General features: G+C 34.4%; 9 protein-coding genes across 11 annotated transcripts in view; 4 read left to right on the top strand and 5 right to left on the bottom strand.

The window, feature by feature from the left end:
* LOC126827205 (uncharacterized) overlaps positions 1-5123 on the bottom strand; it is a 7575-nt gene extending 2452 nt beyond the window's left edge. The window contains exons 1-2 of one of the 2 annotated variants that reach the window (XM_050556442.2): positions 5012-5123; positions 1-297 (exon numbers count right to left, since the gene is read on the bottom strand). The exon at positions 1-297 is cut by the window's left edge and continues 2452 nt beyond it. In XM_050556442.2, coding sequence (XP_050412399.1) covers positions 1-275 — 275 coding nt within the window. In that variant the 5' untranslated portion in view covers positions 276-297; positions 5012-5123. Of the gene's footprint in view, positions 298-3709; positions 3779-5011 lie in introns of those variants that run through there. The other variant, XM_050556443.2, reaches the window with a different exon arrangement.
* A 53-nt stretch (positions 5124-5176) lies between these two features.
* LOC126827829 (uncharacterized) lies at positions 5177-17593 on the top strand. The gene is made up of 4 exons (XM_050557397.2): positions 5177-5246; positions 6606-6675; positions 9799-12416; positions 14178-17593. The coding sequence occupies exons 3-4, from the start codon at positions 9869-9871 to the stop codon at positions 17414-17416; spliced, it is 5787 nt and encodes a 1928-aa protein (XP_050413354.1). The 5' UTR covers positions 5177-5246; positions 6606-6675; positions 9799-9868; the 3' UTR covers positions 17417-17593.
* A 7049-nt stretch (positions 17594-24642) lies between these two features.
* On the bottom strand, positions 24643-30552 carry LOC126827222 (NADH dehydrogenase [ubiquinone] 1 alpha subcomplex assembly factor 3). Its single transcript, XM_050556462.2, has 5 exons — positions 30418-30552; positions 29704-29890; positions 28842-28908; positions 27981-28081; positions 24643-27115 (listed from the first exon to the last, which is right to left on the bottom strand). The coding sequence occupies exons 1-5, from the start codon at positions 30474-30476 to the stop codon at positions 26843-26845; spliced, it is 687 nt and encodes a 228-aa protein (XP_050412419.1). The 5' UTR covers positions 30477-30552; the 3' UTR covers positions 24643-26842.
* A 9134-nt stretch (positions 30553-39686) lies between these two features.
* Positions 39687-63431, top strand: LOC126827299 (proton myo-inositol cotransporter). Its single transcript, XM_050556570.2, has 9 exons — positions 39687-40222; positions 55233-55392; positions 56323-56531; positions 59008-59119; positions 60368-60528; positions 61032-61167; positions 61694-61929; positions 62062-62214; positions 63006-63431. The coding sequence occupies exons 1-9, from the start codon at positions 39856-39858 to the stop codon at positions 63308-63310; spliced, it is 1839 nt and encodes a 612-aa protein (XP_050412527.1). The 5' UTR covers positions 39687-39855; the 3' UTR covers positions 63311-63431.
* A 6386-nt stretch (positions 63432-69817) lies between these two features.
* LOC126828476 (interferon-related developmental regulator 1) lies at positions 69818-80950 on the bottom strand. Its single transcript, XM_050558219.2, has 12 exons — positions 80739-80950; positions 78797-78925; positions 78446-78530; positions 78250-78330; positions 77223-77418; positions 76817-76867; positions 74594-74772; positions 74189-74297; positions 72677-72811; positions 71618-71746; positions 71336-71422; positions 69818-71002 (listed from the first exon to the last, which is right to left on the bottom strand). Exons 1-12 carry the CDS (start codon positions 80758-80760, stop codon positions 70913-70915), a joined length of 1293 nt encoding a protein of 430 aa, XP_050414176.1. The 5' UTR covers positions 80761-80950; the 3' UTR covers positions 69818-70912.
* A 284-nt stretch (positions 80951-81234) lies between these two features.
* Positions 81235-82683, top strand: LOC126828478 (protein HEXIM1). The gene has a single exon (XM_050558221.2). The coding sequence runs from the start codon at positions 81337-81339 to the stop codon at positions 82246-82248; it is 912 nt and encodes a 303-aa protein (XP_050414178.1). The 5' UTR covers positions 81235-81336; the 3' UTR covers positions 82249-82683.
* Positions 82684-84036: 1353 nt separating this feature from the next.
* On the bottom strand, positions 84037-92592 carry LOC126828477 (HAUS augmin-like complex subunit 7). Its single transcript, XM_050558220.2, has 10 exons — positions 92489-92592; positions 90261-90367; positions 88834-88910; positions 88476-88537; positions 88028-88146; positions 87392-87562; positions 86284-86383; positions 85614-85823; positions 84820-84907; positions 84037-84559 (listed from the first exon to the last, which is right to left on the bottom strand). Exons 1-10 carry the CDS (start codon positions 92555-92557, stop codon positions 84444-84446), a joined length of 1119 nt encoding a protein of 372 aa, XP_050414177.2. The 5' UTR covers positions 92558-92592; the 3' UTR covers positions 84037-84443.
* Positions 92593-93168: 576 nt separating this feature from the next.
* On the bottom strand, positions 93169-108241 carry LOC126828474 (sugar phosphate exchanger 3). The gene is made up of 17 exons (XM_050558216.2): positions 108065-108241; positions 107200-107314; positions 106138-106230; positions 103654-103685; positions 103362-103413; positions 102576-102721; positions 102051-102147; positions 100665-100749; positions 100330-100440; positions 99826-99926; positions 99114-99255; positions 98481-98506; positions 98033-98108; positions 97681-97785; positions 97146-97240; positions 96760-96825; positions 93169-95271 (listed from the first exon to the last, which is right to left on the bottom strand). Exons 1-17 carry the CDS (start codon positions 108118-108120, stop codon positions 95104-95106), a joined length of 1566 nt encoding a protein of 521 aa, XP_050414173.1. The 5' UTR covers positions 108121-108241; the 3' UTR covers positions 93169-95103.
* A 4181-nt stretch (positions 108242-112422) lies between these two features.
* Positions 112423-140960, top strand: LOC126828473 (uncharacterized). 2 transcript variants are annotated; one of them, XM_050558212.2, is made up of 24 exons: positions 112423-112551; positions 115131-115223; positions 122831-123145; positions 123680-123770; positions 124030-125096; positions 125876-126073; positions 126638-126781; positions 127087-127110; positions 129198-129419; positions 129582-129749; positions 130110-130311; positions 130570-130766; positions 131263-131364; positions 131528-131742; positions 132177-132323; positions 132685-132779; positions 133387-133661; positions 134011-134177; positions 135227-135388; positions 136679-136806; positions 137337-137599; positions 138021-138090; positions 138266-138468; positions 138813-140960. In XM_050558212.2, the coding sequence occupies exons 2-24, from the start codon at positions 115172-115174 to the stop codon at positions 139190-139192; spliced, it is 4887 nt and encodes a 1628-aa protein (XP_050414169.1). In that variant the 5' UTR covers positions 112423-112551; positions 115131-115171; the 3' UTR covers positions 139193-140960. The 2 variants fall into 2 exon arrangements, with proteins under 2 accessions (XP_050414169.1, XP_050414170.1); XM_050558213.2 differs by lacking the exon at positions 127087-127110.
* The last annotated feature ends 3219 nt before the right edge of the window (positions 140961-144179 follow it).

The following is a 144179-nucleotide window of genomic DNA, read 5'->3' as shown; positions in this document are numbered from 1 at the left end:
TTATCCCATTCATCATCGAATGCCACCTTTTGATTGGGTGGAGTGGGTTGATATGTGAAGGTACCAGTACCATTAAAAACATGATCATTTGTCAGTGGAATAAATCCACCTGGTGCTTTCTGCGAGGTGGCTGGAGATAGGTATCCACTATCAAACGAAGCCTCACTTTCAGCAGTCTGTGAATTAGGCGTAGAATGTATTCCACCATGTGTGATCATACCTGTCGATGTGGTATCATTCTGAACATAGATATATTCAGATGTATCTTGAAACATCTTGTTTGGCCAGGATCATCTACTGCAAAAGATAAATATAGAAATTTATTTCAATTCAAGTTTTACATTAAGAAAAGATAGGTTGCCAGGCAACAAAACATACGCCCACAGCAGCTAAATCGTCCGAGCGGTCGTCAAGGGTTGTCGCATATTTATTCCTTTGTGGTAATTGGGAGCCTTTACAAGACAGTTCCATACAGATCAGATTATAAATTTTGTCGTTTGAGGGTTTACAAGGTCCTCCAAACTGAAACAAGGGTCTCAACTCTGGAAGTAATCTACAGAAATTGTTGAAATTTGACAGGCTTTTTCGTTTTACTAATTTAAATAATGCATACAAATTTCATACAGATCACATTTGTCATTCAAACGTTCACAATCGCCATAACTCTAGAAATTATTGACGGAAATTGCTGAAATTCAATAGACCTGTTTCACAAATTTAAATGATGCATATAAATTTCATACATATCGGATTATCAATCGAGCTTTAACAAGGTTTAACAAAGTGAAATAAGAGCAATAACGCTAGAAGTAATTATTGTAAATTGCTGAAATTCAATAGGCTTTTTCGTTTCACTAATTTAAATCATGCATATAAATTTCACAAAGATCAGGTGATAACTTTTTGCGTTAGAGCGTTCACAAGGATCAATAAAGTGAAACAAGGGCCATAACTCTAGACGTAATAAACGGAAATTGCTGAAATTCAATAGGATTCTCCGTTTCACTAATCTAAATAATGCATATAAATTTCACAAAGATCGAATGATAACTTTTGGCGTTGGAGCGTTCACAAGGATCAATAAAGTGAAACAAGGGCCATAACTCTAGACGTAATAATTGGAAATTGCTGAAATTCAATAGGCTTCTTCGTTTTAGTAACCATAATAATGCGTATAAATTTCAGAAAGATCGGATGATAACTTTTGACGTTAGAGCGTTCACAAGGATCAATAAAGTGAAACAAGGGCCATAACTCTAGACATAATAAACGGGAATTGCTGAAATTCAATAAGCTTCTTTGTTTCAGCAATCTAAATAATGCATATAAATTTCAGAAAGATCGGATGATAACTTTTGACGTGAGAGCGTTCTCAAGGATCAACAAAGTGAAACAAGGGTCATAACTCTAGGCGTAATAAACGGGAATTGCTGAAATTCAATAGGCTTCTTCGTTTCAGCAATCTAAATAATGCATATAAATTTGACGTGAGAGCTTTCCCAAGGATCAATAAAGTGAAACAAGGGCCATAACTCTTAGACGTAATAAACGGAAATTGCCGAAATTCAATAGTCTTCTTCGTTTCAGTAACCTAAGTAATGCAAATAGATTTCAGAAAGATCGGATGATAACTTTTGACGTGAGAGCTTTCACAAGGATCAATAAAGTGAAACAAGGGCCATAACTCTTAGACGTAATAAACAGAAATTGCCGAAATTCATTAGCCTTCTTTGTTTCAGTAACCTAAATAATGCATATAAATTTCAGAAAGATCGGATGATAACTTTTGGTGTTAGAGCGTTCACAAGGATCAATAAAATTAAACAAGGGCCATAACTGTAGACGTAATAAACTGGAATTGCTGAAATTCAATAGGCTTCTTTGTTTCAGCAATCTAAATAATGCATATAATTTTCAGAAAGATCGGATGATAACTTTTGATGTGAGAGCGTTCACAAGAATCAATAAAGTGAAGCAAGGGCCATAACTCTAGACGTAATAAACGGAAATTGTCGAAAATCAATAGGCTTCTTCGTTTCACTAATTTAAATAATGCATGTCAATTTCAGAAAGATCGGATGATAACTTTTGGCATTAGAGCGTTCACAAGAAATTGTGGACGATGGACGGACGGACGGACGGACGGACAGACGGACGGACCGACGGCAATATACGTCCACATTTCAATGTGGGCGTATAAAAAGGTTTCCTATTTGAGAAGAGGGATAGAAGAAACATAACTTGTTACAGGTAGGTTAACATACATCCACCAGCAGCCACGTCATTTACCATTTAACAAGTTCTTTCATTTCATCATCATTAGTTCCCATCGTCAACAGGGCAAATTTTCTTTTAAAAAAATGTTCTTTTCAGTGGAAGAATAGTCTAACATTATTTTTAAAATTAAAAATTGCCAACTTTATACAACCTCCTATGCAAATTGCAATTATTATTGGATATATCTTTCCACAGATAACCATGACATATCATTGTTTTTCCCACTGCAGTGATTGCACATGCCCATCACCCACATGCACCTTGTCATAGTTAAAGTAAAACACGTTGGTGATAGGTTTAGCGATTCTTAAAATAATTCTGTAACTGACAGTTCTCAGAGACAAAGTAACAATATTGTGAGGAATTTATTGGCCGCATGATTTTTCTAAATAAACGATTTACACCGTCGAAAAACGATATTGTTTGTTTACAACGAAACATACCCTCACAGAAGCTGACCGTCCAAGCAGTCAATAAAGACGGTCACTTTCTGATAATTTAGAAGACTGCTTTCCTGTATTATTACTAACTAAAGCTTCCATTAGATTTTTCAGGATGAAAAAGGGCAATAACTCAAGTAATTATCAAACAAATATTGACAATCAAAAGGGCTTTTTTGTCTTGGATAACTTCAGCTGCATGAAGGTACACAAGGGTTTTTCAAATCAAAAGTCCTGAATCTGCATGTAATTACCAGAAATTGTTGAAAAACAATAAACTTCTTCTCATGAACATAGTAAGTCCACATCATATATATTTTATGTCAATCAAATAACAAACATCTACAAGATTTTTCAATGCATTCAAAGTAATCTGAAAGTAATTAAAGCAAATAGTTACAAATAAATAGACTTGTCAACATGAACATTGCATAGCCTATAAGTAAATCGAACAAAAATTTAAGCCGCTAGAGAGTCTACAAGGACTCGGAGACAGCCAGACAGGAAAGTAAAAAATTGTGGCATATCTCCCTAGCACTGTAAGTTTTAAGATATGACATTTTTTGTTATTTGGGGTGATAAACTACGTATTAATCACCAAAAAATACCAATTTTATTTACCATCTATGTTCCAAACTTGGTCAAAAAGCATGATAATAAAGGGTGCTGATGACAACAAAAGTCTAATTTTCTAAGTTATGTATGCATAGATTTCCATCAAATTTGTCATGAACAATGCTAGTATTCATGGAAATGCAAAAAAATGATGAGTTTTCTTGGAAATTCTATTAGTATGTGCTAATATCGATAATTCATCTCTTAGATCGAAAGAAGAGGTTATAAGCAACATTTTGACACCAAAAATGTTATAAAATATCAACTCAAAAGTATTTTAAAATCTTTCTTGATTATTTATCTTCAAATGAGATTTTGAATACATACACAACAAGTTTTAAAATACAACAATTCGGATGTAAAAAGTAAATATTTACTTCAGTGCACTACTCCACCGCTCTCAAAATCATTTTATACATTTGACCATCAAAAAAAAAAAATTCAGCAATGTTCCAGTCGTGATAGATGGTAGACCTGGATAATCGTGTCTTAGGGGGAATTCCTTCTGATGTCATATAGATAGATGTCAAGGTCCAGTGTGAAACTGTTGCTGGAGAAAGTCATAATTGTTTACTTCGGATGACGTTACCCATGTGTACAGCGTCATAATTTATTCAAGAACTGATCTAGGTCGGAGAACCGTCTCGTTCACTATAAATAGTTTTTTCTTTCGGCTTGCATCTCCATTATTACACAATGGTCGAACTGTTATGTGTCCTCTGGGTTATTTTACACATGCAACAAGTATACAAAGTCTTAATAAGATTGGTGCTGAAAAGGTAGTGTTTATTTTAGACTACTCAACGCCCTTAAAGAAACTTTGTTTGTGTGAATATAGCTTTTACTGGATTTTAACATGTTTTAAAGTTTTAGGACATATTTGACTTCAAGAAGGTAACAGTTTTCAATTTTGGGACAGTTTAAAACAAGATAAATAGGTTATTTTGGGATGGTTCAATAATTCACTTGCGCATTGGAGTCTTTAGTAGCGGCAGCGGGAGGAAACTCATGAGGATGGACAGAGGTACCCTACCTGTCACGTATAAAATTTAATGTGGATTTGAAACCGTGTGTTAAACCATTTGCCCCCCCCCCCATGATAAACTATAACCCAGTAGAGTTTCAAAAGCTATTCTGTATGAATATGTGCATTATAGGACAATGTGAAATAAAACTATGCAATATTTTACTTTAGAGAAACTACAATAACTGTATTTTAGTGTATAATTATTTTATTCTTTATCTCCTGTGACATGTTTTCTGCAATATACTGTGAACAGACCCATTATGATATATGCAGTATACTATGGAATATTACTATATGTACATGATGATTACATGACATATGATGACGTGTATTGAACTGAGTATTCAAGTGTGTATTTCATTATCCTATAATGCACTGGTACTGTACAGGACAGTTGTTAATTTTACCTATCACCCAGAGAATTATATCGATTTCAGCTGCACAGAATACCTGATTAAAAGAAAACCTAACCATAATTTTTTTTGACACTACTACATTGTTGTTAGAACAAAATAATCGTCTACACCCTTTCACAATAAGGGTACATACATGGATAGGGTCCTTGTCCTATCTCAAAACGCTTTACTCGGATGTCTTTCAAGAGCATCTAGTGCGTGATATAAGATGTTTTAATTACCCATCTATGTCTTACCCACAGCTTACGACTGCACGCAATATAAGCTTTGTTTGTATTTTTTGTGGTAGCAAAATTCAGGCCATTTATCATCGAGCGGTTTGTCAGCGGAACCATTTACATGTTGGCGCCATAATTATGGCCGGAAGCTCCGTTTTCATTGGTTTGTGGGTGCACATGTTGAACCAATCAAACACAACAAAAACATTCTGCTCCGAATGCTATGTCGTCTATATTTAGATTCAGCAAGAAGGTATGTGTTCTATTTGTGTATTTATTTATTGACAATCACGACTCAATTGTTTTCATTTGGATACAAATGAATCTTGCATACACTTTAGTTACCCTTTAAGTTTCTAATTTGGGTGTTTTTCGCCTCAAATGGCGTTGCAGTGCGATGCATAGGCATCTGCAAATGCCTGAACTATATCCGAGATTGTAAAACCTTCTGTAGCCGTCATGGTCGAAGCCAGGCCTAGCAAATTTGATACCACGCTATGATCATGGCTGTCGAGTGTAATCCGTTTTCTGGCGCTCAATACGCATTTTAGACCCAAAAGAATATCTATGATATTTTTGCTTGTTTCAAGAGTATATCTCGGTCATTAGACAATAACGGTTTGTAATTTTGTATGGACCTGATGTTAGCCTGAGTGGAGTGTATGAAAATCGACATCAGTAATTTCTCTGGCTTTTCAATCGATCGCTAAATAAATAATCAATATATAGCAAAATATAAAATACGGTCCTAAATGAGAGAGTTGTTTGATTTTAACTCGAATAGAAGGATAACTGTATCTTCTGGCCGATTGAATTGGTTTTACTGCTTGAGTGGTTTTGACAGCTACTCGAATGATTGGCAGACAGACAGCACGTGCAGAATGTGAGTCCGACTAATCTGGGTCAGCCGCTTTGTTGATATAACTTCGATACGGTAACTGTCAAGTACCTTGAAATTTAAATTTCAGACATTTGTATGTTCTGTCAATAAATTTTCGTGTTAAAAATATTATAAAATACCACTATAAAGCGACTATATTGGAATCATCCGGTTGAATTGTTCGGCCATTGATAACGGGTTGATTAGTCGGCTGCTCACACTTGCTACATTCTTCTGGGTAAAATAGACCGTTTATTAATGTATACATTGTCTCCAAAAGTGTTTTTAGCTGTGCATTTTAAAACAATAACCACACTAACCTATTGTTTAATTTGCTTATGGCAAGGTATATTAAACATAATACACCCCTTGTATAAATTAGTGTGAATTATAAATCAAATAGTGAAGAAAAGATCATTATCATGTCTTATAAGGATTAAGATCATTACATAATTGAAATCATACATAATATCCCACGGTTAATAAGAATTTTATCATTTGCTTTAAAAGATAATATTCACAAATATTGACTGATGGTATTCTGTTTATTATGGGGAATATTACACACTATGCCAAGTATCATACTATGTTTATTATAGATATTTATGTAAAATTTAAGATAAAGGAATAGAGCTCTTAAGAAACAGACTGTTAATTAATATCTTTGTACCATGATTAGATTATGATTTATTTTTGTTATTTAATAAGTATTATCTACAATTGTTTTTTCAGTATTCCAAAGTATACGTCTTAACGAAAATGTGAAGAATTAAAAACAGAAATCCATTGAAATTATTTAGAGGTGTGTATAGATTTTTCTTTTTTTGTTTATTTTTGTATATTTTTTCATTCCTTTAGTATTGGAGCTAATTAGGATTGTGTTTTTAATGTGATGCATGTTGCATAAAAAATGGTTACAAACATGTACTTTGTACAGCATTGTTTTATGCAAAAATAACTGATGCAAGTGGATATCGAAATGATAATACATGACATGATATGAGTCATTAACTGTTCGATTCATTGTATTGTAAGTTAAAGTCAATAGATTAGAAGGTTAAGTCAGATCAGATTTGATCGTGTATGAGCCTGAGGGAAAATGTTTAATAATTATATACTGTATTGTATGAATATGAATATATTTAGATAATTTTTGTATTAAAGGTCTTAAGCCATGCACAGTATTGCTATGGATTTTTTTTATGGAGCGACATTACATGTGCATGTTTTTGAACACTGGTACTAAAGTCTGTAACAATTCAGCATTTGCTGTCCCTCTTCTTGTATCCAATTTTGATGTCTCTTCACATATATTTCATGTAAATATTGAAATATTAGTTCATGTGCCATTACTGAATATACCGGATATTGGAAATACCACATATGGGTTATGAAATGAAATGGACCATAACATTTTACAGTTTATGGTAAAGATATGTTTCCTAATTGTTTCTGTACATACATGTATAAACATTATACAATTAGGAAATAAATCTGTAAAATATTGTATAGTTATAATATATTAAATTTCTATGTCTATGTTAATGACCTTTAATTTAAACTATAGTGTATTTATGTTAAGCAGTGGACACATTAGCCGAATCGTTCGGCCGAAACAATCGGCGCCAAATTTTATTCGGCCGAATGGGTGGACACACTAGCTGAATGCTTCGCCCGATTCAACCTGTCGATTGCATCTCCTTTCACGTCACATGATTAAACATGGCGGCGTCTATGTCTTCAATCTATCACATGACTTCTCGATATGAGTGGTGATTGGCTAATGAATTCTATATTCGGCCGAATGCTTCGGCGAAGCGGACACACCAGGCGAATATAATTCGGCCGAATATATCAAACCTGTTTGATTCGGGCGAATCATTCGGCCGAATGACAGTGGACACACTAGGCGAATTTCGACGCCGATAGATTCGGCCGAATCGTTCGGCTAGTGTGTCCACCGCTTTAAAATAATAATACCTTGTCTCAGCTGTTACAAGTTTGTCACAAAGTTATATATTGTTTGCATTGATGAATAGAAATCTAGTCCTCTTCAGCTAGGCTTGAAAATCAATAAATATCTCAATGAATAATGAATTTGATATTTTACATAATAGTAGTTTAGTAAGATTCTGTTTGAAACTTAAAATAGAAATGATTTAAGATATAGGCTAAATGTTCCTGAAAAATACAATATCATCTTAAACTTTTTGACACATATGTATTAAGACCCTGGCAAGAGACAATGTACAGTTGGTTGGAATGAAAAACCGAAGTCCCGAGTACACATTTGGGTGCACGTAAAAGATCCCTTGGCAGTGGGAATTCGATGTAAGAGTAAGCCACAGCACCACTGTCTGGGCAAAATTTCCCCTCATAGAGCATTGCATTGTCATATGCCCGTCTTCATTACATTTAACAGAGATTTGATCCCTATTTTAATGATCAAAATGATATTGTTGCATATTATCAAAGAAAACGATACATTGTCTGGTCAGTGTGTGGTGTATTAGGATTGAAATATTCTTTTTGCTATACACATTAGTAGGCTGAACAAACGATTCAGTGTACTGTCTCAAATTTTGCCAGGACAGTTCACACTTTAGAACCTCATATGTATTAACAAATCTGTATGGTCTTTAAAACATGTGTATATGAGAAATCAAGAATTGTGCTTTTAAAACAAATTCTTGCCTCAATCCTTTCAGTTACCGGTATATGAACTAAAGTTTTGCTGAAACCTACATAAACAGCTATCACATTAACAAATATTTCTGAATTTAAATGAATTAAACTTGGTCTAAAATTATGTAGCAATGGTATAAAACATGTTTAATATCTCTGAGCGTGATTTGAGAAATATAGGAATCACTTTCAAACTACAATATTGTAAAAGATGAATCTCTAATAGCGATATCAGTTCAAAACTGCTTCAATTCTGTTCAATATTTACAAAGATATAATGAACTGAAATTTCATCCATTATATATACTGCATGGTATATAAATGTCTTTATGTTTCATGAAATCTAATTAATTGTTTTTAATCCGATTGAATCCAAGCTAGAATATTATCTAGCTTTGATATATTGATTTTGTCTTCTTAATTAAATGCTAAATAATCAATCAGAGTACATAATATTAGCATGGATTAAGCCGTGAGAAATTTGATATTTTCCAAAAAATGCAAATCATGCACAGTGACTTTAAGCATTATGATAAATGATTTAAAAATAATATATCCTCTCTCTGCTTATAGATAGTAACCTTTATAGTAAAACTACGTTGTCAATGGCATTGCATTATGGCATGACAAAAAAAATAGCTCCACCCGGTAACATTGTCTTTTTAAAAATTTTAAAATGGATAATAGCTCCCCCCCCCCCCCCCCCCCGCCTGTCTTACAAAACTTTAATTTTAAAATCGTCAATACAGCCTTATATCCCACTGTTCATCAGGATTTTCCGGTGTGGTTCCAGCACCAGAAAGTCCTGATAAACCCCTTCCAGGATCAATCAAAGGACCTCCAGACTAGTGAACCAACGTCTAACAGTTGGACGCTGCCCTGGCAAAATTTCCCTCATAGAACACTGTATGGCGTATGCCCATCTTCATTAGCCCAGTATAGGAGCAGAACAGTAGGACGTTAAACCCCATTTCATTTCATTTGTAAGGATCTGGGTCCTGTTTCACGAAATTATAACTACGATAAAATCCAAATTTTAGTAATTTGATTGGATAATATTAGATTGATTTTAGTGCTTAGCCAATCAAAATTGAAGTATCTACTAAAATTTGTATTTTATCTTTCGTTAAGATTTCGAGAAACGGGGACCAGGACGAGAACCACAAAGTAAACCAGTAATATTTTTCATATCTATTTATATCTTTAATATGAATAACCTTTTATATCTTGTGTTTTTCAGATGCAAGAAAATGATATTTTTACTACATATCAAACCCAATGGCTGAGGTGATGTTCAGCTTGATACAAATATGAAAACAAAAGAAGTTAAGGTCGAGGATGGAGAGCCGAAAGAAACGGAAGAAACAACAAGTGATGAAAAGTTTTCAAAAACTAAAAAACAAAATAAGAAGTGTAAGAAGATTGTGGATGTACAAGACATAGATGACGTCAATATGAAAACTGATGAAAATTTTGTGATTGAAAGTGAGGTTAAGAATGCAGATGATGCTGTGGATGGTTCAGTCACTAATCATCAAGTTGAAGTTCAGGATGGAGTTTTAGAGGAGAAAGGTAGCTCTGACGCAAAATCTGAAGATGTACATCTTATCCAGAATTCTCCGAAGAAAAGGATAAACGATGATATTAATTCATCAGAGCTTAGAGTCGAAATAGTACCTATTGAAAATTCTGCAGCAGAAACATCTTCAGTGGAAAATGTAGAACCTCCACACCCTACCCCAACAAATTTTCCTGAGTTCATTAAGTCAAAACGTACACCAAAGAAAAGAAAGTTCCATGATGATGATGTCCCATTAAAGCCATTGCCAAAACCAAAACCCCGTAAGAAAACCCCAGGAAGAAAAAGCCTTACAGATGGCATTAACAAATCAGAAATCAAAACTGCTTCGGATCCTGTTCCTACCCCTTTAGAAACTTTAGCCAAGGTTGCAGAGGAAATGGCTGTCTTGGAAGGTATTGTGAATGACAGTATTGAAAATAATAAATTAGAGAATCATGTGGACAATGATAAAAACATGGAAGACAATTCTGAAGTTCCGCCTGGTAGTAAAGTTTCGAGTGGAAAGAAAAAGAAAAGAGTACGAAAGAAGAAAGAACCAATTTCGGAAAACAATGCAAGTCAAGAAAGTGTGAATGCCAATGGTGACATTGGCAAGGAAGAAAGTCCTGAAAAACCTAAGAAGGAAAAGCCAACAAAAGCGAAAAAATCCAAGAAAAAAGTAGAACCGGTAGTTGCTTCTCCTGAAGAAAAGGAACCAATTAATGATGAAGCTCAAGTTGAACCTAAACCTAAACCACCCAAACTACCTAAACCACCAAAAGCCACGAAAACCAAGAAAAGAAAAAGCAATGAACATTTAAATAATGAACTTCCGCTTGAACCTTCCATTCCCACTGAAGAAGCAAGTAGTAGTAAAGAAACAACTGAAACACCAGAACTCAAAGAATCACAAGTTGAGGGGGAACCCAAACCTAAAAAGAAAAAGAAACCTAAGAAGCAAAATGAAGAAAAGTCGCCCGGTAAAGAAAAGTCACCTGGTAAAGAGAAACCACATGGTAAAGAGAAATCTCCAGTTAAAGATAATTCTGAAGAGGGAACTTCACCAAGTAAAGAGCTTGAAGAACATAAAGAAGAGAAAGGTGAAGAAAAGAGGATTAAGCCTAAAAAATGTAAACTAAACATTGTTTCAGGTGATGCACTAGAAAAACAAATGGAAGAGACATTTGACTTTGTTATAAATCACTTAGTGATAGAAAATGGTGTCTCAGACTCTCATAGTGATGAGGATGTGAAAGAGGGGACATCTGGGTCGGCTGCTGAAGTTGACAAAAGTACTGCTGACATGGACACTGCTGCACAAGTTACAAAATCAGCTTCAGATTCACCAAACATAAATGGACCACAGACAGGAATAGCTGTCGAAAATGGTAAAAATAAAAACAGAAAACCACATCCTGTGTTAGCCTGTCCTCGGTGTGAAGTTAAACTAAAAGGAAAGTCATCATTAAGTAGACATTTACGTAACGTTCATCAGGAGACATTGCCAGATAATATTTATAAGTGTGAAAAATGTGACTATGCTACAAGTAAACACGCCCTTTTAGGCAAACACGCGATCACACATGGCATCTATATGTGCATCAAGTGTAATTTTGAGGCAGACAATAAAGAAGTGTTAAATGAACATCTTCGTGAAGTGCACAATCTGAAAGAAAAAAGTGATATGAGGTTGTGTAAGAAGTGCTATAGATATATTAAATGTGAAGACATTTCTATAGAAAAACATTTTGAAGACTGTCAGGGTAAGGTGCCATTTAAATGCCAAGAGTGTGCTAAAGAATTTACGTATGAATCAGCATTAAAAGTGCATTTAACAACTCACTTTCCCGATCAGCCTAAAAGACATGGCTGTGACAAATGTAGTTACACCACAAACTATCGCGCTAATCTTGTTAAACATGAATTCAATAAACATTCAGAAAAAGAGAGAAATAAAAAGTGTACTTTATGTGAAAAAATGTTTTATACTGATGAAAAACTACGAATACACATTAATCGTCACACGGATGAGAGACCTCATAAATGCACTAAATGTGAAAAAGTCTTTAAATCTAAATCAAGTTTACGAGGACATCAAGCCACACACGAAAAACAAAAAGTGCATAAATGTGACATTGAAGATTGCCAAAAAGTATTTAGGGTTGCTCGGTTGTTACGCATTCACAAGAAAGAGGCACATCGCCTCGGTGAGAAGAAATTTCACTGTTCTGTGGAGGGATGCAGTTTCTCATTCTTCAAACTTTGTCATTTTAAGCGTCATTTTATAACTCATACAGGTAAAACATTTGTTCTTCTTCGTATATTTGAAGTGGTAAGCAGCCACAATTCTGTTTATACTTCCACATTCAAATGTAGTTGTATATTGCTGTCCGTTGATCCACAATTTCTTGTGAACACTCCACGTACATGTACATATATCATCAGATCTTTTTAAAATTTATATAAGCCTATTCAATTCAAAGATTTTCTGTTCATTACCACTAGCTCTAGAGTTACATGGTATGGCCCTTGTTCACTCTTTTGAGGATTGTGAATGCGCTAACAATAAATGTTCTCTGATCTGTGAAATATTTAGTGAAACCAAAAAACTATTGAATTTCATATGCAATATTTAAATGAATGTAATAAAGAAGCCTTTTGAATTGTAACAATTTCTGTTAAAGGACAATATTGGTGTGAGCCATTATTACATATGTGACGAACTGGTTAAACACGTTGCTATTGTAAATGTGTAACAAACACTTGAAGAAACGGGAAGTGATGACAGAAATGACAAAACACGAGTTACATGTACCCTTCTATATAACTGACTGAAGTAACAAGCAATAACAGATACACTGTCGAATTTCATTTCACAGATAATTACGTTGACGATGAAAAGTTGTTATACATACATGTATGAGACGGTGAGAGGATATCTAACAATTCAAAAAATATTTGGCTGTCACTAGATAAAACAAAACGAAGAATTAGAAAAGGTCCATGCGTTAGCATGTTTTATTAAGTACAGAATGAATAAAGGCAAGGGAATGCACAGACCTTTTCTATTTTTCTCCTATCTAGTGACAGCCAATTCTATTTTTGAATTGTCAGATGTCCAATCACCTTCTAAATTATCAGTAACATGAAATTCGACTATGTGTCTGTTATCGCTCGTTACTTCAGTCATTTATATAGAAGGGTAACTCGTATCTGTCATTTTTGTTGTCACTTCCCGTTACTTCAAGTGTTTGTCACACATCTACCCTAACAATGATCTCTGTGTTAAAATTGTATTTGGAATGTGTTTAATTACATGTAGTTTTGTAGATGTCACATACATGTAATAATGGCTAATACCAATATTATCATTTATAGTTATGATGGAAATTGTGACTCAAACGTGACTAAAACATTACAGTCTATCACCATCTCTTGTCAACTAAAGAAAAGGGGTAGTAATAGGCCATGTTTTGGACACCACATATGACAAGCAAGTCACGGGAAAGCTTGCACATGAATCTTTGGAAATGTAAATAATTCAGTTCTAAATGGTATTTCAGTTAGATAATCTCTGTGATTTGTTCTTAAAAACAAACAGCTGACTAAATACTGGACCGTATTGTCAGTAACCATCACAATAACGTTCAAAAACACATAATGTCCATCTTATCATTTATTGCCATCTTTGCTATTATTTCTCTATTTATGCTGCAATCAAATACATCATCATGAGTAGGGTAGATTTTAGATTGCAGATTATAAATTCTCCATGTCATGTGATTTCTTCAGTCTGCACCGTACACAATGTGTTCGGCTAGTAGAAACAGTAGAAGCATTTTGGAACTGTCGTGACTTCACAAGTATATGTACACATTTACATGTATTTGAAGGAGTTCACAGTAGCACATCACAAAAGGAAAGTCTCAAATGGATAAGTTGCATAGATTTATTTTTTCTCAGTGGTTTAATAGTGGACAGAAATATTAAAATGTACTAGTTATATAATTATTTTATACATGTACAACGTTAATGATTTTTCAATTTCTGTTTTTTAGGTGAGAGGAACTATCATTGTAAATTTGAAGGCTGTGGAAAATCTTTTCGTCATGCTGACAATCTAAGGGTACATAAAAGGCAGCATACAAATGAAAAACCTGTGCAATGTGATCAGTGTGACTTTGCGTGTCGTCAAAAAAGCTCATTATACTACCATAATAAACGTCATCACAATATAATAGGTAGCGGTACCACTAAAAAATCAATTAAATCCTCAGATTCAGTTACGAAAACTAATGACAATGCTAATCAAAATAAAGAGGAGAATATCGGAAATCATGAATCGGAATGTAAGAAGGAAAAAGATACAAATCTGTTACTGGAATACATAAATAAAAACCCAGTTGAAGATTTATATGAATTCAAATCGGATGGTGAGTCTGCTGATGACAAGCCAGTGGTCTTCAGGAGGGAAAATTTCAAAGATAAAGACTTAATCAGCAGCCTACCTCTTCCAAAGGTTACTCAAGATCTTCCACCTATTATCGAAAAATCAAAAACAAAAAAGTCAACCGTTAAGAAAGAACCTAAAGCACCAAAGAAAGGATCAAAATCACCTAAAAAGAAAAAAGAACCCAAAGTAGAGAAAGAACAAACAGAAGAGGGTGAACCAAAAGTTGAGAAGGTGTTAAAATCAGGTAAAGACTCAGAAAAATCAACACCTGAAAAGAAGAGTAAAAAATCTACCAAGAACAAGAAATCTAAAAAGGTTCTGAAGAAAGCTGCTGTAGTAGATAAGTCTGAAAGTGAAACAGAAACAGAAGTTGCAGAGGCCAAACCAACAACTTCAAAGAAAAGGACAGTGTCTCCAAAAAAGGGTGTTGGTAAGAAACCTTCAACCAAAGCTAAAAAATCACCATCTTCTACCAGAAATCTTCGTAATAGGAAACCTTCTCCCATCGCAAAAACGAAGAAAAAAGCACCTCCAAAACAGAAAGCTCTGAAGAAGAAAACAGCCACCAAGGCCAAAAAAGGCAAAAAGAAACCTGTTCCAAAGTCAGATTCAGAGACAGAACATGAAGACAATACAGAGGAGATAGAAGAAGATGACAGACAACAACATAATGGAGATGTCATCGATACAAATAAAAGTAAGGAAGATGGTTTTTCACCAGAAAGTCCTACAATAAATTACAGTGATGCCAATAGTCAGGCTGAATCTTACGACCAACCAGCAAATTTAAATGATGATAATCCTGCTGAAACATCTAGGACAGACTTTTCTCCCTTCAATTCTGGAAGTATCCCAGCTGAAGCTGAGAATGATAATGCTATGATGGGTATGCCAGAAGATAAAGAAGATCATCATAGTGTAAGGTCACCATCTCCATATGGCGGTATGAGTGATGACTTGTCAGCATCATTGTCTCCTCCCAGAGCACCAGCACCACCACCCCCTCCAGATGAAGATGATGAAGAATTGGGTTCACCACCTGAGATAATGGAACACTTGAACCAAGAAATACAGGATCATGGTTCTGTTGGAGATTCAAATTTAACACACACCCTTCCAAGAACACCACAAATGCCAGATGCAATGGCTAGAGACAGTATTGAAAATCCTCCAGGCAACATTGAAACATCTCCAGCTATGTCAGCACCGGGTTCGGTTCAGGCACCTGGTTCTGTTGCTGGACCGGGTTCAGTTCAAGGCCCAGGATCAGTTCAAGGACCTGGATCAGTTCAACCACCAGGTTCCGTTCAACAACCAGGCTCAGTACAGCCACCAGGATCTGTTCATGGTCCTAACTCTGTTCAAGGATCCATGCTCAGTCCAGAATCTGCACAACCACAGTTTATGCCAGGAGAATCTGAATCAGAGAAAGATCTTATTGGTCAATATTTGCAAGATCTCAATGTCCATAATCCAAATAGTAGATCACCTGTACCAGAGGAAACTAACAGATTACAAAGGTTAGAGGAATTAGCTGAAAAACCACATGATTTTAGTCGCTACCCACCCAAACCACCCTCTGCATCTTTGATATTACCTTCAGGTTTACAACCTGGTGTTGTGGACATGTCTCACAGAAGGATGGAAATATTAGCAACGGATCGTCAACATGAAGGACATTTTGTTAGAGATACTGCTTCTGCTTTGCCTAGATTGCCAGATACATCATTTGATAGTTTCTCTGCTATAAATTCTTTACATAGTGCTTCAAGAGAAAACAATTTATTGCGTCCTACCGAGGCTCCACTATCTTTTGGTACACCTAGTGCAGCGCCTAGTTTTATGAGACTTAGTGAAACTGATGCAATTTTACAGAGACAACGGATGTCTACTCCATTCCTACCGCCCCCAGGAGTTCCCCAGTCTGATAGAACTTTAGGTAGAATCCCAGACCCAACATTAAGACCTCCTAACCCATCCTTATTACGGCAAGCGCCAATGGGAAGAGAAGACATGTTTATGCCTCCCACTGTTCCAGGAACTATGCCAAGGAATTCTCTGTATAATACTTGGTCAAGTCAAGATGTACGACCACCTCATTGGCCACAAACACCATACTTGCAGCGTCCATTAGATAGGCAAAGTAATGCAACTCCTGCTCCTTTTTTCGCGAAAGATAACTACCTCTCAAGCCGTGACTTTATGTTTGATCCTTCTAGGACCATGAGTGAAAGAAATATGTTCGCAAGTTTATCCTCTCCACAACCACAACGTGAAATAACTAGTGAAACTTTCCCAACGTTAGATAGATTTGAATTGAGTAACTATTTCAGCAGCCATCCATACTCAGGAACAACTTCGTTAGACTATAGTCGCACGGCTTGTGGAACTGCTCAGAAAGCATTTGACGAACGCTATAGACAAACAGCAGCAGCTGGGATGGGTGATTTCAGGACCTTGCCTCCCACCTCATCTTCAGATATGTTTAGTGGTATTGGTGTGAACAGTGTCAGTGGGTTCAATTTAGACAAATTTTATCCTAGGGATGCAATGTATCATCCACAACACATGACAGAAAATACAAATAGTGCTTTTCTCTCTCACCCGACCCCTACACAACATTCTGTGTTCGAACGGGACTACACTCATAGACCGTTATATACTCCTCAAAATAGCCCCTACCCTTTTATTGATGAACGTCAGTATCCCTCGGCAGCCAAATTGTCTCATTCTACAGCACCATCTATGTCACAAGATATCATGAGTCGTTCAGCACCAACAGATAATCAAGTTCAAGATCCTTATAGATGTGGAGTTCTGTATAATGTTATGAACCGATATTAAGTTAATTTATGTATATATATATATTATCCGTCTTTTAAGTTTTCAATTAATTCATTACGCAATGTTTTGACTACAAGTACATATTGTTTATATATATATGTCTATGTACATGTAGATAAGATTGTTCATTACGTAATCAGATCATCTTAATCATTTTTTTAGAATGAAATCTTTTTTAAAAAATGGGAAACCGATAAAAAAATTACTTTCTTAAGTAATTGTTTTTTTTAAATATATATAAGTTATCTTTAGCTTTTTGAACAAAATACCTATTTTTTCAATGGCAAGTAGATTAAATCCTCCTTAGTTAAATGTTGTGTAGGAACATAAACAAATCACTAATCATTTCAATATTCAATAGTCATTGTTAATTCAGGTAGTTAATTCATTACAATTTATTTTGTAAAATTTGTTATGTTATTTGTGTGATTTTTGAAAATGGGAATGAATATTAACATATATATTAATTTAATATTGTAAATACTGTTTTAAGTCTTTTCTATGTTTTCATCATTTTCATACATCTTCAGTCATTTTAAGGCACTTAACTGACTGATGCATTTCTTCTTTTTAATCTTTTCTTTCTTTCCTGTACTACCTTTTATTATCTGTTTTGAATCATTGAATGTAAATGTATTCTATGTTTGTTATATTTAAATTAAACTTTTTACATGCCAACATTTAATGTGCAGGCATATTGTCATCATCTTCTTTCGTGGTTCTTGCAGATCCTTCTGTAGGTCTGACCCCAGACAGATTGTTTTCAAAATTTCAGAAATTGTTCATTTGGTAATAAGAAAGAACTGTATGAGAATTCAGTTTTGTCTTCCATTTATGAAAGCTTGAATATGTTTCTTGACTGAATTTTTAAAACCTTAATGTGTTTGTTTATTACATTGTAAGTATTAGGAAGAACCCTATGAAATTTCAAACTTTTCCAATCATAAACTTCAAACATATTTTGCAGACTTATCTCGCTGGCACATTTTAACAAAGTTCTTGATGTTTTGTTTTTTTGAAAAAAAATTGGGGGTATTGTGTAACCTATCAAAATTACAAATAGCAGAGATATCTCCCCTCTTTAGATATGAAATTTACTGAAATAGACATGAAAGAGTTCTAAACAGTATATCTCAAACCATATTGTTCATTGAGGTGTAATGAATAACCCTTTTGAATTTCAAAAGTTTATGTTTCCATTTTAAAAATTGTTCTGTGGGATTTTGGAGTCAGCACATACGACTTTGCTGCTAGTGGTGATATTAGGGGGTTTAAGAAATCTCTGTCTATTTGGAAACAAGATACTAACCTCAACGATACATTTAAAAATGGAAATGTCTTATCTTTGAATTAAAACTGTTGATTTGAATTGCAAGACAGATTCACAAAATAAACCTGTTTATATCTGTATTATAGCAAATTTTACACTAACCATTTTGAAAGGTGGTCATATATTATTGTCATCCCCGTCTCTGTTCAGCCGTCCGGCGTCCACAATGCCTGTGGATGCACTAGAGGCTAAAGTTAATATCCGATTGACGTTAAATTTATACACAGTGTTTAAGGTCATGAGATGAAGAAGCCTATTGATTTTCAGCGATTTCGGATAATTACTGCCAGACTTTAAATTTATACACAGTGTTTGAGGTCATGACATGAAGAATCCTATTGATTTTCAATGATTTCCGATAATTACTGCCAAAGTTATGGCCCTTGATCACTTTGAAAAATCTTGTGACGCTCTAGAGGCTTATGTTATCATCCGATTGACTTCAGATTGATACACAGAGTTTAAGGTCTTGAAACAAACAAGTATATTGATTTTCAATGAATTTTGATAACTTGAACAGCTAAATCCATGATATTAAATATTTCGTATACTAAACGTTAGCATGGGGCAGAAATTTATAAATACCAAACAAATTCTAATGATTTTCTGATAATTACTTAATGAGTTGTTACTCTTAATCAGATTATAGTGTATTTTAAATGTTTCATTACTGAAAAAGTAAAAATATGCGACAACTCTTGTTGACTGCCCAGACAATTTAGCTGCTGTGGGCATATGTTTCGTTGCCTGGCAACCTATCTTTATGAAAAGCAAACAATTACAAAGTCTCAAAGTTCATTATATTGTTTCTATTTTGTATGAATTAATAAATCATAAGCAGTCAAAAAGTTCTTGCACATCTGTTTTGAAACAATATAATGGGAATGCACAACTTTTCATTGAAGTACAGTTAAAATGTTTTGAAAGAAAAAAAGCTTAAAATCCTAGAAGGTTATTTTGTTCATCCACAAGACACATGTCTATAGTTGATCTATGGTGAATCTTGGTGCATAAAAACGGAGATATAATTATCCTGATCATATTATCGGTAATTAGATAAACTGGTTTAAATTTGTGTATGTGTTAGGTCTATAATATATTTGGAAAAATATTGTATTGCTAACAATATTAAATATTTTGGCAGATGTGACAATCTATGCAAATAGTTCTAAAGGATTTTATAGTTTTCATAAAAATACCTGAAATTATCTATTTTACTACCTGTAAACTAAGTTTTCAATATCTGTATTAACTAAATGGATCTTTTGTTACAATAGCTTTTAGTAATGGGACTGGAAATACACAGGTTACAATTCTATGGAATATAATTACAGCTCATTACTGAGCCAGGTTCCAACTAGATTTCTACTTAGTATTTATCAAGCAATGATTACCTGAGCAGCCTTTCAACCAGGCTTCTTTAGTCTTTATCTAGTCGTCACCATTGCTTGATAAAGACTAGTGCTCAATAATAAGCAGTAATTGTTTTCCATAGAATTGTGACCATTTTAAGTGGATCTGATGATAGGAGTTTAACTGTTTCATTTATATCAGATCCTGTCTGGTAAGATCCCAATCAATGTGCATGTTACTAATTTATACATAATGTCAATATAAGAACAGGATGAGTATTAGAATAAAGGTTGTAACTTGTATGAATTAATCAATATCATGAGTAGGACATAAAATTATTGATCAGAGCATTTATTTATATTTATAATGATATTCAAAGTACCAGTGGAAGAACACAGGGTAACATTGTTGTTTTATCAGTTCATCTCATTTTGTTCACCTAACCAGTGATTTTGTTTAACCATCCATCTGATCTGTACAAGTTAATTTGTGTTCAAAAATAGATTCTTTACTAGACCAAAATTTATTTACAATATGACTGCTATCAAGATCCATTGTGAATAAATCATTTCTGTCAACGAATATGGGCTGTAAGGGAGGTAACTATGACATATTTGCTTGCCACATGTAATGCAATACTGTACAAAAGTTGCCCAAATTTTCAACTAAATGTTAGAGCTAACAAATATGACCTCAATAAGAAAAAATCCCAACCACGGTTGGGTTTATTTCACAACTAAGAATCCAGTTTAGTGCCATTGAACTTATTTGGATGCTAAATGCAATGTTGACTCAAATTTCCATTGAATAACAACAAATGTTTGATATACTGATGAGATTCAAAACAAATTTATCACATATTAAAAGATGATTGGTGTTGAATAATCCAGCACTATATAATGTAATAGGCAATGAAGGATCACCTTTAAACAAGATGGAAACAGGACAGACAGTAATGTATTACCTGTGTTAAAATAAATTCTCTGTCATAGTTAATGTTAACTGCTGAATTCCAATATTTCATATTTCCATTCTTTTTAACCTTGTTTCATTTGAAAACCATTCATTCAGTCATGTGTATCAATCAAGCACCAAGTTGTTCAATCTCAAGCATAATATTTTTTTCTTCAGTATTCAGTATATATTTTTCTCTCTTTTTTTGTTATGAAGGAATCCTAGAAGTTTTTATTATTATTTTTTTTTGAGTGCCTCTGTAATAAGTAGTATATGTTATATGTCAATGTGTATGATATGTGTTATGTAAACGTTTTGTCTGAAGTTAATGTTGTTTATTAATTTATTTGATAGAAAATAAATTGTATAAATTAAAGCAATTTTTATATTAGGGATAATATATTATGATGAAAATAAATAATATAGTTTCAGTTATATTACTGTGCAAGTGGTATATAATCTAATTTTATATCTGGTACTCGGAGAGTAATATAGTTCTAATTTTATATCCGGTACTTAGAGAGTAATATGGTACTACAGTTCTAATTTTATATCTGGTACTCAGAGAGTAATATGGTACTACAGTTCTTATTTTATATCTGGTACTCAGAAAGTAATATGGTACTACAGTTCTAATTTTATATCTGATAATCAGAAAGTAATATGGTACTATAGTTCTAATTTTATATCTGGTACTCAGAAAATAATATAGTACTACAGTTCCAGTTTTATATCTGATATTAAGGAAAGTAATATAGTACTATAGTTCTAATTTTATATTTGGTAATCTGAGAATAATATGGTTCTAATTTTATTACTTTGTTGTGCTGAGTCGAGTAAATACGTGTATTATACTGAGAATGATACGGTTGTAATTACATTGTACTGTATTATGATGATAGTTCTAATGTTATTACCCTGGGTGTAATACAGTTTAAATTGTATTGAGTTAAAGGACAATATTGGTGTCAGTCATTATCACATATGTGATAGAACTGGTTAAACACATTCCAAATATAATTTTAACACAGAGATCATTGCTACATAGATGAGTAATACAGGTGTCATGAATTGGAAGTGACGAACGCCAAAGGAAAACACAAGTTATCCCTCTATATTACTGACTGAAGTGACCAGTGATAACAGATACACGGCCAAATTTCTGCTCATTAATAATTCCTTCGAAGACCAAAAGTTGTTGTGCGAGACTGTGAGAGGATATCTGACAATTCATAAAAAAAATTGACTGCCACTAGATAAGAAAACACGAAAGAAAAACAGAAAAAGTCTGTGCATTACCATGTTTTTATAAGGTATAGAATGAACAAATAAAAGGGAATGTACAGATTATTTCTATTTTTTTCGTGTTCTCTTATCTATTGACATTCAATTACTTTATTGAAATGTCAGATATCCTCTTACAGTCCCATATGACAACTTTTGGTCTTCGAAGGAATTATTAGTGAGCAGAAATTCGGCCGTGTATCTGTTATCACTCGTCATATTAGTCAGTTATATAGAGGGATAACTCATGTTTTTCTTTAGTGTTCGTCACTTCCGATTCATGACACCTGTATTACTCATCTATCGTAGCAATGATCTCTGTGTTAAAATTATATTTGGAACGTGTTTAACCAGTTCTATCACATATGTGATAATGACTGACACCAATATTGTCCTTTAATATACTTCCAATTTTAAACTCAGAAAAATATAGTTCTAATCTTAACCATGAGTAATATACACGTAGTTCTAAAAATTTTCAAAGAGTCATATAGTTCAAATTAAAAGCTAAAGCAAAAATGACAACTTATCTTGTTAAAAAGATTTATGAATAATAATTTTTAACAAATAATGTATAGACTCATTTAATGATTACAAAGTATATTGTATTCAAATAGAAGTATAATGCAGTGTGTATCAAATGCCTTTTCTGAACAGTCAGTATTGCTTAGAACCATTAACCACTTGAGAAACATCTCGACTTAACCAAAGTAAATAATGGTCAATATAACTTTAGATAAATTTCTCTTGTTTCAATCAATTCGTTGATTGTTTTTGTACTATAGTCGAACAGCTTCGGTTTTCATAGTTCATGCAATCTACTTACATAAATGACCAAAACAAAAGGTTTAGAAATCGTTATATACTCTGGTTAGACGAATAAGTGTAAATATTTTTAAAATCCTTCTATAATTTTAATGATATTAAATCTTTTTCATGGTCACTGCCAGAGAAGAGCTCACTGTTAAATAAAAGCACATTTGACTTGAAATCGTAGCTAGTTTTACAAAGTTTCTTAATGTCATATTTTATTCTATTTAATTAGTCATGCTAATTATTATTATCATATATACATATATATGTATACTATACTATGTTGTCCTGTGAATGTTATCTCTTTGTTATCCAGTGTTCATAATTGTCATATTTTACCAAAATTATTTTAAGTTTAAAAAATATAAATATATACATACACGTTGTACTTAATATAACATTTACTCTTTTACAGTGCTTTGTTTTAGTGACATCAAGCACTTATATAATATTCTAACAAGTTTTATATAAAATTTATATTTTATCCTTATCCTCCCATCATGTAATATAATTCATAGTTCAATTTCTTTAATCAAGGAACACAATATTTATAAATCAATATGTGTTCAGTTTTTGCATTTGAATTAACTGATGATTTTACTTAGAAAAAAACAGCGTAGGTATTATAACCTTAGAGGTAGTTTTACATGAACAAATTTGTAAGAAACATTCATTTTGAGATGTGTTCATTTTGTGAAGAAAAAATAATATATTCTGTGTAGTGATATGTACATGTGTGTAGTATATTAAAGATAATATATCGTGTACAAAGGTAGTATATATTATATATATATATGAATATATATAAATAAATATATAATTTAGGCTTGTTTTTGTTTCATGTTTATACACATAGAACATGTGAGGCAATAAATATCATATTTGTGAATTAATACTCGTTTAATGATTTTCATTTTTTGAAGTGGTTTGTAATTTTGTCTGAGTATATAATCCTTTAATTCCTCAACAAAGTCATGTAGATAAAATGATTAATGTTGCAGCACACTCTGCATCAATTTGTGTAGACTACACAAATATAAGAGTTCACTACATTGTGGATATTTTTTTCAATGAAACAGAAGACATACAGTATAATATTCATAATAAGGATATTACCAAATAATAGTTTGTTTTCATCACACAAAATATGAAGCAGAGATGGTTGTTATTTGAGACAAGTACCCAAATTGATCAGCAGTAAATATTCCCTTGGCTGCAACAATCATGATATGATATCACATGCAGTCCTATACTGCACATAAACTTAAAGATCAGTTATTTTGCCCAGTGTTAAAAGGCTTTCACATTACTGCTGTGAAACAGACTGAGAAATACCGAGGCTTCCCTTTTAAACAAAGATAGGTTGCAAGGCAATGAAATATGCCCACAACAGCTAATTCGTACATTGTGGGTTTTATGCTAAAAAAACAGCAAAACCTTTACCTATAAAATATCAGAAAGATTAACAAGATTCTACAACACAGACAATAAATCTAGATTTAATAATATATTTTGATGGACTTGTTCATCGCAACAATCAATGAATTTGACTGTTACGTTATTAACAAGATAATAGAGAAGATTTTGGTTCAATAATCTGAACAATCCATATAAATATCTAGCAGATCAAACAACTCTTTTTAATAGATTGTTGTGATAACTGGAGTAATTAATGGGAATCGTTGAAATGGAAATGAAATGGGGTTTAACATCCTACAGTTTGCTGTGAGTGAAATTTTGCTCGGGCAGTGGCACTATGGCCTACTCTTATATTAAATTCCAACTGGCAAGGATTCTTTTATGTGCATGTCAATGTATATACGGGACCTCGTTTGTTTGGTTTTTTTTGTATCATCCAAACAACTAGACAGCTGCACTGGTCAGGCCCTCATCCTGCACCACTGACAAGGAGAAACCATGTTGAAATGGACATCACTAATTTGAACATATAAATTCAAGCAAATCTAGGGGATGATTTTCATTTATTCACTGATATTCTATATGAAGTGGACTAAAGAAGAGCATCTTTGCTGTCCCCTAATACAACTCACACTAAACACAATTTCCAATAACGTTAATTGCTACCTAACAAGTTTTAACATAGATAAATGCACTTTCGCACCTCTACAAGTTTCCGTGGTCATAGAGACTTGAAATTTGCATCCATGATCTCAAACCAAATTTCAGCCGAATCGATCAATAACTTTTTATTTTACCGACTTTTTATCTTCAGACGAGATACGAGCTTATCCGTTCGACGCCATTTTCTTTGTTGACTATTTAGACTCGAATAACAAGACACTAAGACGAATTCCGAAACACTGCGCTTCCTGCCTAACACTGCAATTCATAATAATAATAATAATTTTTGTATATTTTAACTTTTGCGCTAAGCCAACATTTTTTATAAACAACTATTTGGCGATGACTAGATGAACTGGCCTTTACATGTGAATATCGCTGTGACCTTGACGTCAAATTTCCCACCAAGATCGAGACCTTTGCTCTTATATGTGCTACGTCCCTATTTCTTGCTGTTTTATCAAGGTCAATGTTCGCCGTGAAAGCAGAGACAACACCCTTCAGAAAAGATAACTGGGTCAAAGTCATGGGCCAAGGTCATGTTACAGAAAACTGAACTCAAAGGCAGTTTTGGGACATTTGACCTTCACCCCATATCCATTTTAAAAGGCCATTATCTTGGCTTGGACCATCGACGTTTACAAATGAAATGAAATGGGGTTTAACGTCCTACTCTTTTACTCTGAACTGGGCTAATGAAGACGGGCATACACCATACAGTGTGCTATGAGGGAAATTTTGCCCGGACAGCGGCACTACGGCCTACTCTTATATCGAATTCCAACTGTCAAGGGATCTTTTACGTGCACGCCAATGTGTACATGGGACCTCGGTTTTTCGTCTCATCCGAATGACTAGACAGCTGTCCTTGTCAGGCCCTCCGTCCTGCATCACTGACAAGGGGGAATCACGCCGGAAAATCTGGATGAACTTTCTCGGCCAATGCAGGGATCGAACACCCGACCTCCAGGCTAGAGAGCCAGCGCCTTACCCACTTAGCCACCGTGATCCCATCATCGACGTTTACCTTTGTCCTGTCACACATTGCTTGGTCAGAAAATGGTCAAACACAGAGGGCCCGTGTTCAAAAGGAAGACAATGGGCATGGTCAATATGAAATTCGTGGTGACATCCGGTCATCAACGCTAATCAACCGTGACCAGGACTTTGACCTGACTCTAAACTTCCCATCGATATCGGTGCCTTTGCGTTTATGTGCGCCATGGCCATATTTCTTGCTCTATTATCAGGGATAGTCCCCCTGAACATCCCTTGCTAATTTCAAGGCTCTACGACCACAGGAACTGGTAGAGGTGCGAAAGTGCAATAGTCCCGATAATTTCCTGTAAACATTTAAGCTGTAAAATACACTAGCTGGTGACGTGAGACTATAGTACCGGTACTTTATATTATAATTAAATTAGATTAAACAAGACAGCTAAATTCTATAAATGATTACAAACACCCAAATGATAAAGTTTCATGACAAACTTTCCTGGAATTGAGAAGATTGGGTATTCTCCATTTAACATGACTTTGAACTCCAAAGAAATCTTCATCTTTTCACACATTTTGCTTCTAAAAGTAAAATCTATTCAGTATACTGATTTTCATTTTTTCTTTTTATCTTGGGTTTTGTCTATAGGTAGAAATGTTCCTTTCCTCTGCATATGGGAGGGTTCACTTACAGATTCATGATCTGTATCCTCAGCTATCCGGTGTCCTTCACTGTCTCTATCATATAAATATAATTTGTCAAGTTCATCTTTCACTTCATTAAAGAAAAAAGGGTCTTCTCCTTTATCATATTTTGGAGGTAAAAGAGCTGCTGCAACATATCGTCTTTCCGAGTTGATAAAATTAAACGTTGCACAAGCTTGTTCCTGAAATACACAAAATCATACACAGACAATTAGAAACAATCTTAAAAAGCATTGGCGAATTTGGTTATCATGGGATACCTCACTATTGATTTCAGTCTCTACAGCACAATAAAACTGATGATATATGTACCTTCTTACCTTGTAAATTTGGTTTTGAGATTTTACCTTTTACAAGCTATCGACAAAAGAATAAATTAAATTAAACTTTACGCTAATTATGCCAACTGTGTATGAAAGTAAATATTGCTAGGATAATGAGGACTGTACCATCAAGACTAAGCTTAAATATAACCCATTAAGAGTTGATAAAGTCCTTAATTATCCAGACACAGGACCTTAGATTGACAAATCACTCAGTAGAAAGAACTTTGATAGGGATAAGGATGAAAAAAATATAAATTACTATTATTGAGACACTGAAAGCTCACCATGTCTCCATGGCAATTTGAATCATTAAATAAAGAAGAATATCTGGCAATATCCCTTTAATATCACATTAGGGCTTAACTATAAAGTGGATGCTGAGATCCACATTAGTGTCATTAGGCAAGACATTTAATTTACACAACTCTATGCAGCTATTTTCGATATAAATTTTTACAAATCGTTTTATATTGCAGCAGCCTTATTTGATAAAGTCATTTGCAATGCATTGTGCATAACATAATATATTCATAACCACAAAGTAAAAACAACTAAAAACTTTTGTTTTAAGATATATCCAGCCTGAGTCACTTTAGTACCCAGGCTGAATCACCTACTCTGTTGTTTCAATAATAAATATACAACAATAACTGTTAGTCATTTCAATCATGCCGAATATTCTCAAAATATTGAAATCTATGTGCATAAATGGTAAACTTACCGTTGGTAAGATTTCTACATTAAGTTTTTTACTTCTTAAAAATCGTATTATATCTGGGTCATATTGTTCTCCACGATCTCCAATACCTATCAGTAATATATCTGTTAAAAAACAAAATGTGAATCAAATCAAATTCAATGTGAATGAAGATATGAGATCACTGGCACTGGTCACTCCTGACATAATGAGCATGGAAATTTGAAATGTGTAACTGCCAATCATGTGAACTTATCTCAAAGATAAACTAAAAAAAAAGAGACTTCTTAAGTTTAACTTAGAACCTCCTACTATAAGGTACGGTAACAGAATTTTGCATGCCTGCTGCTTTTTAATTATCTTTTGGCATAGTTTACTAATGGTATCAAATAGTCCAGTTTATCAGGTCCCTCAATGCCTAACCCCTATAAAATTTTTGGTGTTACATTACAGAAAAGATAAATATTCCATTTCTTTACATTTTGGCATCTGATTTGTACATTCAAACAAACTTTCTTTTTGGAGATTTAGTGAATACTATTGGAGATGAACTTTAAGATGATTGAAGTGAAAAACCCAAGATAAAAAAAGTACATTCATAGAAGTATTGGAAGTGAAATGAAATGAAATGAAATGGGGTTAAACGTCTTACTGTTCTGCTCCGAACTAGACTTGGCTAATGAAGACGGGCATACGCCATACAATGTGCTATGAGGGAAATTTTGCTCGGACAGCAGCACTACGGCCTATTCTTATATCGAATTCCAACTGTCAAAAGATCTTTTACATGCACGCCAATGTGTACACAGGACCTAGGTTTTTCATTCCATCCGAACAACTAGACAGCTGTCATTGTCAGGCAGAAGTATTGGTATTTGCACTTACCTAATTTGGGTTCTAAAAGTGGAAATAGAGATAAAGAGTTTTCGTTTATTTCCTGAGCAGTGTTGATCTGGAAAAATAAAAAAATATATATATATATATATATATATATATATATATATATATATATATATATATATATATATATACACACAGATCATTCATACTTCAATGGACGTATGTAAAATAAACTTTTAAGTCTATGCCATAAGAAGGAAAAATAACTCTTATTACATCTTTTTCTTTTTAAACATGCATTATGCAAGAGCAAAATCTGCTTATTACAAGTCTTTCTTTAGGCCTGAAATGTTATCTAAATTATCAATTAGACATTAATTAACTTATCCAGACCATAATAAACTCTTGATGTCAAGGCTAGCCTTCGATGTTGGCTGGATTAGATTCCTATATGCCGCTAACGGCTATTGATAACTAAATCAATAAAAGCGGATAATCGAGACTATGCTGTTTATATTAATGATTTTAGTAATGATGACCGAGACTATGCAAAAATTTCACACGCTTCTTTCTCGGCTCATAGTGGATCAATTTGACTGAAATTTTCAGCAAATTACCTTTACACTATCTAGTTTTTAACTATTATAGCGAGAACTGTCATCTCTTTATCTTATCTCCCATATTAATGTATCTTTAATTGATTCAAACTTTGAATATAATAAACTGTTGGGAGGGGGGTCTGGCCAACTGGTTTACTAATTCATCTTCACAACAGTAACAATGCCTGATGCTGTTATTTTTTCAACTTTTGGGACAATCAATCAATAAACTGATACGTCTTTATTTTTGTGTTTCATTTTTTCATATGGTATTCATTTTGAACATCTTGATAAAATAAATATCTTACATTCCAGTGTAAAACAGTTCGGGGAAATATGATGCAAGGACCAATAATTCTAAAGCCACTATTAAGTTTGAAGCCACGAGAACTGATTGTCTCTATGTATATAACATCAGAATCTTCTTTACTTAACATATTTACTTCCGAACGCTGAAAGACATCTCCATCAAAATTATGATTACGAACACTAACTCTGGAATAATAAAAAGATACACAATACATGTCAGCTGTGAACCTAACACTGCTATTGTCCTTCACATGTGAGACTCAGGTCTGGCTAATGTCTTAATAATATCCTTTTATTCTGCCAACATGGGTTAAAAATAAGAGGAAAGTACCACCAGTACCTGTTGTGAGACGATGGGGTAAGCTTTTTACTTTAGATATTATTCAATATTATAATATACAACAATGTGATTGTGAATGACAAATTTTCATGGCATCATAATCATGTCATGGAGTGTGGAGTCCACATCGGTATGACTGAGTATCTTGGTTCCTAGAACTAAGAGCACTGCCACAGCAAAAATGATAAACTAATTTCGTGGACTGACTACCGGTATGCATGGACTCAGTAACATCACTTCGATTCTTTACATGTAAATTGTAAGATAAAAACTGCAAGGTCCGAGATATATATAATAATGGTCCCATTTAATAACTATTGCATTATATAACATTTGTCAGCTTTATTTTCTCCCATTGTAAAACTATACACACCGTATTTGAGGCCGAACATTCTTCAGCAATGTTTGGGATATATTTCTTAAAATATTCATGCTTAAAACAGATTTTTTTCGAATGTCCTTCAAGAGAAAATCATTTTGAAAACATTTTGTGACTCTCGAAAAATAATAAATCGTGAATTACCCCCCTTACATTTTCTACAGTAGTCTTGACCATCACATATATCATTGCCACATGAATATTTCCGCCTTAGACACAGCTAAAGGGAGGTAACTACTTTTAAACGGAAATGTTTTGGATTGAGAGCACTACATTTTACTTAACCTGAATTCCCAAAAAGGGATGTTGACGATCTTACTCTTTGTCACGCACAAACTCGGGATCGAACTCATTAATTGCATGGATGTATCAGACCATAGTATGATTTACAAACGCCATCAGCGAAAACAGGTAGATTTTAAACAATAGACTGACTTAGACTATGATTTTGCATGAGCTTAAGATGCATTCAGTGAACTTTAATTGTGTTTTATATACTAGCTTTCTGGTCGACACAAGTAATATGTAATTTTCGTACTGAGTTGTCAATATTATAAAACATCTGAAGGTACAGTCAGCATATCCTTATTATATAAAAATCGTATAAATTATATAAAGCACTAAAATAAATTTATTTGGCTCAGTTCTCTGTATCGGAAATATAAGCTGTTTCCACTCATCAATGGACCTCCGGATTAGTGAGCCATGGCCTCTCAATGGGCAACCGTGGCCCCAAAGATGAAGTGGGGATTAGAAAATTGGATTATGCGAGAGGTGGTCGCTCTTTAATCGATGAGGCCTATAACATTATTGTGAACGCCTGCAGGTGATGGAGACAGAAACTATCTACATAAATTACCCTGGTTCCAGATGCCCGTAAATAGATAGTCAAATACCGTAGTTTCTTCCATCATTAGAAGACAAATAGAACCGTCATTACGATACAGATCTATATCAAATCGATATCAAAGTGTCCCCCTATTGGTTACGAATATTTTGTTATGAAGTATTAATTTATATTGTCGGGATTTCGGCCACAGGGCTTAATATCCGTTATTACAACCATCCTTCAAATATAGCACAAACGACTATGTAGTCAGAAATGACCACTTTCCAGGCTTTTATTTGAAAATATTTTGATATATCAGCCAATTTGTCTTTTCGTGCAGTTTTGTGTGAATTGGGGAATTCTGGTTCTGGAACAACTCGTCTGCATTATGATCAAAAGAGCAATAACACACGTTCCCAAAAATGATCCCCGACCTTTACGTCGAAATCTGTGTCACCTATCCAAATGTTACAAAGATCGAGAAGGCCCACCATTACAACTGTCAATAAATATGTCATTGCAAAAGATAGCTTTATTTGAATTGTTAAAATTTCATTCCAATAATGTATGGTATCTTTTCTTCATAAAACATAAAATCAATACAGACCGAAAATGGGACAATTCCTAATGTGCTTTAATCAATCGTTATGAGTATTATCGATAGTTTCGGCGGATATCTTTAATCGTTAAGATTAACACAGTTAATTTAGTTCATGAAACAGATGGGGGCTCAGTCGAGACTATAAAATTATGGCATCTGATAATAGCGTGTTTACAACCCATGGCTTCACACTATAAAACTATTTATGGAATAACCATTACTGGTTTATTAACATGCAACGTTTCGACGATGATACCCTCGTCTTTATCAAGCAAATGATTAATCCATGGCTTATTGTAAAATGTATTTTCATCAAACCACCGTTTACATTATTTTCAATAAACTTGGACACTGACCGTCAATGTCTGTATTTCTTTGAAAAATTACCAGAACTTCAGACATTTGTAAAAGTAAAAGTGTTCACCACGCAGAAGAAAACACTCTAAATTGACTGAAATCATGAGAGTAAAATTTTTATTATCCATTCTTCGAGCGCAATTAAGGTTATAGATAATAAAATGGAAACACATTTAGATCTCTCTAAAAGACGTCCATTTAATTTCTTAAAACTCAGGTGTTAAGTTCGTATTTCGCTACAGAAAATGCAATGTGTTTCAGTAAGACGTGGTGGACAACATGGTCAAACTATTATTTACTATTAATTACAGTCACAAGTAGTAAAATTTCAGTAAATGTGAAACTTTTACAAAAAAGTGACAAAAAAGAACTGTACTATTACACTGAATAACAAGAAAATCTCTTCATGTTCGAACATTCTACAAAGTGTTTCAGCATGACGGAACAAATAAACCTTCCAACTTTTTGTGTGGTATATTTTTTGACTGACGCGTTAGTCATTCATATTCTTCGTGCTTCTGTAATATACTGAGAGGCAATGAAAGTGTAATATCTTGCAACTCTAAATGAAACATGAGATCGCTATCACGATCACGTAAACACATAACAGATCAATTCTAGCAGTACCCCAGAATAAGGTTCTGTGGAAGATACAACTATTCTGTCAATTTTTACATCTGAACACCGACAGCGCTCCATTGCGTTAATTAAGGAGTACGAGTTCCGCTGAAAGCAGCATTGCAACAAAAGTGGGAAAGCCGTTCAAAGGATTATAGAATATTAATGTTGAGAAGCCATGACAAGACCGGCGCATTACTCGGCAAACCACCGGCCTCCCGTACTGCTGCTACTGCGAGGGATCCACACTGTTCATCGTCGATGAAGACTGTTAGACTGTCAAGTGGCTTTCCGTTAGACCAATTCTGACTCGATGCCGTTACTGACTTTTACGCCTTATGAATACGTTTGATTGTAAAACAAGCTTGCTATGGTAAATGTCCAGTACACCCATTAATCATGTTACAAATCACATTCCAGTTGCATTATGTCACGCCAGCTCTTCCAGTCAAACCAGTGGTGTGTTTTCATTGCCTCTCAATTTTCTAGTGTAGAAATGGTTAAAAGCTATCTGGAACAATGCAGAAATCTTAATTGCTTTGATTACATCAGTATTGTCTTAACATACAACACATAAGCTTGAGGGTGGTGGGGTGGGGAGCTAACCTCCATGGGTTAGAAGCACAATGGTTGCCCTCGCAGGGCACTGGCAATACACAATACCCCACTGATCGTAAGTACACGTAAGTGGTTTATGTATGACGATATAGCCTGTTCAACGTGTCTCAAATTTACAAAAGGCAAATCGTTCGAGAATGATTACTAGATTTGCTTAACGATACGACCAGGGCCGAATTAAGACCGACAGAGGCCCTAAGTACCTAAACGATTTTGGTTCTCCCAATACATAATTCAAAATATAAACAATAATAAACCATAAAAGTGATGTTTATTTTTCAAAGGAAGGTTCGATACACGTCATTAATAATTGAGACAAAGCAGATGTATTAACAGTAAGAAAAGACAAAACAGTAAAAACGAATCAAAACTTCTTAATTTTGTTATCTAACATAGCAGAAGTTATGTGGCGCCCCTTTCTCCTGATGCCCTATAAGCACGTGCTTATTTTGCTTAAAGGGTAATCCAGTCCTGGGCGACGTTGCTCATTTAAGGAATTTCATTGTTGTACGCTACGATCCGGCTAGCCTGTAGACAGTAGTCAATGTTATCAAGATACTTATATCTCGGAATATGGAGAATCACTAGAGCTTCAGATATTTATACAGGACGGAGTTAAGGGGTTCTTTCACTTAGATTTGAGCAGTCTTGTACTCTAAAATATGTCTGGAATTTCTGTTAAGTTATGTCAGTACAATTACCTCGAAACTGCTTTTGGTGAGATTGTTCAAAATTTAAAGTAGCTAAGTCTCTAACCCAATATCATCCAAAGTCTTCGACATGGAAAACACAAATTATTTGTCAATTTAAATCAACATTGAATTTTTTGATCTTACAGGGAAAAGATGGGCTTCTGATATCCAATATTTATGACAAAATAAACATTTTACCATTGGTACACGAATCGTGTACCATAATGCGTTTCAGCGCCATTTGTAACAAAGGACACGAAGAACGAGGTTAGACATATTCCACAAGTCATGCCAACGGTGACGTCGTATTCTTCTCTGGAGAGCATGCGCCATAAATACTTTCTGTGTAGACTGGAATAACCAGACGCTATAGATTGCCATTCGATTTAGACTTCTGGTGTATTTCGCCGAACATAACTGATTAGAAATTACAGTAAAACCAGTAACCACTGAATGTAAATCAGTTTAGATACATTCATATTACATTATTATTTGCGTTGTAACCCATTTGTGTCAATTTCTAGGTCCCAAATATTAGCGATTTAGCTCCTTTAATGAAAATTTATCAGCAATTGTGTCAATCAGACATTAACATGTTGGCATATATCCGTTTAGATGTTCTTAGCATCACGTTTATAAACATAAATCAGTATAGGATAACATGTCAGACCCTTTTCATGATTTCACATTCTAAACATCATGACATACAAAAATCACGCCATACTTCAAAGCACTGGTTACAGCCACCACTATTGAATACAGAAACCTTACAAAATGGTCTTGATTGTTGACAAAAAAAAAACACATAGTAGCCTACATTTATATCTTAGTTTAATGACGGTAAATGGACAGAGCACATGTCTTTGATTTTGTAAATCTTAAAAGAGTATTTGGGGGTCATCGCCGGTTATTACAAACATAATCTTCGATTTGACCCGATTTGATTATTTAGTTACATTGACCAGGCATGTTCAGATTAGATTGCAAGCAGACAGAATCTGATGTAAATATGCAAAGTCATCACTAATGTTTGCACACGAGTCTTATATAAGTTTTTCAAAGTGAACTTCCTGTCAAGTCATCGTCTTATATAAGTTTTTAAAAGCGAATTTAGAGTACAACCGCCAACAGCCCCGACCCCGAACTTTGCCCTCAACTAAGCAGGTACAATTTGCTAACTTGAACACATATTCTTTCAAGCATAATTGGGTCATCTGTTTGACCCTCGAAAATTATTTTCAATGATCAGGAAACATCATACACACCGCCCCCCACTCCCGGCCCCGAACTTTGCCCTACACTAAGCAGACCTCCGTAAAGGAAATTCTCATTAGGCTAAGTGATTTAACTGGATAGTTAAGAAACTCTTATATTTATATTAAATGTCTACTCAAGAATTGTAAAGTGCCTCTTTATTATTATCCCTTAAGACAAGATAGTCAGAGAAAAAAGGGATATGTTCTTGAAAGTTATTCTTACCATGGACATAGTCAATAAAATTGAGAAAAATGAAATCAGACGTCTTCCTCGAACCTTGACCTATCTCTTTGAAACAAATTTTAGTTCACTTTAATTTGTCATGTAATTTGAATTTTATATTGACATGGGTCCAAATTGCACTGCGATAAAACTGAAGGGAATGCCGGAAAACAATGGTAACACTATATGCCCCGGCCATTAAGTGGCTGGGCATAAAAATACACCGGTTTTTAATTTTCGTGTTTTTATAAAAGTATTAACAGATGGACTTTACGCTAGATTAAATCCGGATAACCCAGCGTCCGAAGCGTGACATTGGCATTTTTTCAAAGAATTCCTCGCTTCGATTGGTGTCCGCGACTGTTTCAAGGGAGGTTATAAAATCAATAGGTAAGGAGGTCGAATTCATTTATTCATAGCGACATAGTTATCTCGTCGCACCAAGTGTTCTTTTAATCTCCAAGCTTGTCATTTATATAGACAAAATTGCTTAATCACTAAGAACTGTTTGTTTTGCTAAACCCTTTATTTGCATAATTCAGTAGATCTACAAAATGAAGCTGAAAACCGTTTTGTACCTTATCCGCCCTGATCTATGATATTATGTTATTATATAGATCAGTGCTTATCCGCGGATTTGATTTCTGGCTCTCAATGTGGCTGTTATGTGTATTTTTATACATGCAAATTGTTCACGAAATTCCAATAATCCAAAAATGTCAGAATACAGAACGAACTGGACCCATTTGAAATTTAAAAGAAAACACTTGTAAGGTCACTCGGATAGTTGTGATCTAAAAATGAATAGATATACGATTGTATGAACAGGAGTTGACTCGTATAAATATAGTCGAATAAACCGCTGAAGATGACACCCAGTTGTTGCTGTCGAGCTATTTGGCGCAAAGACAGTCGGCTATATAATATTTGGAATCAAGAGGGGAGATTGTCAGCCCTCAAAACAAAGTAACACATGAAATCCAGATCAAAGTATTTTATTATGTTCAAGTGGCTCTTTTTCTTGAAATATAAAATCTGTCCATTTCACCATCTCATTAATTTTAGCAAAATGTTTTCAGAAACTTCCACATTTCGCGCCAGCCCCCGGTTTTTGCATGTTGGCAAGCTCTCGCGTCACTACATTTAGTTTGTTATTTGTTATTTTGGTGTGGTTTAAAGGAGAGGGTTTGATATTTTTGGTGTTATTGTTATTCAACCACTGCCTGCCTCTTTAAGATAGTTCTCTAATTCTAGAATGCACCGTCTTTTTATCTCTTTCCATTTTATGTGATAAGGTATATTTTCACACATGATTAGATTTATTCATTGCTGTTTATTATTGTTGTATACATAAATAAATTTATCACCCAACAATACATTCTACAGTAGATATCGCGTGTGTGATAAATTTCATAATCTACTGCGATATCTCCTGAGGAGATATCACTAGGAGATATCGCTTTACGTGAATTTGATTGGTCAGTTGACTTGAAAAGACACTACTTTTTTTATTTTCAAAGAACAATTCCTTTTTTATTAAAGGTAACTCTTTTTTTTTATTATTAAAAATGAACTATTTTTATTCAATTGACCTTGATAGAAACACTGGGTCAATATAAAGGACTTTGCAATGGTTGAACTGCTGTCAAAAAATGATTTATCACTACGCCGTAATGTAATCAAGTTCAGTAAAAGTGAAATCTATAGCAAAAAATTATATTTATTTATTTTTGCATGTACTCATTTTTTTTTCGATAAAGTAAAAAAAAAAAAGACTCGTAGGAGATTCTCTATATATTGCGAACACTATTATATTGACATATTACAGAGTTGCCACTTTAAATGGGAAGTTCCGGAAATATTTCAGGGAATAAAACTGAATAATTTGGTTGGAAGACTCTTGCAAACTAGCCAAAACGCTGTGATACTTTTTCAAGGAAATACAAACCTTCAGATTTCATGTGGGGGTGGCCAAACGTCCCAAAATTCCCTACCGCGAAACTGCCTGGATAACCATCGATAATATATAGTGGTAAGAGAACATCGTTATTATCAAGTCACTTATATAATTAGAGATTGCGATTCCATAAATGAGTTACCTAACCCATTTAAGAGACGGTAAATAGGCCTTGTTGTCTGATTGTTTTCATTTCGATTCCGGTATCCTATGAAATATGGCACGGAAACTGGGACGGTCCCTTTAAATATGTTAAAAGTTGATAATAATATCCAAATTCATTTGGACAGCCACATTATAAACTGAACAAAAAACAATATTTCATTATGGAACCTATACTGATCGTCAACGCATTAAATAGTCTATCCAGATTTCACGTCCCAGATCGTTATAAACGCATTTATATCAATGCACCGGATATAAACCAACATTTCGTACAAAATCTTCGCAGCGTGTTGATAACACAGTTCACATTTCATTCCAATGCGTTTTAAACTTGAGCCGAGTGTATGTGGCTACTATACGGACAACTATAGTTTTGACTCGATCCCTTGATGCTGTCGGTATAATATACTAGCCAATGAAATCGTCGGTTCTAATGCGTATTTTGGGATTTTTAAATATTAATTAGAAATCTCCGTTTGGTTTGCTAAAATGACTCAGCGTATTTCTCGTCCTAAATTTGGAATATATGAAAGTACTTTAGAATGATAAGGATCTTATGTTAATATTAGAATATGGTCAGTTGTCATAAACTTTAACAGCGAATTTAGTCTAGCCAGTTTTTGACTTGGTGTCCCACAAGAATCACCATTGGAAACATAATCAGAAACATCACCTCGATTACCAGTTCTGTGCTGATTATACGCAATTGTATAATATAGGCACAAAACCGACTTTGGTTTCATCAGATATGACCTACTCTATCTAAAACACTGTATTGGTGGATGAAGACAAACATTCTAAATTTGAAGGATGATAAAGAGTGAAAGTTTCGAAAATTGTTTAAAATTCCATAAAAGAATGTGCGAAGAGTGTAAAATGGTACCATTTGCATGACATAAAATTTTAGTCCGGCATAGCTAATATTTTCAAATCAATGAATTTTTCTCTATACTGGAAGGGTACGGTACAATGAGATTTTTTTTTAATTGATTATGATACAACAAAAATGTTAGTAAATGACATATTATCCAGTAAGAAGAGTATAATAATCAACGATTAGGAAATGCATTTAACGCTTATTACAACACGTCTTGGGATATACATGTACTTCAAGATAAGATCGGTGGCCGTGTTGGTTAAGCGGTAGAATATCCAGTGTCCGAATCCCGGAGATTTTCCAAGGCGTGTTCACACCAGTGAGCGGTTGCGCTTGTGGGACTGAAAAGTAAAGTGTTGCCAGGTTGTTCGGATGTGACGAAAAACCGAGCGCCACCCGTGTGCACGTTTATGTAGGAATTCGTTGGCGAGTAGGTTGAAAGGTCGCTGTCCAGGCAAAATTCTCCCCGCCCCCCCCCCCCTACTACCTAGCGTGGCACACGTCTCAAATTTACGAGACGTTGCACTTCACTCCTTTCCTTTCAGGATAAGCCCATGGTTGGAATTTTATGTCTATACGTCCCTCTAAATGTAAGCCAATGATTTTGTTTATAATGGAGGCGAGGACCATAATTTTATTTTCCCTAGGGGGTTGGATGGCCGAATGGTTAGCACACCAGTCATTGAATCAACTGGCGTGGTTTCGAATCCCCGGTTGTACGGGAGAAGGAGTAGGGTTGCCTGTCCAGCCTCGTGGGTTTTCTCCGGGTCCTCCGGTTTCCCCCCACTGCTAAAGACCCCTACGCGCAAGCGAATTATTGAAATCCCGAAATGACCTAGTCTGTGTCGAGTGGACGTTAAACCCTATTTCTCTCTCTCTCTCATAAATCATAGATAAAGAAAAGATATCTAATCTATTTGATAACATATTTGAACCTGTAGAAACGTGCACATCCCAATTATTAGTCTTTCTGGTTTAAGGATATTATATAAAAAATTTATTCATAAAGTAAGAAAATTTACAAGTTATTATTAAGTGGATATCTATATAGATTGATATCTATAGGAATATTATTATAAATATTGAGATATCTTGGCGTGTTTTAAGACAAGATTGTAACCAAGTATACCGTGTATTTAAGGTAAAAACAGTCGGTAGTGGCTATCTTTATCGACCTTCAGTCGTCTTAAACTGACGCTAACGATACCAACGGTGCCGTTTACAAAACAGATCATCAACATGGACAAAAAGGAAGCAGAACCCAAAAAGGGACACCCTGTATTTGTGTATGTTTTAGCATGTTTTGCAACTACAGGAGGTTTATTATTTGGATATGATACAGGAATAGTGTCTGGTTCCATGTTACTTATTGAAACCAAAGAAAACTTTGATTTATCCACTGTTTGGAAAGAAGCAATTGTCAGTGCTACCATAGGAGCAGCGGCCCTTTCGGCCTTGATCGCAGGATTCCTTACAGATTTTCTTGGACGAAAAAAGACCATCATGATAGCGAGTGTGGTGTTTGTTATTGGTGCCATAGTTATGGGAGCTGCTCCAGATAAATATGTTTTATTGGTTGGTAGAATAGTTGTGGGTATTGGTATAGGTAAGTAACTATTTTAACAATAATAGAGAGCGTGATATGGGGAGGACTGTACCATACACAATAATAAACAGAAATTACAAAAAAAAAACAACATACGAGCCATAAGAGAACTGTCTGATTAGGTTTCACTTAAAGGGTCAAGAACGGAAACCGGTCTTTTATTTTGTCAATAATCTGCTTTGTTTAATCCCATCGCAATCTTTTTAATGACAAACTGAACATTGAAACTGATAAATGTAATCTGTTGCAGAGGTATAATTATCTGCAAAGCTATTTTTGTCTTGTGAAAAATGGAGTCGCTTAAAACTCGGGAATTTTCTATTGAACCATTACCACAAAAATGAGTCGCTTAAATGGAAAACTTACATGACCATAATTACTGGCAAGAAGCATTCTGAAATTACTCAAATAAATTATTCGTCTTAACGCAAATGTTCCTTCATTTCGCATTTTCGTAAACTAAAAGGGAAGTGAAAAGTTTTTGCATCAGTAATTGGTTTTGATGCTGTATCATTTTTCTTGTAGAGAGGCAACTTGTTGGTATACCTCATATCCTTTCAAGAAGTTGTTCATAATTAGGGATTTATAATGTTAACATTCGAGGTGTTTGTAAATTTACACGTTAATATTTTTCTGTATTATTCTTCGAGGAAGGATATTGGACAAATTAAATCGAAGTTAAAATCCGTACACACCAAGGATATTAATTGTGTCGGCAATTTCCACCACCGACGAATAATCATTGGCCTAAGGTAAATTATGAATCAAAACCAGATTGTCCCCGATGTTTCGTCTGCTAGATGCGTACTACTGGGATACAATCTATCACCGACAAACCATCTAAGTTGCTAAATGTATTTCCAATTGCACTATGACTACGAAAAGATAAGATATATTTTATTACATAAAAAGCCCACGGTAAACAGCAAACAATTACATAAATCACATTCTCACAAAATAACATCCCAGAATAAAATATCGCGCGACTCACACGCATTCTCATAACAAGGAGTGATTTTATATTGTTGAGTCCAAAAGCGTGTGGACAAATGATAAAAATGCGCGAAGCGTTATATAAATGAAATGGGATTTAACGTCCTACTTTTCTGAACCAAACGAACTAATGAAAACAGGGAAGACATATAAAATGTTCGAGAAATGATTCTAACACAAATTTGGCTACTTGCCTGATGATGAATGAATCTGCTCAAGTAAGGAAATTGACACATTTAATCTAACTGAATAGTTTACATGGCTGCAGCATTCGTCAACGAAACAACAAACTTAAAGATACATTATGGGGGATTAGATAAAGAGCTGACAGTTCTCACTAAAACAGTTAAAAACTAGATATTGTAAAGGGAATTTGCTGAAAATTTCAGTCAAATTGATCCACTCTGATCCGAATTTTACCGATTGAATTTTCGGCCTAGCCTCGATCATCATTACTAAAGTCGGTACGATAAAAAACATAGTCTCGATTATCCATTTAAGAATTAAATCATGAATGGAAGTCGAACAGCAAATCGGAACCTAATCCATTGTAGGCTAGCGATGACATCAAGAGTTAATAATGGTCCGGATAAGTTAATTGTCTAATTAATAATTTAGATAACAATTCAGGCCTAAAGAAAGACCTGTAATAGGCAGATTTAGCTCTTGCACAATGTATGTTTAAAAATTTTCTACTTTCAAACAGATTTTTCAGTTATTATTAAAGCTTAGCGACATAATGATAATAATAATAATAATAATAAATGTCCATTTCTTGAGCGGCAAATCCATCCATAAGCATGCTCAAAGGGCTTTTAAGAGCAATAAACTATATACATATCTGTTCAACTATTTAGCCAACATATTCAAGTTTATAATTGGGATTTGAAACTTGTAAGAGTTTTCTATCTCCGAACTGTTTTAATTTTGATGATGGAATGCACAAAATATTTTGATGCTGTGATCTCAAAGTACGAGTTGGCTGAAGGGATTTCAAATCAGGGGTAATGACAGGTTAGCTCAGGATATAATCCTGGCAGCTGTAATCTGTACTTTTTAACGTTTGTACAGTAGGGCTTGTGTACTACCAGCTAGTAAACTATTACAATAGTCAATTTTAGATAGGACAAGTGGTTGAACTAATGACATGTCGCATTTCACCAAGTCACTCAATCGTTAAACAAATCATTGTATTTTCAAATGAAATGGGCCCCTGATACCATGATGCGTTCCTGCTCGATAAATAAACGAAAACGAGAGAGAGAGAGAGAGTGAGAGAGAGAGAGAGAGTGTGTGTGTGTGTGTAACAAACTATGTCATTTCGGGACTAACATATGGTTCAATTTTATTTCTACAATTCGCTTGCGCGTAGGGGTCTTTAGAAGTGAGAGGAGACCGGAGGACCTGTAGAAAACCCAAGAGGTTGGACATATGACCCAACTCCTTGTCACGCCACTTGAATCATTGATCCAACGCGCAGGCGTTAACCATTCGGTAACTCACCTCCCGTCGGGAACAAAAGTAATATAACTAAAAGCAAATCGGGTCGACAGCGGTGAAAAATCAGAGTGACATGACTTAATAATAATCAAATTAGATGATTAAGATATATCACGATTGTTTGGGTTATCAAAGCACGAAATAGATAAAGGTGACTAACAACCTAACAGAAACGCGCAATGAGTTCGAAGCCACAGACATCATGGGTCGTTGACATGACCATCACCGACTTTTTTTTTTGGGGGGGGGGGGGCTGGCGACTCTGGATGCTTCCATTGTTTACACAGAATTTTGGAGCTTGGTTGAAAGTGATGAATTCAGGTCGCGTCCACGGTTACGAATCTGACCCCAACAATATCAGGATCTGCTTTAAAACGGCGCAGAATGTCACTGGACACCAGTAATCTGGCACGTTAAGGGCTTTGCCACCCATCTTGCAGAAACTTTTGTCATTCCGATCTCAATGGCGATAATGTGCTCTACCCTTTCATGAGAGATGCCCACAACAATGGCAATATGTCGAGTGGTCAATCGTCGATCAGCCATCACCATGTCATACACCCAGGTAATGTTTTCGTGAATGGTTATGGTGGATGACCTTCCAGGGCGTGGGTCATCGTCAAGACTTTCTCTGCCACGTTTAAATTCTGTAGCCCATGCCTTTGCTCTGGAAAAGGAAGGGACATCATCCCCTAAAGTTGAAACCATTGCGGCATGTATTTGTGGTGAGGTTAGTCCTCTCAGTTGCAGGTACTTGATGACTGTCCTATAGCGAGTTTTGTCCATTTTTGGTGATTTCAGTGGGTAAGTTCACAAGGTGGTCTGGTACGAAGACAATAATAACACTACAGTGTTGCAGTTCTTATGTCTAATATTCATTCAATGAGTACACTTATTGGTGGCAAAAGTTTTTTTCAATCGAACTGATCTATCCTTTTCAGGCTGCCCTCGTATCATAGACTATAATAGACTGTAGCACTTGGTAGCTTATCGCCAGATCATACTATCAATATAGACTATAACTAGTCTGTAACGTTTGGTAGCTTATCCAGACCATATTATCACCAGATAATATCATAGACTATAACCAGACAGTAACGTTTGGTAGCCTGTCGCCAGACCATATTATAACCAGATAATATCATAGAGTGTAACTAGACTGTAACGTTTGGTAGCCTATCGCCAGACCATACTATCACCAGGTGGTTCCATACCATACTATCACCAGGTGGTTCCATACCATACTATCACCAGGTGGTTCCATACCATGGATCCCCATCTATTGTGCCATGATGTAATATATCATATCATATTGTCAGAACATACTATCACCCGGTGTTTTCACATCATAGTCTATCAATCAAACCATAAATAGACTTTTTCCATGTTAATTTATGGTGCGATTCTGATGCACTCACTGATAGACTGTCGCAAAAAGGAACCACGTCATACGATGGACGATCGTCAGACAACATAATGCACTACTGCCGGATGGTACCATATAACAGACCTTAATTTATTGTTCCATGTGGTAACATATCATAGCCTCTCGCCAGACCATACTATCACCCGGTGTTTCCCTATCATAGAGTATCATCAAACCATATTATAATCGTCTGCCATCGTAGTGTTCCATGTTTCTGTATGTTGAAATTCTCCTGCTCATACTAATAGACTATCGGAAGACCATGTTATAGACTAACGCCATATTGCATCATATCATACCCAGGAAAAGTCTCTGACCATATACATATACTATATATTACTGTCAGATGGTACCACATCATAGACTATCTTGGGGTTGACTTTGTAATTATATTTTTTCAACACTGGAAACATACGGTAAACAAAGTAGGTAACGAATCTAGTTTACAATCCATCGCCTATGATATATTTTTATGAAGGTCGGCCCCAGATTGTATATAGTGATCAATTTATTTCACCTTCAACTGACATGGTTCATTTGACACAATTCTTTGAGCTTCATATGTAATAATACACGTTGTAAAGAGATTTACTTAAATAAAGTTACATAAGGATACACTTTCTGATAAGCATATCAAATTAACTTATATAGATATGACAAGCAGATAATTTTAACTTAGCAACATTAAATGAGAACCTTCTCGTATGTCCTCTAGTGAAAACTAAAAGTGGTGAAAGAACTTTCGCCCATAGTGGCCCAACATTATGGAATAGGCTATCAAAAAAGACTAAAGACTCTTAAAACATGACATCTTTTAAGAAATCTCTTAAGACTGAACTCTTTAAATCTGTTTACCCTTAGTGCTAATAACTATTTTGTTTATGGTAATTTTACCAGTTCGGACATTTATTTTGTTCATTCCTTGTGTTTAAATGTTTATCGTATCATGGTTATTTTTCATCTTTTAAATGTGTCTTATGTAGATAGTGCTCTTGAGCAACCAGTTTGTTGGATATTCAGCGCTTTATAAATAGATTATTATTATTTTTATTATTATTATTATTATTATTATTATAAATATGACGAGTATGAAATAGTTTTGTAACAGGGCCTATTTTAAGGTTTTATTGACGAAGCACGGTTTCCGGAGATGGAAGTGTTTTGACTGGGTTTCCCCCCTATGGTTTCCGACAAAATTTCCAAAACATGACTCAAGGTTTTCCACACAGAACTTGGTAGCCCAATTTAGCTTCTTCCATCACCGTTATTAGCTCTAATGTGTTGGAATAAACCTTCTGAAATCGTGACCAAATTAGTTGTGACCAAAACAAAGACTCACCAGAAGTGAAATAAAAACTTCCTGAATTATCACCACGCTTACACTTTTAAAACAAAACAAGCGGTTGGCATACACGATACGCCGAGATTCTGTAAGATATGGATAGGGAACAGGGAAAATCGATAGGGCTCAACCTCTCATTGTCCCAATGCTACACATCGAATATGAAACTGTAGCCTATATCGCGTTCACAAGTTTTTTGGCAAAGTTTGGTAACTCGATGGGGTTTGTCGTCTCATGACCCCAATGCTTTACATCAAATGTGAAAAAATAAAACAGTGTTAAAACGCAAGTCCCTGTCGCTTCCACAAGGTTTTCCAGGGGGCTTAACTCCGGAACAGAAGGTCGCGGAATGCTGATTATCGGTATGATTCTTGCTCCCGTGTTCTCAATTTATCACAATATAAAGCGCACAAACTTTGTTACGCTCTGTGTATGTAAGGTCATAATCCAAGCAGATGCACCAAAATCGAATTCAACCAAGATCTTTTGATCCTCAACATTTAAAACGGTCAAAAATTGAGGCCTAAATTAAAATTTGCATACTATTGACATTTGTGTTTATAGCTGCGTATCGGTATCATTGGCAGTCCAAAGAAACGTTCAAAAGCAGACGAACCTTTACTGTAACATGCAGCTGACTACTTGCGTCAACAACTGCTTTATTTTTCGACATTTACATACAATCCACGAAATTGAATCGAAACCAAACGCATTGATTGATGATTACAATGATTGTTAATGACACACTTGCTAAATTTCCTCATGCGATCTTTTCAGATTCACAAGGATACATAACATACCATTATACCATCTTTTCAAAGCATGACTTTTAGATTCTCCAAGCACGGATTTTTCATTTCGAGGCACGTCCGTGTCTGTAGGCACGTTAAAATAGGCCCTGGTTTTGTTTTAATCTGCATTACCACTATAACTGGTTTTATGTATTGGTACTGGTAAACAGACCCACCCCCTTCTATTATATTGTTTTATTATGTATATGTCGGTTAAATATTATTATAGATTTCTTAGATAAACCTTCCTGAGTGTTCTTAATGATTAAAACAAACATCTGATAATCTAATCTTTTATTTAAACAGGTTAAAACTTGCCATTTCATCATCATATGGGGATAAACAGTTCTAAAAGTCTATTGACAACGCTAATTAGATCTTTTTGTATCAGATGACGAGAAATCCCATCAAATTATCTAACACTTTTCTTTTCTCAAACATCGTTAATCGAAATAGAAGAGCTCTGATTGATACTGTGGTTCTGTGATTTTTTGCTTCTTGTAAAAAATTAAAACAAAATGTCCAAATAAATGTCAATATTAAACAGCGTGATAGATTGCATCATCAATGCTAAATATTCGAAAACAATAACAAACGCATATTTACGGGAGTATTTTTTGTCCATATACTATACTTGTTCTTTTATTTATTAAGAGGTCGAAGAGCCAAAAAACTTGGTGTTCGACTAGAATGTCCTTAGTGCAAATCCCGGAGTGAAAACCCCGATTCCCACTTGTGGCTTTTGAGAGATAAAGTGATACTCAGTTGTTCGCAGGGCCGGAATAAGCTTGCGTGGGAACCCCCTCTCTGAAAATGTCACTGGGATCCTTGCATCAACAGTGAAAACGCGGTATATTTTGGACTTTGTTAGTCTCAAAATTACCGACGTCTTTTGCTGACGAATTGTTAAACTAAAATTCGTTTGTTGAATAATGTTTGCTGTTCATATTTTATAACATAATTGGGCCATTTTCAAAAAAAAAATTAATTGGGCCAATACCCAATTAGGTTACTGATTGTGTCTGATGCTATCTAAGCCAATAATAGCGGAAATTAATGGATTCCAGAAACCTTAGAGCATTCGATTCCGATGTTAATGAATTTTGTATTCATGGTTAAGATCTAAATTCGTGTCTTTCAGCGTAGAATATCCGCAATTGGACTTGCAAATGGTTGTTCCGCGTAGACCTGAGATTATGAAGAGAATCTATGATCCCTATTTAAGATTTAGTACGTGGAAGTTTTCTTATTATGAGCAAATAAAAGACTTCGTTATTGGCAAGCTGAATACTATATGGCGACTTTATTGTATGAAAACCATTACGTTATGCTGAAAGGAAAATCGAAGAAAATGTCATCAATAACTGGCAGTGATTATCAAACAAGATTTCAGCGTGTTAAGAAATGGTAAAAATTAAACGTCATATGTCTTTTTTTTATAGCTCACGGCCAGTAATTTTTCATTATAGACTCTAACTGGCCGAGTTGCAGTTTAGCAAGCATGAAACATGACGTTACTGTTTCATGCTAATATTACCGGACAACAAAGCAACAAAACCCATGGGGAATCGTTTGGATTATGAGATTTTACAAATATGTTTTTTTAATTTTATTGATTAACTCTTTAATAATTGATATATTAAATGACCAATAGCCTGATATAACTCAGTTCAATTAGATGCTTTCCATTTATTTAAAATCAGGTCTGTAGTCCATAGATTGCTTGTTGTGACTACATCCGGGTGATATTTACCTAACGATTTATTCTCTGTTTACCAATCACACGAAAAGTGATACTCGAATTCCGCCAGTCCCCAAAATTGTGGCAATCGAGTGAAAAGTTGGATTTGGGGCTACAGCATATGTGCCGACTATATAAGAATATACCCCAACCAACCATGGCAACTGAAACATAATGATTGTGTTTAATTATGTCACGATTCTACTCACAGCATCTCTGTTGTCCGTGCTCGCAGAACTCTGACTTGATTGATTTCCACTTCATCCGATTGTCATTCTGTCAATTCGGGTTATTCCAGTCCGACAAATCAGAATACCACTATCATATTTGGTCCCTTGAGAAGTGCGATAACTCTTTCAAATAAAGGGATATGAATTACTTATCCGCAGTCTGGTCCCAAAATGACATATCTTTAAACCACTGTTTGTAAGGCATTTAGTGATAGGACTACATTGAATTAATATAACTTTATGGATAACAATCACTAGCAACTTTGATCATGCAACTTTTCAATGCGTATTCTCTTGTCGTTATCAAGCACAAGGTAAAGAATAATATGATACAAAAAACTGAGGGTGAACTGAACCAAAAACACAAGGAATCATTATCTGTACAAACCTTTAAACCACTTAAATAATGTCTATCTCCGAAAAAAAAATGTTTATTTGATATTTTTAAAACTGAGATACAATATAGATTTTAAAAATGTGAAAGATATTTATTATTAGATATTTTCGAGATGGAGATAAAACATAGACTAAAATAAAAAAGGGTTTATCATCATATTTGATATTTCTAAAGCTGGGATAAAATGTAGATTTACAAATTGTGCCCTACTGTCACCAAACGACATTCAATAGCTTAAATTGTATTTCTACAAATATTGATTATGCTACATATGATAACAAACAGGTTTTTTATTTGGTTTAAATGTATCAATATCCTGCGTCGCGGGACCAAAAAGGGTTTGCAGCACTCATATATGACACTATCCTGCGTCAACCGCTTATAAAATATATGCCTGTGAGGCAATCCTGCGATGCGATCTGCTTTCTTGAGTTTCAATACTGACTTCCATATTTTGACTACATCAGGTACTTCACCGTATTGTTCGAAATCCCTGCGTATATAACAATACTAAAGGAAACTACAATAGCTATAATTATTATTATATGTATGCCTTCTCAATCTGATTAAAACACTGATCCTATTTCGTTTCGTTTTTTTATAGTTAAAAATTTCGTTTTATTTGGCTTTACTACACAAGGATCTGAAAGAGTTGTTATATTACCGGCGTTTTGGTTGAAGTGAGGGATAAGCCAATGAAACGGTCTGTTACGGCGACTTCTTGGCGAGCCATGCTCGGAACTGTGGGTAAACCACTAGAAACGTCAACGCTGATTGATTAATCAATGTCTGACGTCATCGGTCAAAAGCAGCTCGTACGATCCCTGAAACGACCTTCGAGTACAACTTGTCAGATCTTCATGTAGTGTAGGCCATCGGAAGTATATAAAAAAACGAAATATAGATCTGTATTTTAATCAGATTGATGCCTTCTATGTTTGTCCATGACACTTGATCGCTGACCCAACTTCTGACACGCTACATGTCTATCTTAGCCTCAAACCCGAGATTGCTAGTGGGGAAACCAATTTCAAAATCAGTTCATAGTGACGAAATGATGTCTGAGCAATCGGAGCCAGTTCAGCTCTATTAAAGACTTGAGGAAACTCCTTAAGTTGAATGCGTTTGAGAGTGACCACCAGGACCATAAAGCACTATTTACTTGATTGGCCATCGGCAAACACTTTACCCGTGATTCAAATACAATGTACTAAAATGGAAACGCTTCCCTATTTTTCTTGATCAGTGATGACTACCAAAAACTGGAGGATTAGGATTTACATTCATTTGATGTCACTGACCACGCTTATTTCCAGGGCACCTAATTAATCCAAAATCTTATTTGAGGACCGTGCAGTATTATATACATGTATCATTGGAGAAAGAAGCATTCGAATTTCATTTAGAGAGTAGAATTTCTTTTCATGTGTACTACCAGCCTTATCTAATTTTTAAACCCAAAATATTCCCGAACTATCAATTCTTAAATCATTTGTATCATACTTACAGCAGCAGCGCTCATTGTCATATAGGAATATATAATTAAATGTAAATACTTGGGCTTTTATTATCCATATATTAACATATTAGTAAAGTTGTATTATTTTATCATAGTGATATCTGTTGGAAAAAAATGTGATAATCTCTTTCTAAACAAACCTCATATTTTGCACTCATGTTTCATGATAAATGTCCGTCTGAGGATATAAAAATGTCTGCTTTGTATATAAGAAATGCAAGACCGTGTCTTACAGTTTCAAGATGAGTTCGGCTGTTGTAGGAGGGAGTAGACAGCTTAGCACCCTTCCTCCGACCAATCTGGAGACGACTATTACATTAAATAGCCCTGCTTTATAGCTGCAAGATATGTGTTTGGGAGAGTGTTTCAGTACATGTACACCTATGAAGACTATCCAGCTATGCTATAATTATATGTTTTATGTCTACCCACTAAGAACGTCAAATACAGACCAACATCAGAAACATCAAAGTTGAAACCTGTCTAACCGAATTCCCTTGGCCCTAAAAACCTCCCCATATATTTCTCCACACAGCCACACTGCTTATAAGCGCCATTGTATGGAATTGTTTCAGGATCGTTGCTAAGAGGTTTGTGGAGTCTTCGTCTAGCTTCACCATCGATTTCCATTGCTGTCAGTTGCTGCAAACCCAGCCAAACATCTGGCGTATAGTGATGTGTGTAAGGGAAGGGTGACGATAGAGGTTACATAAATAAACATTCCCCTCCCTGAACATATTCTTTAGATATACCTATTTTATGAGCTTTTGGCTACAACCCACAACACATAGACTACCAGGATTTAATACCCGTGTAACCTATTTCATGAGCTTTTGGTTACAACCCACAATACATAGGCTACCAGGATTTAATACCTATGTAACTAGATTACCCAGTGAAATGATTATACAATATGTCATAAAAAAGATAAACGGGGTACAATTTATTCAATTTAAATAATACATCTATTATATAGATGTCAATCCAACTGAATGAAGGTGTTATCGCATACCCAAATAATATCTTACAATGAATACTTTGTTGGTTGTTTTTTTTTTTACCGTTCTCAGACTAAAACTGATCATAGATTTCACTTGTTTACGGTAACGAGAGACTGTCGTGTCTGAATTCATCAGCAACAGAAAATAGGTTTGTCTGTGACCGGGTATGGAGAACGACGAAACACTCAAATAGAAAGTCATTTCAAAAACCGCAAATCATTCCATATGATTGAAAGATGGGCCGAAGGTCTGGCCTGTATGGATAACCGACTGTCACAGAGAATGCCCCCCCACACACACACACACACACACACACACATCTCCCACCCGTTCATAACCAACCAACCCACCAACCATCCCAAGAGAGGCAAATGAAAAGTCTGAGAGAATCTACTACAAATCCTCATATTGACCGAAAAGGTCCGGGAAATAAAATTTTCCATCCTTGAACTGTATAATATTTATTTAGTCATCTTCATTCCTTTACATAGTTCATGGTTAAAACGAGTATGTTTACATTGATTCAATCTATATCAGTAAGTTTGGTTTTTAAATCAATGTCAATCTAATTCTTCGACTTGACTCGGGTTTTGAGCTAATAAGGGGCATGAGTTTAACCCACACTTCCGTTACTTTACGTCTAATAGACTTGCAATGGTTATGTGGAAGAGTACAAATTCGATCTGGCTGACAGACAATAATTGTCACTTTAATTGCTGAAATTGAACGGACACGAAAAGGACTAGCCCCGAGATCACTTCTGAATTTAAAGTGCCAATGGATCGCTCTGAAAGTAAAGTTCGTTTGCCCATTACAGATATAACTAAGAGAAACAGAGAAAATCTGAAATTCCCTTGATTCGGATTGCTCGAATGACAATAAACCACATCCCTGAGTTTAAATAAAGTATTTCCTTTTTAACATTTTCCTGCTCAAAACTCGGCTGAATCTGAGATCTTTATTGACAGAAATGGAACAGAAATTCTGCGCAAATGTCAAGCACAGCAATTTCAAACACAAACTTCTAATTTACAGAAAACACTAGAAGATTAGCCATAAATTAATTAAAACCATTTGGAGGAATCGTAAATTATTCATAACTATGCACTGCGGATAAGTGTTTCGTTTTTTTACAGCCTCGTCTACGGTAGTGGCCAGTGGTGTTGTAAAACATCGTCACAATCTGGTCGCAATCTCTGGTTTAAAAACAGCCGCTTGATCAGATAGCGTAAATAAACTTACGGTCATGTTGTGTAAAACAACGACACGAGCAAGTTGTGTAAAATGGCATCACGGTCAGATGGTGTAAAACAGCGCCACGAACAAGTGGTGTAAAATGGCATCACGATCAGAAGGTGTAAAACGGCGCTACGAACAAGTGTTTTAAAATCACACCACGATCAGATGATGGTGTAAAATAATGGCACCATTGGTAGCATAAAGTAAACTTCAGAAACAAACTACCACTTAATTGAACTATAAGTAATGGCGAGACAGGGCATACTTACTATTTCTAGAATATCTGACACCATTCTCATCTGAGTTCATAGAGTCAACCATTTACAAACACAGTTATGATTTCATGTTATTGATCAAAATTTTATCATTGGTGATTTCCCATGAAAAATAATAAATTGATCTTAAAGTAGCTAAGTCTCTAACTCAATATCATCCAAAATCTTCAACATTGAAAACACGAATTATTTGTCAATTTAAATAAACATTGATGCTGTTGATCTTACCGGAAAAGGATGGGCTTCTGATATCCAATATATAGAACAAAATAAACATTTTACCATTGGTACACAAATCGTGTACCATAATGCGTTTCAGCCCCAGTTGTAACAAGAGACTCGAGGAACGAGGCTAGACACATTGCACCAAATCAAACGGAGTCGCCATATTCTTATCTGGAGATCATGCGCAATAAATACTATGTAGACTGGAATAACCGGACGCTAGAAATTTGCATTCGATTGAGACTGCTTGCTTATTTCGCCGAACATAACTGATTTGAAATTAGAGTAAAAACGGAAACCATTGAATGTGAATCAGTTTTCATACATTTATATTACAGTATTATATGCGTTGCGACCCAATTGTGTCAATTTCTAGGTCCCAAATGTTAGCGATTTAGCTCCTTTAAAGTCATTTTACCACTATAGGAATAACTTGCATACCACATTATTGTGAAAAATGAATCGCTGATAGGAATATTAGTCCAATAATGGTTCAATTCCGTTCAATTATCACACATAGATGTTGACTTGATATTTTATCGATGTATGCTGCTCGTTATGTATTAGGCTACCGCAATTTTGTTGTCCGCGAACATTTATTGATGAGCCTATTTCAATCAGATTTAACCCAAGCCGTCCGGGACGTTAACTGGCGTTGGTATTTTGATTTCGTTTTCCTATTGAAATGAAATAATCAACCTGAGTGCATATTAGCGTAGATTTAGTGAAAAATGCAAATAGCGCATCGTTACTAAAATAAACTGCCAGAAGTGAAGAGTCTATTTTATACCCCAAAATATAAAAATAGATCGTGACGTTAATAAGCATTGCCGCTTTGGGGATCTTGGAGGGTAATAAAATATTATTTGATAAGACTGACTAAACAGTTTCACCGTACATGTTGAAATAAGACTGTGAGGTCAAAAAAGAGATATCAATGTTTAAGCTGTCAATTTATGTGTTGTAGATATTATTATTGATATGATATTATTCAAAATGAATTACATTTATTTTCTTGGTGACAGTGATAATGTCTCTTTAAATATGTCAAGATGTCTTCCACCCATAGAATCTCTTATTTTAATCAAACTGTAATGTAATTATAAAAACGACTTCGTCTAAATTTTAGATAAAAAAGAATATTTCCGTTCCTTTGATATATCAAAGCCCCAGCATGCCAAAATAAAGGCCAATAACACAATAAAAAAGTTTCACATATAAATATTACATAATGTTGAAGCTAACTGTCTGGCGATTATTGTTCGGGTAAAGAATAAGAAGGCAACCATTTTTCAAGAAAAGATATTTAATGATACGCAAATTAATTACTTTTCAAGTATAAGGCAACTACTTTTCAAGTAAACAATATTAATGCAGCTTCTTGTCACGTAAACAATATTAATGCGACTATTGTTCAAGTAAAGAAAAGGCAGCCGTCTATTTTTCAAATAACATCATAAATGGTTACAACTCGGTTTGTTATTTATTAATGTACGGACGTAGGCGTTCAGTAGTTGCTGATTTACAGACCTATTTCTCTGCGTCATCGCTTGAAGTTTGTATCAGAAATAATCTATAAAAAAATCGAAGCCATTCTGATCTAGATGTTCTCTTTTATTGAGAAATAATATTAATCCTTCGTCAATAAAGACTGTCTTGGCCTGCTGTGAATTCTCGAGAAGATACACCTGCCCCTCGAAATATGACAAAAAGAATCTAATTGAGGACAGAATTTAATCATTCTGTGGAATAATATCAAGGCCACCCAGATAGCAATATTGTGTTTTTCAGAAAAACAAAATTCTTTTCATCTCTAGGGAGCAAATACTGTTACTGTTTTAAATAATGAAATTAATCTTTGATATATAGAAATGGCCAGCTAATTTGACACACCATATTATCAGTATTGTCGTGTAATTATAAGCTATTTATCTTCGCAGACATTTTCCAGAAAATAAGATACCATGCATTGATACATGTATACAACCATGGCAAACATCGACGTTAGACGTCTGTCTTTTTAAATCATTTTGACATTTAGTGCTAGAATCTTTTTGTCTCTTAACGCAGTATGCCAGCTTTTTTGTTGTAGGTTTCTTACATGTGTTTAAAGTATGCTCTTGATTACTTTTGATCGAGATTGCCGTCCGAAATGTTCCAATACATGTGTGTTCCCAATCAAATGTTCAAAGGGGCATTATTTGTAAGATTTGGAGAAAAGGATTGGTAGAAAAGCTAGAAAAAAATGCCATGATATATGCAAATATACATGTAGCTCTCGAAAAATGCGTCTTTAATTTAATTACATTTTACATATTGGTATTTTTTCAGGTTTTGCATCTATGACTGTGCCTGTTTACGTTGCTGAAGCAGCTCCATCAGATATTCGAGGTCGCCTGGTAACACTGAATCAATTATTTATAACCATTGGTATTGTTATATCTAGTCTCATAGCTGGTGCTTTCAGTGAGATGAAGACAACCGGTTGGAGGTAAGTACGGTCGAAAATCAGATCAGTCGAAAATCAGATAAGCCATTTTCGGAAGTCCGCTATCTGCCTGTCGCTCATGTGTCCTTGAGAGATACTGGTGGTTAGATAGCCACTGGGCGACAATGGCTGTTGATAGAAAATATCAATGCAATTTGTTGTTAATTTATGACTTCGATCGAATTCCCATTAATAATTCTTCGGGTATTTTAATTCCTTTCTCCATGCATCGCTATGTAACTATTTCTGCACGGTCGGGATTTGTACTCCTTATAAAAGGTCCGAACCAGATTGTGGATTTGGTTTTGGCATCCGGGTTCTAGTCTCGAATATTGGTCATAGTGGTAATGTATAAGTAAATATATATCTGGACTAAAGTACTGCTTTAGAAAATTGTTCTAGTCTTGGAACATAAAAATATTTCAACAATATTGATGTTCTTGGAGCACCAAACGCGCGTAATGACACCCAGCCAAAATATTAAAAAAGCGCATCATTTTGCTTCACATATTTCTCAAAAAGTGTAAAGAATTATTATTAAAATCATACTATCATGAAGTATCTACTGACTTGAAGTAAAACGACAACACAAATATTTGTACTTTATTTATCTAAAACACATTAAGATGGCGGTGTGAAATTGATAGAATAAAAATCACTAAAATCACTATAACTTTACATGACCATAACGTAAGTAAGAATACATTATTTTAATCATATTAAGACCAAACTTTGTTTTTTTCGGATATAGTCTTAAAATCTATATTTAGAATTATAAGTCGAATGAAAATTATAGACTCAAGAATAATAGTCGGTTATCTGACGCTCAAGTTTATCTTGCAACCCTAAAACAACAGACATGCATTTACAGATAGTATACGGCCCTCATCCGGAAGGGATTCTTTGTGAAAACCATATCCACCTTTTTTCTAGGTACATGTTGGGTCTTGCTGGTATACCTGGTGTGGTTCAGTTTATAGGATTTATATTCATGCCAGAGAGTCCTCGGTGGTTGGTTTTACGAGGTCGATTTGATCAAGCTAGAGATGTGTTGAAACAGATAACTGGTCAAGAAGATGTCGAGGATGAATTGGAAGACATGAAGAGAGCTGTAGCAGAATCAACCACTGCAAGGGGAGATGGTTAGTTTCCGTTTGTGGATATCCATTGACAATTTATACGCATAATTTCTTATAATTATCTATATTTGTTGTAAGACTAAAAATAATTAACATTATGACTGTAGAATAATAAAATGCGTATGCCAACCAGCCCCCAGGAGGCGTATTCCGACTATTTGCCCGAGGAAGCCATGACCTAATGTTTACTGCATATGTGTTTAGTTTCATGGTAGGAAAGGATTAGAATAAATGTCCGTGGTCTTATTGTTTGATTGAAAACAGAAAAGGTCGATTTGATTTTAAAAAATATCGTTTAATATGAAAATGTATGTCCTTAGATTTAGAAAGTCCGGATATAACCTATTTTGTAAAAGCATACACAAAACTAAAATTAATAAAGATAACAATTTCCACTGTTTTATATTGAAATTAAATTTTGGATAGAACCAGAATCATTCCTCGAGTCCAACAGATTCTGAAATTGCTAATCGGTAATCACCACAATTAGACCCATTAAACGCTTTATTTTTACTTAAATTAAAAACAAGATTTTACTTCGAAATATTGGTTTTATAAGCTCTGTTACAAAGTGACGAATACAGAAGCGGGGTGGTTTATCAGATAAAACAAAAATAACCCAGACGATATTTTTACCAAAAGATTCTCAATAAATCTCTTGTCTTAGTATTCGGTTGCTATGAAGATAAACTTTCCATTTTCGTCAGATATGAAAATATGTCAGAGCCAATACCATTTGATTTGTAAATTACGTATATGATCCGATTAGCCTGTAATATGAAAATATTAGACAACCAATCGATATTTAGCAGGATGATTTACTACTATAACTGTGTAGACAGTTTTCTTAAAGCCATAGTTTTCATTTATACTGAATCAAAAATTCGATAATAGGTTATATTACGACAGTCCTGATCTCGACATCTTAATACCGGATATAACAATATTTTATGTTCGGTCGCCACTTTTATCGAAAATCCAATCCACTTGCATCGCAGGGGCATAACTTGATTTAGGGAGAGTGGGACTTTTTTTTTACCCCTTTTCCATTTGGTTGATATTTTTTCATCGCAGATTAATGACGCTTTTATTATTCTTTGTTGAAATTAGATAAATGAATAAAAATTGTCAGCTTTGTTAAATATTCATTATGTCTAAAATGGCTAGGAATTTATAAATTTAAAAGTTTCCTCGCGTATAGGCATTTTAGTTGTCATAAGGAACACCGACACTTACAAATGTTGAATATGTACGTACATGTACTATTTTTGTTCTAAAATAAGACACAAATAATCAACGCTATATTGAAACATTGTGAGGAGTATGCTATCTACCGTATCTGAAGAAACGAAATGAAATAAAATGGAGTTTAAAGGAGCTAATTCTCTAATCTTTGGCCGCAATGCATATAATAATGTAATTGAATGAGTCTTTGGCGTCTGGTTATTCAAGTCTACACAGGTGGTATTCTCCTGTGGGATATATTTAGACTCGTTCATCGAGTCGAAACATTACAAATGGAGCTCGAAAGCATTCTGGCACGCGATATGTGTCCTAATTTTAAAATGTTCAGTTTGTCTTAAATATTAGATATCAGAAGCCGATCTTTTCACGGTAAGAAAACAACCAATGTTGATTTAAATTGACGAGTATGATGCGTTTGCAATGTCGAAGACTGCGGATGATATTGAGTTAAAGACTTGGCTACTTTCACGTCATGTTGTTCTGCTCTGATTGGGCTAATGAAGACGGGCATACGCCATACAGTGTGCTATGAGAGAAATTTTGCCCTGACAGCGGCAATACGTTATGCCTTGCCAGGCCCTCCGTCCTGCACCACTGGCAAGCGGGAACCACACCCGGAAGAAAACAATAGAAAAACTACAAGGCAAATCTTGAATATGCTGAAAGGGGCATTGTGTGAGCGCAATATTTGCCTGTTGCAAAGTCTTTTTCCGGCTTAAAATGTTATATAAATCATTATTTATACATTTATTCACGTGAAAAGCCCATAATCATTAGATATTGAGTGAACTAGAAAATGTCAATCTCACCTGCGTTAAACGCAAATAAGGCGGACCAAACCGAAATTATCGAAGATGTATAACTTACAGCCTTCTGTTCCTATATATTAAAAGTCTTATTTTGATTAAAAGTAACAAAACTTGAATAGTACTCCTCGTCTGAAACCCGATAAAAGTAGCTAGTCATACCTTCGCTCAGAAAGAATTAATTTTACAGAAACGTAATAAGGTGTAAATAACTCTGCTCCTTTTAGTCTTTTAGATTAACTTTGGTGTAATATACTTCTGGTGGTGTATCAGTTTTAGAACAGATTTGTATATTTTGTGTAATATATTTAATGAGGGGGTGGGGTGGGGGATTGGGGTCAGTTAAGTTTCAGATAAGACTGGTATATTTGAGGTAATGTGGGGTCAGTCTTAGATTAGATTTGTATATTTTGTGTAATATATTTCAGATGGTGGATCAGTTTTAGGTAAAATGTTAACCACACCTCACGTTAGAAGAGCTTTATTTGCTGGCGCTGGTTTACAATTCTTTCAACAGTTGTGTGGCATCAATACAGTTATGTAAGTTAATTGATTATTATGTTAAAGTTGTAATGAAAGGCTCTTCTGTTAGATAACTTACAGAATATACTGTAATTCAGAGTGTTTTAGCCGCAGAGCAAATTTTTGCTTGTGCAAAGGGGTCTTTAGCAGTGGCGGGACACCCGAGGACTCGGAGAAATCCACGTGGCGGCCTTACTCCTTGTTAAGTACAAGCTGGAAATCGAAACTTGGCCAGTTGACGCATTATACCAATGTCCCCACCAACCCCCTCAAACATGTATATAATCAAGAGATTATGCTAGAAAATGTCAATGTTTTAACCTATTGAGTGACTTATAAAACAGAACGCTGAACATGATTTTGGAACACCTGATACCACATTTATTTGAGAAGTTTAAGTAGCTATAAACTATTTTGGGCCAGGTTTCCCATTTAAACAACATAACACTTGATACTATTGGTATCATTAAATCGAAATGAAAGTGAGAAGCAATGTAAAACATCTATTTCAAATTTGTTTGCTTCACATGGCTAACAATTTGTATTTCAAAGCCGATGTTAGTCATTTGAGGCATTTCGGGTCCCTTGCCAACTACAATATTGTGAAAGTTGAAAGTCAAAGAGAAATGGTATAGTTCTGTTAAGTATTTACAATGACGAATTTAAAATTTCGCAAAATTCGACATCATTTGTTGGGCAGACACACAAGCCAGCATCATCTATAAGTCTTGTGTACAATCTTTTCAAAGGCCTCTATTTAATGTAAGGAGACATTAACTACTAACCTATCATTCGTTCATTTTTATTTTGGTTTTGTTTGCTTATACATGCATTATGCAAGAGCCAAATCTGCCTATTGAGGGTCTTTCTTTAGGCCTGAAATGTTATCTGAATTATTAATTAGACATTAATGAACTTATCCAGACCATAATCAACCCACGATACCATCGTTAGCCTGCGATATTTTGTGGATTTGAATACATTTTGTGATTGATAATTTAACGTAAAACTGGATAATCGAGACTTTGTTTATTATCTTACCAACGTTAGTAATGACGATCGAGGTTAGCCTAAAATTGAATCGCTAATATCTCGGTACAGAATGAAGCAATTTGACTGAAATTTTTAGCATATTCTGTTTTCATTATCTATGTTGCTTAACTATTATAGCGAGAATTGTCAGCTCTTTATCTAATGTTATCTAATGCCCCGTTAGTTAAATAATCAATTTGGGTAAATCTTTATTCGCATATTTCTTTATTTCAGTTATTACAGTGCCTCTATTTTAAAACTGGCTGGGTTTCCTGTCAAATATGCTATATGGTTGGTTATGGTACCAAATACGATCAACTTCCTATCAACTTTTATAGGTTTATATTTAGTAGAAAGACTGGGGAGGAAACTTCTCACCATAATTAGTTTAGCTGGTAAGTTGGAACTAATCACCAGATGTCTATCCCAGAGATGAAAATGTAATAAATGACATAAAATGGGGTTAAACGTCCTATTTTTCTGCACCGACTGAACGGGAGTACGCGATACAGTGCGCTATGGGAAAATTCTGTGCGGACAGCAGTGCTACAATCTAGTCTTAATTCCAACTCTCGGGGGTTCTTTTACGTGCACGATAACGTGTATACGGGTCCTTGGTATTGATCCCATCCTAAAGACTACAAGCTGTTCCTTGTCAGATCCTCCGTCTTGTACCACTCACACGGGAAAACCACGTTGGAGCCAACACAGGGATCGAACCCGGACCTCCTGGTTAGTGAAAATGTTATAACCCTTTTCTTTGTTAAAAGGACAATAGGAATAACCTGTTATCAAACATGCAACGATTTTCACTTTTACCTCAATAATCGCCATGAAAAGTGTTTACTGTAACACTTTGATTTATTAAAAACAATTATACTATGCTTCTAAATTACAGGGGTGGCATTAGCTCTAGCAGTGTTGGCTATCGGATTTCAGTTATCATACGTTTATTCACCGGAACTCAACACCACACTTGTAGAATTTTATGGTAATGGTTCAGCTATTATGGACTGCAACTCGTATTCATATACGTAAGTAGCGCGTAACTTAAAATAAAACAAATTTACCCGCATTGAATGACATTTGTTATCATTACCCATCACTCTAAGATACTTGGATTAGTTGTTGAGTAATTATTATACTGTAATATTCGTCTTGGTGTCATTCTGTAAGAAAAGGGCTATTGGGGATATTGGTGTTGTTAAATTCTTTGATAAATGAAGCAATCCAGGAGGTGGTGGGCTAACGGACAAATGTTAAACTTGATGTTTAAATGTACTAAATTTATGTTGTGTAAAAACACGTTTTTTAAAATAATTAATATCGGAACAGAATAAAATTTAAGCACAAGTAATTAATAAAGAAACCCAAAACGTCAGCTAACGTTCGAATGGATTTATATTATGTCAAAGGCACGCGCTTGAAAATATGTGTGTCGGAACAGAATCTAATGTAATCAAATCTTACGAACATATGCTTTTCAGTGGGTAAAAAAATCTGAAACCTTGTAATGTGGACCAAAAGGATTATTATCCCTGAATGTATTGCTTCTTGTAGGACTTGTGAACAATGTATAGAACATAAAGATTGTGGTTTTTGCTATGATGAGTTATCTCGAGCTACGTGTTTACCAGCTAAAGATGATGTATTAGCTGAAGATGGACGATGTGGTGCCGTTGGAAACAGTACAGAGGTAGCTTCGGGATTCCATTGGTCTCAGGGTTATTGTCCTACAGATTACACATGGATGGCCGTTCTTGGACTGGCGTTTTTTGTCTTTGCTTTTGCTCCAGGTGAATAGTTTATTTTATTTTAACTCTTACGTATTGGACAATAAATAAACCACACTGGGATTTCGGACGTGATAATTTACAAAGAAGAAAGAAATTATAAGACATTCGCTGATCATTTTTTTCTGATTTCAGGTCTTGGACCCATGCCATGGACTATTAATTCAGAGATATATCCACTCTGGGCCAGAAGTACAGGGACGTCAATAGCTACAGCCGTCAACTGGATTTTAAATCTTATTATATCATTTACATTTCTTACCTTGACAGAAACTATAACAAAACACGGTAAGCTTATAGTAGAACAATACAATCATGCTACCTCAGGGAGGGTGCTACGATGGCTCACAGAGTTCGGGGCTCGATCCCGATGTTGAGCGTGGGTTTCTAGTAGTAATGGACGGGGTCTGGCAAGGAACATTGTCCAGTTGTTCGCATTTTTTTGGACGGAAACCGGAGTTCTCGTGTACACTTTAGCGTACCCGAAAGATAACCCATGATAGTTGAAATTCAATTGAGGTCCGGGCAAAATTCGTCGCTTAGGCCCGTTTTCATTATCCCGGTTGATACAGAAAAGTAGGACGTTAAACCCGATTTCATTCATTCGGCTTCAATGAAGCGGTACAAAATAATTTCGTATTTCCAATATTTATCTCTAGATTTAATCTAGCTTGTCATCAAGTTGACTGATCATGGTTCAAAACAAAAATAATTACCATCGACTAAACTACGGTAGCAGAAATCACACCCAGGAAACCAGGCTGAAACTTCTGAAGCTATTGACAGCAAATAATGCCATTTCTGGTCGACCAGGAAGAATGTGAAAAGAGACTGTAGTTTAGGTTAGCAACCACGTGTCATGCGCAACCATGGTCATGCAAAATCAACCAATTAACGATAGAATCCAGATCCTTGGCGTTCAAATGGATGAAATGATAAATTAAAACGTATTAACAATAATAACTGTTGACTGATATGATTTGATCAACGGTCATTCACGTTCGGTTATCTGTCATTCAAGTTCTTTTTAGTGTTCTGTATCACTTCTATTCTAATGTCCCCCTTTTCTTTTATTTCAGGTACATTTTGGTTGTATGGTAGTTTCTGTGTATTAGGAATAATATTCGTCTTTATTTTTGTACCAGAAACTAAAAATTTATCGCTTGAGGAAGTTGAACTCATGTTTATGACGAAAAAAGAAAGGGCGTCTAAAGACTTTAAGGAAAAATCAGCTAATGGATTTGTAATGGAAATTAACGTGCCCCAACCAGAAGTTGAAAATTCCGACATTAATATAATATCACCGGCTTCAACTTACAACAATGCCGATCCAACATCGACGAATTATTACAGTACACCAACAGGAAGTTCGACAAAACTTTAAGATCTTTTGAACCTACCGTTTATGACAAATACCAAGTTTAAAGTGGCAGTTCTGCAATCTTGTTCTACTTCTAATAAAACTACTAAAATCAGAGGAGGGCATGTGAAAGTTTGAAATGAGGACTCAACAATTATCCATTGAATCAAAATAGTTTATCGTTTATATTTTCATGGGTGGGGGTGGGGTGGGGGTCCTGAAATTGGATTAAATGAAATAATTTATATAATTTTCCCTGATGGTGCGGGTACTTCAATATAAGCATCAATAAATATATATTATGTTAAAACCGGGTAGTTTGTGTAATTGTGTTTGTCGCAGTAAGTACATTCCAAATTTACATTCGATCTCTCTGGCACGTTTTATATAATGGGGGAATATTTTTTCTTTGTTAGGGCTATATTTCTAAAGCAGATATATCTACTGAATATAATTGGATTTCGTTAACTTTCAAGTTGCGTGTTGTCCCATCTTACTTTCAAAACTTGTTTATTGTTTACCTCGCATTCTGTGAAAGAATTGGTGATATTTTGTGTGTTTATAAGGATGTACATAGAACCATTGTATGTATAGTATTAACCACTGTATAAAAAAGGCTTTTATAAGAATTGAAATTTTGCAGTTGTAATACAAAGGTCATTTCATTCACATTATCGTATGAATTTTCGAAGTATCTTATGCTTGTATCAAAATATGTAATATTATTGTAATTAATAAAGTTTTCATTGTGTGTATTTTTTCTGGCATGAAAACATGGTCGTCCCAGAGGAACGCAGGGTCAATCGGGATTGAGTGAACAATAAGGGGAGTCTGTTACACTCTGTGTAACACAGTAACTTTATTTCTAGTGAATGCATTTTGAAATATACTCAGCCAAATTAAAAACTTGACACTCGGGATTTTTGGGACTGGATTTTTAATATTTGGTTTAAGGCAACTTTTTTAGTGTTATGTTGTGCACAGACGACCTTGACATCAACAGAAAGCAAGAATACGTCTCGCCGAAAGTTCTTGACATTGATAACGTTTGTGATGTCACAGTACCCTCCAAAATGAAATTCACAGACTTGAAGAACAATCGGAATAAAGTGTTTAGTAACGGTTGTGACCTCCTCTAGCGTCTCGTACTGCCACACAACGTCTTCTCATGGATCTCAGAACATTAGTAAACACTACCCGAGGAAGACGTCGCCACTGCTCAGCAAGAGCATGTTGAAGGTCCTGCAACGTCAGTGGTGGATTCACTTGCTGGCGAACACGTCGACCCAGTTCGTCCCAGATGTGTTCAATAGGATTAAGGTCGGGGCTAAGCGACGCCAATAAAGGACTTGGACACCGGCATTTCTTAAAAAATTCTGGGTAGCAATTGCTGTATGGGGTCGAGCATTGTCTTGTTGAAACGTTAGTCCAGGTCCATGTCTCTGCATAAACGGAAGAAGAACAGGTTGCAAAATCTAATCCCTGTAATGGACAGCATTTAAGTTCCCTTGGACAACAACAAGAGGAGAACGTCCATGTGCACAAAAAGAACCCCAAACCATGACGCTGCCGCCACCAAATCGGTCAACTTCTCTGGCGCATACTTGAGCGTAACGTTCACCTCGTCTGCGGTACACTCGGACCCTGCCATCGGCAAATCTCAAAGTGAATCGAGATTCGTCACTAAAGACAACCGAATTCCACTGTCTTTGAGTAAATCTTATGTGTCTTGTGGCCCACACAAGTCGGTTACGGCGATGAAGAGGTGTCAATATTGGTCCATTATAGGGCCTCCGAGCTCGAAGACCAGCAGCCTGCAAGCGATTTCGAACAGTTTGTGCAGTTACCCTTCCAACAAACATCTCTCTACTTGTGGAGGTTGCAGTGACAAATCTGTTTCTAAGATGACGTAATCGTATTGCTTGATCTTCCTGGAGTGACGTCACAGGTGGCGCTCCCGCCCTTGGGCGGTCGGCAATAGTTCCAGTTTGAAGCACTCTCATTCTAAGATTAATTATTGTCTGGCGTGAACAATTAAAGGCTCTTGCAACAGTGACCACAGACTCACCAGCATAGAGCCTACCTATAGCACGTAGACGTTCTACATTGAAAGGCGCGGCATTTTCTAACAAAGATGAAAATAACAATTTTAATTTGTTTTTCCAGTTCAAGTTACGTGTGCGTGTTAAGTTTAAGCAAACTTGCATCGATTGACCTCACGAGTTTGTGTTTGCACGTATTTTTCAGGTTTTTCATCTTTATATGCTCAAAAGTCACGTGATCCACGTGACTTTACAATTTTATGAAATTAAAGGCTTCTTACTACTTACTATCGTTAGAAACACTTTAAAATTTATTTGACTTACCAGAAAAAAAAATTTGTTGAAATTCATCAGTGTCAAGTTTTTAATTTGGCCGAGTATATATCTTCATCATGATAGTCACTCGGCGACGTTCGAACTGCAGTGTCATCATCCGCACCCTCACATTTAGTTAGTGACTAAAGTCTTATGGGTAATTTAAAAACAAAAATAAACAAACGTACGAACCATTACCGCGGTTTTGGTCTCACCCCACTCTAATCCTATAAATAAACAGATATAGTTTCTAAGAGCTTTACTAATTGTAGTTTATATGATAAGTAAAAATTCTCCTGACATACGGACAGTTTGTGAGCGCGAGGTGGTGAATTTCAGAACCTTACTTAACCAAACTGTAAACCGACATTGATTTTTAGATTTTGCGTTTTCGAAATCTTGTCTTTCGGGCGCTGCCGCAGTATTTTTCGGGCAAAAATGATACAGTCTTCTCATGGAAAATTGACCCGTTTCCGTTTCTGTTTGATTTACATTAAGATAATTTCAAACCATCTTTTTATAAAACTTGAACAAAATGTTCAAAACTATCATAGGTAATAGCCCCCGGATATCGCTGAAACTGCGAATCCGTGAAATGTAAATGTGATCACAGGAATCTGACCTTCTATCCGTATATATATACATACACCGTGTCGTACCAGACAATATATAATAAAAAACAAATTGTCTGGTACGACATGGTGTATGCATATATGTACGGATAGAAGGTCAGATTCCTGTGATGTGATAGTAGTCCATGTCAACGCAAATTCTTGGTCAAGGTGTAATATTTTACAGATCCGGTAAATTTGATAACCAATTTTTTTTAAGCCTACATTTTGTAATCACTCTCACTGTGCAAAATGTAAACTTTGTTTGGTTATCTGAGCAAGCTTATTACAAATAACTTTTCATTTTAAAACAAATAATGAAATATTTTTTTATTTTAAATCGGTATATATTCACGTGCGATAGTTTCGTCTTACATTCTTTGCTGACATTTCAAAGCGGGTGTCTGAAGAGAAGTTTCATAGAGAACATTACCTATGCCGACCAAATATAGTTCTTCAAATAATGGCTGTCGGGTAACAAAATACACGCCCAAAGCCAATAACTCATTCAATCATTTGGCGATGATGATGAACTCAAGGCAGTTACTGAGGTGTGGCTGAGGGGCCAGTCAGAAGACTTCTACCAAAGGGCATAAACAGTCTCAAAGACAAATGGGCAAAGTGCATCGAGGTCCAGGGAGATTATATTGAAAAATAAAATCAATATCACAACCATTGACTTCTGTTTTATATCCACTTCTATGAACTTATTGACTTCCCATTCAAGGGCAGCGTCCCTTTTTTGGGACGACCCTACAAATCAAAATTTAAACAAAAAAAATCAAGATATTATTTAAAGTAACAATATTAGTATAGTACATAAAGAGCCTAATTGATATTGACTAGGAAAAAAGTCACATGGAGTTACCTCCCCTTCCAAGATGGCGTCCGTAATGACACTATAGTCTTTATAGGATATCTATGAATGACACAGCCTGCAAAATGCGAAAGCCAAAAAGGTCAAAGGTCAGTAATCCTTTTACAATATATATTTCGGGAAACTTTTACGATCATATTAAAGGTTATGTGTTCTAGGATCTCAAATATGACTTTGTCCAAGAATAATCAATATAGATTACCTTTAGTGAGCTGAATAAAGTCTGTCCCATTTTTGGGACGCTGCCCATTAAAGGGCATGTTTTTCACATTTGCCATTTTGTACATACTAAGTTCCGAATAGTGAAATTTTTCAATTTTACAGCACAGATAGTGTTTTGTATAATTTTACATGAATTTTTAAAAAGTTACTTTGTTTATTTTTTTATAGGTTACTGAGTGTAAATGAAGCCTTGGATCCGATATTGGATGACGAGGACGATTTAAATGGTGCCGATATTTTTATTCAACCCCCCAATAAATTAAGTAGGAGAATATGTCTGGATAAACCAGAAGAATTTTTCGTCTCCTGTAATTTTTTAACGCCGGTTGAAGAGATTTAGTAAAAATAGACAGCAAAATGGGACCAAAATTAACAGATTTTTAAAATTTGACCGACTTTAAACTACCAAAACTTCAATTTCGTGACATTTTAGATACTATATTAAAAAGTCAAACAAATTTGATATCTCGCCCAGGATTGGGTTAATATCAATGAAATGTTGATAAGATTGTATGACATGTAACCAAGGGCAAAACTCTATAAGGCTCTGTCTCATTAACTAGGGGATCCTGGGCGCGATCCCACTGTTGGCCAAGAAAGTTCCCTTGAATTTTGGTTTCCCCTTGTCAGTGGTGCAGAACAGTAGGGTATTAAACCCCATTTCATTTATTTTGTGAAACAAACACTGTTGCCCATCGACCTCGATGTCAAATGCCTGTAACATCATAGGCTGTAGCTTTTTGCTCAATATTCCGTTGGTTCTAACCTTTATAGGCACATAGGGGACCGCATTTGGCAATTCCTCATGATAATTTTGTAGGGGGATGACCGTTTAGATTTGCTATGGGGATTTGATGTTGACTGGGGTCAATATCTCACTTCCGACACAATGATTGCTCTGCAGAAAGACACTTTACATCTCCTATCCCTCCGCTGTAATATTATCAGTGTTACCCAAACCTGCTATGAAATTACAAATTTGATCCCTTTTCTCCAATTCTAGACCAAAAAGTCAACCAATAACTGCAGGAAGAGAGGAGAAAAAAAATTAAGGAAACAAGCCAGCAGTGAGGCTGATGTCCCCCGCCGAAATCCCAAAATAAATAGATGACACATATTAATTAATAGCACATTTAATTTTTTCAAAAGTAACAAGCAGTCAAACTGATTATCAACTATACACTTGTTTCATCACTCTCTATCAGATAAGTTATCTTGTCCCAAAGCATCGACCAATGAAATTGCTTAGCTCTGCTTAGCTTTAGCTCGAAATGTTAATCATTGAACTCAGTCAAGACATTCACTTAATAAACATCTACATCAAGTTTAAACATTCTACCTCAATTAAAAGCAGAGTTGTTATGTTCCAAAGTCTTGACCCATCAAATTATCGTTATCGTGAGCCAAAGCAACAACCAACCAGATTGCTTATCTCTGCTTACCATAAGCAGACAATGTTTATCATCGAACGCCATCAATGCATTCACCTAATGAACGCCTACATCAAGTTTGAACACCCTACCTCAATTAGAAGCAGAGTTATTGTGTTCCCAAGTCTCGAACAATCAAAGTGCTTATCGCTCTGCTTACCCTGAGCAGAAAATGCTCATTATCAAACTTAGTCAAGGTATTGATGTGATAAAACTATACACCAAGTGTCCTCATCCATTCACTTGATTTGATATTTGTTTATTTGGTACAAAGTCTATTTTCTGTCTTGTTCGCAGGTATATCTTGTAGATTTTTGTTTTACGTGTAGTGTGGTCCTCCTGCACTTACTAATATATTAATTAGAACTAAGTTATCGCGTCCCAAAGCATCAACCAATGAAATTGCTTATCTCTACTTGCCCTAAGCAGAAAATGCTCATCCTCAAACTCCTTCACGGCACTGACCTAATAAACACTTACACCAGGTTTGAACATTCTAGCACAATTAGAAGGAGAGTTATTGTGTCCCAAAAAGTGTGACGGACAGACAGACAGACGGACCAGCCCATTTGAATAGTCCCCCTGCCTTTCGAAAGGCAGACGGACCAACCCATTTGAACAGTCCCCCTGCCTTTCGAAAGGCAGGGTACAAAAATTCTCTAACTCGCACTACATCGTGAAATAAGGGAAAATAATTACACAATGGATATTATAGACCAGTATACATCAAGTCAATTGGGGGAGAACTTTAGCCTCATAAAGATAAACATTGTATAAATTTCCAAGTTAACGATTAATAACATTGCCTTTTGAGCATCCATCACCAAGTGTGTGTGTGTGAGGAAAACCAACCCGAGTCAAACTACATCCTGACCAGAAATAACTATAGAATAGGATAATCTTTGTAGATAAACATCCCCACTGAAACGTGTTTGCGAAGTTGACATTATGTCTTAAAACTTGTATGTTACATTTGATCTTGTTTATAAACTAGAATATAAATAACATCCCCACCTCAACCACAAATAAACAAATTTGTAATGAAGAAAGGAAAGCTTTATTTTTTTTTTTGCAACAATATCATTACATCCACAACCCCTAAATATATTGATATCAAGTTTATACTTATACAAGTCAACATTATGCTGTATATAATAATAGTAACAAAATCGTTCATTTTAACAATTCAAAAAGTCTGCTTTTTGATATCTTATCTCCAATAAAAACTTTTTTTCTTTTTTTTTTTTAAAAACGCAAACTTTTAAAGTAATATTAACAAAATAGGTATCACTCAAAGTGAAATGTTCTTGAAGATTCACATTAATCTTGGAAAAGGTAAAGACATAATGAATTAATAGCACTATAGATGATCAAATTCAACTGTAAGCTTTACAAAATGTACATTCAGGTTTTTCTGCTTCAAGATGTATTTAATATATACAATTTTTATAATGAATGGCAAAAAGATAATTTTATTTGAGGTTGTGTGATATAATAACTATGAACACACTGAAATGTATATTATAGCTAAATAGCACACCAATTTCAATCTATACTGAAATAAGCCACATTTGGAAAAAATAAATCTCAAATAATGCAATCAATTAAATCCAAGGAGTAAAACAAAGATTTTTATTTTACATTCAGGTTTTTAACGTTTTTTTTAAGTAGAAACATACAACAAAGTATTTTTACCAATTACTTTTATTTTGTAAGTAAAGAACTAAAAAGAAGTTTTTTAGGTAAACAATTCTGAGAACATCAAGAGTTCATTAATCACTAATATGCACAGTTAGCATAAAACATTATTCAACAAAGAAAAATCTATTTTACATTATTTCTGGTAAATATACAATAATTTCATACATAACCCGGTAAATTATTTCGCTAAAATAATGTACAAAAAAAACCACATTCACAGAAGCAAAATCTTCAGAGAATGTGAATTAAAATATTTCATATCACAGTTTCTCAAAGACTCATGAGTCAGACATATAGAACTCAATAGTTTTTTTAAATTTAATTTAAAACACAATGAGGAACAACTTTCTAGTTGGCAATGAAACATAAAGTCTTTTTTGAAATAAAATTATTTGATTACACAAATAAATACTAAGAAAAAGCCGTCATCAAAATCCATTTAAAGTAACTGATCGTTTATCTCGATGTTTCGACCTGGCCTTGGTCCTTGCTTTGAAAGCGGCAGCTTTATACATATTCTGAAATGATGAAAATTATATTTACTAACATAATAACAATGACTAACATAATAATAATAGAAACAGATAAAGATAATGAGAGTAAGGAGTTTTAGGCCAAATACAAGTAAAACTACCTTTTAAAAAATATTCAAATCTATAGATTGTAAATTATTCGGTTTAATATAATTGATCCAGAAAAATATATTTGTTCAAAAATTATTCAAATCCATCAGTCTTACAGAAGACTAAATTGTACATTGTTTAATTTAACTGACCCAGTTCTACATCTGGCCAACATGATATTTATTAGATAATATTATATTTATTAGATTAAATAATATTTCTACTTACTCTCTCATGTTTGGATAATTTGGTTTTTACAGTTCCTACTGGTATAACAGGTCCAAGATCAAATATTTCTCGTAATAATTCATTAAACTGGAAGAAACAATGAGATAATCATTAAGCATTTTTATTTCCACATTTCAAAATGTGATATCATTACAAGATCCGATTTTTCATGCAACAAGCAATTACAAGGGCTAAACTAGATAAAAATAAAATTTGCAAGTCTTTCTGGCTAGATATTTATAAAATAAATTAGTTCTGTTCAAAAAGTTTAAGAATAACTACCTGTAATTGTTGATTAATACTAGGACCCATTACTTGACAAAATGTATCATATTGTTTCTTTCTAACCCAACTATTTAATATTAACTGTTCACTTCCAAATTTAACACAGGTTTCAGGAACATCAGCTTCCTAAAATATATATAATTAACAATACATAAGTTTCAAATGTCAGATTATAAATATTCTCAAAACATTACAGCTTAGTTACTGTTAAAACATAAAGGAGAAAAATCCAGAGTTGTCATAACACCAATCCTAACCAAGAAATAAGACACAATTTAGGAAGAATTTTTTTTCCTGATGAACCTTACAGACATAAGTTGATATTAAAGCAACTCCAGATTACAAAACTACAGAAATAATTTCTTTAAAAAAAGGTTCACACCCTAAACAATCGACATACTTGTTTTCAATTGCCCACAGTGTACAAAAACAGAGGCAGGCCATGCCCACATCCAATATATGGCTTGTCAAACACAGTGTCCACATATGGCTAGCAATATTTCAACTACCAATTACCTCCTGACTGATGGACGTTTTTTCCACTATCAGCTTACTGAAAATATTATTGCTACACAATAATGATGTCTGATCAGGTACATATTATTTTACTAATGAGACGAAATAAGTCAACCATGATGTACTTTTACTCTTGAAATAAGAGAAAAACTGCCTTACCCCCAAACAATAACAAATGTACCAACACCAACCAATTTTTTTCTTATTTGGTGAAATGTTTTGCACAACATAGAAACACCAAATAATTTTCTGCATCATAAAGTCCAGTATTATTGTTCCAAAATATATCCAAAGCATCAATAAAACTGTTGTTCTCTCTATCAAATAGGTATTTTTTTCACTTCAAAATAGTCACCATCTTGCTGTAATTTATGACGACCAAGGGACATAAGCAGTTTTGTCCCTTGATGTTATATCAACAACATAGAATTGGTTGGTGTTTGTAGATTTGTTTTGCGATTGTTTAGGGTGTTAACTATTTTTTATTTAATTATTTCTGTAGTTTTGTAATCCGAGTTTAGCTTTAATCTAAGAACTTACCTCTATGGTTCTAAGAATATCTCGGAAACTTGATCGTTGTTGTTTTCTTTCTTTTCTGGCTTGAGATTTCTGACAATCTGTGGCAAGATTCTTTAATAACTCACATAAATTATCAATATCATCACCTTCAAATTCCTGTAGAAATAAATTGATTTAGTTACAAGTGGAAGAACCAAAAGTGGTCTTTCTTCTATAATGCACTAAATTAAAGGGGCATTATGGAAGATTAGATCAAGAGCTGACAGTTCTCGCTATAATGGTTAACAAGCCAACAGTGAGGCTGATGTCCCCCGCCAAAATCCCCAAATAAATAGATGACACATATTAATTAATCGCACATCTATTTTTTTCAAAAGTATCCAGCAATCAAACTGATTATAAACTATACACTAAGTTTCATCACTCTCTATCAGATAGAATCAAAGTTATCTTGTCCCAAAGCATCGACCAAGGAAATTGCTTATCTCTTCTTAGCTTTAGCTCGATATGTTAATCATTGAACTAAGTCAAGATGAACATCTACATCAAGTTTAAACATTCTACCTCAATTAGAAGAAGAGTTGTTATGTACTAAAGTCTTAACCAATCAAAATGCTTATTGCTCCTTAGCCTAAGCTGAAAGGTCTCATCATCGAACTTAGTCAGGGTATTGATGTAATGAAACTATACACCAAGTTTCATCACTCTCACTTAATTAGAACTAAAGTTATCGTGTCCCAAAGTATCAACCAATCAAATTGCTTATCTCTGCTTACCCTAAGCAGAAAATGCTCATCTTCACACTCCATCAAGGCATTGACCTAATAAACACCTACACCAAGTTTGAACATTCTGGGTCAATTAGAAGGAGAGTTATTGTGTCCCAAAAAGTGTGACGGACAGACAGACAGACGGACGGACAGACAGACAGACGGACGAACCCATTTTAATAGTCCCCTGCTTTCTGCGAAAGGCGGGGGACAAAAACTAGATAATGTGAAGGGAATATGCTGAAAATTTCAGTCAAATTACCTCACTCTGAGCCAAGAAATCTTGGTTTAAAATAACCCCTGTAGTCTCGATTGTTATGGTTACTGTCGTTACGATAACAAACAAAGTCTCGATTATCCATGGTTAATCATCAACCTTTGTTGAACCGCAGATCAGATTCAAATCTGTTGAAACCCAAACACATCAGATGGCATCAGGAGTTTTTCAGTGATATTTAGGGAAGACACATTGGTTGTTCATAAAGGAATTGTTTCTCTACAGGTATCCTGTAGTAGCTGCAGTTTATTTGGTTCTATAGTCTGGGAGAAGAAATTCTCACTTAAACTTAAGTAATACAAAACTACGGAATTGCATATATCCTAGTGAATATAATACTTGCTGTGTGCCACTAGACCACATGTGCCGATTTATTTACTTAAGTTTGTTTCATCAAGTAGAGTTGCCTATGCACAGTTCTGGCAAGAAAATTTAGACAGGCTAGGTTTTTGTAGCTTATAAAAAATAAATATAAATAAGACCTACCTCATTAGTCTCTCTAGCTAATTCATACATCATAGCTATAGTTTCTCCAGCACTAATCTTAATATCTAAATCTTTACTATATAACAGATCAGATAGTTTTACTAAATGACTGAAACCAAAAACAGATACAATTATTTATAAACCAATGAAAAAATAAAAACATTTTGTCTTCAGAAATAACTAAACATAGACAATTCTCAACGAAGTGTCGTTTTAATTAAAATAGTAAGTGTCCCATATTATGTTTTTGTGTTATTACGTGTGTCAACTGCTCAAGGTTGCTCAAAGAGGATAAACCTAGAAAGCAGCAAGACTACAAAATTTTGTTGATCGCAGTACAATGTATCATACATTCTTATAATGTAACCCTAAAAATTTATATTTTATATAGTGTTAAAGACTTACCTAGATACTATATCATTTACTATAAAGCCAGGTGCTATAGATAATAATAAACACCATGCTTGTAATGCCTGTGAATGAAAACTACAGGTTTCTGGGTTGTGTGTAGGAACAGATTTATCTCCCTTTCTGTAGGAGTTCCTGAATACGTCTTCTAATGCCTTCATTACACTTTTCACTTGCTGCAAGGTTAAAATTTTTGAATGATATAATACACACATATTAAAATTATCATTATGTTAGAATATTGGAAAGCTGAGATATGGTTTAGGAAGTCTAATAATTAGAAGATGTTTTAAAATTGGATCCAGAGCAACAAATACTAAGGAATTGTTCGAATAATTTCCATCAGAATTCTGGCTAAACATTGATTTCTTATCATTTGATTGGTCCTTTTTCGTTTACTTTTTAATACAACAAACCAACAGTGAGGCTGATGTCCCCCGCTCATATTCTAAAGTAATTAGATGACACATACTCATTAATGCCTATGTATCCTTTTAAAACGTATCGAGCAATCAAACTAATTATCTACACTTAATCTAAGCAGAAAATGTTCAAGATCAACTCGGTCAAGGTTTTGAAGTACCTGGTAGTGAAACTACATGTATATTATTATTATTATTATTATTATTACAGCATATTTATAGTGCACCCTTTCATATATCATGTTCAGGGGCACTTTACAAAGTGACAATGTAAATCACACATAAACAACAAGATTATGGGCATGTTAACGATTGTATACCGAGTCAGTTAAAAGCCTGATTAAATAAATGTGTTTTAAGTTGTTTTTTAAAAGAATATAGAGATGTACAACATCTTGAACTAAATAGTAGATTATTCCATAAAACAGGTGCTTGATAACTAAAAGAGCTCTGACCATAAGAGACTAGTTGAACAGTTTTGGGCTTTAAAAGTAGTTTATCTGATGTACGCAATGTTCGGCCAGGTGTATAAAGTTCTAAAAGATCTGAGAGGTAAACAGGAGCTAAATTATTTAAACATTTAAAAGTAAGTAATAAAATCTTAAAATCAATTCGATATTTAACAGGTAACCAGTGTAAATTATATAAAACAGGAGTTATGTGGTCACATTTCTTAGTTAAAGTAACAAGTCATTTAACTATAAGTAACAAGTAATTTATCTATAAGCTTTAAAGGTAAACCAACTAAAAGCGAATTAAAGTTATCTAATCAAGAAGTGACCAGAGAATTAACAAGTGACTTAGTGGCCTCTACAGTTACACATTTACGTATTTTACCTATATTTCTAATATTAAAATAGCACAATTTACAAATATTATTTACTTGAGCTCCCATAAGCATAAAACTATCAAAGATAGCGCCAATATTACGAGCAGAATAAGATGAAAATATATCATAATTACCAATTACAACAGGGGGGGTTATCTTGTGCAGATTTACTTAATCGATGCCTTGAGCCTAATAACAAATATTCGGTTTTATCATCATTCAATTTTAGAAAGTTCTTTGACATCCATTTTCTAATTTCACTAATACAGTTCTCAAGTTGCAATTTTGATAAATTGAAAGAAGATGGACAATTAGGTGTAAATGAAATATATAATTGAGTATCATCCGCATACAAATGAAAGCCGAGACCATATTTTCTGACAATATCTCCTAATGGTGACGTATAGAGGGTAAATAAAATCGGACCAAGAACAGAACCTTGGGGAACCCCAGATGACAAAACACTTTCCATTATTTAGAATCAAAGTTATGTCCCAAAGCATCGACCAATGAAATTGCTCAGCTCTGCTTAGCTTTAGCGAAAAATGTTAATCATTGAACTCAGTCAAGATATTCACCTAATGAACAAATACACCAAGTTTAACCATTCTACCGCAATTAAAAGCTGAGTTGTTATGTTCCAAAGTCTTGACCCAAAAAATTGCCTATTGCTACTCAGCCAACGAAGAAAATTCTCATCATCACTAATTCGAATTGTCGGGGACAACAAGCCTGATCTTTAGTTGATATCTTTACATGAATTAAATAGAATATGGTCAACTGTGAATGGCATTCTGTAATCACCTACAGTTTCATTGACATAAACTCAGTTATCTGCTTTATCTACAGCTTCAAAATTTTAACGTCATATTCCACCATAAAAATACAAATGTCATAAAAATATTTCTTATCAAGGCTCATTACTTTTGACCCTAATCAGAAAGGTGGTATTCTTCCAATAGTACATACCTCAATTTCATCACAAGCAAGAAAACTACTAATAGCAAGTGCCAATGCACACTGAAAATGAAAAGAATGACTTATTAGTATAAGTAATCTAATTTCCAGGTCTTTAAGAGAAAAACACATTAATATCAATCAATACCTATTCACATCACACAAGATTTCAAATGCATTTATTACATACAGTAGCCTACTCTCCACAAGGTTCAGTTTAAAATCTCCCGACTTTCAGTTTTCATGCCAACATGGTTTGATTTATTTGTCACTAGACTGTGGGAGAAATTTCTCTGAACAAAAAGATTTTAGATTGAAATTCTTGCATTGTAGTGTATAGAGAAATGTACAAACTAATTTAGTCAAGGAATTACAGCATCCAACACAAATTTTCCAACAAAGAATGAATATTACATACCTTTGAGCGAGCTTTAAGATTTACAGAATTATCGGCCATTAAAGTCAACATCAACGGTCTAATTTCATTAAATATATCTTCTATATCTGTTCCTAGTTGTGTGAATAATAAACAAAAACATGTTGCAGCTAATGCTTGTTCATCTCCTTTACCTTTACGTAAACATCTTGTTAAAGAATCACTTAATGTTACTTTCCTGAAAAAAGAAAATTCAAATTGATCAAGGGTAATAATGCTGGTAATTATCTAAAATTGTTGAAAATAAACAGGATTTGCTGTTGCTGTTTGATGAAAATGAATTACTCTGCAATTCTGAAAGACATTATTGGAAATCTTTGAAATTCAATAGGCTTTTACATTTCATGCACATAAACACTCAGATGATAACTCTAGCGTCTTAAGCATTCACAAGCAATTGTGGAAAATGGAACGACAAATGGATGGGAGTTGATAACAATATTGAAATGTATGTGTATAAAATGAGGTGATGAAGTATCACAAGAAACTAATTATCAAGGTGAATTAGCCACAGAACATCTCTGTCACAAGTAAGTGGTATCCAGTGTTTCAGACAGTCAATATACCGTATGTATGACATCTAACCTAACTTGCTACCATAAATTACTCCCTTTTTTTTCTTTAGTGATGATGCATGTACATATCGTCGGTGAAGTGTCAAAAGTGTGTATCTTGGGAAATTAGTCAAATACATTTTTTTGCATTTTTAAAATCTTCCAATTAATATTCACATGTCTGTCTAAGCTGTGTATCTGTACACCAATTAGAACTGTTCTGGGTATCATGTGTCCAAATGATGTATCTTGATTTGTGGAAATTTTGAAATGCAAAAGGTTCTTTTTCTTAATATTTAGAAATTCTTAGATACACTCTTTTGACACTTCACCAACGATATGCAGTTCTGAGGACCCGCTTTCAACATGTGTTTAGCAACTCTATCAGATAATTGTATTTGTTTTATAAGCTTATAACAAATACTAAATTAGAAAATATATTCCAGTTGGCTTACCTGTCCATTAAAAAATCATATAAATAACATTTACTTAAAGCTTTCTTTATTTCATCTAAACAATTCTTTCTTCCTTGAGCACTGAAAATTATGAAATCAAAATGTCACTTGTCAATGAAATTGAAAACCGAGCTAGATATTATTTTTAGCACAAGATTTATGTTTAGTTTAGTGACATAATAAATAATAAGCTTACCTTTTTTGTGTTGTGCCTTCTATATATTCTTTTAACTTGTCTTCAAATAGTTCTTGTGAACTGGTTTCATCTACTTCATCTCCAACTGAATTAAAAAAAAAAGATAAAAGGTCAAAGAAAATAGCCCTCTGTATACATTACATTTATTAAAAATTATATGACCAATCCCTCCATTTCTTCAAACGTGTTCAGGGAAATAGCTAATAGGAGAACTGTATTAAATCTAATAAGCTATTTATGGCTGTATTAAAGAAATGGAAATTTGCAGCTAAACATTTGTTGATTTCTCTGGTTGGTTCTAAGATTTTTCATAAAATGGAAGATAAATATGTAGAATGTGAGAGTTATTACCTGAATCTGGAGTACTTCCTGTATCATCAGACAGGGCACTAACAGTACTTATATTATCCGCTGTATCATACTCATCATCAGTAGGAGGTCGTGATGCAACCAATCCGGCGCCAGACTTCTGGACCTTCGCTGAAAACAAATTAAAAATTTGTCAGAACACCACATGAAGAAATGTGATGGATGAAAATGAAATTTATTCTGCAATATTTTACCAAAGAGCTGTGATAAATGATGAGATGACAAATCTACAGTACATGTTTACAATTTCTGTCTATACCTAGAGTAAGGAAACTGGCATGAGAGAGAGAGAGAGAGAGAGAGAGAGAGAGGGTTTAGTGTCCACAAACTAGATCATTTTGGGACTAAAATAAAGTTAATTTTTTTCTTTAATACTTTGCTTGCGTATAGGGGTCTTTAGCAGTGGGAGGAAACAGGGGGAAACGGAGAAAACCCACAGGATCGGTCAGGCTACTCCTCGTCACGTACAACAGGGAAATCGAAACCATGCTAGTTGACTCAATGACAGACCTTCTGATACAACGCGCACACGCTAACCATTCGCCCATCCACTCCCCCCTAGCAAGCTATAAGCTTATCATGATTCATAAATACAGCAATAACAGAAAGATAAAAGATTTTAATGCTGGATGAAGAGAAAACAGAAATTACAAATATAAGTCATAGAACTCAAACATTTATTTTGCTAGTACACAATACATTGTATTTCCAATTCACAAATACCTCATTAATTTAACTATATGTTTACAGTTAAGCAAGGTAAGCTACATATTATTATATTTAATAACTAGGTTTTCAAGAAAGTACATTAGTAACTATTTATAGAATTATGCTACATTTGTCCTCATCAATAGTAAATTAAAAAGAAAAAAAAAAGCTTGTCTAAATTTCACCAGCAATCTATACGGTAACTGCACAAATTAGTCATACTCATATGATACCAATATTTACCTCCTGGTCCTAAATATGTCATATTTTATAAAACATATGTTAACTCCTCCTTCTGGTATTGTGTACTGGATAAAACTGTTATACATGTATGCTTATATGTGACTATGAACAGATGTTTACATTATACATTGTAGCCGTGTATGTTATAAATAGAATTACAGGTAGTACCGACACACTTTCAACACACTTTCTATTGCACGGTACGAAGCAATAAGTTGCCACTTAAAATAAGTAATCTATTTTAAACAATTTGATTCATTAAAATGTAATTACTGATCTATTTGAATTGTATTTATTGATATTTATGAATTGTCCCGTTTAGTGCTTTAATGTTTTGGTGCTTTCAAATATATAATCTGTCTTTCACTAAATAGAAAATTACATGTATGTATGTGTATGACATTGTCCTTTTTTTTTCATAATTTTCAGGGGTTTTGTTTTCTTCTGTAGGCCTGCTACTGACCTTATTAAATATTAAATGGTCATGTGTGAGCATTTATTTAGAAGGTTGTTGGGCTTGACTAGTACTAGTACTAGTAGTATCAATACTAGATTAGTTTCTAAATCTAATCAATGACCTTTACATGGCTTATTGACCTAATCATACTTTACTTTTTTTTATCAACATTTAGGTAAACACCAATCAGTGTCGCTTGATTAGATAGACCATGAACTCAGAACTGGCTATTCGGACTGGATTAAACTAGTCAAGGGCATGTTCTCCCTTCAACCCTTGTCGACATAATATTGACCAAATTGAAATTATAAACATGGTTAGGACTGGGCATATGTAAACAGTACAATAAATTTTGTTTTCGATATAACTGAAAACATTTATTTAGGACAGGTCTGGTCGTTGACTGGAAAATCAGTGAGACACGTGTGGCCCGCGTTTTCTAATGCTGGTTGTGAATGAATGAGACCAGAACATTCTGAGTCCTGAGTGAACTAAAAAGGCAGAAATATGGCTCACCTCTTTTCTTGTTTTTCGGCATTATCTGTTTGTTCTGAACAATTTCCAATTATTCAAAAATGATCCTTTATATTTCAGCCCTCGTATATGAAAATATGAGTGAAAACATATGGCGCAATCTAAATAATTATAACTTATCGACATAGACATCGTCAAGACTGATATGGCTAAGTCAATGAGATTTCTCTCACTTGTTTCTAAAAATAGATTTACCGCAAATCGAAAGGTACGGACGTGAATAACTTCGCATTAGAAAAAACCCGGAAAAATAAATAATATCATTGTACAAAAGTTTTTATTTATAGATAAAGTTAATTAATATTTTACACATTAAACTAAAATTAAATAATCCAAAAGTGAAAAAAAATAAAATACAAACCTGTTTGAACTTGTTACCATAAATAGTGCATGACGATATAGACGTGGAATTTACTGCAATATGATTGGTCGATGGAGGAAATTTCGTATGGTTGACGACATAAACGTATTGGCAACGATGCTTGGTGTTATAAAAAGTGTTGGCAAGCCACGCGCTCTTATTACCGAGAAACTTCACAGAGGGAAGCACGTTTGTTGAAGTTCTCTATTATAAAGTATTATGTTAAATATTATTTGTAATCACAGCATAATGGAATCAACATTTAAAAAGAAAACACGGAGAGGAAAGCGAAGTGGTCGGAAGACGAGAATTGCATTGTTTCAGAATCAGAAAGAAAACCAGGGCAACTGTGAAAAGGGTGCAAACAACAATGTGAATGGTAAATATTTTGATTCCCTTGGAAATGGCTGTGTAACTGTAAACTGTGATAATAATGGCGGCGCACCAAGCAATGGTATAGAGAAGCAGTGGGACAGACTCGGATTCGTTGAGAGCGATCTTGTTTCAACTGTAGTTCACAAACCAGTTGTTCATTTTAGATCTAATCGTTGTTCATTTATCCGACCACGATACAGTCCTAAAGCTCCACACAATTCAACTCAGTTTTTAATGGGAGACCACGAAAGCTTGATGTGCAGAAATGACGATGATGTTGAATTTTATGAACCATCATATCCAGAAAAGGACAATTTTATAAATTATCAAATAGAAAATAATGATTTTGATTTATCGAATTACACAAATGAATTTTCTACTTCTAACTCAAACGGTATTGAAGATTTCGATTTATCAGACAATTTTGAAACACGTAATTTTGATGAAGCAGATTCTGTAATGTTTATGTTGAATGACTTCAATCAAATGTACGATTCAGTCCGGGTTGAACAATTATCAAGTTTATCTAAATGTGAACTTATTGATGCTGTCAAAAAACTTGAAAATGAAGTGAATATAAGAGAAAATAAACTTATTCGTACACCATCCAAATCATTAGGACTAACACCCAAAAAATTAAGTAATAGAAAATTGAATTCTAATTTAAAAGACTTGTTAAGTGAATTAGATCAGTTAAAATCTGAAAATTTGAGTATGAAAAAGGAAATAGAAGACCTGCAGAAAATGGAAATTTAATAGGAACTGAATAAAATAATGTGACCAATACCGTCCAGTATTACAGTGACAGTGTATCAATGACACTCCCAGAGAAGGAATCGGTCTGGTCGGCAGAGCAGCTCTAGATAATAGATGGCAAAAGTCAAAGATGGCACTGGATAATTTTTCATAATAAATCATAGTTTTATGTTCCATAAATTATACTTGTCATGTAGTCTAAATAAGATTACATGAATCATATGTAAACTTCATTAATATTAAATTATTTTATAAAAAATTAAAATATCACATTTGTAAGATTTTATTCAGAATAATTGTTATGATGAAATTATTTTATTATTCATATTCTATTTGTTAAAATTTGAAGAAAAATGATCTAAAATAATTTATGATTAATCAAATAATTTCATGTAACAATATTCATTTTGTTCAAGTTAATATTATCAGATTTATTTTTCAGTTTCAACTGTTCTTCTGGTTGATCACAACTAAGGGGCAAGTCTTGATAATCTGGACTTAAATAAAAGGTAATAACAGGTGGTTTTATACTTGGTAATTATATAACACTCCAATTATCTGATCTGCTCTGTATTATGTTAATCAAGGAGTCTCTGTGATTGTCCAGTCTTTCATTTCATGAGGAAAATGAAGCCCCAATTTTACGACCACATTAAAATGGTCGTATGATTTATATTGCAAAGATTTATTAGTGAATTGAAGCTCCTGATCACTTGGACTGAACATTCTAGCATAAGTCTGATTTTAAATGTGACTAAATTTCTGCAAGCATGTTTGTATTTATTATTCCCCAAATTAGATGATTAGTTTTTCCCTTTTTAGATGGAAATCCAACACAGCAGAAATTCATTCAACTTGGAGAGATGATGAAAGCTAGCAAAAGCCAAGGGTACCGCAAAGCTGGGGAAATGGTAGTACATATCTGTTTAAATAAGTATGACTCTTTCATTGAAAGAATTCAAAATTGATCAATATAACTTGGTGAATTGGTTTTTTCAGATTTGAAATTTTAAAAGTATACATACATGTAACTAACTTACAAAAAAGAGGCATAATCAAAGGCCTGTAATTTTAATTCTTTTAATGGGAGTCACATAATTAAAACTTGTATGAATATTGAAATATTACCAAAAGTTTATTATAGAAACTGATCAATGAGTTGCATAGTTGGGAGTTAGAAATTACCTTTTACTTGGGGGTCCTTTATTCAAGAAAACTTTTGAACAATGCAGGGCCCTTATTCACGAAAACTTAAACTAAGTTACAACCGAAATTTTAAGAAATACTGCAACTTCATTGGATATATGCAAATTGATTTTACTGGTCAGCCAATCGAGTTGCAGTATTTCTTAAAATTTCGATTGTATCTTAGTTTAAGTTTTCGTGAATAAGGACCCAGCATTTTCATCGGCCTAGCTAGAGCTAATATTTTTAGTATGATATTAGTACTCAGAATAGGACACCCTTTGGTATCTAGGTACCTGTAAACATGGTTTTATGCTAACCAGCAGCCGATTTATTTTGTCTGACCGTCATACGGGTAAATTTGTTTGTCATTAGGATAATAATTGATGCATACACTGTACAAATTTCTGGCATTTCTAATGTAAATTTACCATATTGCAAAAAAACTTATCTTATCAGTCAACATGTTGACCAGCAAGAAAATGTCAGGATAGATATTGCACCACTGGTTAAATTAAGGGGGTGCTGACAACAAACATCGCCTTTTGTCATGCCTGGAGAAAAATTTCACAGTTAAAAAAAAAAATACATACAAAAGAAAAGTTACATATGAAATTTATTTATTAACACAGTGCCATTTATGTTTCTATCTTATTCTTAATAACCATTTATTGACATTTTGAGGTCAATAATTTCCAGCTGTTGTGTCAAGGAGTGGGAGAAACAGCTGTTGTCGGCCAATTTCCAACAAAACAATTCACAATATATTGATTTGCTGTCTGAAGTAATATACATCGCCTTGATGAGTGGGTGGAAAGTTTGTTTCAATCTACAAGTAATTACTCCCACAATCTACGCATGTGCTTATGATTATAATCAATGAAATAGGTCTTTTGATAGAACTGATCATACAACTGATTCTCTGTTGGCACTTTCAAATGAACTGTCGTAGCCAGTAACCGTTAAACGATTTAAATCTCCTTGATTAAAAGATAATCTAATACACGTAGCTACGTTGATAAATATGATGCCATAGATGTTGAGGCTATATCTTGTCGCTGTATAGATTCATCTAGTATATTTACACATTCGTGAACATTTTCTAGTGCTAGCTGGCTTGTATGTACTGCAATGAAAAATAAAATGATATAATCAATGAGGCTATTTATACAAGTATTGACAATTTTTCTATCCATCCTGGTCAACTAATGCATAATCATTAGCATATATATTCTGCTTCCCATTAAAAAAAAATATAATTCAACAGAGCCATGTCCGTATTCAGAAGAGATGACCCAGGTAAGTTTAATATGTACTAAGTTATTCATGTGGTGATGTCAAGTATTGATATTGATGAACGTTTATAACTGATTAAAATATAATTACCAAAGTTTGTTTTTGTTGTTGATTTATTGTTTACATACTGACCAAGATTAGAATAAGACTGTCTGATGCCCTCTAAACTCGTTAAATACTGAAAAGAAATTATTTTGTAAACTGAGAAAGTCTGTAATTTGACAATTCTTGTATTGTAGCTACAACTGCTATATAGTTTAACCCAATGGAATTGATTGTCACATTCTCGATGGCTTCTTACTTCCATAATATATTATCAGAATGATCAAGACTAAATAATGGCCCAGATGTGTGGCCATGACTGTTATTCTGCCATTGGCAGTCCTTCACGTTTGAGGTGCGCTTTGCGGGAGTCATTTAAAGACTTCTCCTAAATATTGAGATTAACAATTTCATAAACGTGAAGAACTGCATTTGGTAGAAAGTTTCACATACATAAGTTATCGTTTGAGGATGTCTACACAACCATACTCCCTGAACTACATTAGTAACTATTCACCCAATATCTCACGATGAGCCACTGATGAAGGTCATTATTGATAGAGCTCCACTAGTTGTCCTGCTAATATTAGCAGATCCGGTAGTTGTAATGGATGAGAGGGTAACTACAACCATCTTTTAATGTGAAGTCGGCAGGTTTTCTATTTTGTTCAATTTATTGTACTGTAGTTAATATTACAGCGAGTAGTTTATCAATTACTATAAAAGGTATGCATGTACCTATTGCGTACATCTTAATTTGAATGAACAGTATGTAGAATTGAGAAAATAACCAAGACAATTCACTTTGTGTAAAAGTGTTATGGTTCTTATTCAACTCTCACCTCAACAAATATCTTCAAGACGTTGTACACTCTTTTAAAAGCTATTCCTAGATCTGTTAAAACTGGTGGAGTTTTATTACACCATACTCTCATCTCATTCTCGTAACAATAACTAAAGCTAACAACTAATTGAGATAATTCTGATAAAACAACCTGCATGGTTCGACTAGTAGTAGATAGAAAGCTGGGATCACATTCAGAATATGTGAACTGAAAAAAAATAAGAAGACACTGAATTTATACTACTAACCACAATGGTTTCATCTATAATAATTACTGCATAAATGACAAGATACAGCATTTTTAGGTAAAATTCCATTTAGAAATTATTATCAGAATTAGTCTGTATTGACCACATCCAGTTTTATCATCTAAAGCATTCAAAAACTTGGATGTTGCAAAAATTTAAATTATCATAAAAACTGAACCATTTTTGGACTGCTATTCCTTCTACAGAATAAATTTTCACAATATTGTAGTTTGTAATGGAATACCAATCCCTCAAACGACATTCAGTCGAGACTTTAGACTTTAATTCGTCATAATAAATATAACTATCCAGAAAAACACTAAAAGAATGTCATTTTAGAATTTAACATACACTAACAGGTACACAGGCACTGGAATATAGCCCCACCTGAACATGCTTTGCTGAAGCTATTGTTCTTACCGTTTCAGACAATTCCTGTAAGGTTAGGGTTTGTCTGTCTAGAGTATTAGATACAATATTAGCTTGTTCAATTAGTTTCTGGATATCAGGTGATGGTGGCCTACAAATTTAACAAAACAATTTTATGGTGAAAGCCATCCTCAGTATCCCCGGTGGTATTGCCATGGGTTCATTCACGGGGTTTTCACAAATTCAAATTATCTGCCCTTGATCATAGGTTAAATCTACGAACCAATCAAAAAAAAAGTTTACATACAAGTCTTGGCATCATTGTTTACATTTACCACAATAATCTTTGTTGCAATAAAATGTGAGTTGTTTCCTTTTGCCCACTCGATTGGTCTATAAAAATGGCACAATTTGACTGTGAATGAACCAAGGGTATAGTGGAGTAGAACAGAACAATATCACTGGGGATAGCAAGGATGGTTGAGAGCATATTATAGCATAGTTTTGTTTAAGATACCTATTCCGCAGGACTAAAACCTTTAATCCAATTAATTCCAAGTTGGTTGAATATCGAAAGCTGGCATTTAGGTTTTGTTTTCTTTATTATATACTAAATAATCAATTTTGAGTGGACTAAGCCTCGAAAATTTGATATTGTTCGAAAAATGCAATTGATGAACGTCTTAAAAATAAAAAAACACACAAAAGTTTATACAGCTTCCCACTTTAAGGCATGTGTTTCACATAAATAAAATATCTTAACAGCAAGGGAAATGAAATGAAATGAAATGGGGTTTAACATCCTACTGTATGCTTTTAAACTGGGCTAATGAAGACAGGCATTCGCCATACAGTGTGCTATTAGGGAAATTTTGCCCGGGCAGTGGCGCTATGGCCTACTCTTATATCGAATTCCAACTGCCATCCGAATGACTAGACAGCTGCCCTTGTCAGGCCCTCCGTCCTGCATCACTGACAAGGGGAAACCACGCCGAAAAATCTGGATAAACTCTCTCGGCCAATGCAGGGATCGAACACCCGACCTCCAGGCTAGCGAGCCAGTGTATTACCCGCTTAGCCACGTGATCCCCCTAACATCTGATGTACGTAATTTTATTTTATGAGGAGATCCAAAATGAAAAAATCAAATCTAACTTACTTTTCTTTACTCAAACCTTTCTCAACCATTTTAGTTTCAATATTTTTATTTATATCTGGTGGCAGAAGATTAACTGATGTTTTGAATAGTGTTGACATTTTTTCTTCTAAAACTAACTGATCTATATAATTACAATCTGATGTAAATTGATCTTGAAGACCTGAAGATTCACTAAAACAAAATGTATAAATAAATTAAACAAACTGATTGCATAGATAGAACTCTGGGTACCATGATTCGTGGTGTTCAAAAATAATATGATGTAGAATGATGCAAGGACAACACATGAAATAAATTTCATTTGCATGTTTTAGAATAAATAGACTGGGGCTAGATCCTGCAAATTGTCTAAATAATGCATTTAATCATTTACAAGCTCATGTAGTCTAGGGATGAGTTCTTATTTATATATGATGCTTCAAGGTAACATTCATAGCGTTGTGACCTAGCAGTAAATACACCTATTGTCACACTTAACATGCCCAAAAATGAGACAATAATTCCCTGTATATTCCAAAATCTATGGCTGTGCTATAGACCTTCATGTATAATATTTGGGTTAATTAACATGCTAAGCTGTATAGGTATGGGCCCACCATGTGACATTATCACTATAATACATCTATCTATACCTACCAAACTATGCCAGGACTTTGAAATATTTTTTCTCTAGGATCTTCAGAAGTGTCCATTATACAGACCAAGTCCAACAATTGATCCATGAAAGCTGTCTGCTTAGAACCTATTGTAACACCCTATAAATTAGTCAAATATATAAAATCAAATCATACTGACAGTTCATATTACACATGTATAAAACACATCGGAAATAGATATGCAACCCTATTGTAAGAGCTCACTAATTTTCAATCACAAATTTTCTTTTAGTTACCGTAGTCAAAGTTATGCCAGGTTTGAATTATATGATATTATATAATGGATCCTTATCTACCAACCCTTCAAACTTCAAGTGACTTTATTAATAATATTAACTAATATTCTTGAAGTTAAAATTCTTGAATTTCATATTTTAGTTAGTAATGGCACAAACTCTGTATTGAATAGGATACGTATAAATTTTTACCCTTATAAGATCCACATCATCGTATCTACATAATCCAAGAGTACTTGATACATACAGTAATCCTAGAAAAAAACCCAATAAGTTATATCAATAATTAAAAAAAATGTTCCCAAGAGGTCGTCTTCTTGTCACATTAATCTTATTTTTATCTGAAAATATGCTAAGAAAAAGAGAATGATAGCAATGATTATATACTTTTATTGGTAGTTTATCAATGAATGGTGATGTATTTCAGATCTAGACTGCCCAGGAAATATATCTACAAAAATAAGAGTTATTTAAAATTTGGTCCATTCTCAATTCTGGTCCCTGTAAGATAATGGTACTTGCATGTTTTATAATAAAGTAAATAGCTTACTTTGAATTCTAGAATCCATTTTTGATTCTATGGGTGCATGTTCTGGGTCAAGAAGCTCATTTAATTTGGAATCAAATCTGAAAAAATAGATCAGTTCTCTGATTATAGATAGAAATTGAAAATTAATTAAGTTTAAAATACTTCTGTTACAAATGACTGGGGATTTAGTAATCATTTCGCAAAAAAAACCCAAACAACATACTTTCACTCCCAAGGTGACATTATTAAGCTAGCCATCTTTGTTGACAGCTGGCAACACAGGTTTAGACTATAACTGAGACTACTACAAATACAGACCTTGTTACCAGACTTCATTCTGATCTAATAGTAATAACCAAACCTTTATTCACATCCATTCCTTGAATATTTCACTTTTAACTTTCTTCTGAGAGTCTGAGCTCGGGATCATAAAAGAAGTTAGCAATGAAACTAATTTACTCACCAGTTGACACATCAATTTAGCTTAGCACATCAAAATTTTGTTCAAATTGTAAAATTAACGATGAATATCTTCTTTGAGTAACATTTAGCAATTGACACCCGCAATAAACACAAAAACATAATATGGAACACAATTACTATTTTAATTAAAGCCACGTTTCGTTGAGGGTTCTCTCAATGTTTTCAAGCAAATAATTGTGTTCTATATTATGTTTTTGTGTTTATTGTAAAATTAAGGTTTTCTGAATGCTCTCATATAGTTTATTCTATTACATTCAAGGATGTAAAATTATGGGTAGGCCTATGGTATTGCTTGTTGAAAGTAATTACAGACTGGGTATTAGATTGAAGGTAATAATGGTTAACTCATTGCTTGTTGAAAGTAATTACAGACTGGGTATTAGATTGAGAAATTAAATGAAATGAAATGGGGTTTAACGTCCTACTGTTCTGCTCCTATACTGGGCTAATGAAGATGGGAAAACGCCATACAGTGTGCTATGAGGTAAATTTTGCCCGGGCAGCGGCACTATCGCCTACTCTTATATCGAATTCCAAATGCCAAGGGATCTTTTACGTGCATTCCAATATATACACAGGACTTCGGTTTTTCTTCTCATGCGAAGGACTAGACAGCTGTCCTTGTCAGGCCCTCCGTTCTGCACCACTGACAAGGGGAAACCACGTCGGAAAATCTGGATGAACTTTCTCGGCCAATGCATGGATCGAACAACCGACCTCCAGGCTAGCGAGCCAGCGTCTTAACCACCTAGCCACCGTAGCTCCCCGTATTAGATTGAAGGTAATAAGGGCATTGGTAGATCATGGACCGTAATATACAGCCCTGCCCATGGGTAGAATCATGTAACAACAAGACTTGATCTCTCAAGATAAGACTGAGTGGTCCTCAACATTGGAAGGCTATGATTTTGAATACCAATGTAATTCACGAAATTGCAGGAATAATTGATAATACATGAACTTACTTGGCAAAAAGCCATTGCAGAAGACGGATCCTGGGTTCACCTGGTTTAAAGATAAGTTCCAAGACCCAGCTTTCATCCACACCTTCAGTATATGGGCATCCTAGTTTCTGGTGAAAGAAAATAATATATGCCTAAATGAGAGGGTGATCAAACAAAGTTCTTCCAATACATGTAATTAAGATTTAAACAGAATTAAATTTCAAATGCATTGTTTCCTCTCTAGAATTATTTTTCTATTTTATTACAATTACTTTGTAATGATAGCCTAGATGTTAAAGGCCCAATCCCTTCCAAATTACAATATTGTGATAGTTTAATCTAGATCCCTAGGCCATCCCAACCCCTAGCTGCAATATTTTCAGCACATATCATCACAGTTTGCATGGAAATATAAGTATTTGTTACAGTTAGCGGATAGTGAAACACTGAAATCTTAATCTTACATGTATCTTACTGTTCAAACAGTTTTTCTATATATTCGAGGCGACATGAAATCACATGCATGTTCTAATTCTGATTCAGTGGCCATTTAAACAACAAAAATAATGTGTTAAATTTTATTAAATTTATGAATTGGTGTGGTAAGTTTCACCTTTTTTTCAATGGGAATTGGTTTATTATATGTTAAGCTATGTGCATTACAGTTTGAGGTCAGTTTAATTGGAAATTAAGGGAGTTATATAATAGGCCAGTAAATGAACAATCCACTACTTAGAACTTTTTCCACTACTCTGATGTCTTCGATCTTGCTCCAGCCACAGAGTAGTGGATCATCCCAAGGCCTTCCTTTGAGCAAGTTTTGTAGTCATTTGACAACAAAAAAGTTACTGGCCTATAACTCCCTTAATATCCAATTACACTGACCCAAAACTGTACTGTACATAGCCTAACATATAATAAACCGATTCCCATTGAAATAAAGGTGAAACCTTACCACATAATTATATGATTTGATTAAACCCAACTGCTATGCGAAATTTCTGTTAATTTTAAAATTGGTGCCAAACCAGAATCACAGGATTTCAATTTCATGTCACTCGAAAATACAGAAAAACAGATTCGGTACGGTAAGATAAGATTAAGATTTCAGTGTTCCACTCTTCACTATTTGTAACATAATTACTTATTTCCATGCAAACTGTGGCGATATGTGTTGAAAATTTTGCAATTGAACTTAATTTTACTTGCTCATACGCCTCGAATAGTGTATCAATTGCAGCCGTGGATAAGAATTATCACGGCTACAAATATTGCAGCTACAGTACTGGCTGGAGCAAGTCTGAGCTTACCATTTTGAATGTGTATTTGAGCCGCGGTCAGATCTAAATATTCAGGCCACCTGCAGATTTCGTTACTTAAAGGAGCTAAATCGCTAATATTTTTGACCTAGAAATTGGCACAAATGGGTCGCAACACATATAATAATGTAATATGAATTTATATAAACTGTTTTACATTCAATCGTGTCCGTTTTACTGTGAATTGTCATCAGTTATTTACGGCGAAATACGCCAGAAGCCTCAACCGTAAGTCAGTTTCTAGCGTCCATGGTTATTCCAGTCAACACCGATATTATTTATTGCGCATGCTCTCCAAATAAGAACATGATATCACCGTTTGACATGACTTGTGGAATATGTCTAGCCCCATTCTTTGAGCACCTTGTTACAAATGGCGCTGAAACGAATTATGGTACACGATTCGTGTACCAATGGTTAAATGTTTATTTTGTCTTAAATATTGGATATCAGAAGCCCATCTTTTCCAGGTAAGATCACAACACCAATGCTGATTTAAATTGCAAAAAAAATTGTGTTTTCAATGTCGAAGATTTTGGATGACATTGAGTTACGGACTTAGCTACTTTAAATAAAAGTTAAAATAAAAAGCCTAAAAGGTGACAAGATTACAAGGCTAGCGCTAACCCTACCCCACAATCCTCGGCAAAAATTGCGTACCCTAGTCCTGTTTACATCTGACCGTGAGAGCCCAAGGCCCGACAATGTGACTAGGCCAAAGTCAAATCCAAATAAAATCATTTACTACTGTACTGTGTGTAAGTGTTTGCATTTTTCATATGATTTTGTACAACTACGTCTACTGAACTAGATCTACTGAAGTTATTTACGACCACAAACTGCCCAGATCAACTTCTATGTATGTTTTACGACCATCTCTGACATTGAGAAATGATTTGAAACATTTTTTAAAACAAATCTTGTTATTACATCAAGTCTGCCTTTAAAAGAGTGTGAAAGTTTTTCGTTTTTCTTGGAATGTTTTGAAACATCCGCCATATTTGCTTGTTTCGCAGGGGGCGACAACTCTAAATACATTTACCGTAATTTCTGTGGCAGACCACATTTTTTGAAATCAATAAATTCAAGAATTTATACTCGCAACTTTAATCAGTTTTATTATCATCTATTTACCCCACCTTTAACAGAACTGAACACATTTACTACCAGGTGGCACTGCTTTCGTCCGAAGCCTGTATTGGCAGCATATAAACCAATAAATACCGGTACACATCTATATAGATATCAATACTGTTTTTTTTTAAGTGTCATCACAGGAAAAAAAGATATTTTCATGGGAATATATGCCAATGTGCAGCAGCTAAGTTGCCTGAGCAGTCGTCAAAGGCTGCGGCATATTGATTCTTTTGAGGATATCTTTAGGATTTACAAGACACTGAAGACTAACCAAGAGTATAACAACTCAGAACATCAGAAAGAATTAAATTTTGATTAGCTTCTAGCTCTTGCAGATGCTACCATTTATCATAAATCTTGCTGATGCTACTATTTATCATACAAAACATCTATAAATTCTGAGTCAATTGGATGATAACTTTAGCCCCTGGAGCTTTTTCAATGTGGAAGTATAAAAAATTACAAAACAATAAAACATTTGACTTATTTTTATTCCGTTTCCATGGTTTCTTGTAGTAGCATTTATATAAGTAATATCAGAATAATATCACAGTAATATTCAGTCAATAAAATGAGATGCTTGAACATATTACTTTAAGAAACAATATTGTAGTATCATAGTTGGGCAGTTAATAGATCAATCTCCTTTGTCCAAGATCTGAGTAGGTCTAAAAAACAAAAAAACACACGATGACCAAAAAAATTCAGAGGAATTGCGCAACAGTACATAAGCCAAACTCCAGTTTTAGATATATATTCCCATTTTAAACAGAAAACCCATTTTTTTTATGAAAACATCTAGTGATGTGTGGGGCCAGTCTCCAAATGCTAGAAATATTATTGTCATCAGAAGTTGAACTCCATTTCTTTCCTCTATATTTTTAAGCATCAAATATTATCGAAAGAACCAGATTTATTAAGATACATGAATATTGGCATGTGTTAAATTAAATGTTTAAAATAATAATGAAAGTTATTTAAAAATAATTATTTACATGTAGGCCTACATTGAAAAATATACACAATATATAAGAAGAAAACAAGCTTATAAAATATGTATCAAAATATATATACTAAAATAATAATCGCATTATAAAATAATGTCATTCATGAGCATTAAAAATATCCAAGATCTAAGCTTTACAGTAATACCACTACTACTATATATATGCCTCTTGCTTTGAGTATGCTCAGATGATCATTCGTCGAACAATGACAGAGGATTGAATCCAAAGAAACGTTTCTAGGGCGATAAAAATAAAACATGGAGACATGTTTTTCAATTTAATTTATGCCTAGTATGCCTAAGGCAGTTTCAATTAAAAAATTAGGTGTCATTGGTGGAGGAATACACATTTTTTTCTCTTGGCCAGCCCTTACATATATTACAGAAGAAAGGGAGATCCTATGGAAATGTTTGACAGAGGATCAGCCATGCCATGTACCGAACATGGGGTCTAGAAATGGTACCACTGTATATATATATATATATATATATATATATGGAATGTATTGAAAGGCAGTGATTATCATGCTTTTAGCATGTATTTATGATTAATAAACTAATAATATAGCATAATCTACCGAAATTCAAAATGACACTATTGTATTCCAACTTTTGTAGTCAAATAGATTTGAGATAACAAAAAAAACAAAAAAAAATATATAAAAGACTCTATGGAAGTATAGAAGATGAGAGTGGACACCAGTACTTTTTAAGTGATTTTGTTAACCTTTAAATACTTCAAGAAAATGTTTATCGCTAAATAATGATATGTTTCTGAAGACCATGACATAAACTCTAAATAGGAATAATTAAGGATACACTCACATCACATAATGATGTTTGGTATTTCAAGGAAAGTAATCTAACGTAATCTATAGATATGACTTATTAACTTTTATAGTTCTAATAAAATTGAAATATACTAATGTCCAAAAGAAAGTATACACACTAAAAATATGACTAAGTTTTGTTTAAATCAACAAAATGTGATAAAACTACACTGAACAACTCGTGCATCTAAACTCAATATTTCTAAGCAAATAAATGGCAAAACAAATGGACATTGTACCCAAATACCGCATACAATGGAAAAATGACTTTGTTTGAAGCAGGACAAAATGCACAGTGTATACTTTCTTTTGGACATTAGCATAGGATAGATATTTCATAAATATATATTTCATCATTGACCTTCAATCTGTGTTTTCTTTCCTTTCTAGAAACACATTAAATGTCTCCCTCAGTATAAGGTAAGCTTAAAATATAGTTTAAGGAAATATTTATCAAGGAAAATAATGTATGAGCATTTTAGCTTTTGAGATCTATTGATATGGCATTTTATAATCATTGCATAGCCTTGGAAGTTTATAAAGTCATTAGAACATTAAAAGTTTGTTGTATGTCATTGTATATCCTCTGATTCTGTTTGATCAGAAATTTGTTCAATGTTATTGTCCTCCAATAAAGATTTTCTCTGTAAACCAATATTCCATCTGTATGTAAATTGTGATTTTATTGTGCGGATTTCTCGAATAAATATTGGAAATACACATACTGTAGTTAAAAATATCTGTAAAAAAATAAAGAAATAAAATTATAATGTCTAAGAAAAGACACCAAGAAATGACTGCATATTAATCACTCATATACCGATAACTTAAAGATGCATTATGTAAGATTTAGGTAAAGAGCTGACCGTTCTTGCTATAACTATAATAGTTCAAAACTGAATAATGCAAAATGAATATACATGTATTGAAAATTTCATTAAAATTACTTTATTCTGATCGAAGTTATCACTGTTTAAAGTTTTGACAAAATGTGGCCTAGATTGTTTATTATCGTAGCAACAGTACTCTTGTATTCAATACTAAGCCTCAATTTCTAAACTAAATCTTTAAATAGCGATCACGTTTTATTCTGTTTAATTCTCTGCTATCTATTGTTCTAGAGAGTTGATTATGGATTTGTCATGTGAATAAATGTCTTAATAATAGTTGATATAACATTTTAAGCCAAAATAAAGAACTGCAATAGGCAGATTGAAGACATCATTGACAATATGCATTAAGGAATGTTGTAGTTTGACACAAGTATAACTATTATCAATTGAGGAATGTTGCAGTTTAATACATGTATAACTCATATCAATTGAGCAATGGCAGTTTAATACATGTATAACCCATATCAACTGAGAAATGCTGTAGATTGATTCATGTATAACGCATATAAATTGAATTAAACATACATTATGCAAGAGCTAAATCTGATTATTGCAAGTCTTAATTTAGGCTTCAGATGTTATAGAAATTATAAATTAGATCTTTATTTAAACAACAAGCCCAAAATCAACTCTGTAGACCCATGGATGGCTCGACTACAGCTAGGACTCAAATAGGATTTCACTTATTGATTAAATCAAATATGGCGCACCCTGATGAGAATACGTCAGTTAGATCGAGGCTAAATGATAGAGTGTACGTAGCAAGGCCGCTATAGAGCGTTTCCGCATGCCATTGAAAAATTTACATGATAATCGAGATATGTAGGTGGAGTTAACGCCTGTCAATCAAACAATCAGCCAAGGTTAAAGCACATTTCACTACCATTTCTAGTCTAATATTACAACGATGATAACTATGTTCAAAATAAAGTAATTTGACTGAAATTTTCAATATATTCTTCTTTCATCATCTACTTTTGAACTGTTATAGCAAGAATGGCCAACTCTCTATTAAAATCTCCCATAATGTATCTTTAAGTTTTTTTTAAATTCTCCAATATATCAGCCAATATTAAAACAGATATTGCTTTAGTATTGTTCTTGAACTTTTTAAAAAATCTTATCTGGTACATTCCTCAAAGAATCATTATCTTAAAAACCAATGATACTGGCAGTGATATTTACTCAAAACAGAGATAATAAAATTCAGCAACACATTTGATACCACTAATAATAATCATTGCAACCAATGCTCTTATTACTAGATAACATCTTACTAACATTGTATGCCAAATAATTGATATGGTTAGTGGTTTTTATTAAATGCACACTTACTGTGATCATAAAGAAAATAAATACTGATTTCCATCCTAGTTTAGTTTGAATTACAGGTACCAATATCTGCAAATTTTTGAATATTATGAGTTTAACTGCTATTAAATGTAGACTTTTAAATTTTCACATGGCTGAACAATGGAAAATTGTTTTTTTTATTGTGCATGCAGTGTAATAGGTGATTATGTTAACATGATGCAGATCATCCATATTAATTTCCTTTTTATGTATATGTATTTTAATGTAGACATAACAGATCATATAGCAAACTACCTTTATTCAAAAGATTCATGCAACAGATTCTCATCATACATGTGGCTTTGTAAATAAGTGTACAACATATATATTTAAATGTTTACTGGTATATTAATGATAAAATAACCGACCTGTCCTATAGCAGCACCAACACTACCTGTACCATCCACTATACCAGTTACTGTAGCTAAAGCTTTATTATTACCTTTTATAGGACCTTGTTGACCTAATGTAATATATGAAATATTAAGTATTTTTGAGTGAGCTCAGTTTGAGAATTTATATTATAAATATTCTTTTTCTGATACTGCAAATGTGAAGTGGCTAAGTGCATAGCCATTAATAAATGGTTTATATAATGTATGTCTTATCTATCCAAAAAGAGAAGGATATTTCACTCGACAAAGGTAGTGACATATTTATTCTTCCTAATGCTCGTCGTTTTATGAATAAAAACACTGTGTTTCAATTTCTCTTCAATCTGATGATCAATTTATCAAGGCCGATAACTCCAACAACAATAATTATTTATCTCATGCACATAACCACTGTGTATAAATTTCAAGTCAATCAAATAATAACTTTATTGTCTATTGGATGATGGAAGGACAGCACACAGGCATATAAAAAGTAGGCATTATCAAAAAATAAACAATGATGACCCACCTAAATCGGCTGATATAGCTGCACTGATTAAGTTGGCAACACCCCCTATAAAAAACCCTGTTACACCCATTAAAAATGCATTCATACTATAAACACCTGACGAATCTAGAAAAATAACAATCATTGATTTATAGATACAATGTTTTACATAGTGATTATACATGTCAACAATATTGAGTATAATAATATCTATTTAACCTGTTTCATTTACTCTTTAATACTAGGAATTGAAATGGGCTTTAATTATAAAATATTGACAGCATACAGTGATTTTTTTACACAGATAGAAAACTGTCACGAGAGACCAAAAATTGCTTAATCTAGTTAAAGAAAAGAATAAGAAAGAACTTACTGCCATAAACAAATAAAGCTGGTATAGAAAGTATTAACATTGGTACTACAACTACAGCCCTATGTTTACATAAATCCTGAAATATATATGTACATGTATGTATGAAGCTAATTATTAATAATCACACCAACGGCTTTGACATACATATAATCTTATGTGAGATTATTTTTTTTACTTTCTCAACAAATATTTCCAAAATGGTTATCATGTCAGTTCTAAATGCTTCTTTGAAAACACCCAGGAAATCAAAGAAATTGCTTTATAGAGTATGAAATGAAATGGCCTACTCTTCTTCATCAACTGGGCTAATGAAAACTGTAGACTATTAATAAAAATGCTTCAGTCTTGTTATTCAATTATAAAAGATAATCTCTGCTTCAAATAACTCAAAGTATGAGTTAAATATTATATTAATTTGTAAATATATATATAGAAAATGTATACTTACTGATACTACTCCAGCTATTGTTCCACCTGTAAATCAAAAATCAAAATAATTTATATTTTTGGATGCTACTCAAATCAAACTAAAAATACCATCTGTATAGGAATAAATGTTTAATGAATTCCAACTGTCAAGGGTTCTTTTACAATTTATGTGTACACAGGATCTTGCTTTTTCATCCCATCCAAACGACTATACATTGTCCCTTGACTATGCAGCTGTCCATGTCAGGCCCTCCGTCCTGCACCACTTACAAGGGGAAATCATGCCGAAAAATCTTGAGGAACTTTCTAGGCCAACATCGGGTGAACCCGAGACTTTCTAGCTTAACGAGCCAACGTCTTATTCATTCAGCCACTGCAACTCCCGATGTAGGTGTAGATTCACAGAAAGATTAATATAATCTTTAATTATAAAAAATAATCTCTAAAACAGCCAATATATTTCAGAGACTTAGATTTGTGAGTAGATGCTGGTGTCAATGCACAAAAATCGCTTTAATAGGCAAATAAATAAATTGTTTCAAGTTCAGTAAGTAAAGCAAGGGTCGTTCTGGTTACATACAGGAAATAACATTTATAAGGTTTAATAATGTCATAAACAATGTCTCAATATGAATCAAAGTATAAGTCTTACCAATTATACCACCTACATCGTACCATATTGATATCTGATCCGCTAGGGTTGCCTTCCAATTAAATGATGCAACAAGGTAAAATGGTAGCCAGAAGAAAAATGAGTAATTGACAAGTTTCAGGAAAGCATAGGATAGTGAGTACTGAAAATATATTAAATTTTGGCTGTTAATAAAATACAGTGTTTAATTAATTGGACTAGATTTAACAAATAATTAAACTAATTCCTGCAAAAATAGAACCAACATGACATATTTTCATCTCAATAAGTTGCTTGTAGGAAGAAACCTCGAGATAACCCACAATAGTTAGGCATGTAAAAAGGGCAATTGATATACATTTTGCTCAAATCTACACATCTTAAAACAAGTACGATCATACTATGGACCAGGAACTGACCATGTTGTTGGATGAAATTCAAAAATTGACTTCACCAAATCAATGCAGAATTTTTCAAAGAACAAGTATGCCAATGTTCATTTCGATAGAACTTAAACTGATGTAGCCTTAAAATTTTTCAAAGAGCGTCACCCCAAGAAGAAGAACAAGATGAGCTCCTGGCCCAAAAACACAAATTATATGGAAAACAGTTTGTACACATATTGTGCTCAATCGCTAAATTCACTCCTTCGTCCACCAACTCATACACACACCATTAATACAATATTCTAGCTACTTTACAGGATATTAAGGCGTTCACATAAAATACGAACCAGTATAACTCCTGGTAATAACAAAGCTTGACAAAAACTAATGGCTTTAATTTCTACTTTTACTTCGCTAATATCTATATCACTATCTTCTATTAATGGTGCTGAAATATATCATATAAATGTTAATCCATCATAAAGAGGGCAAGCTCAGCAACAACATAGGATACCCTAAATTTGTAAAGATTGGTATTGACAAAACAGATTGAAACTAAGAAAATATTATATGATTTATCTCCTCAAGGGTCCTATAATCTGTTCACAGTAAGATCACATAAAGAACTCTCATCCAAAATGTGATAAACCCAATTATGTACGACCTCATGTAACTTAAATACTAAAATAGTATTAATAGGTACAAGGTAAAAGCACAAATGAAATATAGTTGGCTGTTTTTATTTTCATAGAATAATGCCTGTCTATTACAAAAATTTGGGCATGGTGTTTATATCTCATATATGGTATCTTAATACCAATACTAATAATCTGTAGTTTGAGGAGCTTTACCATCAGCTTGATCTGTTAAATCAACATCAGCATCATCTTGTATAAAAGTAGTTCTGCTTGTATCAATATTATAGCTTTTTATAAATTCCCCATTACTGTTTTCTTTTAAACCTGAAATAAATTACCGGACAAGATAAGAGACATGGGTGAGATAATAACAGCTTTCTACGTTGTAAATAATTACTAATATAATAATTGTCTACATGGGACCTCTAACAAACACAAAGCATCCTTAAATCATTCCAGCACTCATGAATATTTAACATTTAAAATACATTAAAGTTCTTCTTGACACACCAGATTACAAAAACATTACAAATATTGAATAAACTTACCTACTTCTGTTGGTGTACTAACTAAACCAAATAATATTATAAAACCACCTCCAAATAATATACTTGATGTAAACAGAAATGCATACTAAAATAAAATAATAGTATATTTTCAGAAATATCATTCAAAATATACTGCATTGTTTCAAACATCTAGTCAACAAGAAATGTTGTATATTTAGACTTTTATTTTAAACTGCTCTCTTTTTGATTAGCAGGAAATTTTGATGGAATAGTTCTAGGTCTATCTTTAATAGAAACATATATACCTAAAGCTGTTTAATATCATCAAAATCGGGTTTTGTAATAAGGGGCAATAACTATGCAATCATTTATAGGGGATATTGGTTGAAATGGCTGTGCTGAGATTGACAGCAAGATCTATCTCAATTAGTGCTGGGTATTATCGCCACTGCAGTTACGATATTTGTATTGCAATTCAGGTGCTATAATACGATTTGTATCACGATTCATAACTAGGTCAAGAAAATAACAGGATAAATGAATAATTGATATATTTAGTCCTGCCAATGTCTAAGAAATAAAACTGTTTTATATTACGATATTGATGTGGATCAAAATATGGACCAAAACAATTTAAGAGTTTTTGTGTACATATTATGGATAATGTGTGATGTGAATAATTAAGAGTGACAGGTTACTTACTGAAGCAATAAAAAAACTAAAAAAGAATCACGATACATTGAATCAGCATCTTGCAATTCCAATCTCATTAAAAAATAGATCCTATTACGTTTCGTTTTTTATAGTTCAAAATTTTGTTTTACTTCTCTTTACTATACTAGGATCTGGAAGAGTTATTATATCAGCGTCATTCTAGTTGAAGTGAGGGATTAGCCACTGAAACGGTCTGTTATGCCGAGTCCTTGGCGTGCGGTGCACAGAACTGTGGTTTAACCACTAGAAACGTCAACGCTGATTGATTAATGAATGTCTGACGTCATAGGGTCAAAAGCCGCTCGTACGACCCCTGACATGCCATTCCATTACAACTGGTCAGATCTTCATGCAGTGTAGGCCATCAAAAGTATAAAAAAAAAAAGAAACGAAATACAGATCTGTATTTTAATCAAATTGTTGCAATTCAATGCGCAACTCGTGAGAAGGTGAATCGCGATACATGGTTTCAACGATATATTGTGCCAGCACTAAACTCAATTATCCGAGAGCACTTCTCAGAACATGCACAAGTAATGGAATGAACCAATAAAGACAGGTACATGAAAATATGTACGCCAACAAATGAAATTGGGTTCAATGTCCTACTGTTCTGCTCCAACTGGGCTAATGAAGGCAGGGTACGCCAACAAACCTTCTGGGTTTATAATTAAAACATTTTTTAACATAAAGATAATCTTTAAAACTTACATCATAACCATAATCTAAAACTGAAGATACCATGAAAGCTCCCATTATATTACCAACAGATGCACAGGCACTCCACAATCCTAGTACAAGACCTCGGCTTTTGAGAAGATTAAAAATTACATTTTTATAATAAAAAAAAATCGTCCATGTTAACTATCTCTATGACTATATATGCCCTTTTATGTGGCAGAATAACTTTATTTTAAACATTATCTGCGTAAGCCAGCATTCCAATAAAATGTGATAATAAGAAAGTGTTTAAGGTTATTTCGCTCAGTCCCTATTGAGTCAATGAACGTACATGTAATTTTAACAGATCCAAATAAGATTTGTCAGAGAAACATACCTAGTAAATTTGGTGGAATTAGGGGAGAAATTGGAAAATGTTTGAAATTGTGTAAATCTTGTACTTTCGATAAAATAAAAAGCTGTTTCAATCCATTTGAGAGGATGGACCACCCTTCCAATATTTTGTTCTGAAGCCTTAATCCATTTGTTATGTAAAAGAATAATGTTGACAATTACCTTGTATGTCCAAACCAATTGCCCATAACAGCTACCACAGTTGGCCAGCCAGTAGATTGTAATAACCCATTGCACACCCAGACAGTAACATAGACATATTTATTATAAAAATGAACCCATTCTAAAACGCAACCAAATATAAATATCTGTAATATACAAGTCATCAAGTTATATTAACTGGAGTAAAATTCAGCCTGAATATGATTTAAAAACCTAACTTTGGTACAGTATAAGACATAATATGCTTTTTCATATATTATATGAACTAAATTTTTCCACTTGAAAATCTAGACATATGACTATTTCTTTCATCTATTTATAACTGTTATAGGTTGTTTTTAACAGTAAAGAAATAACTAAATTGAATTGCAATTCAAGTAAAATACAGTTAACAATTTGGCAAAATGTTTTCTATGCCAGCTCGACAAGAAACAGCTAAACGGCCGAGAAGTAAGGTCTGCTAGGATATATTCATCTAGGTCTAGACAGGCCTTCCCTTGGTCCACTGAAATTAACTACGCTTAGTAATAGTCAGGGTATATAATATCACTGTATAATCGAGACTTAGCACCATATGACCATTACCACAGTTTAATAGCTAACTCCTATAGCCTATAATATCCTACTTCCAGTCTGAAGCCAATCAAATGTCGAATTTGGCCGCATCTCCAATATGATAAAATAGTCTTGCTATTAGCAAGCGTAGCTAACAGTAGACGGGTAGGACAAGTACTTATAGGTAAGAGTTTCCATTCCATTATCAGTAAGTAATGGAAAATTACTTACCGATAAAGCAGATGAGCACATTCCAAATGCTAAAACTTTCCTCATGTCCAACCTAGAAAAATAAATAAGAAATCAGTTTATCATATTTAAGCTGATAGTTCAATTTAAAAAAAAATATAAAGGGTGGATGGCGAGAGAGGGGATTTAACATGTACTAACTCATGACGCTTGTTGCCACTCAATGTAACCAGTTACTTGTTATTAAAATCCAATCATTAAGACATTTTCTTTGTGTGGTTTTAAAATGTTTGCTGTCTTTTTCATTTATTTTGTCCACATAAAAGTGATTTACCTGTCTCCCACCATTCCACTGATATACAACCCCTAAAATACAAACAATACAAGACAATAATACAGTCATATATTACACTATGTACTATATACAATAAAATAAAATGAGGTTTAACCTAGCTAGCGTTATATTTTTCTGAATTTGAGGCAAGCACCATGCAATGTCCTATGAGGGAGATTTTGCTATACAGCAGCACTGCGTACGTAACTAACGTACGAAAATTAAATGGCAGCTGGCTTTTGCAGGTAATGTGTCTCTGATGTTGGGAAATGGGAATGAGCAGCACTGCAATCTACTTTTATTGTGAATTCCAACTGTTAAGAGCACTTTTCCGTGCAAGTCAACATGTACACAAAACCTCAGTTTTCAGTCCAATCTGAATAAGTTTTTCCTCGCCAGGTCCTCCACCCTGCACTACTGACAAAGGGAAACCATGACGGAAAATCCTGAGGAACTTTTTTGACCAACATCGATAATGAACCCTGGCTGGGAATTCCAAGTTAGCGAGCCAGTGTGATCATGGCCCCGTGAAGTCATATATACTATTCAAAAAAAGTAGGGGATATTTGATTTTGGGGGCATAATACTAAAATATGCAAATGACTACGAAAAAAGTCACTATAGAACCTAACAGAAGAAACATTTCCAGTTACATGTGACGCCCAAACGCACCAATAGCTACCGCATGGAATGCAGGTGATGCTTGGGATCATCATGGGGGTCCAACCCAAGATTTGCACGACTCTGACTTTGAATGTTACAGTCATTGTGGCATTGAATTCCAGGGTGGAAACATCAGTTTAATTGTTTTAGTGACCAGAAAACAAATTTTGATATGCGTCGGCTTACCCAAAATGAAAGGTTACGTGCTCTTGGCATGCTACAGATCGGCACAACACAGGCGGTTGTGGTGCGGACGATGAATGTTTCTCAGTCTGTCATAAGCAGGCTGTGGTCCAGATACCGTGATACACAATCTGTACAGGACAGACCACGCTCAGGTCGACCAAGGGCGACAACTCAAGCCCAGGATCGATTTATCCGTACCTTGGCCTTGAGAAATCGTGTCATCACAGCAAATCAGATCAGCGCTCGTCTTCAAACAGACACTGGTGTGAGAGTGAGTGGCCAGACGATTCGGAATCGACTGCATAGGGGTCACCTTCGCGCCCGACGTCCTCGCGTGATCCCTTGTTTGAGAGATCATCACATTCAGGCAAGACGTCGTTGGTGTAGGGATCGTCAACACTGGGATAATCGACGCTGGAGCAATGTGATGTTTTCAGATGAGTCAAGGTTCACTGTTGATTTTTTGGACAGACGTAGGAGGGTGTGGCGTCGTCGAAACGAGCGCTTCCAAGACGTTAACGTCATCAGACATGATCGATTTGGGGGTGGTTCTGTTATGGTGTGGGAAGGCATCACTGTTGCTGGAAGAACGGCTTTACATGTTGTTGCAGGGCGTGTTACAGGCCAGTACTACCGGGACAACATCTTGGCAGTCCATGTTGTGCCGTTCGCACGACGTCATGGCCGCCGTTTCATCTTCCAGGATGACAACGCAAGATGTCACAGGGCCAGGATCGTTACAGGTTACCTCCAACAACAGAACATCACCACATTACCTTGGCCAGCACTGAGTCCCGACCTCTCCCCCATCGAGCATGTCTGGGACATGCTTGGACAGAGTTTACGTCAACGTCAACAACGTCCTGCCAATGTCCAAGAACTTGCTGCTGCGTTGCAACAGGAATGGGACAATCTGGACCAAAATGACCTTAGACGTCTCATTAGGAGTATGCCACGTCGGATCAATGCTTGTTTGGCAAACAGAGGAGTATTTCCCCGTTACTGACTTGGTTGTGATGCTGTGGTAACTTTGCTGTTTGACCCCGGGTATCATTTTACCCTTATAATGGTCAGTCTGTGCCTTACTTAGTCTAACGATCATTTGGAATAAATCGATGAATGTGAACTTCATTTCATTTTGTCATTTGTTTCTTCGTCAGTTTCATTAGGTGACTTTAATAACACTTAAAAATCAAATATCCCCTACTTTTTTTGAATAGTATATATTTTTTTACATGAAAAAACAGATCTATGGAGTAGACCTACCTCAAAATACTACTGCATCATGTTAACTCAAGGGTAGTAAATAATATGTTACTACATGATGAAAACCATCAAACATTATTCAGTACTAAAATATTCTGAATATAATTATGCCATGGCAAAAGTTCTCCATCAATTTTTGCTTTTTTCCAATTTCAAATATTGATGATCAACATTTATTGAAACAAATGATACAAAATGTTGCATTTTCGTAGGTACATTTAGTGACATAAGTTTTACAGATAAATAAATCAACTGGTCAGAACCCAAAATAAAAAAACAATTCTAGCTTTATTTGTAAAACTAGAAAACTACGGTACAAACTGATTTATTTCAAACCAGTTATTTCAGTATTTAATATAATAATCGTACCACTGCATATGATATAAGGAAAGTAGCATCTAAAACACCCAGAAATATTTCGGCATCTTTATCATTTTCAAACAGATGTCTTTTATTCCATAGCTATAATTAAATATATACACATTATCAGATTAAAGGACACTAGAAAAAATGGCAAATATAGACAATAAATGTAGTCTTATCAAAAAGCATACAGGTCCAATTGATCAATCTTACCAACCATAAGCTATGGCAATCTAAGTGTTACATTAATCATTACCTTCTGCTGATTTTATTTTGTGAGCCGTGGTGGCTAGGCTAAGTGGGTAAAACGCTGGTTCACTAGCCTGGAGGTCACAGGTTCGCTCCTGGTGTTTGCCAAGAAAGTTCATCAGGATTTTCTGATGTGGTTTCCCCTTGTCAGTGGTGCAGGATGGAGGCCCTGACAAGGAGAGCCATTTTGTCGTACAGAGGTCCCATGTACACATTGGCATGCCCGTAAAAGATCCCCTAGCAGTTGGAATTCGATATCAGAGTAGACCTTAGCGTTGCTGTCCGGGCAAAATTTCCTCCCTCATAGCATACTATATGGCATATGTCCGTCTTCATTAGCCCTGTCAGAGCAGAACAGTAGGACGTTTAACCCCATTTCATTTCATTTCATTAATTTTATTTCAAGACAATGTATTCTACAGTTTTGTTTAATCATCTAAATGATTATCTAAAGATCATTTTTTATTGGCCTTGAGCTACATTGTATCTTGAAAAATAGGTAATATTGTTATAAATAATGTAATTAATCAATAATATGTTTTAACATAAATCCTTCTTTATTTGTAATTGCTGTATAAGCTTATATAGTAGATTTGTGATTCAGTATAACTTAAATAAGTCAAGTAGCTTTTATTAGATAATCTTTTGCAGAGAAAATATGAAAATCTTATTATCATACTAACAAAAATGTCAATATGTACTGATCTAAAATATCATGATAATACACAGATAATAATGACGGCACTTAATTCCAATTAACTATAAATCACAGCTGAACAAATCATTTCATATTTCAATGATACTAAAAAAAAATCTTACAGCATATGGTTTGGTTGTATTAACTGTTTCATTATTAAAAGTTGGTGTCCATTCCTCAGAGATAGTGGACTTGACATTGCTAAAAGTTTTCCTTGCAGCATGGAAGAATGAATAGCTGAAATTATAACAAAAAAAATATGTCTTATATATGAGAAATCGCCTTCTGGGTGATAAAACATAAATACTGAAGGCTTGACCCCAGATCCATTGATTTGTTTTGATATGTGCATTTTTACTGTGGTAACTGTGTCTGTGTCCTGTCCTCGTCCTGTGTTGAAAATTTGTGTGTAGTGCGGTCCACCTGTCCTCTACTTAAAGCCTAAAGGAGCTAAATCGCTAATATTTTGAACCTAGAAATTGACACAAATGGGTCGTAAGCATATAATAATGTAATTGGAATATATATAATAAACTGATTTACATTCAATCGTTTCCATTTTTACTCTAATTTCAAATCTTTTACGTTCGGCGAAATATATGTCAGAAGTCTCAATCGTTTGAAAATCTCTAGCGTCTGGTTATTCTAGTCTAGATAGTATTTATTGCGCATACTCTCCCGATATGAATATGTCGTCACCGTTTGATATGACTTGTTGAATGTCTAGCCTCATTCTTCGAGTCCCTTATTTTAGATTGGCCTGAAACGCATTATGGTACGGTACACAATTCGTGTACCAATGGTAAAATGTTTATTTTGTCTTAAATATTGGATATCAGAAGCCCATCTTTTCCCGGTAAGACCACAACATCAATGTTGATTTAAATTGACAAATAATTCATGTTTTCAATGTCGAAGATTTTCTTTTGGATCATGCCATGGATGATACTGAGTTAGAGACTTAGCTACTTTAACTATTACACTTACCTTAGAAAGGTTAAGATAAATACGAAGAGGTGATAAAAAGTTACTTTACGACGCATGGCGTCATCAACATAAATAAACAAAATACACAGACATAAAAGTATTTAATTGGAAGAAATTAATACAGTATGACAGCAGACGAAATATAAAAATAAACATAAGTATCTATTGTTTCCGGTTTAGTGGTACAGAGGCGAGCAAAATATTATGGGGCTTTTGATTGGATAAATATACTATAAGGGTGGTCGACAGTGTGGCCGGCGCTAGTGTTTTAAAGGGACAATAACACTCTTGCTGGCTTGACAGCTCCAGAAAATAAATAATAGCCTTATTCTAAGTATTAGATGTTTAAGTATCCTACCTGTTGTGTAAATTATCCATTAAATCCTATTTTACTTGTCCAGAGGGTTCGAAAATGTTTTTAAATCCAAGTCACATTTGAAAAGCTTTACGTTAGGCTTTTCAAATCATTTAGTTGAATTTTTCCAATTTTTTAAATTAGGTGTGTTAAGATGAAATTTGTATCATCAATTAATTGGAATATTGTAATATAGTACAATATGTTGACCAGAATAAAGATTGGGACATATTATTCAGTTACAACAATTAAGAGTGGTATTGGGCCTTTAACACTAGGCCTAGATCTAGTGTTGTTGTCCAAATCTAGTGTTCAAGTGAATGTTTTTGAAAAAAAACTACAAATCGAGTGTTTTTATATTGGAAAGTTTTTTTAATCATTTATTTCGATTTTTTTTTAAAAAATCAAGGCTAATAAATCATTTATGTTTGGCTATTTTTAATTTTATTCTTAAATAGACCTAGCTATCTCTTTCTGATAAATTTATTTTGGATTTGGCAATCTAGTTTTCCCCTCTTCTTCCTTGAAATGTTAAAATGAAAATGAAAATAAATCCCAGAGTACTGAGTCAAATGCAATGATTTTAGGTCTATATTATATTTGTTTGTTTCGATGGTTATTAATTTATTGTCGACTAAACAAGGAATTGGTTCAAGAAAATCGCTATTGTAACAAAAACATGTAGCGTAGTACGTGGTGCCTATTTATTATAATGAAGAAAAAAACCCATAATTATCTTTGTTAATTTTGTGTTGAACAAAAATGAGGAGTTTTCCGAATGGGGGTATTGTTTTTATGAATTTAGTGTTTTTATAGCTAAAATAGTGTTATTTTAACTCAGATCTTGTGTTATGGGAAAATTGTCACTGGTCATCCTGGTGGTAGAGATACCACATCACCAATTATTTCCCCCTCGTCTCTTAGACCGACTGTAACTTTTTTCCAAATTTTCATTGGACAGAACGCGTTCTACCAAAGATGGAGCAACAGGTTGCAACCTCTTGCTCAAAAGCAGGTATGAGGTTAATAATGGAAACTTTTGATGTACAAGCTGGAAGTATGCAACTGTCCGCCGTACATTTCAACCGAACAAACTTCTCAACTCTCTGATAAATTGTTTCAATGGCATTTAGTAATTGAACTGGAGTATACAGGTCACAATTCTATGGAATACAATTACTGCTTATTACTGAGCGACGTTTCGACTAGGCTTCTCTAGTATTGCATGATAATGACTAGAGAAGCCTAGTCGAAACGTCGCTCAGTAATAAGCAGTAATTGTATTCCATAGAATTGTTGTGACCTTGTATATTCTTAAGTATCCTTTCACCTCAAAATCATGAATATTCATCAAAACCTGACAGAAAATGCATATTCAGGCCCTTTTTCTTCGATTCAACACAGAGCGTCAAACTATCATTGTCGAGTATAATCTTTTAGAGGCATTTGATAAACTATAACACACACTTATGGAAAACCAGGTACTGATTTATGTGGGCGACGTTTCGATGAGTATTCCCTCAACGTTAGCAAGCTAACAGCGCTACTTTTGGTGGGAAGTCGCAACTATTTACCAGAAGACCGCAATTTTCTCAGATCAATATATTCTTTATTTGAAACGCAAAACGAAACCAGATGTTTAACTGTGCAACCAATCGAGAAATAAGCGCGTCATAACTATTTCGGCCTTTCAAATGATTTGGTCTGTTTTCAAATTTTGTCTTGAAATTCCAACATTTGTCAGCAAGCTTGTGCAAATACACGTACTTCTTAATTTTAAGTGAAAGAAATGAAATGGGGTTTAACGTCCTATTGTTCTGCTCCTATACTGGGCTAATGAAGACGGTTTAAAGGGACAATAAGACTCTTGCTGGCTTGACAGCTCCAGAAAATAAAAAATAGCCTTATTCTAAGTACTAAATGTGTTAGTGTCCTACCTGTTGTGTAAATTATTATCCATTAAATCCTATTTTACTTGTCCAGAGGGTCAAAAATATTTTTAAATCCATGTCACATTTGAAAAGCTTTACGTCAGGCTTTTCAAATCATTTAGTTGAATTTTTCCAATTTTTTAAATTAGGTGTGTTAAGATGAAATTTGTAACATCAATTTATTGGAATATTGTAAAATAGTACAATTTGTTGACCAGAATAAAGATTGGGACATCAGTTACAACAAGAGTGGTATTGAGCTTTTAAGTGAAAAAGACGTCTGTTGTTGTTTTGTTTTTGTTGGGTGCGTACATTAGCCAGGTTGAGAGATTCGAATAATCACTACACGTGCGTAAATCAATTGTTTATTTCCCGCCCCAGCAATTTCGAAATCTAAGGAAAGGAAAATAAAGCGTAAACAGAGCCATAAATATGCCAAAATCGTAAATGTCCGACCAGAAATTTCACATTGGTAACCCCTTCCTCTTCTCCAAGACTAGATATCATCTATATTAAATTGCCTGCATGTCATTACTGTGAACAAACTCGATTTTATAACCTAAAACATTAACTTGGGTTCAGACATTCGTATCATCATCATGAAAAGACACCGGCCTTTTACAATATTCATAGCTGGATCAGATCTGATACTCGAGGGCTGCATGACTGAGTGGTTAAAGGCGCGTGCTTTAGATCATTAGATATGTCATTGCGTCAATTAAATGGCGTGCTGTCGATTCCCCGTCGCCTTTCTAAACTCGTGAGAATTTTCTCCGGGTCCCCAGGTTTCCTTCCACTGGAAATTAAAGACCCCTACGCATAGCTTATTATCGAAATACAAATGAAACATTAGTCCCGAAATGACCTAGTTTGTGTCGAGTTAGGCCCATTTCTCGCTATCACATTCGATAATATTGGTGATAGGCAACGATGTTCGACAAAGCAAAATACAAAACCAATTGGAAAATAGACGTGTTTATCTGAACACAAATCGTATTGCTATATAAAAAAGGCATAAAGATTCGTGATGATCTATACCCGGAGAAATAATTTCAAATGGTAAATTTAATTATTAGATAATATATTGATAAGATATCTTAATTTCAAACTAGTCATCTCCATGATGACTAATAATAAGTCACTAATTGTCTAAAAAGAAAACGAGGAAAGGGGTAAAAAAAATATACCGATTATGCATGCATAATTTGAAAATCATAGATGTCCATGTTAGCCTAATTACTTACTAACCCATCAAGACGCCTTATAATTAACTATGACCTATAATAGCACCTAATTAATCAAGTGTCACTCCTTTAAGCCTCTTGATAAAATTTCTGCTTCTTAAAGATATAACTAAAAAATTATTTATAGAAACCGTAATAACATTCCTGTCATTGTATACGTATGTTAATTCCATGTTTCCTATCACAGGAATCAATATAATTATCAAGATCAGAAGTCATTCATTTTTATTCGAGAAATAAACCTTGCAAATATACGTCAGATTGGTTTCTCACATTGCCAGCTTTTGCTAGAACACTTAAAACCACCTTCTATTTAGCTAACCATTTCTGTGTTCATTGACTATTCCAAGTAATGCAAAAGGACCTAATGCATAGCCTTGTGTTATGCTCTTTTAATATTAATTGATTAAACAGTGGCTCATGGAATGTTTTGTTATTTTCGCTCTATTCCCATTTCTGTTGCTGTATAGAATGCTCCCAATATAAAATCTTAATTGTTATGCGTGTTTGTAAACAATGTAACTTTTTTGCCAATAAGTCGAGATTTTATTTGTGTCGTAGCTGATTTTCTTACAATAATAAATACTAATATCCTATATAAAGATGTGCTACTCCCCCTTAAAAATTTTAATGACATCACACCTGAGCATTAAATTAACATTGCATACAGTATGGTATTATTTCATATTAAATACGACAGAATTGAGAAGATGTATGGCGGTAATAAACATCTAAAATGTCATAAGTTGATTGGCTGATCCAGTCATCTTACGGGCTGTACAAGTCATCCTTCATCCCATGTCAAATTTGTACCAGAAACTACTGATGTGGAACGAGAGATGAAATACCAGTACATACACTGTCACCTACTACTTTGAATATACAGGTTTACTTTCGTTCAAGCAGATATGTTTCATTATATGCCATAATTTTGGATTTATTTTTACGCATCATGAGGTGAGTAATTTCGTTTTATTCCGAAAAAGGTGTTCATAATGATCTATTCATGGATGGAAATAAATATCAGCGATCTTTTAACATATCCATGTACGGACAAACCTTATTCTATTTTAAAACTAATTAATCAAGACGGCCATTCTATTTTAAGCTTTTATTATACATGTAATATATGGAGATTCATTTCGATATTTTTACTCAAAAAGTAAAATTTGGATAAAGCATAAACAAACAAAAATATACTCTGTCACGTTATAGATAATATCTATTCTGTTATAATAACATCACACTTGTCGAGTGGACGTTAAACTCTCTCTCTTTTAAAAGTAAAAAAAAATGTAGTATTTTATTTACAACGTGATTTTAATAAGAAAACTATTCTGATCAAGGGTTACAGAGTTTTTATCAGAATCGACGACATTGACACTGATTAATAGTGTTTTTCACTACTTCAATTTGATGTGCAGATGTCATCGTATTTTTTATGACAGCAAATCGGAATGCTTCAATGATGTTCATTTCAGTACATGGACACAAATTTTCGATGTGAAATTTTGTAAAATATTAAGTTTGTGGAAGTATTCCTAATTTCGTGAAACATTCCAAAATGTGGATTTCGGTATTTTATATGTACATATATATATATTTCAGCGGTGTTTCTCAATCGGGCTTTCTTCAAGAAAGGAATTGATCATTTTGTTGGGTTTTTTTGGGGGGGGGGGTTTGTTTGTTTTTGTTTGTTGTTTTTTTTTGGGGGGGAGGGGGTCTTATTAAAAATTGTTATCGTGTTCGTGTTGATAATATGTAGATCAGTGTAAATTTTCATATTGACACATGTCAACCCTACTAAAATATAAAGTTCATAAAGTAAAGTTCATATTCGGTGTATTTCCTCATAGGTAGGTCTGATAGGTGACATGAATAGAAAGAAGCCAAACCTTTCTATACAAATGATTTATATATAACTCTATATCGTGGAGTTTTTTGGGGTTTTTTACCGGAAAAAGATGTTTAATTTGTTTTAAAAATTCGATAGAATATTAAAAAACATTACGATCGGTTTTTCTACTTTGCAAAGTACATCATTTTTATCTATTTAGCTGTTTTGTTTACCTTATGTTGGTTTTCTAAATGGTGGGCCCTTTGAGAAGGAAAATGCTACAGTTATGATACTAGAAAGACAACGGTACTCTCCCAACATTTAACATGTTCAACTGATCATGTTTGGCTTTGAATACTATCTCTAAAATCTGTTATATGTGTTATAATTTAGGTTTTAAGGTATATATTAACCTAGGAAAACACCATGCAGTTGGTCATCTGTCAATGTCCAGTGGTTGACCTGACCTAGTCCAATCTATCAAATACATTCTAGTCAGGTTAAATACAATACGGATTATACTTTTCACGAAAAACAAATCTGTATCAAGACGAACTGTTTCCTTTGATTTAAACTATGCTCTTACACAATAATCAGAAGTCGGAATAAGTCTAAAGTGTCAACTACCCTGGTTAAAGACAGATGAAGGTGTTATATTGTACACTTCGCTGATACCAGAATCTCACAATCTCAACTTATCATGTCGCTCTATTATTTTATGGTAGTGGTATATCATAGACTTTACCATGTCGTTATTATGTCAATAGTGCATAGCCTCATATTCACACAGAGAACTACCTACTTTTAGAATAGAACTCTGCCCTGAATGGCCGCCAGATTAAATAATTAGTAGCCTTATTTTCACACAGAGAACTACCTACTCTGAGAATAGAACTCTGCCCTGAATAGCCGCCAAATTAAAAAAAAAATAGTAGACTGGTTTTTTTTGATGTAATGTGTTTTTAATCCGTTTTACATCTTTTATACACACAAAGATTAGTAGAATGTTTATTTTTGTAAAGTGTTTTTAATCCGTTTTACACCTTTCATAAAGATTAAATAAACATCTTCTATTTTGTTTAATTGAAGAAGAATAAATACTTTTCTAGTATTCGATTTAAGAATTAAAATGCCGGTCAATTAGCTAATTGTAGACATACATCGTAACTTTCGTATGACATAGCGCATCTCTGCATTTTATATCAGTAATGTGTAAACTTCACCATGTCGCTATTCGTTTTATATCAGTGGTATATAAGATTTACCATGTCGTTATATATGTATGTCAGTGGTATATAAACTTTACCATGTCTATATTTACCCTCACTGTTCTGAGATTGTTTTTTTAAAATCATTTGAAAACTGTAAATAGACCTATATGGGAGAAAGAGAGGGGGGAGGGAGAGAGGGAGAGTTTAGCCTCCACTCGACAAAAATTATGCCATTTCGGGACTAATAGACCTATATGATTGCATACATACATACATACATACATACTGTACATACATACATACATACATACATACATACAATTTGATGATACCAATGGCAGGTAAAGTTGTCCCGGAAACATCCAGCTCCCCACAACCCCAACCCTCCAATTTCATGTACCCACAATTTGAACACATCAATCTATAATGTTTGAAATTTGATTTGTGTGTATTATATGTACAATGGCATATTTTATATTTCATTTCAGGTTTAATTTATGGGACAATATAACGTAAAGAACTTATTGAAATGAAACGTTTTTTTAACATTTTACAGTTTATAAAGAAAGTATATTTCTTGGGTAAGTATTTTGATTTATAGCATAGCCATCTTTCATATTTATGTCTAAAGTGTCAGCCAATTTTATTGTACTCTTAATTTACATATCCCAGATCTTGTAACCCGGCACGATTTGTTTTTGTCACAATATTCCAGACTTAAACTGACAGATAATTTCTTACCTTTTGAACCTGGACCTAACAAATAAATATACTTGTCCAAAATACATTAAAATCGACCACTCTTAACGTAAGTCATGGCCGTCTTTTATTTTCATTACATTCTATTGATTCCATCCTTTCCTGTTTTAAAACGTCAGTCATCTATTGAATACTGATTCGTTTCTATCCAGGGACATAGAGGCCAAGATGGCACATAACCACTATTGTTTTCTTGTATTTAATTGTCTATATTACTATCTAAAGAACAAATTTCAGCCCTTATATCTATCTGCTCAATTTAATAACAAAAATAATTTCATATAGTCAGAAATATAATATAGTTCATGAATATAGATAATGTGTTAATTTGTTTCTGTTATCATTATACAACAAGAGATTCTCAATATCGTCACTTATTTTGTATATTGTGTATATTTTACACTTTTTGTATAATCTATTTTATGAATATATATACATATGGTTAAAATTATACAATTTATTTGCCTTATTTAGAAAAATGAGATTGATAATTAGAACACTTGTTTTTAACCCTGCATACTTACAGTGCGTAAACCGCCAACTCCAGTGTCGCATTTTGATGAAGAGGCCTCCGGCTATTGTGGTTTTTTTCCACGTTTGGGGCCCCACCCTCACGATTAGTGTAAACTGAAAGTGTGTTTTAAACACAATTGGGCAAAGCCGGGGATGATGATAGATGCTTAATACTACAGTACATGTAAGAAAGGCATATGACAGTGTCATAAATATTACACAACTTGCCCGAATGCTTTATACTTCAGTCTATCAAGCCTATAGGTAAATCTGGCACTTGTTAACTCACTAACCAGGTAAATCCGGCACTGGCTAGCTCACTAACCAGGTAAATCCGGCACTAACTATCTCACTAACCAGGTTAATCCGGCACTGGCTAGCTCACTAACCAGGAGGTTTCGGGTTCGATTCCGGTGTTTGTCGAAAATGTTCCTCAGGATTTTCCAGTGTGGTTTAGGCTTTAATTTTATATCACGAAATTGTCTGTGTTTGTTTCAGATATATAAAAATATAACCACGATTCTGTGGACTATTCGTGGTATGCATCAGTATAAATGACATCATGACATGTAATCTTATATTATGAGCAGTAAAAAACACCACTGAATCCACAGACATATAAATCGGACATATTAATTGTCATGACATGTACATGTAGACAGAAGAACAATGAATTCATTGTTTAAATAAAATGAACATAGTTCTCAGTAATCCCTATATAGATGATATATGCTAACTAGAATGTTTTGATTGGCTGGTTGACTTGTTTCTGGGCGTATGGTACTCGAATGGTTACTCATTTACTTTGTTCTGCCATTTAATCTGGAACTGTTTAAAACATTTTGTTTCTTCATTTTGTTCCAAAAAAGGTCAACGTTTAGTTTATCAATGGCGACAAAATAATTTACTTTGGAATGTATTTAACCAGTTCTATCACATATGTAATAATGACTGACACCAATACTGTCCTTTAATTCACACTCCTTTCAGGTTTATAAACACGTCAACTTTGCGTCTACTTTATGGACTGAATGGTGTACATTTTATAGTTGGCTCAGGGTGGGATGAATTATATTTTACATGAAATTCATCAAACTTATAAAAAAAATGACACCTTGCTCGGATTATATAAACTTTGTTGGGTTTTTTTTTAATGCTCATATTATTTCCTACCACTCTTCAGTTTATGTTTGATACCACAGGACAGTCATTACTTAACTAATCCGAATAACATTTCATTGGAAATAGTCGTACACGGGGCAGGGTATTAATTCTAGGATATCAGATACCAATTCACCGCTATTCTATTGAATAATATTAAAGATTATTGAACCATCTGAATTACACTTGGTGGGGACATCTTATAACGCATAATCATGAACCTGACACTTTAAATGATTACTCTATCTTAAACCACTGATACCACTTCTCGGGACAATCATTTCCCAAGTAATCCCACATTGTACTTTTGTACATAAAATTATACTCGTCAAAACTTTTTAGGTCCAGCATACTCTGCTAATTAATTATTGATTTTTTTCTATCAGTATTTCTTTTTTGTTTTGTTTTTCGCATTGCCACAAAAAGCGGCTCCGGTCATATTATAAAGTGCTTGTTTTTTTTTTAGGTATAAACTATAAATGTCGAGCACATTAGTAGGCTATACTATAAATTCAAATTGATTTATGGATAAACCAAACTAAGCATTAACTAGAGCCATAATGTATTAAACGAATAATTAATGACCATTAAAGTCCATATACTGACACATTTGGAAAAAATGCCCACAAAATACATCTTGTATAAATCATGGTTCTATTGCAGACAGAACCGCTTTGTTTGACATTTATAAGTTTGTTTTTTGGGGGGTTTTGGGTTTTGTTTTTTTTTTTGTTCACCTTAAAAATATATATCACGTAACCATTACAGAAGTACATACTGGTTATAATGCAGATATTACAATATCGTAGTCGAAAAGTGAACCAGAGACTATGAGGTCATAATTTCCCCCTTGATACCAACGATTCCAGAACATTATGGAACTCGGGCGACAACATAGATTCGTAAATCAAATATAAATCAACTTCAAGGGATTACAATAAATTATGATGATTGTGGTTATAAGTATAAAGATAAGCAATAACAACAGCGTGGTCACGTAAACAAACACGATTGGAGGCGCCGGCGTACTTTTAATAAGTACTAAAACCGATCCTTTTTTATGGCATCAAATAGTTTTAGTCGAGTAGTAAAAAAACTGACTGCGATTGTTCTGGATTTTTCAAGCTGCTAGTTCACAGCTGTCAGGAGTGGTCCTAAATAAGAAATATGTTTTGATGTGACAAGATGATATTATATACCGAATATCGACAGACCCACGGTTAATTGTATGCAAGAATGCTTCTCCCGATAAATATTTTGGGGAAAACATGCAATAGTTATGAGCACACATACGAACTATGGTTAATATAGGCGGGTGTTAACACGTTTAAATCAAAATAATAATAAAATACAAGGATCTATCCACAACGTTTCTACAAGAAAGTTTGGGCGAATGGCCAAATGGTCTGATGTCTGCGCTTTGGATAAGGTCTGTCTTTAAGTCAAGTGGCGTGGTTTCGATTTCCAGCTTGTACGTGACAAGCTGTAGGGTCGCCCGCCCAACCGAATGCGTTTACTCTGGGTCTCCCGGTTTCATCCCACTGCTACAGACCGATACACACACGCTCATTCGCTCAAGCGATTTATTGAAAAAAAAATAATCATTATGTTGGTCCCGAAGTGGACAGATTCTCTCTCGCTCTCTAGGTATCGACGGAAATCTCAAGAATTAATATTCGAGCTATAAATATTTAAAAATATGGATGCCTTATGTAGCCCACACATTGTGACATCCCTGTCAAACGACACATGTAATATCTTACTTATATGTAAATATATACCTCAGACACGGGACACCTGTTCAATATCTATAGAAATAGTATCGCAGAGTTATAATATCCTGTAAGAATGACTGATGGTATTTCTATGTACCATGCCGGGTTTCGTGTTATGTCATACATATTTATAACTTACATACATATGCCACTGTCGTCAGGGCGGATCATAAAAAAGTTAAAAGTAACAGTGACTAAAAGCTAAAATAACTAAATGTTTACTTAAAATCTCTATTTTCCGTGATATTTGGTGGTTTGGGTGGGACTGATTATGTGTTCAAGGAGGTGGGGCGGGACTACCCGCGCTTCTGTCTTAAATTTACTCTTCAACATACAGTTGCCAAATATCACATTTCCAGATCAAGTCAGAAGCATCCCGTTTGAAAAAAATTGTGATTTACTTCAGATAAAGCCTGGCATGTTCTTGTCCACAGAATTAACACCATGGGGGAAATAATTTAAATTTGTATTCGCGGCAGCCAAACACGCCCTTAAATTTATAATTTACAATTGTGCCCGAAAATTCTGAATCAGCAATGTTTAACTTTATGTGTTGCCAACCGCAATGTTGAATGGTGTCAGGAAATTATCAGATTAACATTATGTGTTACCAACTGCCAGTTGTATGAATCTATCGATAGCTAAACGCAGAAAGTCAAATTTAATCAAATGTAGTGTCATCGATTCAAAAGGCCAGTCAATAGAAGTAAAATAGCGAAACCTCTCTCCCTTACCTGATACGTATAAATAGTGTGTGGTTTAAGAGAATCGATGCCTTTGAATATCTCTGTAAAGTTGCAGATTTAAATTTGGAATGGAAAATAAAGAAATTGGAGTATATGATAAAATGGAACAAGATGATCCATATGATTTTCTGTTTTCTTTCTTTTTTTTATTTTTAAATGTGATTTTTTTTTTTTTTTTTTTGTATTGATTTATTTGCTTCAAATAGTTACCTTGTTTTGTGTTTTAAGACGGATATTATGTTTCCATCCGCCTATATAATATATACATCACGTGTTGTATTCTAAATATACTAAATATAAGAAATGCGACGATTCATAATGAAGATTGATTGGTCAATAAAACATTTATACATCGCATATCTATCTGTTTAGGCCTATATAAAATATGTAGATAGGTCACGTATATTTTTTATAAGGGTCAAACAAAATAGTTTTTTTATAACCTAAGAATTAATGAGAAAATGCATGAGAAAATGTATGAGAAAATATACAATATATACCTACTTTATTAGATGAAATATTAGGATTAAATGTTTTTTCAGTTATTTGTGGTGTATGGAAAATTAGTTCAACTTGAACGTTGAAACAAGGATCAAAGTATATAAGATTCCCGGGAGCCGCGGTAATCCAGTGATTGCTTACGATGTCGAACGAGAGAGACCCTCAGAATTTTCCGGCACCGGTTTCCGTTGTCGGTGTTGGTGCAGGACGGAGGATCCGGCAAGGACATAATCTAGTAGTATGGGACAAAAAACTGAGGCCTCGTTTACACGTTAACGTGCACATAAAATATCCTTTGGCAGTTGGAATTCGATATAAGAATACGTCGCAGTGCCCTGTATGGCGTACGCCCGTCCTCATTAGCCAATACGGAGCAGAAAAGTATAGGACGTTAAATCCCATTTGATTTTATTTCATTTTTAAGTTAACGCAAATATTGTTCAAAGGTCCGATATTCTAACTGCATGGATGAAATCAAATAGTATGCCGTAGCGTTCGTGATGAAAATGGTTGAAAAGACAAATGCATGATGCTGGTTACAAAACTTTGGAATATGTATATTTATGGCGATATAGGTGAGGTGGGTGAGGTTTATAGTTGGTATACCTGCAGGTTATAGGTCAATATTTCACCACATCTTAACCAAAACATGTCAACCTGTCACGTATAAGCAACTTTAAACTTGCTGGTGTGCAAATTACTGACACTTTAAAACTCAACACATAGATATATGTACAGTCGTTTGTTCGTGTAGAATAGTTAGTTACAACATAAAAAGAATCACCGCTGTTATGCTGACTACTTTAGGGCATACCTGGAAACAAATTTTATCTATTTGTGATTTACCAAACACGAAAATAAATAAAAAAGAAACCAACAAATGAAACCAATAAACCACCAAAAACAAAGGAAAAAACACCAAAAAGAACCCCAAAGTAGGATAATATTTAATTGTTATCAAATCGAAACTGTTTAACCAAATAATTGAAAACTTATCAAAAGCGAAAAGGCTAATATTTGAGAAAGTGGAGACCATAATTTGAAAATGAAACCAGAGACAACGATTTGAAAATGAAATAGAGATAACTATAGCGACAATTAGCGACGGCAATTTCAAATCAAAAGATCTAGTTACTAAAATTAGAAAAACTAAATAATAAATTTGAATTTTTTTTTACCAAAGTAGAGGTAAGAACTTGGAAAAACTAAAAATTTTAGAAATAAAAATTAGAATTGTCAAAACCAGATTCTAAAATAACTTAAGATCAGAATTCGATGACGTATTTCTACGTATTGTGTCTTGTCCAAAGTTTTGTTTTGTGTAATTATAATAGAAACATCAAATTAAAACCCAATCGCTAGTATATAGGAAAACGTATCAGCTAGAATATGAAATCCTAAATAGGAAATCTTAGCGCCTAGAATAAGGAAACCTAGTGTAGCCAGAATGAGGAATGCTCACTGGTCCGCGGGTGAACTAGTCCGCAGGTGCACTAGTCCACCGCTATAAAAAATATTATAAATATGGGTATAAGAAAAACCAGCAGGTATGGTGGCTGATTGGTATCATATCGTGATGTCGCCCTTCATAATTGTATAAACTAGTGACAGAATTTGAAAAAACAAAATGTATTATATTTAGGGTAATTGATGGATGGCAAATAGATATTGAGATTATTCCCCAGACCTACTTTTGATGGTTTCCGATGCTAATTAATGGTTATTTGAAATTATATCCGAATTTTAATTATTTTGTATATTAGATTATATTTGTAAATATATTATAATTGTATGTAATATTACAACAAGGACATACGTAATGCATATTACGTCAAGTTATATATATAGGTAAATTAATTTACTTGTAGGTCATACGATATAATTTACATGAAGGCTATCAATCAAATATCAGGGAAAACTACGCTTCATTGGTCAATGATAACACCAAATTATTAATGATAATTTCCTTTAATTATGTCAGCATATCCATCTAGCTTGGCACAGATGAGAGAAAATAAATTGAGATAATTTTTTAAAGGAATATTGTGAAATGTTTGATAGTGAAATGGAAATTGGAAAGTAATTTAAATTTGGATTAAACAGTGTGTGGGGTTTATAGGCACCCGAGACATGTTTTAATGGTCTAAATATGCTAACCAAGATTATGTCCTATCAATGGTTAAATAATTTAGTTCATGTACTAACAATACAATTTTAACTAATTTAACTTAAATGACGCAGTAAACGAGTACTTGTACTAAAAATATTACAGTATACCCATATCAGCATACGTAGTACATTCTACACGTCAAATACTTAAAACATAAGTCTTCCCAAATCAGCATAGAAAATAACTATACAAAATATTAAGTCTACCCAATTCAACACAAATCCTTGAAATATTATTGTCTTCAGTAAACAGCATCGATACACCACACACTTACAATGCAATAGAAATGAAATGAAATGAAATAGGGTTTAACGTCCTACTGCTCTGCTCCAATACTGGGCTAATGAAGACGGGCATACGCCATACAATGTGGTATGAGGGAAATTTTGCCCGGGCAGCGGCACTATCGCCTACTCTTATATCAAATTCCAACTGCCAGGGGATCTTTTACGTGCATTCCAATATATACACGGGACCTCGGTTTTTCGTCTCATCTAAAGGACTAGACACAGCATGGTCAATACATAACACACATAAATGTACTATTTATTGTACCATTTCAGGTTTAGCAATCTGTATTGTGGGTCTAGCGGGCATAGAATCCCGATCAGATCAGGATGGAACAAATGACCATTATACTATACCAAGTATAACAACATATGGTGGAAACAAAATAATATGCAAAGATGGGTGGATACCAGCTAGAACAAAACAACTTGGTCCTACCACAGCATTTGTCTGTGTTAAATTATATAGAAGACCTCATACCTGGTTAGATGCCCAGAATGTTTGCAGAGCCGACCATTCATTTTTAATTAAATTAGAATCTAGACTTGGATTGGGGCGCAATTCTTTGGATCAGGTGTTAATAAATGAAGGTAAGCTCCACAATGGAAATGATTTTATCTATGTTGATATCCATTTGAATAAATTGTAAATTATAACGACATATTTAATACATAGCTCTTCCCGAGTGAAATGAAACTAATTCTTTGACTGAATCTAGGTTGGTAAACGGACATTAAGTACTTTAAAAAGTCTGTTCTTCTAATATTGTTTTAGTATGCAGGCTTGGCAACACCTTCTTTTAGACAAACAATAAGGGTGTCATAATGGGGCAATATGGAGTGGGTTACTCGAAAACTGTCAAAATGCCAGGACTATTACTTTCTAAATGTATGCCGTTCAGCCCATCGATCTACGATATGCGTCTTCTAACCAAGAGCGGTTATGATAAACATCTTTCTCATAAAAAGTATTGTTTCTCTAAAATTACCTCGTCACTTTTGCACACCTTTTAATTTCTAGTATACTACCGAAACCCCTCCCCTTTAACGGTCATCCACATACCCTATTTTCATCGAATGACTTTGGTGGGTGTCTTTAAAGATTTATTGCTATTGTTACGACAGGGATAAATCATATATGGTCTGGTTTACATGTTGAAGATTCTAGACTGATCTGGGATGAGAAGAAATCACATATTGTACAATCTTATGTTGGGTGAGTATTTATATAGTGCTAAATCTTTCTAACAATATGAACGCTGACGTACACGCCATAATAATTTTATGGGTTTGTCATTTGGAAATGTGGAGATCGAATCATGGGTATTAGTAATGTCTACACCATACCTTGTCATTTAGTTCCGACAGTTCTGATACTATATATATAGTAATATCCAGATATAATTAATTTTAATTTTTGCTAAAACGAATCGAAGAACACGTTATTAAATAATTTATATCGTTATCATTTTCAGCCAAAATGAGCCATTTGGTGACGTGAAGAGAGGGTGGAAATGGCAACAGGGAACGTTTCAAGATTCATCCAATACATGTGGGGCATTTTCAGCTGGAGCAACTCCTCTTAAACGTTCTGTTAGATCCACAAACATTGACTCCGACGACACAACTACAGCACCAACTAATCAGACCACATTGAATAATACAACTACACAAAATACCAATGATTCCCAAAACTCAACAACAGATCAAAACCAAGATGATGACAGTAATGATGATCAATCTGTTGATGTCAACTCAGGTAACTCAAAAGACAGCGATACCGTCACCCGTTCTCCAAATGTCACCACGACAGAAGCATCGAGTGTAGAACTAACCACAGAATTCGACAGTATCGAAGTGACAGATGAACCCGACAGTGCCGACGTTGACGACACCACGTTGGGAAACTTCACGTTTGAAACCACAACACAAGCACCCACCGTTCTGGACATACACAAACGCAGTACCCTGAAACAACAAAAGTTCACCACACCAAAAACACCCAACCCCGCACGTAATGTTTTAGAAGCAGATCCCGTGAACAGCACTCAAGAAACAGCGGATTCGCAAGAGATTCTAGCCAATTCATCTCAAAAGACCCAGCAAACACCCGACGCATACGTAGATGATTCAAAAGAAGTTGTGGACAACGTAACCGATACAGTAACCCCTGTACCTGTACCTACAGCAAGTGCACCAGTGAAAGGAACTTCGGTAACAACAATAGCAACTGTATCATATACAGATGTAGATGATTTAGTTCCAGATTCTAAAGAATCCAACACAAACGATAACTCGCCGGAGGTACTGGATTATATCACTGCAGCCGCCACAGAAGGCTCACCTCAACAGTCAGCAGAGAGTCGGGTAGCTCCTCCTATCAATGTAGCTCCACATGCTGACTTGTTGCCCTCCCTCTCTGACGCATTAGATGCTCATAATTCCCAAATTCAAAATATGCGTCCTAGAATGGAAATGGAAGACTGTGAAAAACCATTCCCGTTTATATGTTATAGTGAACCCATACACAGTCTTAGTCCCGGTAAGCTGGTTACATTATTAATCTACACGCATGGTTCCGTATGAATATAATTATATAAACGTACGGTGTTTTAAACTAGCACTTCATGTGGATGTTTATTGACATTATCCCTATTTTTGGTTCCACCTATCTGTGTGGTCGTTCACTATTTCTGTAAATAGTCTGAGATTTTGTTTACAAGCTGACTGGGATTTATTGGTTAGAAATAAGTAATCAGACATTTGCTAGAACCCCTGTCACCCAAACCGACTACTGGTCAGAGCTTTTGGAGGATTGTTTGTTTAGTCATATTTGGGAAACCTTACTGAAATTCAGAGTCGCACATCAGTTGTCTTTGTGGAGTTAATGCCCCTGTACGGATCGCAGATTTTGAAAACTCGCAGGGATTATTTTTGGATAATCATAAAATTCAGAGTCGCACATCACTTCTTTGTGGAGATATTGGGCGTCACAGAAACGCGAGTACAGTCAGTCTATTTCAATTCTTCTGAAATCGGTCATATGCAGGGAAGCTAGTGAAAAACAAAGCCATGGATCACTTTTTGTTTTGGCCGAATAATTAGCTTACTTTATGAAATTGGGTCTCTACTTATCTGAATTAGACAAGAACACACTGTGTTTTCCCTTCACAAAGCTGTCGATAGGACAAGTACGAGTTAAAGGGTGTACGTCGAATAATGGAATTTGTAAATAAATGTTATTTGCCGGTATAGTATTCGTTGGAATTCTTATGAAAATGGGTTCTATTCTGAAATAAAGTTTTGTGTTTTCTATTCCAGATCCTCACTGTGGAGTTCACTGGGTTAGTCACCACCATTTGGACAAGTGTTATAGGGTCATAGAAACGCCGTACACCCAAGAGGGTGCAGCTCAAAATTGCGTGGATCGCGGCGGAAGGTTGGCAGACATAAATAATACCTTTTATGGTAACATTTCCGCCATGGCGTTTGCTTCACATCCCCGCCGTGCATCTTTGGGTACGTATAGAATAAGGCATTCCAAAGGTGTATCAAGTTCTACTCTTATTTCGAATGTTGTTTTAACATGCACACCAAAGTATACGCGAGACCTCAGTTTCCCGTCCTTTCCCAAGAACTAGACGTTGTTCCTTGTCAGGCTTGACGTCCTGTGGCACTGACAAGGGGAAACTACAACTGAAAATCCCGAGGGACTTTTCCGGCCAACACCTGGATCGACCCAGGGACCTTTAAGTTAGGTAGACAAGACGGTGTCTTTCTCATTGTCCTTACCACTATCGTTCAGTATTACATTACGTCATATTTTCATTTTATTATGGAATGTGCAAACGCCCGGCTAAGTTTAGAATATTATTTCATTATTTTTCTTGATATTTGAAGACTTTGAAGATCTGTGGATTTGTTAAAATGTTAGAATAACGATGAAATGGACTTTATTGGCATGCATCGTTCCTGCGTTCGTGGGGCTTCATGTCCGCTTCCACCGAGGTTTGTATCGCAAACAAATATTAGCACGCAAGAGCCCCGCCCTTTTTATACATGAATACTGTTTTATTGTTCTAGGGACACATGTTTGGGTAGATTTCGCTGAGTCTCGAGACGATACATCAGATTCTAAATGCGATGCTGTATCTGGATATGACGTCGCTAAAATTAATTGTGAAACTCGATTACCAAGTGTCTGCGAAAAACAAGTTCCGTTAACAGGTAAGAAACCAGTTTTAAACTTTTAAAGACGCTGGTAAAATTGTCTGACGTAAGCAACGTCAAAAATGTCACAAATTTATGTCACATGTTCGTTTAAAGCTTTGTCATTTGGGATAGTCTATTAAAGGTTATTCTGAAATTTAACAGGTGCTGTAAATATTCAATAAAATAAGCCTAATCCAGAAGATGGTTTCACGCTTGAGTCTATTATCCTTATGTGGGTGATAATGTTATTTTATAAGATAAATGATCAGTATTTTAATAAAAGACAATTAAGATTATTCATATGACTATGTTAATTGTAGATATTAAAGCATTCTTATATAAAGGTAATGTACCGTTATAATTAAAATCCTACACCCCTATCTTTATTCAACCTATATTATGTAAATGTGTTAAATAGCTTTATTTTACTTCTTTCTTTTAAATCTAGTATGCCCTTGAACATTTCAACCATATTATCTATGGTTCGAAATGGGCCCTGTCTGTCATTTGAAAGGGTTAAATTTATCTGTAACCACATTTGATATATTATTAAACTAACATTAGCTTCCTACACAGTTATGTTCATTATTTCTACGATATATTCCCTAAACAATAACAATGACACGCCCAGTACATTTTCCTAACTTTTAAAATCTCCCTTAATATTTCTTCACAATCTTTACAATTTATCCTTTAACATTCAAATTTTCAACCTACTACTGTCATTTTAAATTATCCTTAGTACGAGTTATCTCTGCTTCTACCTGAGAATCCAGTTTATTTCCTCTGCAATGTCTATTAATTAACGGGGATGGGGGCGGGGGTAACGAGTGCGTGTTGGATCATAAGGCCTGTCATTGACTTAAGTGGCATGGTTTCGAATTCCCGCTTATACGTGACAAGGATTGGGGTCGCGTTGGTTTTCTCCAGGTCATCCGGTTCCGGCCCACTGTTAAAGACCGTTACGTGCAAGCGATTTGTTGAAATAAAATTGAACCATATGTTAGTCCCGAAACGACCTGGTTGTGTCGAGTGGAAGTTGAACCCATCTTCTTTAAATTGTCCATTAATTCATAGAAACTCACCCCGGCGCGCGTTACAGCGACAGCAACGGGTATCGATTTTTGTCACAGGTGACGATTTGCTAAACACCGAACTTCGAGCGCTGTGTATGAGTCAGCAAGAAATTCCTTTTTGGGGCAATTCATTTGTTTAACCAGTGGATGAGCTCAAGCTAAAATATTATCTGATTTTATAAATTTGTGTTCCGTCATAAATCGGTTTTTATACATGGGCGCCGCAATTATTACCAGTCACCAGACCAGACGTGGCAATCACTGAACCGTCTCACACGCGAAGTGGTGATTTCGGTATGTTGTCGATGGTCGACTTTAACCAGCAAAAAATAATAGGATAAATTGGAAATATGAAATATTACTAAATTACAATAGATCATGTACGAGGGGCAACTTTCCTTTCATATTTCAAATACAGAACATTCACAATTCACAAATCGCACCGTAATGACTATAGTGAGATACTGACAGCGTGATTACTGTATAATCATTAGTCACTGCAGTGCAGTCATAACTCACTGATTGCAGTATAATAAAATCTCAATGGTTGTATAATAAATTCTCAATGATTGTAGTATAACCATAACTCAATTGTAGAAATGTCAAAAATATGAGTAAGAAACCATTCATTTAGTCCAATATGTTGGTGTTATTATTAATCCAAATTGTAGTAAAGATTAATGAACACTATCTCTTTTACAATGGGGTTTGGTGGATGATTAGTCTAACGCATACACATTAGATCATTCATAAGGTCGGCCATTGAGTTAAGTGGCGTGGTTTTGATCCCACACGTAAAGGTGACAAGGAGAAAGGTCACCAGCATAACCACGTATGTTTTCTCCCATGTTTCTGAAGCAACGGCTGCGAGTTGTACAACATCTGGACGTTGCTGGATTACTTTACAATTCCCGAACTTCTCGCTACGTTATATGTAGACACGTGAACAGTAGCATCCAATCAGAGGTTGCGACATAGCGACCTCCACGGAAACCTTGACATTGAACGAACTTTGAACTTTGCAACTCGATTATCACAGGTAGAAATTTTAGCTGAAAAGGGCGAGACTTGGTATTCGCAATGATCGAGGAATCTGATAGGCTCACAAGCTGGGTGAATACCCATTCGAAATTAGTGCCGAAATATGCAGGGTATTACGTGAAGGCCTTGATAAGATGTATATAGTTAAAGCGAGATCAAGCTTTCTATTGAAGATGGTTTTCTCCGGGACCTCTGGTTTCTCCCCATTACTTAACCAAACCCCCCTACGCGCAAGCGAATTATCAAAATAAAGTTATGTTAGTCCCGAAATGACCCGGTTTGGCTTGAAATGCCCTTTTCTCGCTCTTTTACAGAAGTAGCAGAAACTGAAAATTTTGAGGACTTTTTGGATACACCAGGCAAAGTTCAACTTGTACATATGACATCAATGCGCGCAGGTACCTTGCTGTGTCCACTTCAATCTTCTTCACCAGACGAATTAGTGCTCTGGTATAAAGATGGCGTACTTATACAAGATCTGGGATCCGTTTACTTGGGACAGAATAACAACGAATTTAAGATAAACAATCAAAATCGTAAGTGCTAATATTTTATAACAATCTAATAGCATCAGACCTTTCATTTCAATTTAGTTACATTAGAATTTTAATTAACGATAAGGAGATTTTGGGAATGATATTTCGTCGCATATTGTTTCTTAACATATTTAAACGAAATATCAATATTCTTTTCTTCAGGATTTTCTGGTACTTTGGTACTTGACCTGTCCTTGTTTAGACGACTAAAATCTCAGGAGACAGGGCTTACATTCCCGTCGTTGCTGCAAGGAAAATATTGGTGTGAAGTTTGGAGAAGAAGACCGTTTAAACGAATTAAATCTGTTACATATATGATAAGATATACAGGTAAATAAATAATTCTTTTAAAGAAGTTGGTACTGCGGCTAATGGTTAAGATGATTAGTGAAAAGGTAGCATTGCATGGCATAATACAGAACCATTCTAAGTAAATGATCCCTCTACTTAAACATTTACACAACTAATCGACACCGTGTTGTAAATTAAATTATAATATCATTTCATTTTCGATCTTATTTATTTTAAAAAACGACGTTGGTGTGATTCAAGGTTATTTATTTGTCCCTAACGTTTTATAAATCAATGTAAAGGAATAGGTGCATGTTTTTTTTATTTCTAATTTCAATATGTCCAATATATCACAACTGCATAGCAAGACAAACGAAATATTAAGACTCTTCTTTTCAGATGTGGTAACGCTTTCTGGTACGATTCAAACTAAAGGCATTTCGGCTGAAGATGCAGCTTTGTTTAATTTAATGGATACTGCCGTGGGGTTAACACGATCTGTATCTGAAGATATGTTATTTTTTAACAATAATATAACATCTACAATAAGATCGTCAAAACCATTATTAAATAACATCGTTACAAAGGTAGTCAAAGCAGAGTAAGTACAAAGAAGCATTTGGTGTCTTTGACGTTAAACCCATTTCATTCATCCTTTCATTCATTTTTACAAATCCAATTGTTGAATATTAACAAATATAAAGCCACCAACGAGTTGCACTGCAATACAAAGATTAAAAATACACCCAAAACATTGTTAGCTTAGTGCACTATCCAGATTGAGATGTAAATGAATACCATTTCGTACGAAGAAAGTCGAATAATAAGGCAAATCCTTCTATTTACTATTTTCTTGCAGTAATGAAACAGGGCGTATAAAATTTATGACGTACCTCAGTTTGTCACGAGAGGTCGTTCCCGAGGAGTTTAAGTCTCAAATTGTGCAAGATTACTTGAAAAACCTGAACGCCATGATTGTAGACAACTCTGCTTTACTCAGCCAACACTGGAACGTTGCACATGACGTCAGCAAGTATATATTCATTGGTAGAACTGGTAGGTATTAAAATTTTAATAAAACTTCCTTATTTAGCTTTGATATTAACTCCATTTGGCCTTTCCTTTCATGTATTTGATTACCCTATAGGGATTATTACGTACATTATTTGTATCCAAAACGTTTAGTCTTATGCTGTTCATTTCAAGACCAACCGTACAGTTGAGCGGACAGAAATACGGCACCCGCACCCGCACCTGCACCCCTACCTAAACTAGATTTGTTTAAGAAAATATAAATGTAATACTAAAATAGAACAGATTGCCATCCAAGAGCATCATGATGTGTTTTAAAAACAGTAAGCACAGTATACAAATCAAGAATGGCATTCATATACTCCTATCAATCGGTGTGGAAAAGTAGGACGTTAAACCCCGTTCCATTCCTGTTCATATCAGCAACATCATTATTTTTCAAACTATCACGTATATAAAGACAATGAATTTAACCTAAGTTTTACGTCAAATCATATATACATATTTTGATATTTTTAAGATGTTTGTACGGAACAATATTTAAAGGATGAAGTAACAGGTTTGGGTGCACATTTTCCAACTACGTTTGTTAATTCGTCATCGTTGAGTGCTGAAGTGTGTGGTAAGATATCTTCTATTTTAAAACCATATTATGCCTTACGCATCAATTTTATGCAAACAATATAAATTTGGAGAGAATTGGTGCCATCGAAACAATTAGGGAAACGCTATGTCGCTTCTGTCAATGAACTGCTCCCGAATGTTTGTATTTTAATGCATTTTAGATGGTAAACCTGCTGGAACTGCTAGATGTATTGGCGATTTAGAAGAACGAGCCTATTGGCATGATTGGGTGGTTGATAACGAATGTGGTACATTCCCTGATATGTCATCTGAAGAATTTGTGGAAACAAATGGTGATGAAATAGAAGCTATAGCTAGGCCATCTTTGTTTATGCCGATCCCAACATCTAACCCGGGCCTGGTAGAGTTGGAAAAGGTTAGTTGACTTGTATTGTATTTGGAAATGAAGCTTTGTTGGTAATTCATTTTATTGGTTTACTCGGGAGTGGTGGCTTAATGAATGAGGTGCTGGTTCAATAACCCGGGAGTCGCGGGTTCGATCCAGATGTTTTGTAAGAAAGTTCATTGGGATTTTCCAACCTGGTGTGCTCGTTGGTGTACACACAAAAGAACCCTTGCCAACCGTGGTAAATTCACTCCATATCACACTTCATTGTGTAAGCCTGTCTGCATTGAATCAAGTTGATAGAAGTTGACGCAGAAGAGTAGGACGTTAAATCACATTTCATTTCATATATTGATTTACTCTTAACCCAAGACCATTTTCGTCATACCCATCTTAGAAGAAGTGTACACTACATACACTAGTGGATTATGCCATTATAAGAAATCCCGTTTTTAATATTACAGGTCGAAGTTGAAGACGCTAATGTTGAAGATATATCTGATAAAATGGTCGAGCTCATGTCACAACCTGAAAGTCTAACAGAAGATGATATTAATCGGATAGCTAAAGTTATGGATAAAATTAACACCGTGTCTAAACCAGCCATAAAGGTAAATATTGAATAAAACATTAATCAGTTATAAATCCGCAATTGGGGTAAATATGGAGAAAAACCTCAATGAATGAGTACAACTTATGTGTATTGTATTATGGGCAATTTTCGGACATGACGAGTACGTTTGCCTCTACTTGATCTTGAACTGATGACGGGCTTTTACTATAGATCATAAGAATAGAAATGACATTTCGTTGATTTTTTTTTATATATTTGCATTTTCTTAAATTGGTTTATATGAAAAAGATTAACGGATATGTATGTAGTTTAAACAAAATTTTGTGGATTGAGAAAACTATATATTGTATAATATTAGTAACTGGCGAGGTCACTTAAGTATTTGTTGTAACTTTCAGGTTTCACAGAATCTAGTACGGACTGTAGATAAAGTGTTAGATTCAAGTCGCAATGATATAAATAATGCTGAAACACATAATAAAGCAGCTTCAAGGTATGTTATCTGTTTATGGTATACCTTTGAAGTATAATTTGCCTAGCCTTATTTAAAAGCTCAGTATTCCAATCAAAGGGGAAAATAGACATTTAAGCCTTACAAAAAAAGTATACCGGTCCAAAAATTAGTCAAATTGACAAATCCTAGCGTTAGTTATGCCCATCTATAATGCACATTACTTTCTATAGATTTTATGGCATTATCGTATTTACCTCTTAGATCGCTAGCCGGTGCCTGAACGGTAATCCATTTGTGTTGAGGCCCAAACAGCACCTAACCAACGTTTTTAACCGTCAAAATTATATATTGAGTACGCGTTATGTACTTCTTTTTGTTAAATTGAGATTAGGAAAATGGTTATTGGCTCTTTGAAACATTGGTGCTCTAATACACGATTTTACTTTCCATTTATAATTTTCTACGACTTTATAACTGACATACTGTTTCCATTACTAATGATACTGACGGAAAATTGAACATGAAAACTTAATATCTCATTGTTCTATGGACAAAGGTATACAATTATGATTCCAAATCCGAATGAGTTCATTCAACAGGCTTATAATCTATGAAATTCGATAACATATTTGCAATTATCTTTTAGGATTTTAGCCAACATGGAAGAAATTGCTAATAAAGCACAGCTCGGAAAAGAGAAGACCATTCGTCTTGTGACTCCAAATATTGCCATGGAAATCTGGGAATTAAATGAAACGGATACACCTGTTATAGGTCTTGGTGCCAAAGTGTCTCAAAGTTGGTCAAACCCTCTGACAGAACCAAGGATTATGACTATCATGGATCGTTTTGATAAACAATTAGAAGATTTTGATGTAGCTATTGAACTACCAGAAAACCTAGTTAAAGATAGACAAAAAGGTGAGATTTCCGTTTGTTGTCGGGACAATGGCAGCAAAGAAATCATAAGAAAAAAATATGAAGAATGTCTCCCTAAAATCGACCCAATTATTTCTGTTCCTGGTAATAATATCCGCATATAAAATTGGTACATTCAATCTGACATAAGATTCATTTGGCGAATAGATTATTTGCTTGATAAGTCTCTTCAAACGGTGGCACATCACAAGGATAGCTGTTATCTCATTGTTTTGAACCAACTTCTAAATGAAATCGAGATTTTCCTGAACGGAACGTAGATGGGTATAAATCCCTTCTTGTAAAAACAAGTATATGTAAGAATTAAGATTTATGATTTTCTTTATTCCAGCTGGACATCCTACCCGATTGTCAATGTTTATCTACAGAAAAGTTGGTTTATTTAAAAGTAATTCATCGTCATTGATGGTTAACAGTCCTATTATATCGGCTAGTGTTGCTGGACAGAAAGTTGAAAACTTACAGGAAAAAGTCAGAATGGTGTTCAGACCTTTTAAGGTAATGTATTCAAATACGATTTAGAAACGATTTCCTAACCATAATATAGTAGTTGCGACATTGTTTTTAAATTTATAGACAAAGAATAGAGAAATAAGATGACTTTATATTTCATTAATTAATATATTTGGCAAATTAATAGTTTCACACATATTCATATATATATTATATATAGTGTGTACTAAATCAAGTTAGTCTGTAATTGACAGTTGCCACATAAAAAGAGCTATTTAGCCAAAACATTGCAATAAAATACCACCAAATTACACGTGAGTGGAATTATTCTAATTGCATCATTTGGCTTAAAGTAACCAATCATATCGTTAATTGCAAAGGTTCAGGGCCATGAACAGGCCTTCTGTGCGTGATATGCAGGAGTCTTATAAAATAAATCATAGTAAAGTTTTAAGTTAGACTTCTATTAGATTCCATCTGAGTTTCTAGACAGCCGCGAGGCTGGCTAGGGTGGAGAAATTATTTTAGCTAGTATTGTAATCTGTGCTTGTATGCATGTATTCGGCTTTGCTATATAAAATGTAGAAGCGAACTGTTGCATTGTTATAACTGAGAAGACAAACGTCTTAAGAAACTGTAAGAAGTAAATACACAACGTGAAGCAGAAGTAAAGACAGCTACAGACAAATTCTAGACGATCTCAAGGCTACAGATATATGTAGTAAGAAAAGATTCATGGGTCGTATGTAGGATGTGGCGACCGGTTTCAACGCCCGCTCTCCACGTCTGACAAAAGACCTATGGTGCTACACCAAACCCTTGTGTAATAGACAGAGCTGGGTATTTAACCAAGATTTCATTTCATATCCAAGCAAAAGCAAATATATTTACTGTCGATTAACAATCAATCACTGGAATATCTAGTTGTGGATTAGAGGATTTTTAGGTTGGGAAAGACACATTTAACGTGACCTTGTTTGGAACTGGTTCACCGGTATTAATTCAATTAATCACTTAAGGACTAAAGGAATCACTCTAGTTTATTGATGTTTTACTTGTGTTTATTTCAATCAAATGACCCGTCTTCCTTTCAGACAACTGCTGATCGTGCTGATAAGACTAAATGTGTGTTCTGGGATTTTAAGTTAGATAATTATCAAGGTGGTTGGTCTACAGAAGGTTGTGTATATGATGGTATTTTATATGATAAAGATTGTTGTATGTGTGATCATCTTACAAACTTTGCCGTTTTACTAGTAAGTAATAGAAACTATAAATTATAAATTTTCGAATTAACAGACCGAGACTGTGCATTTATACATTCACAGCAGAGATTGTAATAATTACAAAGATTGTCCACCTACCCTTAAAGGGCCAATCTCGATTATATTTTGGAGAATACAACTGCTTAGTTTTGTGTTAAAAGCCCTTAATATCCTCTACCTTGGGACCGAGCAAATAGCTCAATATACGTGATATGTTTTCAAACAACTTAAACCCGCCAGTCTTCATCTGGAAATGGAGATGGTGTCCCAAACTGTATTATACAGTGTCTGGCTAAAATTAGACTTTTATTTTATACAAATAACGTGTAGATGAAATGTATTTTTCGTTATCAAGTACAGCACGTAGGTCATGCGCTGTATAGACCCCTGAAGGAACGGCAACAGATTATCAGGTCACCCAACGAAAAAATGGACCCGAAATCTTTAAAGGGTTTCGTATCCGGAGAAGAGGTTTTGACGTTCACGTCCAAACGACTCAAATTTTTGAGCTGGAATTTCGATACACCGTTCCTCTATAATTCGCACTTAAATCTCACGGACTTTTATTTCTGAGACTCGGGATGTTCCCTTTAAAGCCGCTGATTGTGATCTGCATTCATCTCACAATATCTAAGTTTTCACGACTTAATCCAGCCTTAAATGTACTCAAATTGATATCAAAATATCAACGGCGGACACAATCTCCCAACTTGGATTCACCCAATTTAAAACGAGGTCCATCAAGGGATTTTAAGGAAGATTATATGTGGTACTGGCTTCTTTTGACCATATCTCGTTCATATCTTCTGCAGAGGATACCGAATATTGACGAATTTCCAATCCATTATATCATTGTAAATACTGAACGAAATTGGACAATTTTGTAGAGATTCAGCTGGTACGGTATTGTAGTTTGAAAAGGATAAAAATCTCTCACATGACGACCAGAGACTAACAATATACAGACTCGGTAGTGACACCCCGTATCCATTAGCCCATTCGGTGTAGAAAAGTAGGACGTTAAACCCCATTCATTTCTGCAGTGTCATTCAAATAAATTATATTCGCCACTGCAGCATACACTGATGCAAGTTGGACATTGCATGAATTCTTTTAAAAAAATAAAGTGTGAAAATATAGTTATTTTAGGTCTGATCTCTTTAATTATGGTTTACCAGCTTTCTATGCCGATTTTTACACGCCGTTCGTAAAACACCGACATTCCCTTGTTTATTTCAAATTTCAAGTGGTGTTAATAATTTTGTTTTGTATTTTTTGTAGGATTTCTATGGTCACAGTGAACCTATTGATCCTATACATGATTTCTCCTTGTCTATAATAACTTTAATAGGACTCAGTCTCTCTATATTTGGTTTGGGTATGACCATTGTTACCTTTATATTCTTTTCGTAAGTATTTATATTATCATTATATTCTGTATTCTACCCAAGCAATATAAAATCATTATCAGTAATATATTTGCGACAAAATGTTTCTTAATCGTAGACCATGAAGGAAAAATAAACTTCTTTGAACACCCACACTATAAAGTAGTTTTACGAAAAAGTACATAGGTCCAAACTTTATTCAAATCAATCATTCCTAACGGACCTTATCATCATCTAAAGTTCCAGTTATTATTGCTTTAATTCCACCATCATGTTTTCTTTTAGATCGTTAGCCAATGCCTGAAGGATAATTCCTTTAAATATACAAACATCAGGGCTAAAATATCAGAAAACCTTCTTTGTTTAGTTTAACTTTTCTAGACTACTGTCTGTTTATTGTTACATTAAAATATCTTATTATTGTTACATTAAAATACCTTATTATTGTTACATTAAAATATCTTTTTGTTGATACATTAAAATAAGGAAGATGATTATTGACCTTCTGTCACAATGGAGCTTTAATAGATTTAACTCTATATATTTTACAGGAAATTGCGACAAGGTCGTGCTCAGCAAACTTTATTCCACATGGCATTATCACTTTTGGGATCTGAAGTTTTGTTTTTAGTTGGAATTAAACAAACAGATAATTATTACGTTTGTTTAACGGTCGCCGCGTGTCTTCATTATTTCATCCTTGTCTCCTTTATGTGGATGTTGGTGGAGGCGATTCTTCAATACCTTACTTTTGTTAAAGTTCTGGGAACTTATATCTCTAGATACACACTAAAAACCGCTATACCAGCATGGGGTAAGTATTGTTGTATTTTATCGGACTAAAACGCCATATTAATTTTAATAATGTTATTAGAGAATTCTACTCAGTCGACGTAGGGTTCAGTTTTATTTTACGAGTATTTAAATTTGGACAGAGGGCCACAGTGGCTCGGTGACTACAGGGTCGCAGACACACAGGACAGTTGAATCCCATTTTCTTTCATTTCATTTCAAATCTGGGCAATTCTTCGACCTTTTGTGATGTGCCTCTAGAGCCAAGAGTGTTGTTAGATAACGATAAACTGTCACCCCTGATTTTGACAGGGTGTTCCACACGGACTGTGTTTAGGACCAAATATGTTTAGTCATTGTTCAAACGAATTTGTAAAACTGGTGGATGGCACTTTATCTTTGGTTCTAGGTTCTACGCATGAACGTTTTTGTTTTACTTTTAGGTGTACCATTGATACCAGTAATAACAGTTCTAAACATAGATTACACACTATATAAAGGCAGGGACACTTAGTAAGTATTAACTCCTATGAACTATTTACTCCGGTATAATACAAACACTACCTTATATGTTTCATATCTATGGTAATTTATTAATGAACAGTATGTTCCCCAATCTAAAAATAACCCAGACCCGAAGAAAATATCAATTAAATCGATCAATTAATAATCTGAATTTATTTTTCAGTTGTTGGATGGATTTAGACGCTTTCTATTGGTCCTTCGCTCTACCAATCGGTGTCATAATACTGTTTAATATTATTATGTTTATAATAATTATAATCAGTCTAGCTAGAAGACCACGAGGTTTGAGAGTTCATCATTCCTCCTCTAAGAACAGTGCTGCTAAAACAAATCTGAAGGCCGCCATGACGATTTTTGTTTTGTTAGGTTAGTACTAGAATGGCTTCCAGTCTATTGATAATATTACTTGATCGGTTTTGTCTTTCTTCGTCCATACTTGTCGGTTTTGAATTAGGGTCGTAGAAATCCAGGGCTGGGATTTCCATTATTGGAGCGGCGCGTAGCATGTAAGGTTGACCTATTGTCACAACATTATTATTATTATTATTATTATTATTATTTTTATCTCTGCTTAGCTATGGTGTAAACTAGATCATGTAATATGATGTAATTATGTATTATTTACACACTATGTTATTCCACAATATTTATGGACCAGCTGCTCATCTGTGTCTTTAATTTATGTTAATTGAATTCATACTATGTTTCAGGTCTAACGTGGTCATTTGGTTACATGGCGATAGCAGATGCTCGTTTAGTCTTCCAGTATATATTTACCTTTCTCAGTTCATTACAAGGTTTCTTTATATTTATACTGTTAGTGGCTAGAAGAAAACAAATACGAGATCAGTGGATGGTCATTTGTTGTAGAGAAGGTACAGCCATGCGGTTGCGGAAGTCGCTTTCTGTGTCCAACTCCAATTCAAATTCGATGTCGTCGAATAGCAGTAGCGGTTCTGGAGCATCGCGTCGCAAACTACATAACGCCAGTACTCGAACTATTGACACTATTGTTAACAATCAAAGCTTTGATTCCCTGTATTTTATCCCAACGTCTTCCATACCAACCAAACATGTCTCTGATGACTGATTAATAGCAAGGAAAGAATACATTTTGAAGTACACGTAGCTGAAATTTTTTTAAATTGCTTTTTTAATTTATTATCCATGAAATTTAATATTTGAATGTCAAGGAAGAGTTTATGATCAGGAAATGCAAGATTTTATTAATGCTTATACAAAGTACTTTTATATTTATCAATGTTAAGGAAATGTTCTGTTTTATTTACTTTGAAAAAAAATTCTCAAATATTTTGTAATAATGAAAAAAATGGCTTATATATTTTTTTTTTGTTTATTAATGACAAACGATTTTATTATTTTATAATGTAGATATATATAATTATTGTCACAAATTATGTATTTTGTCCATACTACGTAATTATGTCAGTATTTGAAAATACTGAAATACAAAAAGTCTTCCACAAAAATAGTCCATGTTAATGTTTTTAGAACAACATAAAGAAGTGCTAAATAATAGTATTGTAGAAATGTTATACATTTCATATATAATGAAAATGAAACCTAAGGGTCTAATTTCTAGTAAATTAATATTCGGACAAAAATCTCATGCGTTTAATTAGATTCAAGCAGAGTGTAGACCTAGTTTAAACACACTTAGTTTTAGGGTTTTTTTTTTTTAATTTTTCACATAGATTCAAGCACAGTTCAACCAGAGTTATACACAGTCAGATTTGAATCGTTTGTTACATAATTTTATTTAAATTTCGCACAGACACATCAATTAAATATCGGTGAAAAAAAAAACTAGTCCTAGAAATTCGACCCTTATTTTTATATTGTAAATAACTGTTATAATATATCTAGACCCTTTAATAATTATTATCTGTAAGTATTTATTATATAATAGTAAACCTTTGTAAATAGATTAGTTTAACAATATCTGTTAATCAAATCATTCTACCATAGCTAAAAACAACCGGAACAAATAAGAACGAGCAGCATCCTAGAAGGCCAGTAAAACATTTCATTGCATAAATGAGATAAAAAAAAATGGCAGAGAAGAGTTATTTAGATAGTAATTTAGAAAATTAAAGGAAACGGTGTGCGTTAAGTAGTGATGCTAGATCATACAAAACAGATATGTCCGACAGTGTCACGGCGTGACTTTATTACATGATAAAAAATAAAAAGTTCCAAAAACTATAACTTACTACATGATTTACCAATCTGAATAATATTTGCACTGATATATTTTTGTTTATAGTACGTTTGATTGTTTATGATCTTAAACTCTACCTTATTTGTCTTTAATCTTCGTGATTAATCAACAATTACAATCGAAATAGATATAATTCCTTGAGTATCTCTTTAACAGTATAATTAGAAATAATTGAGTTTTTGTATTTATTTTATAAAAAAACAAAAAATACTTTCATTATAACCATGACGTTTATATGAATAATCTCCCCTTACGTCTTTCACAACATGGCGAAATTGAATAGTTAACCATGCTCATTTTCTAAATATATAGTAAATTTCAAAGTAAAGAAAACCATAATTAATTTAATGTAATGTATTTGACAAGCATGTTCTTCTGTCGTCGATAACTGAATTACCTCCTTTCCTTCCCTCCAAAAGGCCTGAAATATTTATGTTACGTATGCATAATCGCACCCGGACTTCATTTCAATATTCAAATATGCCATGATTGTTATCTACTCACAACAACGATTAGTAAAGTTTATGTTTATGTTAAATATCTTAGTTTGTAATAACGTCACAGTGTTTAATGAGTGTTCTAGTCTGTGTTCAGATAATAAATAAATTTCCTACTTGGACTTTTTTTTTAGTTATGTTAGTGTGGACGACGAAAGAGCCACTATTTGATCAACGTTACTGACGTGAGACTAACATTTGGATTTACAAAATGTGGCCCATTTATGTAGTAGACTGAAACCTCCATTGCAATACAGTTCAACCAAGTTTGCCGTCCATAGTTTAGGCATATAGAAACGTGGGTGTCGCGTTCTACGCAGGGTTTGCTTATTCCTTTCGTAGTGGACACCTGATCTGAAACTATTTCGCAATTAGGAAGGCACGTCGATTTAGTACTGGAGAGTAAGTAATTTCAATGTGAATTATTACTGTATTTATAATAAAATAAGGGACGAAATAATCAATGAAACTGGCACCTTTTGAGAACTCATTTGAAGCTAGTTTCCTCGCTTTAAAGTAGCTAAGTCTCTAACTCAATATCATCCAAAACCTTCGACAATGAAAACACTAATTATTTGTCAATTTTAATCACATTGGTTTTGTGATCTTACCGGAAAAAGATGGGCTTCTGATATCCAATATTTAAGACAAAATAAACATGTTACGATTGGTACACGAATCGTGTACCATAATGCGTTTCAGCGCAATTTGTAACAAGCGACTCGAAGAACGAGGTTAGACATATTCCACAAGTCATGTCCAACGGTGACCCCATATTCTTATCTGGAGAACATGCGCAATAAATACTATCGGTGTAGACTAGAATAACCAGACGCTAGAGATTGCCAATGGATTGAGACTTCTGGGGTATTTCACCGAACATAACTGCTTTGAAATTAGAGTAAAAACGGAAAAGATTGAATGTAAATCAGTGTATTTACATTCATATTACATTATTATATACGTTGCGACCCATTTGTGTCAATTTATAGATCCCAAATATTAGCGATTTAGCTCCTTTAAGTCATATTCATCATTTGCTGATATAAGAGCGCCCACCTTTCCTCATAAAGAAATCAAGAGTGGGTGGCTCAGATAACATCGATAATATATGCTAGGACTTGAACTACATGTATGTCTTTAGTGTCAAATATTGTCTTTATTATTAGCGGAGTTGTTGAAATGAACAGGACAATGTGCTTTTAATCAACAATCACACGTGAAATACTCTGATGATCTCCGAAAATCAACAAGGGTCACCTTTAACCAATCTCCAATTATTCAACATTGACTATACCTAAGGAGTGCGTAATGTCCATTTATGAGAAATCTGGGGCAATTACTCGGGAACTAAATACCGACTATCTTTGTTCCATTATAAACCAGTCATGAGAGCCAGGAACAATAACCAGTGAATCACTTTTTCGAAAACGCCCCGAATCTGTAGGTGGTTATCTTGACCCTTTTGCTAATTACTGCTGTGATGCGTTATCAGTCACAGACAATCCTTAAAGACTTTTGCGAAATTTCATGAATCGATAAGAAGGACCATCTTGACCTCAATACTTACTATTCCTGAAAATTCACGATCAAAATCTGTTGGCAACTTAACCCTGTAGGTCGATTGAGTACACGTAAGTGTTGGTGTAATGCTATATTATTGGGCTATTTTAGTTCGATGAAAGGCGCGCTGTTTAATATATTGAAGTCATTAAACAAATATGTGACGGGTAGATTTCGGTTAATAAGATACTTTGCATTATTCTACAACTTTCTTAGACTGGCTCGCCGAGAGTTTTGCCATTATCCATTTCTGGAAGTGTGTAACTGTTGTCCCGCCATCTGGCGCACAGATTCATCCAATTAAATAGAGTATTGTTGGCGTGCCCAACAGCCTCCTCGGCTTTGAGGCCGGTTATGCAGACATCATTCGTCGTTTCTAGGGAGGACATGCGGTGTTCCTAGAGAAATATACATTTAGCTGCCCAGTTTATATTTAATGTCAAAGCTGTGTGTGTAGCTACATGTATATAACCTTTGTATTATGGATGTTATGAAGATACATAAACATAATTATACCAACACAGCGTTCCAGAGTTAATTTATCATTGAGGTAAAAAGTACCCAACCTGGAAGTCCTGCCTGGATAAGGGGGTTGGATGGCCGAATGGTTAGCACGTGCGCGCTGTATCATAAAGCCTGTCATTGAGTCAACTGGTGTGGTTTCCAATCCCCGGGTGTACGTGACAAGGAGTAGGGTCGCCTATCCAACCTCGTGGGTTTTCTCCGTGCCCTCCGGTTTCCTCCCACTGCTAAAGACCCCAATATCGGAAAGACTTTAAATCAAAATTTTCAGTTTGGTATGTTTTATCTTGTTATTGGGCAGTTGGCTTTGAATTGAACCCAAATGCAATCTCCGTAATATCTATCACGTTTTCCCTTATCTTTTATACAAAACTGTTGTTTTCCCACAGAATTTACTTAAAACGCCCGAATCACCTTTTTTCTGTTCAATCTGACGAGATTTAAGCAAAGTCTAGAATGTTTGCTGTTGTTGTGTCACTGGTGGTGCTAGTGGTGGTCAGTGTACATGCTGATATAACTCACAGTACAGTAAAAGCAGGAGAATGTGTATGTCTTAGTGGTTCAGGAGTTAATGCTAGAAATGCACGTAAGATTAATTATTCTTTGTCTCCCGTTAGACTAACCCTTTTTATCAGTCATGTGTAGCAAATGCAAAATATCTTAATGGTCTGCCGAAGAAGACGCTGTTCCTACAACAAATCATTTAACTGGACGCGGAAGACGCTGTTCCTACCAAAATTCTTTTTATTTTTAATTTGGCTACCAAGGAAGACCCCGTTCCTACCAAAATTCGTAGATTGTATTTTATTTAAAATCATATTTTTTCACAGCTTTTATATTTTGTTTTCCGACGTGGTTTTCCCTTGTGAGTGGTGCAGAACGGAGGGCCTGACAAGGACAGCTGTCTAGTCCTTCGGATGATACGAAAAACCGAGGTCCCGTGTATATATTGGAATGCACGTAAAAGATCCTCTGGCACACTGTATGGCGTATGCCCGTCTTCATTAGCCCAGTATAGGAGCAGAACAGTAGGACGTTAAACCCCATTTCATTTCATTTCATTTAATTTCTTATGTTTTGACACAATATCGTTCGGACAACTATTAGGGTGTAATCAATTGTACTTTGTTTTCAATGTCAATATACTGCATGTACACTGCATGTACAACAAATATATACGGCACACAGCTAAACGATATATATCACGTATTATAATAACATTTTAGCTGGAACTACGGGTACTCATGTAACAG

Source organism: Patella vulgata, chromosome 7 (genome assembly GCF_932274485.2).
Source record: "Patella vulgata chromosome 7, xgPatVulg1.2, whole genome shotgun sequence".
Classification (NCBI taxonomy): Eukaryota; Metazoa; Mollusca; class Gastropoda; family Patellidae; genus Patella; species Patella vulgata.
The sequence above is the reverse complement of the archived record's forward strand: the minus strand, read 5'-3'. Positions and strand labels throughout refer to the sequence as shown.

Coding starts and splice junctions, on each gene's coding strand:
- LOC126828473 (XM_050558212.2), top strand. CDS start 115,172: ATGAAACGTTTTTTTAACATTTTACAGTTTATAAAGAAAGTATATTTC. Junction 115,224..122,830: donor AAAGAAAGTATATTTCTTGG/GTAAGTATTTTG, acceptor GTACCATTTCAG/GTTTAGCAATCTGTATTGTG. Junction 129,420..129,581: donor TAAGATAAACAATCAAAATC/GTAAGTGCTAAT, acceptor TCTTTTCTTCAG/GATTTTCTGGTACTTTGGTA.
- LOC126828477 (XM_050558220.2), bottom strand. CDS start 92,557: ATGGCGGATGTTTCAAAACATTCCAAGAAAAACGAAAAACTTTCACAC. Junction 88,147..88,475: donor ATGATGTGGATCTTATAAGG/GTAAAAATTTAT, acceptor ACTAATTTATAG/GGTGTTACAATAGGTTCTAA. Junction 86,384..87,391: donor AAAGGTTTGAGTAAAGAAAA/GTAAGTTAGATT, acceptor TTAAATTTGTAG/GCCACCATCACCTGATATCC.
- LOC126828476 (XM_050558219.2), bottom strand. CDS start 80,760: ATGCCGAAAAACAAGAAAAGAG. Junction 74,773..76,816: donor TTGCTTGTGATGAAATTGAG/GTATGTACTATT, acceptor TTAACCTTGCAG/CAAGTGAAAAGTGTAATGAA. Junction 71,003..71,335: donor AATTATCCAAACATGAGAGA/GTAAGTAGAAAT, acceptor TCATCATTTCAG/AATATGTATAAAGCTGCCGC.
- LOC126828478 (XM_050558221.2), top strand. CDS start 81,337: ATGTTAAATATTATTTGTAATCACAGCATAATGGAATCAACATTTAAA.
- LOC126827299 (XM_050556570.2), top strand. CDS start 39,856: ATGGACAAAAAGGAAGCAGAACCCAAAAAGGGACACCCTGTATTTGTG. Junction 61,930..62,061: donor TGTCTTTGCTTTTGCTCCAG/GTGAATAGTTTA, acceptor TTCTGATTTCAG/GTCTTGGACCCATGCCATGG. Junction 62,215..63,005: donor AGAAACTATAACAAAACACG/GTAAGCTTATAG, acceptor CTTTTATTTCAG/GTACATTTTGGTTGTATGGT.
- LOC126827829 (XM_050557397.2), top strand. CDS start 9,869: ATGAAAACAAAAGAAGTTAAGGTCGAGGATGGAGAGCCGAAAGAAACG. Junction 12,417..14,177: donor TCATTTTATAACTCATACAG/GTAAAACATTTG, acceptor TCTGTTTTTTAG/GTGAGAGGAACTATCATTGT.
- LOC126828474 (XM_050558216.2), bottom strand. CDS start 108,120: ATGCGTCGTAAAGTAACTTTTTATCACCTCTTCGTATTTATCTTAACC. Junction 106,231..107,199: donor ATACAACCAAACCATATGCT/GTAAGATTTTTT, acceptor ATTTAATTATAG/CTATGGAATAAAAGACATCT. Junction 102,722..103,361: donor TGTGCTCATCTGCTTTATCG/GTAAGTAATTTT, acceptor TGTATATTACAG/ATATTTATATTTGGTTGCGT.
- LOC126827222 (XM_050556462.2), bottom strand. CDS start 30,476: ATGAATATTTTAAGAAATATATCCCAAACATTGCTGAAGAATGTTCGG. Junction 28,082..28,841: donor ACTTTTAGAACCCAAATTAG/GTAAGTGCAAAT, acceptor GTTTTTTAACAG/ATATATTACTGATAGGTATT. Junction 27,116..27,980: donor ATGTAGAAATCTTACCAACG/GTAAGTTTACCA, acceptor TGTGTATTTCAG/GAACAAGCTTGTGCAACGTT.